The sequence below is a fragment of the Strongylocentrotus purpuratus genome, unplaced genomic scaffold, assembly GCF_000002235.5.
Source record: "Strongylocentrotus purpuratus isolate Spur 01 unplaced genomic scaffold, Spur_5.0 spur5_scaffold_16, whole genome shotgun sequence".
NCBI classification, from domain to species: Eukaryota; Metazoa; Echinodermata; class Echinoidea; order Camarodonta; family Strongylocentrotidae; genus Strongylocentrotus; species Strongylocentrotus purpuratus.
Window position 1 is genome coordinate 32331236 of NW_022145601.1, and position 123008 is coordinate 32454243.

The window sequence follows — 123008 nt, forward strand, 5'->3', positions numbered from 1 at the left end:
AGTTCTAATTGAGGTTCAGTGAGAGTATTTGTAAGAATCTGCTTTTGATTTGTGTCTGCATCATATCAATTTATAGAAACGGTGGATGACACTTTAAATTCATCTTGAAATCGAGAGCAAGAGAGACCTCAAATACAATATGAAGTTTTACATCCATCTTATTAGTATTTAGTAGACAACCCAACATGTTTGAGTTAATTTATGTAGGTTGATGTCATATTGGACAATATGAGGCAATTTCAAGATGAGTGACTGTACAGAAAATGTATGAAGGAAGTGGCAATGTGGTCTTATCATCTTGAAATCAGAAAAAAAAATTATTCAATGGTCGCAAAACTGCATAACTGAATATCTTGATTGTATGAAATAAACGATGACATTTGTTGTACATGACATTTTTATACAGAGTAGCCCTTTTGGATCTTCAGAGATGAAGTTCACCTGTTGATAATATTCAGAGCCAACCAGAGAAATCAAAGTTCACTAGAAATTAGAATCTGGGGCTTTAAAGGGTCATAAATATATATAGTATGTTCTTCTCATTTTGTTTTGTGTTTTATGATGCTCTGCATGCATGGGCAAGTGGTTTATTGAGGGAGTGATACTTCTATATAGATAGCAAGTATAAACCTCTCATCATTTATTCCTCTGAGGACGATCATCTCAGTTTAAAGGCTAATAGAACAAGAGAGGAGTAGTCTGCTTCTTCAGATCATTTCTTTTTTCGAAGACGCTGTCTTGGGATGGCTAAATGGTCTTCATCTTTGGCACTTGTCCTTTATTTTATTTTGTAATCTGCTTTCATATTTTTAACAGGTTATTTGTAGATATTCTTTCTTCGTTTTGTCCTTCTTGAACTTTCCCCTCTTTTCACCTTTTACATTTTGCCTGAAAAGGCGCTTTATAAATTTTTATACATTATTATCTACCACATATAAATTTCTAAAATTTCTAGTTTTATCCCATTCAACTTTCACATGGGTCATTCCATTTAGTTGGGGGCCAGCTGTGTCGTGGGTGGTTTTTGTTTTGAGTTCATCCGTGTGGTTATTTAGAGTGGTGTGGACATTTTTCTTAATCATAATATTTTTAAGTAAGGATCAAAGTATATCACCGGAAGAAAAAACAAAGAAAAAAGATGGATAAATAAAGAAAAAATAATGAAAACATGTGACGTGTCTCCAACTTTTTTGTGGTATTTTTGGTACATGAAAAGTATTGTTACTATAAAATCCTACAAAGATCTTGGAAAACAGTTGAGAGCAATAACTTAGTGATTAAATGTATCTTCGATATTGAAGTAAAACATCGTGCGGTTCCCGTTTTTCGATCGTAATGACAACTTGTTTTTTTTGTGCAAGCAAAATTTTGTTCACAACGTAAATGTTCGTGTCGCTAGTTTTACGTATGAAACGGACCTTTTCAAGCTTAAATATTTTCGAATAAAATGTCAACAAACCAGAAGAAATAATACCTATAATATCAGGCCAAATAAGGTCTTAGAATTAAATATGAATCACATGGGTATCGCAATAAAATGAGTCAAAATATTACTGCTACTCTCTTAGTTCACAAATTGGTGTCTCGCCAAAATTTTACGATGTGAATTTTGAGATCGTTCTCCCGACACGATCTGCGCCTTGATGAACAAGCAAATCAGTTGATAAAGAGCCCTGATGAAGCTATCGCATGAAACTACCATGCGGTTCTTGCCGCGATGATACTCCGATTATTTTTTAGACCAAAATTGTTTCGTGTCGCCCATGTTTACGTTGTGAACATTGCGGACGAATGTTACGTTGTGAGAGGCTTTCTAATCAGAATTCAAAGGTAAGCAACATCATTTTTCTGTTTTAACAAGAAAATGACTAGTTTAGACGTTTTTACAAATAATAATCATCTTCATTTATTGTTTTACTCGTAAATATTGTTAATACCGTAACCGTTGTGAAGGACACCAATTCATCACTACGTAAACAAATCGACACGACGCACATCTTTTTCGTGTCTATTTTACGATGTTACTCTGATCTGATCGCTTTGCGGTAGTTTGAAACATATTCCTTTTACATTTTAGAAATATTTCCGTTAAATTATACGTATAATTCGTTCTTAATCTAAAAGATGATAATTTTGGATTGCCTAATGCTCGTTAAATGTGAATTTTAAAGCGATCAAAGTCTCATCGTAAAATGCGTCACGATCGTGCACCCAGTCCCATATATGATATTTTGTGTTGGCGTTTTCAAGTTTAAACAAATAAACAAATCGCACGGGGAAAAGGGCTTTATTTCATCAGTTGATGATTTTAACATGAGACTGCACCGATTCAATGTTGAGTTCTGTATATTTATTAACAGAATATTCAGGGCATTTTTTTTTTTACTCAACGGGGGGGGGGGGGGGGGGGGGGGGGGGGGGGGGGGGGGGGGGTAGTGGGCACTTCAATTTTTTTTAATTTTTTAATTTTATTTATTTTTATTTTTTACTGAACAACCCCGCCCCGTTGAGCCCAACAAAAAGAATTGCATACGATCTCCCTCGAAGCAGTTCCCCAAAGTTGACAGCCCTGAATATTTATAAGGATGGTGATTTTAATTATAAAATCAATGGTTCACCATTTCTTTATGTTTTTAAAAATTACTCAAGTTATTGTATTCTTTACTTTTTACAGTGTCATCATCTTCCCATTCAAGTTCGATTCATGCAACAAAGACAGAGGGACCTGTACGACTTTTCATCTGAGTCAGAAGCAACCCATCCTATGTCTGATATTTTTACAGTTATGATCGACCCCTTCCCAGTATTTGATGGCAGAGCTAGCTGTTACTTACAAGTTCACCAATATGATGAACTTGATTGAATTCATTTACAAACTTTATCCTGAAATAAAAAAGCAATAATTTCAGTCTAAACAGGAACAAGAAATATGATCAATTGAAAAGGTTGTTAGTATGAACGTTATATTCTCAATATAAAACTTTTTTGTAATGATTGTTGTTGCAAAGTTGGCTCACTTGGCTGATGGCGTCCCTCCAATCAATGATGACGTCAATAAACACCATAATGTAATAATTAAACAGGAAGAATTGAAGATGGAAAATTAAAGTCAACAATAAACAAATGCTTTTATCAGCTGCGAGATACAAATTTCTGTCTGAACAGGAACAAGAATTATGATCAACTGAAAAGGTTAATGTTAGTATGAACGTTATATTCTCAATATAAAACTTTTTTGTAATGATTGTTGTTGCTATAATGTTAGTTGATGGCGCCCCTCCAATGAATGATGAGGTCTCTAAACATTTAACATAATGTTAATTAAAACATGAAGATGGAGAACTGAAGTCAACATTGAAATAAATCAACACTAAATAAAACTGCGTTTTGTGAGTCTTTATTGCGAATGTCAAAGTATAACTTGACTCATTTAACACTCCGTGGCACTTGAGGTTGAGAGATGACATCAGCATAATAACCTGTGTAAATAATCCAAAACAATATGGTCTCTTAACTTTGGGTGACACAATACAAAGGCTGACATTGTTATTATTAAATGTTGCATGGAACTTCATGAAAAGAAAAACAAAATGCATAACGATTATTTGGAAATGACCACATGGTTGCTGAAATTTGGTGTCCCTTTTACACGTGAAACATGTCAACAATTATGATAATTTGGAAATGTACAATTAATCTGATGATTGTGGAATGATAAAGGGTATTAACACAGATGATGTGATTTGAATAGAAGCAGCAAAATTTGTGTCTGTATGATTATGGAGTTACTGGAGTCGGCCAACTCTTCAATTATGCTTTTATACACTTTTGTATAGTTTTTCGTGGACTGTCACATGACCGAAAAAAAACTAGCTTCAAGTACTATGAAGCTATTTATACAACTAAATGTTAATTTGATTGGAATTTGGAAGTTAAATTCAATCCAAATTCAAAGTTTTCTTTCACAGAAATACATGCATTGATTACAAAATCGCTCCACAAAGACTTTGTTTCGTGTGTAAAGGGGACACCAACATTTTTGGTGTCCCATTTACACGTGAAACATGATATTTGAAATTAATGTGTGGGAATTTGCATGTGAACTTGAAAATGAAACTTAATAAGGTGTTATAACATTTCCCAAACTGCAATTTAAAGAGCTTTTTCCAATGAATGATGGATCTCTATGCTTTTCTATCATATATTTGTTCAACATAGCCGAAAATACCCCAAATTTGCATTTTTTGTTTAAAATGCCCAAAATGTGTATTGGTGCCATTTATTTGCATCAAATGAATAGACATTGGCATTTGTTTCATGAATAAAGTGCTTACAACAAAGTATTAACCTGGCAAAAAGACTCCATGATACTAATAACAAGTCACTGATAGAGCACCAAGACACTTTTACTTTGGTGTCCCTTTTTCCCACTTTACACGTGAAACATGCCTTGTGAAGTTCTGTTTCGGTTGATATTAACATCAAGTCACGGGACAAAGGGATTAAATGACCACTTTTTTCTGAAAGTGTGGATGTTTTGACAATTGAATATGACATTTTTCATAAGATTTAAACATTTTGAAAATTTAGGTCCCATGTCACAGTTTGGTACCCTACTAAATGGAAATACCCACATCAGCATGCTTTTTTTTAATTTTGTGCAAAGTTTGATTTTATCACTGATACAAAACAAACACCAATGCTGACAGTACACTAGTTTTAACTCTTATCGTGCCACAGGGCTAATCCCCACTGTGCCAATTGTTTTGGAGATAATCTGATTAACGCGATGGTTCTATGAATGGCGAGTGCGAAACACACAGCATAGCCCAATGAGCATGAACAATAACTGCTACTATGAATGCGCCCTTGCACGCACATGGCACTCAATAGGTAGCGTGCATGCAGCCTCATGGCAGGCTATGAGTTAATAAAACATGCACAGTGATTAGTATTCCTCATATCGTGAATGGCAGAACTTGCATTGCATGTATTTCAAAGTGTCCATTTTGGCATGTCTGAATTCTTAGACTATCTCGGATACAGACTGGTATCATTTTGTGAAACTCTACACTGATTGGTCTGGGTGGACAAGCTCTCATGACCCCTTAGTCTAGTTTTCAGAGTACCCCTCATATTGTATGAGGGTGAAATACTTGAAGTGTGTTTTGGGGCAAAAAAGCAGTTTTCTGTAATTTCAACCTATCTGAGATGACCTTGTTATCTTTTTACCATCGTTCTTCATTTCTCCATCTCCTTCGTTTCCTTCATTTCGTAGTCAGTGGTTTAAGAAATTGACTTGAAATTCAAAGGTCGTGGTTTGATCCCTTTGGCAAGGCATTAATCTTCATTTGCCACACTTGACCCAGGTGAGGTAAATGGGTACCTGGCAGGAAATGATTCCTTGAAATGCTAGAGCCCTGTAATGGCAGCTAGACTATAAAAGCCGGGGTAATAATAAGTGCGCCTCGGAATAGAATTTCTAGATAGACGGCGCTATAGAAATGCCTTTTATAATTATTATCTCCTTCACCTCCTTATAAATTCTGACATAAGTAAGAAGAAATGAAGAGAGAGAGAGAATGGTAGACTAGTAAGACAGAGGCTATAGAGAGAGGGAGAGAAGGAAAAAATAAGTGAGGTTACTTTTAAAGTGAAAAGAGGAAAGTAGAATATCTTTATTACTCTATAATTACGCAAAGACATATTGAGCATGATTGATACTTTATCTAACCAATTGTTTTACCTTTCTTTTTTTCTTTCCATGAACATCTTATTGTCCATCTCTACTTCATCAACTGAACAGGTAAGTGAATATTTACTTTATTTTATCTTATTGAGAATGAGAAAGAATTACCCAAATGTCGAATGGTAAAGTTCAGTGTTAACTTGTGTTGTGATCAAAAGCTTTCATTAGAAATATTCAAAGGTAAACAGACGTATGAAAGTTACAAAACATGATCAATGTATAACATGAGAGTAACATAGGTGGAGAGGACAAAAAGAACAAGGGAAAAACAATTATAAACATTGACAAATCCAAAACATGTGCATTTAACTTTGTAAAATACAAATAAATTTCCTCATGAAAGCAAGAAGGGCAGTAACTCTGTAATGAAGTATACAAGTTACTGCACCCTTCTGACCCTCAACAGATGGAATGATGGTGGTATATAAAACCAGTTTAGGAGAAAATATCCCTAAAATATATTTTGTGAATTGGATGACTGGTTTCAGTGATGATAGTATGAAAGAGGGGGTGCAGCAAAGGAAGATGAGAACAGCGGTAAGACCTGGGGGTGTTTCACAAAGATCTTAAGTTGAACTTATCTCTAAGTTGGACTTAACAATTATGGAAAGCTGTTATCATTTTTGAAAATATTTTGTAAAAGTTATTTTAAAAGGCACAAAATGTTGATTCAAATCATCCGTATTTTCTATTAATCATGGGAGATTTCATGTTCTTGATGGGGAATTTATAAAAAGTCTAAAATACTTGAATTTTCACTTTCCAATATATTTTATTTTAAGGCTCTTATGGCTCTCCATAATTTTTAAGTCCAACTTAGAGATAAATCCAACTTAGGATCTTTGTGAAACACCCCCCCCCCCCCTGTAAGGATAGACTTCACACTTTGTCCTAAATGAACTGTCAAGATGTTGTTTTTACATCAATATAGGAAGCTGTTTTGTGAACTGTTGTTGATATTTTCCGCAAGTTGTCGTGGTGTAGGATCCTTGGAAATAGAATACGACCATCTCCTTGTAATGGTATATCCTGAAGAGGGCCTGTTTGTATCTTGTATCATGTCAAGTTGTTTTGATGGGTCTTCCGACATTAGCTCCGGTAACGAATGCACTGGTAAGAGGTTCAGGATTAGGGTTAGGGTTGCGGTTTGTTTTAGGTAAGGTTCAGGGTGAGGCATGTAGTGTTTGGTCAAGGGTTGAAATTCAGAATTTGTACAGAATATTGGCTGTGGAGCAATTGTTGCAGGAGAATGTGTCGTACAAATGTTTTATGAGTGCTCCAACATTTGCTCTAGTAGTTGTTCGTTCTCCAGGTCTTATTTCATCAAAGATATAAGGTTAGGTTTAGGGTTGCAGTTTTGTTTTAAGTAAGGTTTAGGGTCAGGGTTAGGCATGTAGTGTTTGGTTTAGGGTTGAAATTGAGAATTTGTTTAATGTAGGACAGAGTGTATTGAGAGAGATAGTTGTGACACGCACACGCATACGGAGTGCTGTGCTTATCCCAACTATCTCTCTCAGTATGCTATGGTGTATAGACCCAGGAGCAGTAAGAGTCGTAGCATCGTTGTATGACTTGTTTTATTCAGGATATGGGAAGTGAAGTGTTAATATGTTATCATTGTAGGAGGATGTCCCTGGTAGCAATACCAGTAGAAAACATTGAGGGTTGAGTGACACATAAGACGCAACTCCATATTTTGCAAAAATGAGTATTTGATATCAAAATGTTCAGAAAAATGTGGGCTTTCCAGGAAACACAAAAACCTAACTCCACCCAACACCCCATTGAAGTCAATGGCTAGTGAAACAAAGACTCAACTCCTTAAGGCCCAAGTGCTCAGTGACATGTATAAACCATTTTTTCTCAAAATGGCCAAAATGGAGTTACGTCTTTGTGTCACTGACCCCTTGACGTGGTTAGCTGGGGAATCGTTGGTAGGAAGGACCATGTGATATTGTTATTGATAGCAACATAAGGAGGATGTTTGAGTGAAAGTGGTTTGAAAGGGAACACCAAAAAAAAAATACTTGAATCCTGAACAGCAATATATATATATATAATTTAACATACCATGTGTTAATGATAGGTAAAAACTGTAAGGTTTATGTGCGATACATTACAAATTTCAATCTTAAAGTTTACCAGAAAGCCCTGTTTAAATTGGATTTTCTAGCATTGGTGACATATTTATTTATCAGTCTGGCTATTACAGCCTAACAAACAATATGCGAAAGCCCTTTTTCTTCTACTATATTCTCTTTAAGCGTGTTGGTGCATTTTTGCTTTGTCACTCTGGTTTTGTATTTTCCACTTTTCCATTAAACTGACATGCCATCGGGATTGGCAATTTGCGGTCAGTATAAATAAATATATTTTTAGCCAAGGGAAAATGTGTAAAAATACCACCATTATAATTATGTAAAACATGGCCTATCAAAGCACTCAGCCATGAAGCCAGAAATGTCAAGGTGTGTTGACTAAAAGAAACCCACAATTTAAAATAAATTCTCCCCTTTCTGTATTTACTCAATTAGTATTTTCCAGGTATTTAGGGTGTAGTCCATTGATATAAACTTGTGGTAATTTGGCCTCGAGTTCTTGTTTGCCTTAATAAGGAAGCAGTAGTCATTGTTACATCTCTAATGGCATACCTCCGTATAGTATTTATAACTATGTGTGTAATGAGTGTACTTGTTTATTAATTTGGAGGTTATATAAAGACGATGTCATTAACTTTCCAAAAGAAAAGTGAATATATTTTTCAATGGTACGATGATCTCTCATTGCAAATAGAGGAGTAATTTCAATTGAGTTCATGACATCAGCTGTTAATCATCACAAATAAAATGTTGCTTCCCATAATTTAAAAAAAAATTATATTTACAGATAGATATTAATTGACTAAGTCCTTTATAATCAAATTCATTTACATCGTAACATATAGTTTTAAAATGAAAAAAGTATACACCCAACTGTGTTTATGTTGCCTTAAAAAGACAGGAAAAGGGGAAACTAGGCTCTATATGTGAATTATAAATGTAAACAATCTTTATTTAGCTATATTACCATGCCAATATCATTTAATCCTCCCATCATGATCCTCTTTAATCTTTTCTCCTGGATAACGGATTAACTTAACTACCTGAAATAGCCAACAGTCCATTCTCTCTCTCTCTCTCTCTCTCTCTCTCTCTCTCTCTCTCTCTCTTTCTATCTCCCTCCCTCCCTCCCTCCCTCCCCCTCTCTCTCTCTCTCCGTCTCTCTCCTTCCCTCTCTCTCTATCCCTCCCTCCCTCCCACCCTCTCTCTCTTTCATTCATTCACTGATGATAGTAAAATTGTAAAAGGCTAAAACATATCCTTTGAATAATTATTTTATTTTTGTAATTATGAATCTTTTAAAATTGATTCATATAGATACACAATATACTATCATTAATTTGAAGAAGAACAAAATATTTTATATTTAAAATAGTGAAGTGGTATTGCACTGCACAGATAGTGATTGGAAATGCTAAAACAATAGAAATTACCCCAAAACTTTGAATGAAAATTGTTGCTTTTACACATTTTGTAAGGCTTATCAAACATCTCCTACATTACGCGAATGTGAGCGTCCTTTTGAAGAAAAACAATTTTCTGAACGTCTGTCCATGCGTGTCGATACCTCCAAGCTTTTCATGCATGGCAGCGTGTCTAAGCTGTCTTAATCTGGTAATAGGCTTGTATTTAGTACAGCTCTAACTATTTTGGGGTCTCCTCGTTGAGGCCAATCAGATTATCATGTTGTGTGCGATATAGTGTGTTAGACTTACACATTGTGATTCTGTATATACATTGGTTTATAATATATGAAGGATATTTTTGGCTGTTATTCATTTCATTGATATATCTGTGATCAGTTCTTGAAACTCTAGATTTAGATGTGAGTAGGATTCCAAGGTTCTTCTTGTATATTTACTGAGTCGACTACCATGTGTTCTATAATTCTGTACAAATATCATTGCCAAGATAAAAGTTGGCCATATTTTGTATCCATTTTCCTGTTCTATTACAAATATTTTCTGTTCATTCTCTCGTCCATTCACTCCATCTACCCCTCCTTCCTCTTCCCGTCTCCACACTCATTGCCCCTCCTCCTCCTCCATCTCTCTCTCTCTCTCTCTCTCTCTCTCTATTTCTCCTTCATTTTGTTTTCCATCTCTTTCCATCTCTATCCCTCTGTCCTCCCCCCCTCTCTCTCTCTCTCTCTCTTTCCCCTTGCCTCCCTTTATCTCCATCCTTCGCTCCTCCTCTCCCTCTCTCACACCCTCTCTCCCTCTCTGTCTTTCATTTTGTTTTCCATCTCTTTCCATCTCTATCCCTCTGTCCTCCCCCCCTCTCTCTCTCTCTCTCTCTCTCCCCCTTGCCTCCCTTTATCTCCATCCTTCGCTCCTCCTCTCCCTCTCTCACACCCTCTCTCTCTCTCTCTCTGTCTTTCACTTTGTTTTCCACCTCTTCCTCTCTTGATCCTCGCTATCCTTTCTTCTTCTCTCTCATCCATCTCTCACTCTTGGCCCTCATATCCCTCCCATCATTATCTATGCATTCCCTCCCCACTGAATTACAGACAGACCCCATTAGACCTAATACAATTTTCACCAAGGTTTATTACACTGTGATTGCCAGGAGGGAGAACGAATAAGGGAAGAGAAGAGGAATAGGGCTAGACTAGTGGAAAGAGTATCACTAACTAGTTTATGAATAAAAAGACCCAAACTTAGGAAACTAGCATATATTTCTCTGTTTGCCTTTTGTGATGAGTTTATAAATTATTTGTTAGATTGATCTTCCCATATTTATTCTTGAATTTTATTTGTTTTCTCTCTCTTTTTATTCAATAGTCATATTAAGCAATGATTAACTCTTTATATTCCACACAAATAATCTTCATGAGCCACATCGTATATGGGATAAACCCACCAAGTGCTTCAAGATTATTCAACTGTTTCCAGTACCAGATTCCTCTATTCAAGTGTTAAACAGGTTGTAGTAGTGCTAATCAAGACCCAAAATAGGTAATCGTGCCAAATTGCATATGTGGCATATGAGCAACCAAAGATAGGAGAGTTGTGAAAAGGGGACCAATACAGTTCTGCCGTCTGAAAAATCCTACAATTGCAGAATAGCATAGCATAGCATAAGGACTTGTAATACATAACCAGGGGGGGGGGGGAGGGGGGTTCACAAAGATGCTAAGTTGAACTTATCTCTAAGGTGGACTTTACAATTATGGAAAGCCATTAGCATCTATGAAAATATTTTGTAAAAGTTATATAAAATGTTGATTCAAATCTTTCATATTTTCTATTATCAAGGAGATTTCATGTTCTTGATGTAAACTTGCATTTTTAGTCTTCGGACTTGTTGACAAGTAATGAATAAAACCTTATTTGAACTTGAACTTGAACTTGAACTTGAACTTGATGTGGAATTTAAAAAAAGTCTAAAATACTTGACTTTTCGCCTTTAAATAAATTTCATTTTAAGGCTACAAATGGCACTCCATAATTTGTAAGTTCAACTTAGAGTTTGACTTTGTGAAACACCCCCCAGGAAGGGCTTTTTAAAAGCAAGTGTGAATACCTCTTTGACACTTGCATATTTTCTATGCCACGCAGGCTGAATAGCAGGTTGCATCAGGTGGTAAGCTTGTTAGATGCATAATGAAATTGAGAAATTAGGGGGACTGTTCCCTCCGACCGGCTGGGATGATTAGTTGCATCAAAATGCAAATGTCGTCTGTTGGAGCCAGAAGGGTGTTTAAAGGTACTATGTCCCTTTTGCAGCCAACCTCAAATTCTGTTGAACTTTGCAGGAATTATAAATATGTCACGTGTGTCCTATCTTTGAAATTTAAATGTTGGCAGTGTCGTAGTATTCACATTATGCAAGGAAACCTGTTTACTTTCTAGACTTCACTGTCAGACACTATTGAGTGACTCGACTGGTGGAGATGTAAAAGAATATAAAGGTAGAGTTTTGATTATAAAGAATGTGTTTCAAGACTTGTGTCTCATGATAATATTGATTGGTGATCAATAGATATATGATACAGCCATGTTTTGTATATTAGCACGACTTAATAATGGGCATGAATGCTATTAAATGAATCAAAATATTCTGAAAAAGGTGAAGGTAATGCTTTAAAATTTTTTTTTATATCAGCCTAAGAAAAATTGACAAAAGGTGCATTGACAACTCGGATAATGTTTTCAGAAGACATGTGAGACCAATTAACGCTGTGGGTATTTTCGGCCTGAGGTGGTGGTTTATTTTGACAATATTTGAAAATAATGGTTCATCATCTACTCCTGATTGTATGTAGAATGATAAGGCCTACTGAGTGTTGATCAATGCGTTTCAGTTATGTAGATGTTAGTGCGTGAAAGCGAAGAATGTAATGGATTCCTCCTGAAACACAAAACCTCTCACATGCACACCCACACAAACACTTCAGAGATATCATATTGAAGTTCATTTATGCAGGCTGTATATAAGTATTTCAAGCGACGCCCTGCTAAAAGGTAGCTTTCTCCCTCTCTCTCTCTCTCTCTCTCTCTCTCTCTCTTTCTCTCTTTCTCTTTCTCTCTCTCTCTCTCTCTCCCCTCTCTCTCACCCCTCTTTTTTTATATCCTTCAGGCTATCAATTAGTAACTAATTCAGGTTACATTTAGGGACTTCCGATGGTCTCTCTCATTAGCTTGTCTTTCCCTTCATTCCCCCTGTCACTTCTCCTATTCCCCTCTCTCCCCTCCTCTCCCTCTCCTCCTCTCCTTCCCTCTCCCCTCTCACCTCTCCTCCTCCCCCTCTCCTCTCTCTCTCCTCTCTCCTCCTCTCCTCCTCTCCTCTATCTCCTTTCCTTCGTCTCTCTCCCCCTCTTCTCCCCTCTCCCCCTCTTCTCCCCCTCTCTCTCCCTCTCCTCTCCCCTCCCCCTCTTACCTCCCTCTCCTCTCCCCTCCCCTCTTCTCTCCCTCTCCTCTCCCCCTCTTCTCTCCCTCTCCTCTCCCCTCCCCCTCCTCTCCCCTCCCCCTCCTCTCCCCTCCCCCTCTTACTCCCTCTCTCCCTCCTCTCTCCCTCTCCTCCTCTTCTTTCCCTCTCCTCCTCTTCTTTCCCTCTCCTCCTCTTCTCTCCCTCTCCTCCTCTTCTTTCCCTCTTCCCCTCTTCTCTCCCTCTCCTCCTCTTCTTTCCCTCTTCCCCTCTTTTCTCCCTCTCCTCCTCTTCTTTCCCTCTTCCCTCTTTTCTCCCTCTCCTCCTCTTCTTTCCCTCTCCTCCTCTTCTCTCCCTCTCCTCCTCTTCTTTCCCTCTCCTCCTCTTCTTTCCCTCTCCCCTCTTCTCTCCCTCTCCTCCTCTTCTTTCCCTCTTCCCCTCTTCTCTCCTCTCTTCTCTCCCTCTCCTCTTCTCTCCCTCTCCTCCTCTTCTTTCCCTCTTCCCCTCTTCTCTCCCTCTCCTCCTCTTCTTTCCCTCTTCCCCTCTTCTCTCCTCCTCCTCTTCTCTCCCTCTCCTCCTCTTCTTTCCCTCTTCCCCTCTTCTCTCCCTCTTCTCCTCTTCTTTCCCTCTTCCCCTCTTTTCTCCCTCTCCCCTATCTCTCTCCCCCTCTCCTCTATCTCCTCTCATCTGTCTCCTCTCACTCTCCCTCTCCTCTCCTCTCTCCCTCTTCTCCCCCTCTCCATCCTGCGTCCATATCTCCCCTCGCTCCCGAAGGGTTTTGTTTTTGCCAGGCTAACTGTTTGTGTAGATGTGTTATTGATTGCTATATGAAGAGGTGCGGCGTTTGGTAAAAGAGTCGGGTTGAAAGTATTTAGTTTGTCAGGGAGTGGTGTGTTTGGAGGCTGTTATACGACGTTGTCGTGTATCCCTAATGATGTAGGATCTAATCTCTCGTTGCTTCTTCCTCCATTAGAGTCGGTCTCCTGCATTATGCAGCAGAGATGTGTTTTACGTTTCTCCTGAACCAAGATAATCTTGAGTCTTGAATTTAGTAGGTTTAAAGACATGGCTAACTCTTATACTCGATGAATAACAGTTTTTAGTTGAGTTTTTTTGGAATAATTAATATAGGAATGGGAAATGTGAATTTCACATAGTCATTTGTTAAGGATTAAAACATATAAAGTGTGAGATCTTTGAACAGGTTTAAACTACAGAAATATTTTTTCACTATTTTATTAGTTTTCAATAAAAAATAAAAAATAAAAGGGGTTTCCAAAATCAAATTATTTACTGGTAATCACAGAATAGCAAAGTCTCCTTAAGATCATACATGTAATTTCCAAAATGTTCAGATCTTGCCAGATTAAACTATATTATAAAAAATCAAAACAAAGCTCAAAGTAACCTCCATATTGGTTGGTTTCTTTTATAATGATGTAATATCTTATAAAGTTATAGCACGGAGCTCAATGAATATGTGTAGGATTTTCGTTGCGGGGAGTTGCCCTTCATTTGCCCATTATCCAACAAAAACCCACCACTGTTTACCTCTTCACTGGTTTAGTATTCAACAGGTTAAGAAAGTAAAGCCATGCAGTGTCCCATCCTCCTGCCTTTGACCCAAATCAAGAGCTAGGCTTGCCACCTGCCATTGTACCCCTCTCTCTAGGCCTGTCCTCATCAGCTCGAGATTGCCAAATATCCCGCTATTTGAACTATCCTGATCTCAAATTATCCAGTTAATTTGCGTCTTCATCAGCTCGAAGTGGTCGAGATAATCATCCCAAGATATCTTGGGCTAGTCAAATATCCCGCTATTTGTCTGATGCGTCTTCACCAGCCTGAAGATTCGCACTATGCGCGAAGGCTGAGCAGAAGACTGAGCAAAATATCTCGAGCTTGAGTTTCAAGTTTCGAGGTCAATCTCGAGCTGATGAAGACGTTGTAACTTCAGGATTACTACCCAAATCATAAATAGTGGGCTATTTGGCAATCTCGAGCTGATGATCCCAAATCATAAATAGTGGACTATTTGGCAATCTCGAGCTGATGAAGACAGGTCTTCTTGTGCTAATGAGATCAACTGTGTCTTTAGCAGCTCATCGGCCGGCGCTCATCCAAGCAAGCATTGCCGCGCGGCAGGAAAGAGGGCCAGGCAAAGAAATTAACCTGATACCAAATACCCCGAAAGGAGGATCTATTCTTATTGGTAATCTTAGAAAAAGTCAATGTTGTTTGTTAAATGGTGATGTGTTCCTTAGCCCAGGGGATGTCGCACAAGGAAAGCCGTGCAGCACCAGGCGGACACCGGACCGGCTGCTGACGCGTGTTTATGGTTGAACCAAAGCAGCATTTCATCCATAGCTGTTTGAGTACATCCAAAATTTTCTTTCAACCAAAAGATGGTTAACGTACAACTCACCTCAACATTGAAGTTATTAAGTTGTGTTTGATTTGAATTTGAAAATGTCTGGCCATGTCTTGTGTTTATTTTCTCTTCATGATGAAAGTATAACAGCATTTCATCCACTGTTGTTTGAGTACATCCCCAAATTTCTCTTATCCGAAAGGTGTTGAATAATGCACCTCAAAAAATAAAGCTAGAAGCTAGTTAGTCGCATTTGATTTGAACTAGAAAATGTTTTGCTGTTACTTGCGTGTTTCATTTTTGTATTCATGTTCAAGCTAAGCAGCATTATTGCCACCGTTGTTTGAGTACATCCCCAATTTTCTCTTCTGTCAAAGGTGTCAAACAATTCACTGCAGCATGAAGGCTAGCCAGATGCATTTGATTTGAGCATTTCATTAGAATAAGAAAGCGTTGCTTCCTTCAGTCACCGACCATTTTATTCCACTCGTGAAGCTAATATATCATGCTTGTTATGAGAGAGAGATCGAGAGACAGAAGTAGAGAAAGGGAGAATCGATTATTGTGCATGCATTGTGGAGAGTCAAAACGTGTCGGTCTTAATGTATATCAACTCACTGTGACATTTCAAGTAGTGCTGTCAAAATGAAATTCTACAGCCAAGCCTCGGAGAGAGAAAGAGAGAGAAAACATTACTTCAAGTCAATTTATAGTGTATTTTGATTGCTTTAAGAATGACACGTGGGTGTTTAAGACCATTAGTGTGAATTAATTCAATACATAATGGATCAAATCACCAACAGTGTTGGCATTTAACTTGTAATTATCTTTTTACTGTCTTGCAAATTCTTGATTTGGTGGTATTTCCTGATGATGAAGTATAGAAATGTTAGAATGGTAACCTTTCCATGGAAGTCAAGATGATCGACTTCCAATTTTTCAATATTAAAAATGAAAAGATTTATTTTGTGGAATCAACAAGTGGTTATAAATTGTTTTGCACTCTTCTTCCTTTCACTCCTTCATATCCTGTTTATTAACTGTATTTTAAGGGTTTCATTTTCACTTGGTCATTATCGGGGCATAAAACACCTGTGTGCTGTACGTAGTAATTAACAATGTTGATGATTGTTTTCTGCCAGATAATTACAACTACATGTACATGTGAAGATTTGTTTATTTTTATAAAATATGCATCATACTTTACAGATAAGTGGGGATTTACACAATATGATTTTTTAAAAGTATGTTGTACTTGTTTGAACTTGCATGGAGAACTGTGGGATGTGAGGTATTGAAGTTTGGGAGCTTTGGGATGTGAGGTATTGAAATGTGTATTCAGTATGCTAAAAGTACAGGGTGACATGCACGGATTGTATGGATTTCTCATTTCATATTACCGACTGCTTAGTGCAAACCTCGCTCCGTAGAGCTTACAGATGTTATCCCCTTACAAGAAACTAGATTGTGCGCATGCTATACTTGCAAGAGAAAGAGAGAGGGGATGGGGAGAGGTACGGAAAGAAAGAGAGAGAGAGAGAGGGAGGGAAAGGAAGAGAGGGAAAGAGAGTGAGAGGAGAAGAGAAGGAAAGAGAGAGAGAGAGAGAGAGAGAGGGAGGGAAAGGAAGAGAGAGAAAGAGAGTGAGAGGAGAAGAGAAGGAAAGAGAGAGAAAGAGAGAGGGGGTGGGGAGAGGTACGGAAAGAAAGAGAGAGGGGGAGGGAAAGGAAGAGAGAGAAAGAGAGTGAGAGGAGAAGAGAAGGAAAGAGAGAGAGAGAGAGAAGGAGAATATAAGTGGGGATAATAGGTTAGTGAAAAACAGGAGAGAAGGAGAGAGAGAGAGAGAGATGAAGGGGGGAGAAAGAGTTAAAGAAAAAATAGTAAGAGAGAAAGAATTGGAAAAATTTGATACAGTGTAAATGGAGAAAAATACTGAGAATGTTTTAAAGAAGAGAAAGAGGCAAGGATAAAAAGAGAGACACATAGGCTGTCATAGACATGTAGATATAGAAATGAAAGATAATATAGCAGACAAAATATGGAGAAATGAGGCCGACAGGGGAGCAAAATAAATGAGAAAAGAAAAGGATTAAGGAGAGAGAGAGGTACGAGATAAGAGAGAAATGTGAGACGTCCAGCAAAAGGGCCGATTTTGTGAAATGTATATCATAGAAAAGATCATAGAAAAAGAGAGCCATAGATAGAAACAAGAGAGAGCAGATTGGGAAGGGAGAGTCGATCTTCTGAACCTTTCTTACCTCATGGAGATACGTATCCATGGCAACTGATGAGAAAGCTTTCTGGACCACCCTCATCATCTTCTAATGCCATCTTGATACCCATCTTCTCTCTCGTAGACTCTAACCTTAAATGCTGTCATATTTCAGACAGGAGTAGCTACTTGAAGGTTCCCATTGTTACGAGTAGGTTGCTTGAAGATGGTAGTCTCATGGGGGGGGGGGGGGGAAGCAATGGCACATGTATCCTTCACATCGCCCATCATGACTTAAAGCCAGTCTTGTTTCTTGTGGTTGATATTCAGACATCTCATCCTGTTATTTAAAAAGAATATAACATTTCAAGAAGTGTGAAATGGTATAAATGTAGGGAAAAGAATCTCTATTTGAGAGATAAGAATGTATGCTCATCATACTATTTGGTTTGTATTTAAATGAAAGCGCATAGAGAAACTTCGGTTTATTATGCTCTCAATAAATCTATCTTTATTATTATTATAATATTGGTGATAGGGCCTGCAGGCTTTAGACTAGCCCTGCCCTGCTTTTGAAGATCGTGTAACGAACAGATTTTCATCATGTCTTCGTGCTGTTCAAATATCGCCACGAAGGACAGACACGATTGCTGCGTTATTGGGGGAAACGAGAACATGATTTTGTTACCCAGGAATGCAACCAACCTAGTGGGCATCAAATCACATTTCCTGCTTAATATCAGCTTTCAACACCCCGAGTTTGTTTTAGATATTTGCCGAAGAATTGAATTTTTCTAGCGGCGGAATTTCGGGGTATCAGTATGCGAGCATTATGAAATGAAGCTAGCTAATATGAGTTTGTGCTGTCAGGCGTGCTATTAATATTATATTATGTTTTAGAAGGATGAAGAGAAGGATGAAGTCTTTTGAAAATGATTGAATTTAGGCAATGTAGTGAAGGATTAAGAGAAAGAGAGTCTATTTTTTGCATTAGAGAGGGGAAGAAGGTGAACAGAGAGAGAGAGATGAGGGGGGGGGGGGGACGAAAGAAAAACAGTGATAGATAAATCTAGAAAGAAAGACCAAAAACCAAAATCATCGAGATAGAGAGGCTGACAGACAGAGAAAAACAGAAAAAAAGCAAAATCAGAAAGACAGAGTGAGAGAGATAGGACAAAGAGAGAAACAATGAGGTTTTATTACTATTATATATGAAATGAATATATTTAATGCTGTAAAAGTAAAAGTCTCCAGGTCCCACCCCATGAAGATTTAATGCACAAGCTAGTACTCTGAATGATTGTATTTCATATTTCAACATGATACCATAGCCTATATAGGCTAAGAGAGTGCATCTACTAGTATTAACTCACCACCATCTCATTCTGTATATCCATGATGGATTAAGCAATGGAGTTGAAAGACAATGAAATATCTTTAAAAGGAACACGCTTCCTGGAAATGTGATTTATATACTCCTCTCAATGGTCATGATAAGTAATGGATACTATGCTGATTGCTCACGTCAGTCAGTAGACCGGAAGAGAGGACCAGCGGGCTGAGAATATTGATTCCTGTCCTTTTTATTTCCTTACCAACCATCCTTACTCTTTCGTTATCAGGTAGGATGTAAAATTATACCGTTGAGCGAAATGTTTTGGTATTCTAGATATGGGCAATGTACTATTGCGCTGTGCATGGTGGTAATTAATGATGGTGATGATAATGATTATGGTAGTGATGATGGTGATTGTGGTGATGGTTTTCATGATGATGACAACGATGATGTTGATGGTGGTTGTGGTGGTGGTGGTGATGATGATAGTGGTGGTGTCGTGGTGGTGGTGATGATGATGTTGATGATGATGATGCTGATGCTTTCTGTGGTGGTGATGATGTTCATGATGGTGGTGGTTATGTTGAAGATGAAGATGATGATGATGATGATGATGGTGATGATGAAATTGAAATTGATGAAAATGATGGTGATAAGGATGGTGATGATGATGATGATGATGATGATGATGAAAATGATGATGGTGATGATGATGATGGTGTTGATGATGACGATGGTGAAGATGATGTTCATGATGGTGGTGGTTATGATGATGATGAAGATGATGATGATGGCGATGAAGATGATGATGATGGCGATGATGATGAAAAAAGTAATGACAGTGGATGAAATTGCCGCATCAAGTTGAATATATATTCCATGCCTAGACACCTAGTAACCAAGAATCCCATCTAAAACTTGTCCCGTAAATCCCAACTCTTCTTGGGTGCCTCTTTGAATCCGTGGCATGTAGCTTTCAGAATTCCAAGTGTGCTCCCAAAATGCCTTAAAGAACACCAAATAGTACATGCTCCTGTGCTTAGGGATTGAGTAAATTGTCAACGAACTTACTAATGGATGGGACTACATCACTACAGACGTGAAAGAGGCCCATGTCTGTGTCATAAACTGTTTACTTCTGCAGGAGGGGCAGAAATCTATGGTTGTTTAAGAGCAAATACGTGTATAGAAGTAGAAAGCGGGTACATAAAGGAGTGGAGAGAGATTGTCTTTATGAGAGTATCTATCGGAGTAATAACACTCCTCATTCTTACCCGTTGTTCAATCACTGATCACTCTAACTTCCAAAACAAATTTGTCTGGAAGAAGCATTGGCGGAATTTACAAGGCAGCGCCATGTACTTTCTCCTTCCCTCTCTCTCTCTCTCTCTCTCTCTCTCTCTCTCTTTCTCTCTCTCTCAGAGAGAATAATCTAGCCCTTTGCATTTGAAGTCTCCTCTGCCACTAATGTCTACCATGGAGATTTTTATTGTGAGGTGTAATTGCATTTACGGGGCCGGTTTGATGAGCGAGACTCGGCCGCGTCCGAGACGTTTAGAGAGGAAAGACTTCCATTAGAGAAATGAAGTCTGCTCGTGAAGAGAGCCTTAAACAAGCTGAACCTGTTTAAATGTTCCCATTTGCCAGAGATGTAGAGTATGTCTAATGAGTGTGTACTTCTTAAAGGTTAGAAGGTGTCTTGTAGGAGTACTTATCAAATTTAAAAAGGAAAGATTATCCAGTTTCGGCTTTCTGTTCATTCTTGCGATTTACTGAGCGCAAGACGCAAAACTTTAGCAAGTCTGTATTCGTTGCTATGCTTTGAAAAAGGAAAGAGTTGAACATCCCTTGATGAGAATGAGAAAGTATTTTGAAGGTCTGTTATATTGGGGTATTGATAAATTGTCAGTATCACTATTAAAGTGATCAAGGCTCTGATGCTACTAGAAGTTGTATTGTGTTTCTTGAGGCATTAAATAACTTAAATAAGAAATGTCGTTAAAAGTAAAGCTCTTAAGTACTAAGTTTTATCACTATGCTTCCAGTGATTCCGTTTCCCCTTTTTACTAACTATACATAGTCGGGTAGCTCATTAATATTTCCAAAAATACAGACATACTAAAACTTTTCATTAGAATTATTAACAAGAATGGAGAACTTATTGTTAATTTATGTATTATAGGAAAGTAGGAACGATATCTGTATTGGATTTTATTATGGGAATGGTATTGTTAACTACTTAAAGGGATCGTTTAACAATGTTAAATCTGAGATACACGGCCCTACGTGTTATCAGTGTCTGTGATATGATGTAATATTGAAGCCCTAAAAAAATCGCGCTTCAAAATAGTCAAGAAGTGCCTCAAAAAAGTAAAAATCTTTGAGTGACCGGTTTTACCATACTCGTTTTCCCCAATAGACTGTAGTGTTTTGAAAACCGTCAGGCGAACGGTTTTCAAAATGTGTAATTCCAATCATAAATATCTTGATAATCAGACAGGCGATCGGCTTGTAAAATTCACGGGGTTCCTGACTGACCTAAAGGTTTATAATTATCATTGCATCATGAGCTAAATCCAGAATATGTTTTCAGAATCTGAGACAAAGTTACCGGATCCCTTTAAAACACACTTCATGCTTTGTTGATATAGGGACTGCTCATTTTAAGACTCAAAACCAGAACTAACCTCATAATGTTAAGTTTGGTTTGTTGATACCTGACTGCTAAGGAAGCATGTGCATGGTTGTCAGTAAAGCAACCAGGGGACCTACTGCTGTAAATCCTCTCCAAGGGACAAATGAAGCTATTGCACAGACAAGAATATGCCCTAGTTCCACATCTAAGTTAGATTTCAAGAAAGTAAAAACAATTTCCCCCACAGTGTATAAGGAGAAAGTTTGTCTGATGCATCACACCTTGTTAATTTTTTTCCATAATAAATAGTCATGCTGATATTTGTGGAACAGTTCCAGAGCTACCCGTGAAACCACTCTACTTCATTTGCACTGTTCCCTACTGAGACAAACACATTGAAAACAAATAGGAGACAGTGTATCCGTTGCAACAAATCTTGATATTTATTTGCCATACTAGTAAGTCATTATGCTGATATTTGTGGAACGGTTCCAGAGCTACCCGTGAAAACCACTCTACTTCATTTGCACTGTACCCACCTCCTGAGACAAACACATTGAAAACAAATAGATATAATTTGTCTTCAGTCTCTCCTTACATTAAGGATCCCCTAGAAAGTACAACTCCCTCGTTGGTAATCTGGTGAGAGGCAGAAAGACGTTAGAGGGATGTGAGTTAGTGCCGTTCTACTTTTTTTTATTAGCAGATGTTTATTTGTGTTGTAGGCTGAACACAGAGGTGTGTTGTGCGTGTGAAGCTTGAATAAATATACTGACAGAACATATACCCCCAAAACAATCAGAATCTATCCTTCATGATATCCAAATTTGATTTCTCCCCTACCCATGATAAGAGGAGGGGGGGGGGGGGAGATGGTTGTTTTTTAGTTTTAGGAAGTAACTTTTGTGATTTTCTATAATGTAAAATGTAATTCATTTGTTGTCTGGTTTGAGAAAAATGTACTTTTACTATTCTGCAAAAGTGTTAACCCTTGTCATTGAGTCTGAGATAAATACTACCTATTCTTATGTTTGACAAATATTCACCCATCGAAGACAATTTCATTTTGAGGACATGCATCTCCAAGTTAACTAAACATTCTTTATGATAGCGAAGGCATGGACAGTTTTTAGTAGTTAGGTCTCTCTCTCTCTCTCTCTCTCTCTCTCTCTCTCTCTCTCTCTCTCTCTCTCTCTCTTTGGTCTCTCACTGTTCCTACATTTCAATCACGGTCATCAATTTTTGGAGGACTTCACTAGGGTGATCTTCCAAACAAGTAAAAGTAATGAGGATGGAAATCCTTTTCGTGATTGCAATATGGAAGGAGGAAAACTACTCTAGTGATTTGAGTTGAATTCATTTTGTGTTTCTATGTTACACCTCAAGTGTTTTAGGGGATGGCTTCTCTTTCTCTTTCCCTCTCTTCCCTACCTCCTCTTGTTCTCTCTCTCTCTCACACTCTCTTTATCTTCTCTTCTCTTTTCTTTTCTCTCTTTTCTTTTCTCTCCTCTCCTCTCTTCTCTTCCCTCCTCTCCTCTCCTCTCTTCCCTCTCCCCTCTTCCCTACCTCCTCTATTCCCTCTCTTCCCTCTCTCTCTCTCTCTCTCTCTCTCTCTTCTCTTCTCTTCTCTTCTCTCCTCTCCTCCCTTCTATCCTCTCCTCTCCCCTCTCTTTCTGTTCTCCCCTTTCTCTCTCTCTCTCTCTCTCTCTCTCTCTCTTCTTTACTTTCTCCTACCCCTCCCTCTCCCTTCCTTTTCTCCATCACCACCTCTCTCTCTCTCAACATCTGTACTATCATCTCACTTAATATCATACTCTCACCATCCTGCCTAATCTTCCAATCAAACCATCATGAGAAGCAACTCTTCAAAGAAGATATCCGTTACTCTTAAATTCTTTCATTGTGAATTCATGATAACCGAACCAAGCAGAAAGCAAGAAATGGCTCTTGAGAATACCAGCTCATAAGTAGATTTAGCTTGATCAGAGTCAGCAGTATTGATATGATTTTGTGCGAGGTGTTAGTGATGAAGGATACTCCACTTACTCTAATGAAGTGAGGGCGACAGACGCTTAGTGGACGGATCTACGACAATGAATCTGGATCAGGTGACCTTTAAGGATATCTCCATGTGATATTTGATGAAAAGTGAGATATGACACATGAAGTTTATCAGAAGGAATGAACATGTATTGCCTCTAGATGTTTTTTTAATATTTGTTTTTGTATTGATTTATTTTGCAGTAAGTTAACAAACAATTATCTAAATGAAGTTTTATTCCTGGTAGAGTACAATTCTTGTCTGGCACGAAAGATCCTCTATGAAAATAACATTTACAATATATATACCGGTAGGCATTTTTCCAAGGAATTATCGCCAGGTGGCTCCTTGTATGTAAGCAATTCATTTTTAGAAAGAAAGAGCTATAGTCGTCTTAGCCATCAACACTTTGTACAGCATTCAAATTCTCAGATCCTTCATCCTTTCCCCTGAAAATGAAGGGGCTAATACTTATTGATGGTAATAAATCTGAATGCTCAACAGCAAGGACTGGACCTACTTATTGATCCTATGCTAAGAGATCATCTGCTGAAAGCTAGATAGGTCTTAACGTGTACCAATCACCTTAGACACATGTTTTGCTCTTGATTTAATAAATTGGTCCCATGTGGCTATACTGTCTTCAAAATATGAACTTTAAATATTGCTTCTACAAAGAGATATTGCTATTTAAATACATTCTCAGTGAGCAGTAAAACATCTTGTTGAGTAAACTAGTAAAGACATGAGTACGCTCTTGCATAGAAAATGGCGCACTGCACAGAGCCCAAATCCGACATTGGTTTCATGTGAGCCCTTTACACAGGGTTTTGTGTTATCCTTTATTTTCTTCATACTCTTTTATACCGTTTACCGATAGAATGCTAGGTAAAGTTGTTGAGGTTGATTTGTATGCATTGTAGCTGTACAGAATTATATATTTCAGGTGATTTGGTATACTTTAACTCTCATATTTCAGCACAGAACTAATGTCCTTTCGTCCCTCATCAGATGAGATGAGCTGAACAACCTTGAGATTCCGTCTCAGGAATGATAGATGATGAGTACTTGAACCATGTCGTGTAATTCCCCATTATCTCCAATCTGTAAGATGAAGACGGCCATCACTCATATCCCAGTCACATTGTCAAACCAACTCCAAAGAGACTAAAACTGTTTAACCAGGAAAAAGTAGAATGTTCACCAATTTTATTTGTGACTCAGATTTGCCAAAGTTAAATGCTTCCAAGTATTTATCACACCTGACTTAACACTGTATCTTTGCAATTCCTGAAGTCTATCACGTTGAAGATCTCTCTCTTGTACAAGTCATGAAAGTTTTGGGTTTGACAGTTGTAAACAAGCTCATCCATTTAGAGTAATGTAATTTCATGTTCAGTTTTGTATCGCTTTGGTGTCAGTTTCATCGATTATGATTAAAATTCTAAAGATGAATTATACCATGGTCGCACCATGACCTACTTCGTAGTAGGTCCGTATTTGTTGTTCAGCATATGCTCGAGCAGCAATTGCTCTTGGCTTTATCTTGCTAAAGATTTAGGGTCGGTCTTTCAGTAGCGATTGGGTTTTAGGTTCGGTTTAGGTCTAGGGTATAGTTATAGGGATGACCGTTGGAATTCAGTTAGTGCTCAAAAGTGATGCCAAGCAATTGTGACTGGAGCATATGTTTTCCAATTTGCAGGCACACCAGCTTACTGAATAATTATTATCGTCAAACTCTTGGCCATCATTGTTCAGTCTGGTTTGGATCCTACTGGTGTGACCGGGGGGGTATCACTGTCACCATTGAGAATGGATCGTCATCGTCATGCCAATCCGCTTTTATCATAGTCGCTTAAGAGCAGGAATATGTTCAGCGTGCCGTGTCACGTAATGGTCTCCATATTTCATATCGTATTTATCTGGGATAATGGACGAGGCCCTAGAAAATTGGGGAGATATGAATTTTGTTGTTTTGAGTATTAAGGAACAGACAGCTAGGAGAGACAGATTTGGCAGAAAGTGGCGTATACTCCTCATGTCAGACTCATCGTTATGGTCTAGACTTTTCTGTAGCCTTTACTCTAGCATAAGTATCTTCACTAAATAGTTCCTCCCCTCTTCCCCCTCCCCTCTTCCCCCTCCCCTCTCCCCCCTACCTTCTCCCCTCTCCCTTCTCCCCTCTCCCCCCTCCCCTCTCCCCCCTCCCCTCTTCCCCCTCCCCTCTCCATTCTCCCCTCTCCCCCTCCCTTCTATCCTATCCTCTCCTCTCTCCCCTCTCCCCCGTCCCTTTTCCCTCTCCTCTCTCCCCTCTCCTCCTCCCCTTTCCCCTCTTCCCCCTCCCCTCCCCCCAAAAAAGTCCTTCAAAGTAAGTTGAATAAGTAAACTAGATTGATCAAAGAAGATTTATTTCCAAAAATTTATTTGACTGCGTCATACTCCTTTGCCTTGTTGGCATCTTATACGTGAGGTTATCAATCACCTCCATCTTTCAATTGATTTCAAAATTGTCTGTTATGTTATGAAAGAGTCGCTTTTGAGGACATCTGCAGGGAAGTGAATTGAAAACAGAAATTAAACCAGTTTTGTACTGAGTATTGATAATGATCAGAGGACAAAATGTATTGTATGTTCAGAGCTAGAAGGGTGTTAACTCTGTGTTAAAGGTAAAGACCAGTATTGGAAACGCCCCAATTTCGAAAAATGAAATGGAAGCTCTTATTACCAATCATGTGAAAGAATATGTTTTGACTAATACATGATGATAAAAAAAATTGCCGGGAAACCGCCTACTAATAGATATATTTGATAAATTAGTTTATCTACATGGTCTGTGAGAGATAAACGCATGTGTCGCGCACGTGTGCATATAGTCCCATATACATCTTTCTGCATGTGTACAGTGCTTGTAACTTTACAAAGACTGGGCCAAATTTCTTATCATTTTGATGATTCCAGAACCTTGCAGTACACACCAATACTTATAAACTAGATGATCAACCTTTACTGATCGATTCCACACCGTTTCTTTCACAATGCAATCACATGACCAGAACTCAACTTCATCTTTAAGTAATGCCCTTCTGGCTCCAAACAGACAATATATTTGTTTAATGTTCATAAAGGTGTAGTGTGCAAATATTTTGAATTATTAGTATATCTCAAGCAACCATAATGCTTTGTCTGAGAAAAGGAGGAAATAATGATTATATGAGAAAGAAAGGAATAAAGCTCTAATGAAATATGAGGATATTTATTGATCTATTTCATATCTCCAGGGAACATCTGGCCAATGTATGTATGGGGGGGGGGGGGGCGAGATGGGGAATAGGGGCCTACTTTTAGTCTATATTCTCAGAGATGGCGGAAGTGTGAGTGAAAAGGGGTAGCTGTGAGATTATTTGTATTTCCTATACCATATTGAGATTGTGCTTTTAGGTTGGGTGTGGGGAAGGAGTCGTGTGAGGATAGCGGTAGGTAGGAGTCTTTTCTCCCATACTCTATATTGTGATTGAACTTCTGTGATTTTAGAGAGGGGGGGGGGGTAGAGTTAGGGTCATATAAACTTTAAGGCAGTGCTTGTGTGAGTTGAAGGTGGGGTAGGGGAGCTTTCTCTTATAATATAAGGGTGGCTTCAGGAGTTTTTTCTTGTAGAGACGTGAAGATTGTGCTTGTACGAGTGGATCGAGACAGAAGAATATGGGGGGGGGGGGATGGGAATGAGGGTAGATGTTAGAGTCTTTGTCTCGTAGACTATATGATTGCAGGTTTGGGGGGGGGGGGGGTAGGGTAGCTGTTCGAGTCTTTTTCTCCCAGACTACCAGTATAAGATTGCGGTTGTGTGAGTGGAGTGAGAATGAGGTTAAGGCGTATGTTTCTGTGATCGAGCACCGAGGTTTTGAATTTCAGAAAGCGATCTTCAGAGAAGGATTGAAAATTGTTGGCAAATAGCCAGATAAACTCGGCGCTGTTTCCTGTTTCATCATAGGGAGTAAAGTTCGAATACCAGAAGCCGGGCGGAAAAAGAGAGCATTTTAGCAATGCTCCTGTGATTTACATGTATATTTTTTTGCTTACAAATGTAGAGGAATTCTTTGAATCTTGTAGCTTAATAATAATTTTTGTGTGTGTATTCCAGAATTCCTTATTTATTCATCCTTGGGTCACCTAAATTTGTCTTCAAATAACTAAGTTATATCCTGACTAGTACTAAATGAAATATATCCCCTTTTTCCATGTTGTTAAAAACAATTAAGATTTAAAAAAAAACTGTATTATTACATACTGTATATGCATCACTGATGCCAGGATAAATTTCAGCAGTTGAAAAAAGGCACAGGCTAATATTCATAATTCACATAATCCTTATGCCACCTTGACTGAGCTATTCCTATAGTCCAAATCCTCGCTGCTCTCGATCAGCTCCAGACAAACTTTGGTATTAACTTTAATCCCTGCATCCCTGGCCGCCAAGCCTGAATAACGAGAATCTTCATGCCCCTGCAATCCTTCATGCACGCTAAATATTTGTCGACGTCGGAGTCCCAGGCGATTTTGAATTTGCGTTCATTGGTATACAGCGAGCCACCCTCTTATACTAGAGCCTGGTAGCCATGGGCATCGTGATTTGATGTGAGATTTGTTCAGTTGTATTGCCCTCCCTCGCTCACTCGCTAGATGAGCTGAGGGGTGCGCCCTGGTGATCGTAAAAACAAAAGATGGGCAGCATGAAGTGATTCAGATCTAGAAACCTGCCTTTAGAGAGCACTGTTGGTAAATTGAAAAAAAATTAAGTCCTTTGATAAAAGAAAACAAAGATATACATTGAGATTGTGACAAGAAAACTTTCTTTTACTATGCAAAATTAAAAAAGGAGCTCATTTCTTCTTTTGTTTGCACTGGACTGATTTGTGTGTTTATAAATTATTTTAGTTGTGATTTATATAAAAATGTACCTGTTCGTAAATAAAGAATGAGCATTTATGTGAAAATGAAGATATATAGATGATATCTCATGCTTGATGTGCGAATAATCCCCCTTCATCACCCATCTCCATCACCCCCTTCCCCTGACCCTATACTCCACTCCCCCAACTTGACCCTTAGAATGATCGAACCGCATCCCATCTATTATCTAGTGGTCAGCTCTTGACCAGGTAATGGATGAATTGCAAATGTCTGTTTGGAGGTGTAGATAAATTCAATGACCGATGCTCTAGTGCTTGCCCTGCATCTCTTCTTCTTCATTCTCTCTCCCTCTCCATCTCTCCTCTCTCTCTCTCTCTCTCTCTCTCTCTCTCTCTCTCTCTCTCTCTCTCTCTCTCTCTCTCTCTCTCTCTCTTTTCCCCCACATTGTTTTCTACTCTCTATGTCCTTTCTAGAAGGTACACCTTGTGTCTTCTGGATATACATAAAGGGGAAGATATATAATGGTGATGTGGTATTATTATAATTTTTAGTATGTTTCATCTTACATACAAAGCAACTACAAATTGATTTTGGAGGGGCATGTATTGTTATATGCACTAATTGCTCTTACAGATTCTGATCTTTTCTCATGTAAACTCGGCCCTTTTTATTTCCCCCATATTCAGATGACTTCTGTCCACCTTCTCGCCTTGTGTAAATCAAAAGAAAATGGCAAGCAGTAATTTGTAAAGGACAAGATGTTGACAAAATTTAAATTAAATGAAAAGTTGACCTACCTGTAGTTTTCACTCAAAGGAGTAAATTCCACTCAAGGGAATTTCATAACTTGTGAAAGGCTGGTCATTCCACTCAAGTAAATTCCACTCAAGGGAATTTCATAACTTGTGAAAGGCTGGTCATTTTGATTATATTTTGTTAGCATATCTGACTAGAATGAATAATTTTCATTTTCTTCTTGAGGTGTAGATAGCTGCCCTCATTGATTTGAAGAAAAAAAAATTGTGTTACTGCATCTCCATGGTAACACCAGATATTGTCAGTTTGTATATATTCATTTATTTATTTGTAGCAACCAAAGGGTTCAATTTTTTATGCCTCCGCCACCGAAGGTCGTGCCGGAGGCATCATGTTTTCGGGTTGTCCGTCCGTACGTCCGTCCCGTTTGACCGTTATCACAATATCTCAAGAACCATTTAAGATTTAAACTTAAGACTCGGGAATAGTATTTATCACCATAGGAAGACGATCTGAGTAGATTTTGGAGTACGTAGGTCAAAGGTCACAGGTCACAGAGGTCAACTTATGAAATTCCTTGTATTGAGTTTGTTAGCGCGATATCTCAAGAACCATTTGAGATTTAAACTTCAAACTTAAAGATAGTATGTATCACCATAGGAAGACGCTCTGATTAGATTTTGGAGCACGTAGGTCAAAGGTCAAGGGTCACAGAGGTCAACTTATGAAATTCCATACATTGAAATTGTTATCATAATATCTCAAGAACCACTGGAGATTTAAACTTCAAACTTAATGATAGTGTGTATCACCATAGGAAGACAATCTGATTAGATTTTGGAGCACGTAGGTCAAAGGTCAAGGGTCACAGAGGTCAAAATTCCATCTAGTAAATCATTGAGAAGAAGGGCCACTTTACTTGAGTTTGGGGCAAGGTGGGCATTGTATCATTTCATACAGAGTTAATACCCTTCTGGTTTTCAAACTGAAAGCATGTCTTCATATGCATTTGATGCTATATCAGTGATGACACATTTGAAAGTCATTTTCTTCTCAATGATTTATTACAAGTCTCTTTTTTGTGAAAGATATACTGGTACAGGGATTTGTCTGAAAATGTCTTCTTTTTTTTGTTAATAGTGAGTTATGATTGATGATGCCATTTGGGTTCCTTAGTTGCCATGGTAACATCGGTGAAGAGTGGGAGTGGGCGTGAGAAACATTCAGTCTGCATCTCATTAATGTTTGAAGGATGTGTTCATTATATAGATTGTACAACATAGTTTTTCATACCTCTTGTAAATTTGAAAGTTTGACATGTTTTTGATATATACTTTAAGATGCAAGCTTTAATGCCCCATTGTCCTACTTTTAGCTACTTGCTCCCTCTATATAGAAAACTTCCCCAATCGGTGCCTGTTGGTCACCAATGATCCTCTTTTTCTTATGTTAGTTGAGAGCTGAGTTAATCCGATAGCCACCTGTCAGTGACCTGGCTGGGTGGTCTAATCCCTTCTGGCCCAGTAGTATTGACGGTCTTTAATATGCCACATTCTCAAGGAACATAAAATCGAAGAAGAAGAAGAAAAAAAATCAAGAAAAAAAAAATCACAAACTTGATAAGGGTATGGATAATGTAGTTGTTAACTGTTTGACTTTTTCAACCAAATTATGAATATGAATTTGACCGACCAGATGAAAGAACATGAACATATCTCCTCACTTAACGTTAAAAAAAAGAATCATTAATGGTTGATTGTATGGATAACAATTATAGAATGAAGGCGAAACTTGTCATGAACATATTATGTTGATGAAGAAGAAGGGGAGGGAGGGAAGGAGGGAGGGAAAGAAAGAGAGAAAGAAAGAAAGACAAAGAGAGACAGACAGAAATAGAGAGAAAGACAGAAATAGAGAGACAGATTAGAGAGAAAGAAAGAAAAAAAGAAAGACTGAGAGAAAGAGAGAGAGAGAGAGAGAGAAGGAAAAAAGGAAAGAAGGAAAGAAGGAAGGAAGGAAGGAAGGAAGGAAAGAAAGAGAGAAAAGAAAGAAATAGATAAATAGAAAGAGAGAGACAGGTTAGAGAGAAATAGAGAAGTAGAGAAAATAGATAAAGAGATGAAGAAAGACAGACGGACAGAAAAAAAAGAGAAGGGAACTTCATAGCAAGTGAAGTTCATTGCCTTCATGTATAGAGAACCCGTGTGTGTATGGTGTCTACATGACGTCCCAGCTGAATTCCCTAGGGCCGGCATAGAGGGCTCCCTTGCCTTTGCAGACATGTATATGTTAGCATACCATGAATATTGATTTGGCTTGGGGAATGAAATCTTTTTCTTTTTCTCTTTGTCTCGTTGTTTGACTGCTGCGATTTATCGCATCTTTCCTCCTTAAAGGCGTTGAGTGTATTGTTGAGATTGAAGTTGAACACAAGGGATTGCAAAGGAGGCATTCATACATACACTGTGATTGATCACATGATTATTATTTTTTCATGTGGTCAAAAAACCGCTTGTTTTCTGTCCTCATGTTGATTCAAATGTCATGCTATTGACACGCTACTTGAATTGATCAGCCAATCAAAAGGATATTTAGCTTTGATACTTCGATATGTTTGCAAGAAATGTTCAGGTTTTTATGAATGCATTAAAATGCTTGCTTTCTTGATATTTTCTCTAACTTGCCTTCTCAGTGTGTGCCCAACTCTCTCTCCCCTCTCTCTCTCTCTCTCTCTCTCTCTCTCTCTCTCTCTCTCTCTCTCTCTGTCTCTGTCTGTTTGTCTGTTTCTCTCTATCTGCCCCTCTCTCTCTTTCTTTCTATTCACCCCTGCTTATTTTATCTCTATTTCTCTGTCCCCGCCCCCCCCCCCCCCCCCCCCTCTCTCTTGTGTGTTTTTTGTCTTCTCTTTGTCTTTTTCTATTTCTAGATGACGATGTAGAATTATCTCTTCATATTTCACTTTCTGTGTGCATCCCTTCCCATTGCAATCCATTCCCTTTATCTTCCTCCCTCAATCTTTGCTGCAGTACTTCACTGCATACTTCATATTCCTCTCACATAAACACTTGTTGGTCAGGATGGGGTATCTCTCTAAAGAATATACTAGTTAAAGCACAAGAGGGCAGCATTTATGTTGTCCACTTAGTGGCTGTAGCACAGTTGTGAGGTTGAACCGATCAGAAACAGAGTCATATCCTGAATTGCATGATATTCTTCAAGGTTCATTTTATAAATATCCTGTAGAAAATCCTCATTTTGTTTCTTTTACAGAATTAACTCAAACATCATGTAAAAATGTGGTGTTACTCAGTCTTTCAGTGTTGCAGGATTCCTGGAAATCAACTTTACATGAATTATAATTACAGTTTACTATATTTAGAACATATTTATGGAAGAAGGGAAAAGATAACACACATCCATACATCCGGTAAACAAAATTCCAGAAACTACCATGTATTTCACTTTCATTATTACCTACTCCAAACTATTGAATTTCATATATCCTCTGTTTGGAGCCAGAAGGGTGTTAACTTGGTGTAAAATAGTATGCATCAATGCACTTCTGGCTTCAAACCGATGATAGAATAGATTGGTATTGTTTACAGTGATTTAAAAAAATCAGTCAATATAAAGTTTGGAATTCCTCTTATTTTTTCTTCAGTCATAATTGAATATTAATGCCAGTGTATAAATGCAATAATATATTCATACTTGCTTTAAAACAAAGACATTTCTTCCTCGCATTAATCACATTGTTTTATTTCCTCTTTCTTATCTTTTCATGCATCTTTCTGCTGATCCAAATAGGTAAGTTTGAAATACTCTTTTATTTTGTGTTGATGTTTGTGAATGATGACAACGTTCAGTTGTATTTGTATGATGCTGATTGTGTAGAAGTGATTGAGGGAATTTTAGTAAGGAGAGATTATTGCCTGTAAAACAAAAAACAAACAGAAGTTGATGTTGGATGTAAATCTCCAAATACAAATATATGGATCGGTCAATTTAAATCTGAGTTATGTGTAGATATGGGTCTGAGACTTCGTGTACCTAAGATTTGGTCAAATTAATACACTATTTGTTAATTTCAACCAGGAATTTGGGCAGACAAATATCATAGTTAGAATAGAAATGATCCAATAAAAGTCTGTTCCATAGGAATAGTTATCCTTACCAAGTTGGAAAGTTGTGCTGGTCCCTCATACTAAGTCGATGCTTGGCTTGTATTCTGAATTGAATTGGTGCTGATGAATTTGTGCTGTGATATATAGTTGTGGTCACACATAGGAGCGTCACTATCCTGGCTGTGTAGTAAAAGCTGTGCTTTTGATTCTCAACATTTCAAACACCACTGTACAAAACTCAACTGATTTCACTCAAAATCGGTACTTTAGTAACAATTGATGACACCTAAATAGCAGTAAAATACATTTTTTTCAACTTACTGATGTTAAAAAGAATAATTTTAAAATTCAAATTGTAATTCTACTGTCAAACTTTGCTTACAGCCGCATCGGCATGATTGTGTGTAGTCTATGCAATATTGTGTGGTGTGTGTATTTGTGTATAGGTCTAATAATACCTGCCTCACAGCAAGCATGCAGTGCTAGAGGTCAATACGCATTAGCATTGAACTCTCTATGCTTTGCTGGAGTGGTTGTGTGAACTGTGCAGTGTTTGATTTCTAAATGTAGGGGAGGTAGTGTAGGGTAATAGTGCCCTCTCTTGTTGAATTCTTTATAATGTAAGATTTGTTCAATCTGTTTCACTGTTTGTATTGGGTTTCTACATGAAGTGAGAGGAAACTATTAGTTGAAGTAGATTAAAAATAAAATGTGTCAATATTTTGCTATGAAAAAGCTGGATAAAGCAATGGCCTCTTCCCCAAGCCCTCTCCCGGTCTTTTTTCTCTCTCTCTCTATTGTTCTACTAATGTTTAATTTCTTGATTTGTTTATGTTTGTCAAATGAAGACTGAAAGCTCATATGGTGTATTTTTCTTTTTTTTCCTGGGTATATGTGAATACCATTTTTGTAATGAGTATATACTTATACTAATGATGCTTTGAACATTAATATGTCACCATGTGAGTCAGAAACAACTCTTTTTTCTTGTTTTTAATTAGAATACATCAATTCTGATCATTGGAAAGAGAGAAAGAAGAAAAAGATACAATTGATGAAGAGAGCGAGACAGAGATGAAAGACAATATTTACTGCATGGTAGAGATTGTGGAAAAAGGGAGAGAAAAAGTGAAAAGTAGAGCAAGAAAGAGTTGTGGAAAAGAAATACGATATGGTATTGAAGATTAAGAAAAAAGGAGTCGGACTGACCAAGATATGAAAATGAATAAGAATAGCTAAATAGAGAAAATAAGAAAGTAATTTGTATTCATATGATACTGGACTCCTGCTTCCAAATAGGATCTGATTTTAAGAAATCCTACTAAATTCTGGACTTAAGAGATAGCGGGTCAAAATTTTGCAGGTCATTGCTTCAGTTAACCTCTTATATGAAAGAAATGAAATAGGATTTGTCTTTCTACCCACCACAGTGGGCGGAAATAAGCCATAAATCTTACAGGAAGTCCTTCATCAAAGTAACATGGGGAATTTGATATTGGAAGGAAGTATCAGAAATGATTGAGGTTTTGTTTTTATATTGAGTATGATATAATAGAAAAACAACAGCGGTTACTACTTGTTTTGGTATTGGGTACTCAAATTCTTATTTACGATGGTTATTGATATGCAAAGTAGGGTTTATGAATTAAATAGAAAGTAATTGCTTTCTCTCTCTCTCTCTCTTTCTCTCTAAACCACCAAGTTAGAAATAAGATGCTCATTTTTCAATCAAAATGGTGTCACCCATCCGGGTGTACGACTTCAAATATGATTTTTCCATGAAAAGGAAAGGAAGATAACAAAATGTTACTGGTACATGTATATATTGACCTAGATACATTTTGTGTGGAACCATAAAGGCGTTAATAATAATAACATTTATAGGGCGCTTTATACAGATGTTTCTAAGCGCACAGGTGGTACTGTCGACTTTTAATTATTCAACATGTTTAATACCTTAAAAGCAACAAAGTAAAATGAAATATTACTAATACAATGCAATACAATACAATTGAGTTGATGGAATTAACTACTTATGTGCGTCTCCAGTAAACTATAACTGATTAAAAAGGTGGGTTTTGAGAAGGGTTTTGAATGATTCATATATTAACTCATATATTTTCACACAGAGTTAACACCCTTCTGGCTCTATATCTTTTTTGAAATATATGGCCTTTAGATCACCCCCCCCCCCCCAAGCTCTCTCTCTCTCTCTACTCTCTCTCTTTCTCTCTACTCTCTCTCTCGTTGTGAATTAATGCTTTCACTTTTGTCTGTTAAATGATGTTTCAATAACATTTTTCCACGTAAGAAGAAAGAAGGAAACATTTGTTTTCTTGTACAAGTGTCAATTTCAGACCATATTTTGGTGAAATTAGAGTGATTTAGAATGGATCTATAAGCTTCCCTTTCTGAGGAAGTAACTCCCTTCTGTTTGTGCAGTGTTTATAGTAGGACATTCACCTAGTCAGTGTCCTCAAGGTCAGCTCCAAAGATTGCTGTATTACGCAGACTTGTAAATACACCCATCGCATACAGGAACATGGTGTTTCCTGTGTTAAGCTCATGAGAAGGAGAGTAGTCAGTTGTCAGGGGGTTAAACATATCATTTAACTTTTGAAATCCATGATGAAAAAGTATTGCATATGATGATAATGGAAGCAGTATTACGTCTTTTATATTCCTTTGAAATCTGCAGCATAGTTTTGTAGTCATGATATCTATCATTTTAGGGCTACATTTACTGCAATAAGTATATTGAAATTTCTTTGTTAAACATGATTGATATTTTTAAGTCTAGATTTGGACTATATTGATAATGGGGTTGTAATTCGTATTTATTAGGTATTTGGTTATGAAGTTTATAGAGGGTCTTCCAAAATGACGTTAATTTCTATAAACCTTTTTTTTTCCTTCTTCCATTTTGGTCTATATCTCAAACATACATTTTTCAGTCCACATATAAAACATAAGATATCTCATATATTTCTCTACATTTTCTCCACAAAAGACTATATTCCATTCCGTTATTACGATCCTGTCTTCGTGTCAGCTGCACATGTTTGTATTTCATTTTCTACAATCAATGCGCCCCAAACTATGAGAAAAAAAGATGAAATTATAAAGGCCTGGTGGATTTGAAGGCTACGTGACTGTAGCAATGGGGAGTAGCCAGCTGTAACTAACAGAAATATGCCGATATTGATTCTAATATACACAGAAACCCCCTTTTGCATGACTCACTCATGTCTTTTCAATATTTTTCTTTGTGGGTTTGTTTGAATTTAGGTTTTGATTATATTAGAATGAGCTGCTAGTTAGGAATGGAGATAATTTTTATTGCAAAACTATATTCTGGTAAATTTTGTAAGATACGCAATACAATTGTAACAGAAACGGTCTCTCTGTTTATCATATGAGCCACAAATTATGTACACTTAGTGCAAACGTAAAAGAGATGTGCATGATACAGTGAATTGCTAGGTTATTGTCAGGTACTGGACTTTTCAAAATTTACTACAGGTTATTCATGTGAAATAACTGATTATGTCACTTTGGGGGAGAGGGTCATATTTGGTTGTCAAAAAATGTTTCATTTTTTTTCTTCCTACTGACACACGTCATAATTGAGAAAGCTGGTATTTGAACGTATTGATTGAGTGTATAATACAGTAATATATGTTGATTGAGTTGTTATTACAGTATCTCCAATCAATTAAAAGGCCTCTTTCTACTCGAGAATGAAACGGTCAGGCATACCCACACCATCTGCTCTGGGGCTATTGTATTCATTACAATAGTTTGTCGTTTAGGCAGGATTGGTTGAGGACCATTCACATATGAACGAATTAGGAGTCTCGCTGTGTTTTACTTTTGATGTTATGATACCTATAGCATTACTTCATATTGTGATGTATAGATATGTATGGTTTTCTTCTCAAGACGCTATAAGTGAAGGCATGCGAATGAGCTATACCAAATACTAAACTCATCTGGTCTTTAATCCTGCGTTGTAGGTTGCTACGTCGTGTATGCCTCATACAATCTTTTTCGGTTTGGTTAATCTTCTTGGAAGTGTGCACGAGATTCATAGTGAGGGCAGTATAATGTGTTGTTCAGAGCAAAAAGGATGTTAACTCTATAGTCTAAATAAGATGATATAACACCATTTTGGCTCTGAACAGATGATTTCTTTACCCGTTTGCCTGATGTGGGTATTCAACTACATCTCTAAGTTATGTTGTCTTTTTACAGCAGCAACTTTAATATTGAAAGAATAGGCCTGGATAAATGAATGAAAAATGATGAGTAGATGAGGAAATTCACTGTTCACATCTAGATACCGGTGTTCATTCTGCAATTGTTATTTCGTCCCTATTTTCACGAAGTGACGATAGTGAATGGAAATCACATACAATTTGTGTGCGGATTTTCCTCACTACCCTCACTTCGTGGAAATAGGAACGATTTGTTTAGTGATATGCATGTATATATGTGAACAGCTCTGTAGTCTGTCTGTACATTGGACTGGGAGGAGGGAGACAAAAATGTGGCAAAGACCTTGGAACAGGTGAGAGTGAGCAGATGATTGTATTGTTCTTGAATACATAAAGCTTGCAATGAAATTATCTGCTGGGTGGTAGAAGGATGTTAGCTCACATTGATTGGCATATATATCGTCAGTATCCTTCTGGCTCTCAGCTGACTAAATATTCAATCATACCGGAGAAATCAAGATTCAGTTATGCTTGCATGCCAGATGCTGTCCATATAGAGTACAGGTATGCGTTGGCTCTGTACTTTGGTATTGTTATGCTTGTGACATATCTGATTGGTTTTTTTAATGGTCCAGCTCATGGAATTCTTGATTTTGGCTTATTTATATGATAATTTTTTTATGAAGAGTCTGCTCCTCCCAGTTATGGAAGTGTCTTTCTGACCATTGTCGTCACCGTAACAGTCATCGTTGTTGTCATCGTAATCATTATTTGTTTAAATAAGCAACAGGTTAGAGAAAAACTTGCAGGAACAATCATTGAGAATTAATATCGTCATCATCATCATCATCGTCATCATCTACAACAACATAATTGTTGATGTATTGGAGCAAGGAAGTTTGTCTCATTTAATTGGATGGGGCTTTTGTTTTGCAGATAGTCCGACTATCATTTGATGAATTCATTAAAATTCAATGTCATGACGTCTGTTTGTTAAGAGTGCTGTGCTGGTAAATATTGATTGATGTGGAACCCAGCGATGAAAATTGATCGAACATTCTTGCGTCGTTAGCGCAAAATATCGCTTTCATTGTATCCCTTCGCTGTTCATGGTTTTGTAGGTAGTCCAGCAAATCTTCTTCAAAGACCTATGTGGTAATGGAGATTAATTTCCGCCTTTTCTGGATATATACATTTATGTGAAAGAATTTCTTTTAAGTGGCTATTCTAAAATTCACAAAGGAAGTAATTAATATCTGGAGTAGCGAAATTCCATAATGCAGAACAATTTTGTGACAGTTTCTGAGCAAGCACAAGGTCGGGATCAGGCGAGATTAAATTCACGATAATTGCCATCGCGGATATATTGTTAAAAGTCGCCTTTCGCCCGGACTTTGCGCTTCACTGCCCCCTGTTGAGTGGTGTGGAATGGTGGACCAACACCGGTAATGAGCCTGTTATAAGCACAATAAGGGTTAAGCTAACAAGAGTATAGACAGGCGATTGAGGATGGATTGTGTACTGTTTGATTACTGAACGTTTAATATCTCAACAATTTACTTGACCTGGAAACTCTGCGCTAGTAAAACTGTACGCTAGTAAACTACCGTTTCCGTGGGAAAGTGGATGAAGTTTGGAATCGGTTTGAAGGAGAGATCGGATGAGGATGAGGATTATAAGCCTGCTTAAGAAACTACCATGCCTGGGGTAAGCACCAATAAACCTTTCCTCATTTTGTTTAAAAGCATGTTTTATTCATGTTTAATTACTCTGAAGTGTGCCTTAACTTGTATTTATGATTGATACCTTGTCAGAGCTGTGCCAGTTTTTATCTCAGTATGTGTTAACCTAGAAGTTTGACTGTTGAAGAAGTTTCTAGGTTACTTGTGATGGTGTTATTTGTCATTTCATATTCCTGTCTTGAAACTGGAATTATTTGTTTCAGAAAGCGAGAGATGAAAGAGAAAAGCAAAGGAGGAAGCATGGTTTGAGAGATAGTAGAGAGAGAAGGAAAGGGAGACAGAGAGAGGGAAAGGGAGATGGAGAGAATGAGAAAGAGATAAAGAGAGAGGGGGTGGAGAGAAGGAGAAAATATCTTGAAAGTTGGTTTAGGTATCAACTGGGATGTAGAGAAGAAATAGAAATGTTCAACATTGCTTGATATCTTATGAAAACAAACATTGTCATCTTTGTAGCAAACATACTGCTGCCTCACAGTACCAATCTTTATACAACAACAAAAAAACAATTTTGTATTTTCCACATACCGTTATATATATATCTTAAAAGCTCAGTTATTGAGCTTTTTCATTGCACTGCCGTATCATTCCAATCTCTCATAGTTACATTCACATTCAGTGCATGGTTCATGTAGAGCTGACAGCTTTCGGTCGTCGAATCGAAGCAACGTTTGTTGAGAGCCATAGGGACATTACCTGTGTGTTACAGTGACTGGGTTAATGCCCTTCTGGCTCCTAACTGAAGATATACATGTAATGAGAGAGCATTATAAAGCCACCATTGTTTTATGTTCACCCAAGAGATTTGATCTTTGTTGTAATGATGCTCTTCCCTAATATCTCAGGCAGTTCAAAAGCTGCTCTGAATGTTCCCAAGTGGTGCTTTTAGATGGAGTGAATCGTTCTTCATTTAAATCATTCTTACTGCTTAGAGCCAGAAGGGCATTCTCTCATGTCCTTTAACACAGAGTTAACGTCCTTATGTCTCTGAGCAGGTGATTTGTAGAATTGTAGTATATGGAGCCTGTTACATGTATGTACATGTATGGTTTCATATCTAGTACCCCAGAAATGACGTCAGCTTAAATGCTAAAGCTCCAACTGTCTACTTTAGATGTGAAGTTAACATTTAAAGAGAAGGTTGAGTTCTGGGGAGAGGTGAAAAATAATTTGTGAGCTTCCATTATTATTATGCAAGTGTGGAAGAGCATCAGAGATAAATGTTACTTTTACCAAGACTATCTACTTTAGATGTGAAGTTTATATCAGATTTAAGCCAAGATCATCCTGGTCAGATAGAAATCACTTTTAAACTCACTCCATCATCTTCTATTTATTCTCCACTCATCTATCTGACCCTGTCTCAACCTATCCCATCTCCGTCTCTCGATCCTCCGTCTCTCGATCCTCCGGCTCTCCTTCGTCTGTCCTTCGTCTCTCCCCCGTCTCTCCTTCTCTCCTCCGTCTCTCCTTCGTCTCTCCTCCCAACAAAAGAACATGGAGTTCCTTATCTGCCACCGGCCCACCTGGGGCTTCCATAGTTAAACATTGTCTGTCTGTGAATTATATAAGGCCTGTTTCCATTAGCCCCAGTTTCCACATCAGCCCGCTGATTCCGATCCAGACAACTGAAATTCACCACACAGCTATATGAACAATGTATCTAAATGTAATTGAATCATCCTAATCTGAATATGTGTAAAGAAATTTTGCATTACGAAATGCATGTTTGAAAATCAGGGTCCAAACATATTCTGCACGTTGTGTCGCATAAATGGGAGGGGTTTATCATTAATGCACTAATTATTAGCCAACTGTCAAATCAACTGGCCTCTTTCAAACTAGTTTCTTTATACAACGTTGTTATTCAGTCTGTATGCCCCTTTTGCTTTGCACAGATTCTTTAAAAGACATTTCTTCAATTGAGGTTCGTATACCTTTTGTATAGTCTGAACAGGCGATGAAAGAATCCTGAGATGAAGAATAGTTGCAAAGGGTAGATCTAAAGAAATGCCTGGTTGAGTTTATTACCGACTAATATGGCGTCTTGAATTTCACACCATCAATGTGCTATGTTCGTCCCCCATGGGTTCCCCTCTCTCTATTCATTTTACTCATGAGGGCCCTGGATGTAATGCAGAGTCAAGGGAACCAATTAGAATCAATGAGGATGCTGGATGAAGGCATCTTTTATTTCTCAAGGAGTGGTGGGGTTCCTGTAAAGGAAAATCCATGTGAGGTTTTCCAGTTAATAGGAATACTTGGAAGCATGCAGTGAGCAATGTAGTTCTTGAAAACTATTTAAAAAATAAAAGAATATAAGAAAGAAATCACCCAAGGAAGCACAAAGTTTCAAACGGCAAATAAAAAAAGAACGGTCATGAACCGAAAATTCTTGTTTACACTGTAGGATTTGGTAAAATGATGTGGTATACTAAATATTTTCATCTTGTATTTGTAAAAGATAAAATATAAGTTATTGAGAATTTGCAACATTTTTCCATGGTCTGTATATATATATATCAAACAGTAGGTCATGGACTCTCACCTCATATTTATGGGTGTGGCATTGCCTTATTGTGTGAATGTATAGCAAAGAGAATTATAAAATTGAATTGGGAAAAATAAAGAAGACCTTTCTCTGTCTCTTTCTCTCTTTCTCTCTCTTTCTATCCCTCTCTCTTTCCCTCTCTTTCTATCTCTCTGTCTCTTCATGTCTCTCTATTTTTCTCTCTCCCCCTCTCTCTCTCTCTCTCTCTCTCTCTCTCTCTCTCATTCTCTCACACTCTCCTTATGGTACCCCTTTCTCTCAATACATCACCACCCCCTTATATCTTTTCTCCTTCATATTCTGATGCTTTTCATTCTATAATTTGATCTTGAAATAGTATCAAAATACTGTATCAGAGAGGAGAGTACCGCTATGTTTCTCTCCCTGTTGTCTGATGTCTATTGAGCGATTGGTTTGATGTTTCATGAGCAGGTTTCATGAGCTGACATTTGTCACTTGTCACCTTCGTCTCTCCTCACCTGCCTGGCGTGTCATAGATCCAATTGCATCCAGCCCATCTAATTTGCACCGTGGCGGTATCGCATCAAATCTTCCAGATAACCCCTCCGAATTATCCCCCGACTGCGCAATCTCCCCCTCTTCCAAACACCCCGCGTGCGTGGGACGTGTTATTAAGGCAGGGTGTGAAAGGAAAACCCGGCTCCCCTGGATCCTAAACCTCATATTGTACCCGAACTTATCCATGTTGTAAATTAGAGCAGCCTTCTCAAATTGGAGGACTGGGGGCCTGTAAACATACAATAAACTTTGAAACTAATATCACATCACAAACTCGAGGGCAGAGAGTACATGGATAATAACATGGGAGCATCCAATATTTTATGATTGGAGGCCTTCCTTCGCAGACGTGACTGCTATGACTAGCATCTTCATTATGATGAGAGGCTACTTGGTGGAACGAGCTAGTCTCATCAGTCAAGACCCTAAACAAACCTTATTTAAATTTGAATACATCATTATTGAGGATTGAGGGTAATATAATGTTGCCAAGACATGGAATAATTTTGCCATTTTCACATTCATTTTTAGTAAACATTTCTTTAAGAATAAGTGTGATCTCATGCTTCTCAAATTATTAGAGTATACAGCTTGAAGTTCAAGGATATTTCATAAGGTGGCTAATTAGAATGATATCAGTATGTGCCAGGATGTGGACCTCTCCTATCAAAAATGTGGCTCTGCATACATGTGCCACTGGTTAACCAAGTCTCCTGACTAGTAGCTGGATAACTAAGTTTGTATGCCTTTCATTTGAATTTAACAGGTTTAAAATGCTACTAATTGCATACAAGTTTATGTTTTGTTTCAGCTAAATTTGAATTTTTGAAAACAGTGAATAAATAAATATATTTTGTATCCTACTCATCTTCATACCTTCTTCACGGTGTATGCTGTACAAGTTGAATACTGTGCTTTTTTTTACTGGAAGTAACAAAATGTATTTCTCATTTTTAACTAGCCTTCTTCACAACGATTTTGAATCCATAATGACGAAAAGTCATCAATTGATTCCAGTTAATTCCCTAGACATCATTTAAGAAGTAAGAGCAAGAAAATGGAATAGTGCCTGATCTATTAGACTACTGTCTAGCTCTGACAAGCCAGCACTGCCATTGTTCATGTGTATGATACAAGACAAGAAAAAGCAAGAGACTGGAACGTTTTAGGGGTATAATTTGGAAGGCAATCTCCGCTTGCCGATCGAAGCTCTGACATTTCTCCTGCAATTTATACCACGAATGTTCATGTCGTCATTTGAACATTGCCTTTCTTTTCTCCTCCCTCCTTCCCTCCCTCCTCCCTTCCCCCGCCTGCCCGCCAATCTCAAGGAGGTAAGGGCTAGATTTCTCCGGAGGCAAAGCTGCCGTTTTGCCGAGGAGCTCATAACACGTCGCTGTTTGCGTTTCAGCAGCTCTGACGCAGGCAGGGCAACCAATCTCGGCAGTGTCATTTTCATAGCTTCCAGCCACTCTGGAAATTTTCAAGTGTTTAAATTCAACTGGATGTGAATCATGTGTTTGTTCTCCTCGATTCCGTTCCTAACGTGTACGTGAAGGCGCAGGGCGGTTCTGAATGTCGTCACTTTCCATAAAGCGCCTGTGGATTTTGTAAATATCAAGTGATTTAGCCGGTGAAATTAATGGTCCTGTCTTGTTATTCTTGAGCCTTGCTGCGTATCTGGGTGAATTAAACCCGTCTAACATCCAGGGAATAGTACGTCAGACAAGCAATTGGATAGGATGTCAGAGGCGTTGAAAATATGTAACTCAAAGATTTGCGCGATTAATTGAGAGGGAGCTAATTTTCAAGGATTAGATTCGTTGCAGGAGCTTAACACGCATCTCCATATCCACATGGTTTTTGATCTGGTTATTCTTGTACTAGCTATAGCTCTAACCTGCTTTATCGCTGAGAGATCATGAACGGGACTCCTTTCTACCTTAGAAAGGAACAAAATTCCCAACAAAATGCTCGTTGGATGTTTTTCTTGATGATAAAAGGGAAGAAGACGAAGAGCTGCATTCAAGATTTGTGTTGGTGTGTCTGTAACAATCCGGTGTGAATATCGGCAGTATAACATTGGACAATTGACCTTTCGTCAGCGACCAAGATGATGCTGTGTTTCATTAAATGATGTATGCTTCCAATTGAACCGATTCATATTAATCAACAAGGTGACAATTCTCCGGAGACGCAGACAACACCCTGATTAAGAGATAACAAAAGACCATTGTTAATGACTCGCTGCCTATTGCTTGTGTGGGAGGACTTCATTCGAACGTTGCCTTGCTAAAAACCTTTTGATTGGACGTTGCTCCGCTTACCTGCAACCTTTTTAGTGACCTACACTGGGCTTAGTTTATGGTGAACACAATTTATATAAAGACAGTGTCTTTCGTGAAGAAACAACTGAAAGTTAAGACACCCACTCCCGACTTAAACCATCTTCTTGTGAGCGGGCCGTAGTAACGTGAAGACCATGATCGCTCAGAGCATAGCACGTAGCGTGGCGTACACCACTATGGACACCTGTAGGTGGGCATCCATTATGGGTACGCCTACTAAAGGATCAAGGTAAGAAGCAGGATTTATCCTCCTACATTTCCCATATTTCTTCTTGTTTCTGACACACTGGTGTATTCCCCCGCCAACGCTATTGGTTTTTGACGTCAGTTGATGAGGGCATTGACAGCTAACTGGGTCAGAACGCTAGCTATTCAAATTTATGTGGGATTCAGCTCCCTTTGCAGTTTATATTTAGGTATGGTGACCTCCTAGTCTCACATTTACATCTCTTTGTTTTTTGTTTCCACGTTCAGTTTTCTTGCTCAGAATTTGCTCAAACAGTGCTCTTTTAATGTTAGATGAATACAGTGCATTTGTAATAGGCCTAATTTGTAATGTTAACTAACCATTTTGTTGATGAGATTTCTTATTCCATTGAAAATACATTTTTGTTGTTAAAAAAAATTGTTCTAAGTGCAAATCCTTTGACACAAATGTTCATGCAGTCCTCTGCAATATTAAATGTTTGGAGCCAGAAGGGTGTTAACTCATATACTGTAATTTAAACACAGAGTTGATACCCTTCTGGCTCTGATCAGATATGTTTTATAATGACGCAATGAACTGTCATTTCATATTTCATCGGTAATCTTGGATTAGGATGTGCTTGTCTTCATATTACTAACACCCCTCCCCCCCCCACACACACACACACACACAGACACAGACACATTTCCATTATAATACCCTTTGAACAGACAGTCTTTCTGAGATAGGTTCATGGTACAAGAAATCTGCAGTTATTCAACCATTGGAAAGTGATTTAAAAAACAATGAAGAAATCAACAATGCCATCAGTGCTTTGCACAATGGTGTGAAATATCTAGTTTATGATTGATAGTAATTCATAATTGATTTATTCTTGTCCACAAAACAAGTGGGAATATGTTTTCCACTAGCGATAACAGGTAATACAATACGATTCAATAGTAATATTCATTGTATTCATATATAGAGCATTTTGCATATACATTTTCACGTTAAATGCCTTCTACAATTGGTATTAACAGAAAAGGTGAGTTTTTAGATATATATTGAGAGATTGCTTCGAGACAGAAAAATGCAATAGAAACATTTCTACTTACAAAAAAACTGTAACAAAAATTATATGTAATACTTTGTATATATTTGAAATAGCTTCAAATACAGTTCATGCAAATAATTGCATCAAATAACACACTTGAAATATTATTTGAGAAGATGGTGCAAAGTATTCTTCTTCTCTGAAAAACGGTTTCTTTTCCAAGAAGCTGTATGTCTTTTTAAGGTTGTTTTAATTTTCTCTTTATGGTGAGAGGAATATCGTGATAATGAAAGAACTTGTGTGTTCCATTTAAAAATGATTGCAAATATTTGTCATTCTAAATCATTTCCATTATTCTGAATATTGAGGGAGGGATTTCCTCTATAGCTTAGGGATTGTTGATATGAACTCCATTACTCATGCATAATTTACCCTTTCATAATTCTTTGATATCACTTTGAGGATGTGTAAATCACATATCAAGATTGCTCATTTGCAATTTAATTGCTGTTCAATCTTATCTGTCCATATTTCTCTTGGCTTCATTTCAATAATTCTGTCGTTGTTGTTTTGATACAAAATTTGATATTCTGGTAGACAGAAAGATATCCACTAGCTCTAAGCTGTTACATTATGTATCTTGTATTCAATGGAATGGGGTATATGTGAGGCTTGAATTCCATTTGCAATTTAATTGATGCAGTTTCCTTCTAACTTTGAAGAAAAACCTTTAAAACACTCAATTTTATTGCCTTTTGCTCTCTCTCTCTCTCTCTCTCTCTCTCTCTCTCTCTCTCTCTCTAACACACACACACACACACTTTCTCTATCTCCCTCTCTCTTTTTCTCTCTCTTTTTCTCTCTCTCTCTATCTCTCTCTCTCTCTTTCTCTCTCTCTCTCTCTCTCTCTCTCTCTCTCTCTCTTTCTCTCTTTCCAGTTCATTTAAATGTTTTTTGTTGTGTTCATTTTTCATAAAAACCCTTGCCATTAATTCAATCTAAAATCCTACTTTTGAAAGTAATTCCTCTTTTCCATTTTGATTTTTTTTCCCTCCATATTTTAAAGAAATCTGCATCACCTTCAGAGATCTGTGTCGACATAGTGAATGCTGATCTCATTCTGTATGGGATCTGGGCGATTCCTGTATTAAGTATATGGGAATAAGATTATACAGTAGTCAATGGGCTATTGTTGATGACTTTAATGCTGTGTTGAGGGTCCTTGAAGGATGGTTTTTCATTCTTTCTTCTCTATATGCTCTTCACGCTGGAAGCATAGCATCATGAATTGTGCTGAGATGTGCATCTGAATTTGATCTTGATAATATTGTATTATCTAGCTTTATCTGTTGCCTCAATTCCTGTCCGAATTTTCACTCCATCTCTTCCTCCTCCTCCTCCTCCTCCTCCTCCTCCTCCCCCTTCCCCCCATCTCTCTCTTTCTCTCTCTCTCTCTCTCTCTCTTTTCTCTGTCTCTGTCTCTCTCTTTCCCTCGCTCACTCTCTCTCTCTATGTCTCTCTCTCTCTCTCTCTCTCTCTCTCTCACACACACACACACTCACTTTCTCTCTCTCACACACACACAGTCTCTCTCTCTCCCTCTCTCTTTTTCACTCTCTCTCTCTCTCTCTCTCTCTTTCTCTGTCTTTCTTTCTCTCTGTCTCCCCTTTTCTGTCTCTAATCTTCTTTCTCTCTCTTTCTCTCTCTCTCTCCTTCATTCTGTGTCTTTTCTTTCTCTTTGTTTTACTTTCTCACTTTGTGTATCTGCCTTTATAATTATTACTGATTGATAAAATCTCTAAAAATTTGCATTTCAGAAATGTAGAGAAGTGCAAGGATTGCTGTCTATTTGTGTAACCTCATTATTTCATAGTTCAAATTTCAGAGTTATGTGGTTGATGAAATTGAGGTCCTTATTTCCTTTCTCTACCTGCTGGAGTTTCACAATTGATCATCTATTGAGAGATAGACGAGCGTTGACTCTAGAAAAGGGAAAACATTGTGTTGCAGCTTTGAATTTGTTCATGTTCATTGAAGAAGGGCATGAAGAAAAAAAAAATTCTGTTTTTTAATTTTTTGTTAATCATGTATTAAATGAACGATTTAAAAAAAATGAAGAGACTGACTGTTGTCATTTATTAATATTATTCAGATGATGAGTTGACTGAAAGATACATGTGTTGTGCAGATGCAATCTAAGAAAGGTCATAACTCCAAAATAGGTTTGTTCCAGAAATTTACCAGTGCTGGCCATGCATCTACTGACGACCTTCTAGATGAGACATGGCACAATATATTAAAATGGATGGCATTTCACATCATACTATGGTTACACTCGTTGCTCTAATGAAGCTGTCAGAGAGATGTCATTCACAAGTCATCTCCAACTAATGACTCCATGTTTAACATCCGATTCCCTGTTCGCTCCTCTGCACATATACTCATACATGATGTTCTCTAGCTTGAGTGAGGCATTTGTGTTAATTAATGTGCTGTTTTGTGTTGTGTTGTCCTGTGTAGTACCATGTTCTGTATACATCCATTAACTTTATTGATATGTTATTATTGTAAATATGCAATGTCGTTCAGGGAAAAATTAATATTTATTTTTCGGGGGCTACTTTTCAAGCTTGCATGCCTGCATAAAAACAACACTCTAAAGTTTGTTTTGCATTGAACTCTATGCAAATTTACAGGGGCTCTTTTCTGATTTTCAGGGGCAAATTAGCCCCGAGCCCCGTGTATTTTTTTCACTGATGTCGTTGAGTTTTATTTTCAATTAAAAAAAGATGTTCTCTAGCTGTAAGAATAGGAATATTCATTAAACAATGACCCCCCCCCCCCCCATCACCTCTTGCAGTTGCACTCCTGTTTCTTACCCTCAAAAATCGACTTGTTTCTGATGTTTTTCTATTTTTGAATTCCCTGCATGCAATCTCCTGCTTGCATATATCTTGGTCATGTTTCTAAGCAGCACTGTATCGCAGAATAATTTGATCTCGGTGGATGATATTTGCGAACGACACAACGACGTGTGCCAAGTGGGCGGGAGAAGAAGATGCTATTACTTGATCGACTTCCTCTCTCTCTCTCTCTCTTCCTCTTTCTCTCTTTTTCTCTCTTTCTGAGCTGAAAAGCACAAACAAAAAAAGTGAAGAAATGCGTGGGAGGAATGGATAATGGATAAAGCCGGAGAAGTTTTGGCAGTTTTTGTCAAAAACAGGGGATTCTGTCCACATGGTATTTATTTGATGTCTGTTAGGGTGTTTGATCAGTTTAGAGAGAGAGAATGCTAGGTAGCATACATGTTAGCACTTGAATTTGAGCAGTGTGAAAATAGGGCACCGCTAGTAGCGGTTGGATTGAAGCTGAAAAAGAACCCAGAGAATGTCTTGTAAATGCCACAGTTAAATTGCTCCCTTTTGTTATTTATGAGCAAGATTTTGGATACTTAATTCACCTCATATTTCATGTTTGCTTTGCGTGATCCTGGAGCCGGCAATTTGATTAAGTGGTTGTGCATCTTGAAAACATGAATTCAATTTGCATTCAGCCCCAAGAAGTTGCTTCGCAACGAGTGATGACTATTGGTCCATGTTTTTAACCCTTTGGATATCAAGGATGTGTCTTTCACAGTCACCATAGAATGGATGGGTTTAAGCAGGGACAAATCTTTGATTTACATGCAGTGCCTCTGGCCAAGAGGAAGAAGAAGAGAAAAATTGATCTTTTTGCCAGATGAGCGAAAAGAGCACAATTAGTCTCCTAGAACTTTGTACGGCTGGTTGGACAGTGAGTGGAAAGCGTTTTAACGGGCAATGATTTTTTTCTTCACCCTCCGGTCTCTGCGTCTCTGCCCATCTATTTTGATTCATAAACCTTTGGGCAATCCATTTAGAGATGTTTGACCCCAAAATAGTCTGTTTTTACCATTGGGTGATTTCTTTTTAAATGGTCTCCATTAGACACGTGACACGTCTCTGTTTTACATCTTGACTCTCATTTTCATTTCTTCTTCACCCACCATCTACCATACTGAGCAGTCTCGTCTGTCATCTGTAGGACGCCTGGCTCGTCTTAAGATGCCAATTTGATTTCTCCATTCTGATTTCCAAGGTTCTTAATAGTTCTACAGAGGATGGAGACTGTCATTTTGATATTTTGTGATACTCGTCAAACCCGTTGGCGTGTGTCCACAGAGGATCGTATGTGGGAGTGAGCTGTAACGTTGCAGTGCTTTGTGGGATTTAGGAGCATAGAGGAGTAGGATATATCAATACTAGTGTTCAAAGATGGAAGTTGATACTTGTGATTTAATGCATGCTCCAACATCAGATGAGTTACTTGACAACATCATGGATTGGGAATCATGCATGTGACCTGCAGCTTTACATCCTAACAGAGAGGATTATACAACTATTGGATTATACACTAGCATTTGGGAACCTTGCTTTCAAGTTTCAGATTCCCTTATCTGCTTCTGAGGACATCATTACGGAATCATTTCTGCTCCAAACTATCATGGAATTACATCTTTCTAATGAAGATATTATCCATGCCCTCTGAGGTAATACCGTTGCTATGGTAACAATCTTCCAGCCGTCTTCTTGTTGTTGTTTTAATTACTATACTGTCAGTGGTCGGGAGTTTCAAGTGCCTCGAGCAGGTTTGATCAAAGCATCTTATCATCGGTATTTGGTTGCGATAGACTCTCGTCATTTCTCTTTTGTCTCTATAGATCGCTCTACAATTGTCTGCATATGCTTGCTACCTGTTTCCTCATCGGTAGGTGCTTACGTCAGTCGTCAATTAAAACCTGTTTAGTTTTCCCATTCTCATTTGGTTCTTAATAGACGGTGGCTATGCCTGTTAGGCAGCATCGGAAAGTTAGATATTAGAATTCAAGGACTTTCTATGATGGAAATAGCTGTGGTGTTATGGAGAGAGATTGGAAACCAGTAGACCCATACAAACGATTGAAATCATGCTCAAACTGGCATAAAAGCTACATGTGGGGAAGATTGTGTTTACACTGGACGTGTCTGTAAACGACACTGGATGTATATATCTGTGCTCTTCTTCACTAGATAGTTGAAATGTGGATGCTACTTGATAAATTTATTTATTGATGAATGTTTTGTGACGTTAATCAGATGACGCCTCGCTGTGAAGCATTTGATTGTATGCTAGTGGGTGAATTGGTGACTTAGGTTTTTAGAGAATATTGTCTTCCTATTTCCTGATTAAAATTCGCCTTTTCTCTTCATTTGTGGAGTTATCTTGACATTCTTGTTGGACTTGTTCCATGTGAATTGGATCTATTGGTGAGTCACATGCAAGAATGCGTGATGTACATGTGGACACTGCCCTATTCACATTATAAATTTAATTCCAAGCGATATCACTGCGTTGGTCCGTGATGTATTCTGGAATAGAGCCTACTGATGTGGTAACTTGTTAATTACTAGCTAGCTATACCGTGTGAGTCAAACAAAAAATTTTACACCTAGAAAATTGCTAATTGTTTTAAGAATCATCTATGTTCAGTAAATTATTATACGTCTTATGAAAGAGTGTTTTATCCCAAAGGCATTGTTTGCGAGAGTGCAAAAATCGACTTGCTCCAAAGTGGTGCTTATTTGATATGTGTGGCATGATTAAGTTTGTTCGGGATGTTATTTGGATCTACAAAAAACGATTTAATACCCAAATCCCAATTGTTTTATTTAAACATCACATAACAAACTTTGGCGCAAGTCAGATTTTGCATACTCGCAAACAATACCTCCTGTTCATCCAAGCGTGAACACATACCACACCAAAATGATACCAAATGATTTGGGATAAAACACTCTTTCATAAGATGTATAATAATTTACTGAACATAAATGATTCTTAAAATAATTAGCAATTTTCTAGGTGTAAACTTTTTTTTGAGTCGCACTGTAGTGGGTGGTTGAAGACTGGCCAGTATGCATTAACTGAGTGGGTGGACATCATGTATGCATGATAGTATCATTTGCTTAGAGCCAGAGGGATGTTAACTAATAGAGACTTTATGCCCTTCTGGCTCTCAGCGGATGATAGATGTTCATGTCTGTTACAGGAAACATGACTGTGAGGAGAGTTATGTGAATAATGCCATGATGGAAACACCAGATTTGAAAGCATCGATCAGCATCGTTCTGAATTTGGAAGCATTTACAGAGAAAGACAAACTATCATTAGCCCAGATTCGGCCAAGCTTCTGACAGTTTTGTGATAATAAGGTTTCTGAGCATTCAAGGAATAACGTCCTATTTGGATAGTACCCTATAAATGCCTTCACCTGGATGGAGAGTGGCAAATGCAGATTAAGACCTTGCCAGAGGATGTACGACGGCTTGGATTCATGCATCCTCGGTACTCCTTCGTTTTAAAGTCTGCAGATGTTGGAATTGATCATCTATTCTATGGAAAGCGGCTCGTAGCAAAAGGGTTAATGTTTTATAAAGAGGAATATCCTACTTCTGTTTGTCCTAGTCAGCTTATGAGTAGTATTGAGATATGAGTGTAAGGTTTTAATTTCACTGATCAAAGTGGTTACTTGTTTATTTCACACTGTACATTTAGTTTTCCACTCCGATATGCTTTAGCGCACTCCTGACCTACATTCATTCTCTCATGTCTGCTAGCTCTTGGCTTCTATTGTTCTGTCCCTATTCATTCATCCTCATGCACATTACCTGCTATAGCACCACACACACACACACTCTTCCTTATCTCTTAGCTATATTAACCCAGCACACATGGCACATGGCACTCTATCTTTTACAAGCTTTTCTATTGGTTACTTACTTATTGTCCAATCTTGTGATTGGTTATTATTGTTTGATGGACTGGATGTCAGCCATCTTGGCAGCCATTTTGTGGTTGGAATAAAATCTAATAGTGCAGCTCAAGTCCTCAACCATGTGAGACCACTTTTGTTTTGTGTGGGACTTTACAACTGGTGCCAGCAGTGGTTTTTCTGCACTAAACTGTAATTGCAGCCTTCCTTCATATGTAGAAATTCCTGCAGTGTTTTTAGTGGTGAGTTGCAAAGTGAAATTCTCCCTCCATCTGTATATGAATGTGAATGTTTGAGAGCATGATATCACCCTTCTTCTGCACTGATTGACCTCCCTTCATTTTAAGCTGAGGCAGTTAGTGTTTGTGTGTATTCAACCTCCTTCATTAATTACTGAAGTTTCATCTTGACTTTTTGAGCCTTGATTTCTTCCTACATCAGTAGTTTTGTGAATTCCTACATTCATCCTGCATCAGTAAGTGAGATTTCCTTTACCCTTCTTCGTACTGGAGCTGTATTTTGGTGAATATTCCTGCATTCATCCTTCATCGGTGACTGAGGGTTTTTTTTCTTCACCCTTCATACAGTTCTGTATTTTTCCAGCAACTTATCACATCCAGTTTGCATGTATAGTCTGCCTTTGGCTGCCGTACATTACAGCATTCTGCCATATCAACCTGCATATTCTACATAGTGTTGGCGTAGCAACGTAACCTGTTGCAGAATACACCCTCCTTCCATCATAGCCGCTCGCCACAGATATTTCAACTGTTGAGTTTGCATTTTCTTCATCTGCACTCAGAGTGACCCCCCCATCCCCACCCCCCCCCCCCCTCCTTCACATTGACTCATTCAGTAAGTTTTACTGGGTTGATATCTTGTTGATGATCATATCTGTTGAGTCGATTACTTATAACTCCTACAGTATGGCATCTTATCGCATGGAATTGCCAGAAGTGTTTACGGGAGAGAACGGCAAAGACTTCCGTCAATGGATACGTCGATTTGAAGTTGCTGCACAGGCGTTTTCGGACACTTCTATCAACTTAACCACCCTCCTTCCGGCAAGACTAGCAGGATCAGCCTTCATCGTGTGGGAGAGCTTGTCTGCTTCGGACAAGAAGGATTTCAGGAGGATGAAAGAGAAACTCTCTCAGGTTTTCGGCCGGACACAGTTTATTGACACATTCAAGTCTTGTATTACTGCCCGAACTCGCCAACCAGGTGAGCCGTTAGAGGTGTTTGCATCAGCCATTGCTTCCTTAGTAGAAGAGGCTTTCCCGTCCTATGATGACAATGCAAAAGGTGGTGAGAGATTTCGCCGATTTGTTGCCGGGGTAGACAAACCGCTTCAAGTGAAGATTCACGAGCTCGGAGGCTTTGATTTTGACGAGGCCTTGAAGATCGCACTTCGTGTAGAAAGAGCACACCAAGCACACGATTTTGGTATAGTAGCAGCTGTAGATGATCGGGTCCAGGACAAGACGCCTGCAGAATCATCAGTCTTACGACTACTACTGCCAAGACTCAACGAGTTAGAAAAGAAGCTGGATAGGATGTCTTTAAAGTTAGAGACAGTTGAAAGGCCTAGCAGATCTCAGCAACGTGGTGGCAGCCCATCAGGACGCTCCCATGAGGGAAGACACATGGAACGTCGTGGGTCTCCGTCACCAAGCCGTGACTACCGAAGACACAGGTCGCCAGAATATGCAAGACAGAGATCTCCAGAATATGCAAGACACCGATCTCCAGGATATTCAAGACACAGATCTCCGGAATATGCAGGACGCAGATCTCCTGAATATGCAAGACGCATATCTCCAAGCCCTAATCGGAGCTACGCATATCAATCTAGGACTTCACCCTCTAGACGGCCCTATGAATCGTCTAGCAGCCGAAATCAGCAGCATCCTTCCACTGCAGGTTATCAAGTTGACTCCCATGGACAGGCTCCCTATCGTCAAGTTCGTTTTGAAGACCAGCAGCAGGGAAACTTCTGGTAGTTGAGGAAGAGGGCCATTCATCAACTACACAAACCAAGGTCCCAATACGAATAGCACCTATTTCGCCAAAGAAATCGCCCTACATCCCGATCGTTATCGACAATGTCTATGTATTGGCACTTGTAGATAGTGGATCATTCATCTCTCTGTTGAGTGCCAAGTTTTTGTCATCCATTCCAGCATCGCAAAGGAGCCCGTTGGAAAAGTTGACATCCATGGCATCTACTATCACAGGTGGGCTGGTAGACAACATTGGAACAATTGTACCATCTCTGCACTTAGGGAACAAGGCTACACAACACAAGTTCGTTGTTGCACGCAACATCACTCATTCAGTTGTCCTTGGATGGGACTTTATTGACAGCCAGAATGCCTGCATATCGCCAACATCGTTCAACATGCCTGGAAATGTTATTCCCTTCATCGATCGTCAGCAATACCAAGCCCCGCTGAAATGTAAAGTTTCTCTTGTTGGACAAGCTCGGATTCCTCCAAGCTGCGAAACTCACGTCCAGGGAAGATTGTCGTCGCCACAGTTCGACATCATACCAAGAGACTATGATGGCTACTTTGAACCAACATTGCAGGATCACATTCCTGTTATCGGTGCCAGATCTCTGTTCAAGCCTCAAGATGGTCTTATTCTAGTACGCCTCATTAATCCCTCTGACGAAGCAGTTGATTTACCTGCAGACACCTGCCTTGGTCAATTCTTCTCCATTACTGGGGATACTGAAGAGGAATACAAGATCATGAGCGTAACTACTGACGCTGATCCACAAGTGACGGACAAGTCACCAGTTGCTGGCGTTTCCCCTTCTTCAGAACTCATGAGGACAGAGTACGAGAAAGCTGAACATCTTCTTCAGACATACAGTGATATTTTCAGCACGACGTCTCAGGATATTGGTCAGACTGACATTATTCATCACCACATTGACACCACCACAGCTACTCCAATACGACAGAGGGCGTATCGAACTTCACCAGCAATGAGAGTGGAAATTCAGGAGCAAGTGGACGAACTTCTGCAAAGAGGCATCATTGAAGAGAGCTTCAGCCCATGGGCGAGCCCAATCGTCATGGTGAAGAAGAAGGACAACACATACAGATTTTGCGTGGATTACAGGAAACTCAATGCAGTAACTGTTCGAGATTCTCACCCTATTCCACGTCAAGATGATTCAATTGACTCCCTTTCTTCATCAGCATATTTTAGCGTCATGGACTTATCAAGTGGATATTGGCAGGTCAAGCTCGATCCCCAAGATACAGAGAAGACTGCTTTTACCACAGGCACAGGGCTTTACCAGTTCACTGTCATGCCATTCGGACTGGTCAACGCTCCCATGACATTTCAGCGTCTCATGGAAGCCGTTCTACATGGCCTCCACTGGTCTACATGCCTGGTATACCTTGATGACTGCATAGTCATGGGCAAGGACTTCGATGATCATTGCAAGAACCTCCAAGAAGTATTGCAACGATTCAGAGACGCTGGACTCAAACTCAAACCCTCAAAGTGTGGCTTTTTCAAGAAAGAAGTTACGTATCTTGGCCACATAATCAACACCGAAGGAGTGAAACCTGACCCAAACAACGTTGAGAAAGTCAAGTCCTGGCCTCAGCCGAGGACACCGACTGATGTCCGATCCTTCCTTGGCCTGGCATCTTTCTACCGACGTTTTGTGCCAAGTTTCTCTAAGATTGCAACTCCCTTGTCGACCCTTACACAAAAAGGTCAACAGTTTGTATGGACAGCAGAGTGTGAAAATGCTTTTCAACATCTGAAAGAAGCTCTAACCAATCCACCTCTCCTCGCCTATCCAGACTTTGAAAAGGAGTTCATCCTATCTTCGGATGCATCCCTTCATGCAGTTGGTGCTGTCCTCTCACAGACTCAAGATGGTAAAGAACGTGTAATCTCCTACTTCAGCCAAACTCTCAGCGCTACGCAGAAGAAATGGTCTACCTATGATCGAGAGCTCTGGGCAATTGTTACAGCTGTTCGCCATTTTCGTCATTATCTGAGACACCAACACTTCACTATCCTGACAGACCACAAACCTCTTTTGGCTCTCAGGAAGTTCCCAATTCAAGATGATGCAACTGGGAAGAGAACACGATGGATATTGGAACTCAATTCCTACACGTTCAGCCTTATTCACAAGAAAGGACAATCACACAGAAATGCAGATGCATTATCTAGACGCCCGAGTCAAGAGAGCCAAGTCACTCCAAGATTGACGGATCAGCTACTCAAGCACATGGTGACCAATCCACTGTGTAATGCAGTCGAGACTCGTTCATCAAGATCACGACTGTCAACAGACACATCTACTCCCAATGATTCAACGAGGCAGTCTGCACCAAACGTCCTTCATCCTTATCGTGGTGTAATCCTTGACAGTGATGTAGATGTTCAACATGAACAGCAACTAGATCAAGACATCAGTACAGTCATCGAATGCGTCAACAATGGTGAGCGGCCAACCATTCGACAGATCCGTAGACACAACCCCCGGGTTAGACGTCTCTTGTGGCAGTATCCCAAATTCATCCTCCAAGACGGTATACTCTACAGGAAGAAGAAAGACAAGCTTGGTAATCTCTCATTCCAACTTGTCGTACCAAACTCCCTCATTCCAAGGGTACTTCAAGAGTTACACGGTGACCCATCATCCGGACATTTCGGCGCTCATCGCACAATACAGAGAGCAGAGTCAATGTGCTATTGGCCCTTCATGAACAAGGAAATCACTGATTTCTGCAACACATGTACAGCTTGTGAGTCTTTCCGGTTACCAACCCCTAAGCATCAAGCACCCTTACGTCCCATTACCACTACTCGTCCTTTGGAGATGGTCTTTGCCGACATCGCTGAGCTTCCAATTACAAGACGAGGATTTCGCTACATACTCGTTGTGACTGATCATTTCAGCAAATATGTCAATATCTTCCCTATGAAAGATCAGACTGCTCCAACCATCGCCAAACATCTGTTTGAAGAATATGTGAAAGAACATGGTATTCCAGAGACTTTGCACACCGACCAAGGTCGACAGTTCGAATCAAGATTAGTGCAAGAACTATGCAGCAAATTGGGCATCAAAAAGTCTAGATCGACACCCTATCATCCCCAAGGAGCTGGCATAGTCGAACGTTGTAATCGCACCATCAAAGATCAACTTGCGAAGTACATTTCCCATCAAGGAGGAGAATGGGACACTCACATCAATCAAGTCCAGTTAGCGTACAACACAAGTACTCATGCCTCAACAGGGTTGACGCCATACTACATCATGCATGGCAGGGAAGCCCGTACACCTGCGAACATCACCTGTTCAACCCCCCCTCCATCGTCATCTGGCAAGACACTCCTCGAATACACAACCAACCTGTCTGAGCGATTGAGAAAAGCATGGGAGTACACCATACAGAATACACGACAGCAACAGCAACAACAGAAACAACAGTACGATGTGAAAAAACGCATTTCCAAGTACGACACAGGTGACTTTGTTTGGTTACATGACCCTACCAACATCAGGAACAAACTCGAACCAAACTGGAAAGGTCCTTTCAGAGTATCTTCCTCATCAGATGATGGACTAAATTATGACATAGTTCATGTCCATGATGAAAAGTTCAAGCGACGGGTCCATCATAATCGTTTGAAACCGCATCGAGCTAGAGCCCCACAAGTGATGTCAACTCCACCATCCCCACCAACCCCACAGCCTACGTCAATACATGGGACTGAGAGGACAACGACACAGTACCCACCAGGTCCCCCAGCAGAAGACGAGACTGGGAGAAAGGTGCAGTCAAATCAACCTACTAGCCATGGACCAGCCTACATCACGTGGTCATCTCGACCACCAGATCGCATCCTCCATCACGAGCAGTCGAACCATGACCGACCATCACGGTCAAGTTTGTCTGTTCGGCAACAAGCCTCAAACCAGCCAACCAGTTCAACAGAACGCATCCTCCATCACCGACAGTCAGACCATGACCAACCATCACGGTCAAGTTTGTCTGTTCGGCAACAAGCATCAAACCAGCCAACCAATTCTAGCCACCAATCCAGGCTAATTGACTCAGCCCCACTTCAGCAACAACCTAGGCCATCCCTGCCGACTACCCAAACCCAACATCAGCTGTCCTCGCCGGTTGGCCAACTTCAACTCAGACCCCAATATCAACTGAGGTCGACGACTCACCAATCCCAACTTTGGCCATCCTCATCAGCTGAGCAACCTAAGCCGACCTCATCCGCTGACCAACCTCAACCTCAGCCATCCTCATCAGCTGACCAACCCCAACATCAGCCGACCTCATCCGCTGACCAACCCCAACATCAGCCGTCCTCATCCGCTGACCAACCCCAACATCAGCCGTCCTCATCTGCTGACCAACCCCAACCTCAGCCGTCCTCTTCCGCACGTTCGAGATCTGGTCGACAGGTTAAAGTACCCGCCAAGTTTCGAGATTACGAACTGTAAAGACTTTTGAGAAATAATGTTTGCAATAGTGATAGATAATTGGAAGACATGCTGATTTTCACTTTTCGCTGTCATACCTTGCATTCGCCATGGCCCCATTATTTGTGACAATATGTAATTGATAGAATTCTTGATTTTTTGAACGTTTTGGAAGATTTATGTAGGACTTGTCAGTAAAGATAGGATTAAATTGTCAGTTTTTAATGTTTAGACGGGAAAAAGAAGAAGACAAACTTTCAAACATTTTGTTATGTGTTTTTCCATCAAATTTGTTAGCTACACATCAATTGGGTGAACTCCTCAATGCGCCCATCTTTTATTTTAAAAAAAAAAAGAAGAAAAAAAAGACTTAACATATCAATTTTGATTGCAATTTTGCAATTTTGCAATTGTGCTGAATTTTAAGATACAAAAAAAAAAAATTAAACATGTGAGATTCAGATTGTATTGGTCACAGGGTTGACCTGCATTATTTTACAAAAAGGACTATATAAATGTGTCAACAACAAAAATTGATGGGATTATTTGATTTTAAGTACATGTTTACATTGTTTTCTGAACATCATTTTTAGTCATTTGACTTATATTGATGTTTTTAGATATTTGGATTTAAAACAGATTCTTGATACATGAATTCATAAGATGTGTTTTTTTCTCATTACATAAATCATGTGTAGTCGAGATTATATCGACCATAGACACGGTATTTGTATAATGTCTCCTTAAATCTGAGACAGTTTTGAAAGAGTTATGTCAGAATGCATGCATATTGTCTGTGTACATTGTATTTCATTATTCAATTGGCTAACTTATTCCAAAGATAATTTTAACAGTAACTCACGAAACAGTGATATATATTTTTTTTTTTAGGTGAAGACATTGCCTGTTCATGTATTTTTTTTATTTTTTTGAAAATTGCCAAATTGGATATGAAAGATGGGATATTTTGTCATCGACAGAAACAGGAAAAAAAGGAAATTATTTAATGTTTATGTCTACAAATCATCAGACTGGAATTTTCAGGGTGAAAAAGGATAGAACCCATTGAAGTTAGGACGTTGCTTGAAAGATGTTCATTGATGAAAGCATACCATTTTTTTGTATTCGCTATATGTGTGACCTTTCAAGTTAAACAGTTTAATTTTCCCTAATATGAATAGATGCTGTTCCTTAAAAAAAAAAAAAAAGGGAAAAAAAGAGAGAATTGTACAGAAGGAAAACTTCATGATTTGATGTGTTCAGGTATTTCAAGCAAATTTTATGTGACTCATTTTCTTCGGAAACAAATGCATGTTAATACGATGTATCTTTTAAAATGAGGACATTTTTCTGTGAAGATGGTATATTATGTAAGGTTTTAATTTCACTGATCAAAGTGGTTACTTGTTTATTTCACACTGTACATTTAGTTTTCCACTCCGATATGCTTTAGCGCACTCCTGACCTACATTCATTCTCTCATGTCTGCTAGCTCTTGGCTTCTATTGTTCTGTCCCTATTCATTCATCCTCATGCACATTACCTGCTATAGCACCACACACACACACACTCTTCCTTATCTCTTAGCTATATTAACCCAGCACACATGGCACATGGCACTCTATCTTTTACAAGCTTTTCTATTGGTTACTTACTTATTGTCCAATCTTGTGATTGGTTATTATTGTTTGATGGACTGGATGTCAGCCATCTTGGCAGCCATTTTGTGGTTGGAATAAAATCTAATAGTGCAGCTCAAGTCCTCAACCATGTGAGACCACTTTTGTTTTGTGTGGGACTTTACATGAGCTTGGTAATGATGTCTATTTGATTGAGATATGTCTCTGCTCTTTGAAGAAATATAATACAAATGACGTATGATCTCCAGGAATAGTTTTGTCCCGTCTTGGTCTTTCTGCAAAGCTCAAAGTCATGCTATAGTTCTGGCATTCAAAATCCCCATATATCGCCGATAGAGTATAGTGGTATTTATACATATTATATTACATCCAAGTCCCTTGAGGAATTTCTGTCGAGAGAAAAACAAGATTTTTGCATTTCAGTCCAGAGGCGAGAGAAGACATTTTCAAACTTGTTTGTCTCTTTGTTATCATTTTTTTGGAGACAAAAGCCTTCTTGTCTTTCGGCAAAGGATCATGATTTTCCATTTTGCAAAATCATCTGAGTTTTTCTAATCCGTCGTCGTTCGAAAAACAACCAGGACTGATATCGGATGTACAGACCATGGCTTAAGTATGATCTAAGTGTTCTACGCTGATGTTTCTATTATCTGTCAGTGAAAGTAAGCCATTCATTTGCATATTAAGCTAGCGATGACATTGGGTGACTGTCCTAGCTGTCTGGTTGTTTTGAGAAAAGGAAAAGAGTTGTCTTTCATATCTCACAGATAACCCCCAAAGAGTATTCCGGCTTACAAGGCTGATGATCTTTCTCTACGAACAAGTTAAATCTGATCGACCATAGGAAAAGAACTGGATTACAGCTGGTTTAGACTTTGGTAATAATAATTATGTATGGAGGATGCAAAGTGCTCTCTTTCATGTTTTTTGTATGCAGTGCATGACCATGCGAAGGGAAATGAAATCACTGCTCTATAAAATGTTTATTAATTCTCTGCTTTCTTGGAAGAGGAATGAGACGGGCATGCAATCACCTTGGCAACGGGTCGTTTGTAGATGCATATTGTGACGAGTTTCTCGAATTGGACGAGTGTTGGATGGAAAAACCTTGTGGATATAGACAACATTAATGCCGCTGTGGTATGAATACACAAATATGATGTCTCTCTTTTAATGAGCATTGGACTTATGGTCGAGATGAAACTGAAAGACGATTTGGATCACTCTCATGTATTTCCTGGAACCTTGAAGAGAAAATGTCTACAAGTTTTCAACTCCTGTTGGAATTATTCTGTTTGCATCGTTCAAAAATTCTCATTGGTAATTCTGCTTACTTTCTGGATAGTACTTTTTAACATTCATGAGCATCTTTGAACAAAAGAGGTGTTATTTTGAGTAGTTTCTCTGTAAAAACAAAAGGTAGCGGAAGAAAATGTTGTTTTGGGCGTTGAAATGTCCACAAAGATACTTAATGATGACTACTGCAGGCTTTGATCAAATATCTGTACAATTTAAAACTTTTCCCAACCCTGCATCACCAGCTTTTCAAAAATTTTATTGAGTCATACTTCTTTTTCTTGCCATTTTAGGTTGTAGGGGTGTCAAGACTTTGTGACATTAAAGTGAGAAATTAATGTTTGAATAATACAAATTACCAAGAGAAATGGCTTTCTTGGGCTTTGGAATATAACAATTAAGGTTTATATTACATTTATGTATTCACAGTCTGTACCTCGTTAATTAGTGGAAGCTAGGAACTAACGGAAACAGTAGAGGTGCCAAATTCACCCAGAGAACTGAAATAAACATCCAGTTCATTAAAAACATAGTGACTGGAATACAGATCAGAATTAGATCGTGATTGATTTGAGTCACCTCCAATCATTAGATTGATGCCTCACTAAGAAGTGAAACCAAAAGAAATTGCATAATTGACAGAGTTTCACTCTTAATCGTTTGATGTGGCTACCTGTACTTAATTAATGAAGCTGCGTTCTCACAATAGGGTACAGACCCCAGTGCAAATTAAGTTATTCATCCAACAATTAATTACCAGGCTCTCAATTATTTCCTGGAGGCTAATATATTCTAGATAAGTAGACAATCATGTTTTTAACTATTTTGTTGACTGTCACTTTTAATAAGCAGAAAAATCACTGAGGTAACAAATACTTTTATAAATGGAATCGGATCAGTATAATGCATTCTGATTTCTGAAGAACTATTTTTGAGAGGTAAGTTAATTTAAGGGCATTATAGTATTAGATAATGTAATGGTGATCGGGGTGGAACAAATTAGCTATCAAGTCTTTTCAAAACTTTCCAAGAAGCTAAGAATGAATAGTTCTCAGATTTAAAAGTTTTCTGACAGAGGTTTCTTAAAATCAGTAATGACCAATAATTAGAATTCACCCCCACCCCATCATCGGGAGATCGATGCCCCTACATATTTAACTCTCTTTGTGTGATCTCAAGCGAAAACAATTGTGAAACCGAATAAGTATGTGTTGCATTTATAGTAGAATGCAAACACTTGTTGAGTCCATCACACCTTCAGAATCGATCCTTTTCCAGGTCCGTCTAATTAATCAATTATCTGAGCATCATTAAGTTTGTCGATGTCTGATGAATGCAAGTAAAGGTTTCTCTATATAGCGCTCAGGGATGTATCGACTTTACTATGTGTATTGTCATTCTCTCTGGCATCGCAGGCAAATCTGAGAATGTCCTTGCATACATTTTAGTACCGGTATAGGTCCATGCATACATCATCTTCATCATCTTACTGATGTTGTCTTCGCTGACTCCTCATTAGCATAGATCTGTTCCAACATTGTCATCTGAGCTTTCATGCACTGATGATCATGATACTGTGATGTGATTGCTTGCTTGCTGGAATTAGCATTTATATAGGATCATTTCTGGAGATATCTGCTGTGATACAAGACCGTGCTTGCTCTTGGAGTCTACTTGTTGGATCTTCTTTTATAGTTGTATCATTCTCACATATTTTCTTTGTGTTTTTCTGATTCAACTTGAGGATATATCCTTTGAATTTTGGTCAAATTCTCCTTTTCTTCTGGACGGATGGCATGTAAGGCTGACATAACCATTGTTATTTTTCTGTAAGAATATAATTCCTGTGTTAAGGCAATGTGATTTCTCTTATGAGAAATACCTTCACATTGTATGATCCCGTTCTTTAGCTTGTTTTTGTGATGAGCGGAATAAAAATGAAGTGTTTGTGCTTTCTTTAGTTTGTTGTCCTCTATGATGTCAGCAAAATGCTTTTTTAATTGCTTCAATGGAACTCACATGAGCTGTGGAAATGTCAAAAGACTTTAAAGTGCACTTATCTTAACTAGGTGGGCGACCGTCAATTGTGTGACCATCATTTGTGTTACCAGTATAACGAACACAATGTTAAACTCCACCTGCCTAAAACTCTGCGATGGAAAAATGATGTTTATCGAACAACATTTCTGCGAGGCATTGCATTCTATACTTTTATCAATTCCAGATGCGAGGGTGTCATGTTTGTCCGCCTTTACTTGATGAAGCCCAAGGCTATACGTCTTGCATTGTAAGATGCTCATCCAAACTCACTTTGCAATAGGGATCAAGTTATGTCATACAATGTGAAGGTTTTTTGTGTTTGAGAATGACGGATGATCAAGGATGCCCCAAGGTCTCCCAGGTGCCTTCGTAATGTAATGACAAAAATATTCTTTTGTCAGGTTTTGTTGATCTCTCTTGCTCTTCTGGCAATTTTCTCTGTAAACCATTGGTTTAGGAGTGGTGGATGACGAGAAGTCTTCTTCCAATACATTTACTCCTCCTACTCATGGCATATTAAACATCTTCATCTTCTCTCAGTAGTAAACTGCAATTGTTGGTTCTAGGTGGTACGTCTTCTCACTAACCAAAGATGTACGTCACTCATTATTCATCGGGGGACAAGATGCTCGTTATACCAGAAGAGGATTTATTATCGTGATGCCCAATGTCTGCCTTCTCAATGTACTGTGTGATTACAATTTACCAAAGACATAATGATAAACTCAATGTACGTACGTACATGATGTATTAGAAATACAAAACGCTGCCTCTGTTACATAAGTTTTCTTTGGTTGCATCAAAGACTTCAGAACCAAAGGAATATACAGTGATATAAGAATCAAACTTTGATGATTGTGTAACGTACTACATTGCCAGAGATTGTTTCTCAAAACTTTACGACTCACTTCTTAGTGTGAACCTTAAGTGTGATTGATAATGCTTAGGAGATTAAGCGTATCTATACGGAGAGACCGGTGTAGGAGCGGCTATGGGGGCGACAATCTTACTCCGGTGCGGAGGAAAAGGACGCATAGCCTCCCGGAGAGTAGTCTGCGGTTCAGGTAATGTTGTCTTTTTTCTTCTTTAAATCACAAGGCCTTTGTATATCCATTAAAATAAAGCCTCTTCTGTATCTCAACAAGAGATGTTTAAGAACTTTTTGTTTTGAGTGTATGTCAGTTGATTCCTAAGTCAGCACTTATTATTTTGTTCTTGTATCATTTGCTTAGAGTTAAAATTAAGGGCCTTCATAAAACATATAGTGAGCACCCTTCTAGCTTTCAGTATACATTGTCTTCTGTATGCAAACATGTACAGATAGTGGGAATACACATACCAGGGGGGGGGGGGGGTAATTTGCATTGAGACATTTTGAGATTTTATAGGGTTATCGATCCAACCCTCAAATACCATTTGTTTAAAAGCTGAAAAGTAAGAAAAACAGAATGGTGAAAGTCTAAGACCAATACTAAGAAAGTTATAAGTGTTTGAAATATGAGATCACTAAATCTTGTGAATCTCAAATTGGCAATTTATCTCTCTCTCACTCATAAATCTCTTCCTTTTTCTCTTTCTCTCTCTTTCTCTGTTGCACCTTCTCACAAGCTGCCTCTTATTATATTCCCCTCCATCTTTTTTCTCTTAAAGATGAAGTTGAGTTCTGGTCATGCGATTGCATTGTGAAAGAAACGGTGTGGACCGACCAGAAAAGGTTGATCATTTAGCACATAAGAATTTGTGTGTATTGCAAGGTTCTGGAATCATCAAAATGATAAGAAATTTGGCCAAGTCTTGGTAAAGTTACAAACACTTGCACAGAAAGATGTATATGGGACTACACGAACACGTGGCATAAAAAGCCAGCCCCCCCCCCCCCCGATTTTTACGATGTTACATGCATATTTAGAATATGAAGGCCTTTGAAGAGCCATGCTTTTCAGGGAACATGTCTTAACTGATGTTCTTCCACACTTGCATAATAAGAATGAGTAATGCTCACAAATTATTTTTCACCTCTTCCCAGAACTCAACCTTCTCTTTAAGTGCAGCCCTGTCTGCAAGATGGCGGTTTGTTAGAGGAAGCAATTCCAATTTGTGGGTTAAACACGATTTCCCTCTCCTATTACCTGTTGGTCTCGTGCAGGAGTGTAGAGGGCGGTATACAGTTACACCCTCGTACTTAGCATAACAAATGCTATTGATTCCCTTCGATCAAATTTACGACACTGTCTCTGAGGGTTCCTCGGAGGTAGAGGCATGGATCTTTTTATAGATCCACCTCTGCATGATAAGTTGTTTATCTAGTCATCTTGGCCCTATTTACAGCTAGCTTTCTTCTCTCATTTTCCTTTCATTGCTCATTTTCTTTTCATCATATAGATTTCTAAATGTCAGTGCTACCTTTGAAAGTGAAATATGCAGCAGTAATTAAGTCACTGTAATGAGTAACTTTGCGGAAAAATACCGAGGAGCAAAAAGCGAATTACTTCTAGAGAGCTGAAAAGTGGTCATGAAGAAATGAGGGGGAAATAGCTGCCTTCAAGTAGCTGTTTATCTGAAATCAAGATATTTTTGAATATCAACCTTTTCCTGGCTTTGGTCGACTAGACATAAGGCTATGGAACAAATGCATCTTGCCATCATCTTTCAAAAAATAGATTATTATTGATGATTTGGCGTTTAGGTTTGATTATTGTATCCTTTCATACCTTGGGCATGATATCATCCTTATGAAACTTGATAAAAAGTGACTTCGGCATGAGAATCAAACATGTCCTTGTCCGTTCGTTAGTCAAATCCTGGAGGCTGTTCACACCGGCAGAGATAGCGCGCGCTAGACCGCGCTATCTCCGCGGTTTGGAAGGTACAACGTCGTTTCGGTCCGCCCAATAACAGCGAGTCACGGCGAGCCAACACTGGAGCACCTCTTGGGGGTGGTCCACGAGAGATAGCGCGGGCTAGCGCGCGCTAGAAAAAAGGGGGTGCTACGATAGACCGCGCTATCTCATTGCGGTGTGAACAGCCTCCTGGATGCCTTCTAGGATTTTTCTTCCTTTTTTCACATTTTATTTACCGCAGAGAGATATTTTTGGGGACCTGGTATTTGCCCTCTGCTTCCCAATCTTTTTGCAGTTCGGTCAAGGCTTGTGAATAAATTGATAGATTAGATGTGTGTGGATCAGCTCATCATCTAAAAAATTCTTATTTTGTTCTACTTTATTAAAGAAAAATTGAAATGTTATACTCCATGTGCCTAGAACAAATTTGTACGGTCATTTAGGCTGGTGATTACCAGTATGGATAATGCTTTGCAGGCCTCTCTGCACCAGGGCTGGAATAACCTGTCATGATATGCCCAACTCCTTCATTAGATGTTTTTAAGAAGGATCTCAAAACGCTCTTATTTAATGAATATCATTAACTTTTCCTACTTGTATATTAATTTGTTTGAACTTTGTGAACCAAAGTAAAACTATTTATTTAATATGTGTAAGAGCTCTATATAAATGACTTTGTTGTTTTTATCATCATTATTATTATTATTATAAGACCAATTTGTTTCTAGACTTTCTACCCTCAATCTACCACGCTTATGGTGCTAATAATGATTCATTTTATTTGGTCTTATGGATAAGATACCTGATCAGGAAAAAAGTAATCCGGCTTAAAAATAAAATAAAAATCGTTCTATCCCAACCCCAAGAATGTCCCTGCCTGTCCATAAGCCTGACCGCCTGCACGATGACCGATCATTTTGAGTAAACCGACTCATGGATGATGAGTTACTCATCGCTGCTCGTCAATTTGAACTTATCAGGTCGAGATCCTGTTACTCACTCACTGCCCATGCAATCAACGACACTGACCCTTCAAACATGAACCTTGAAACACTGTAAGTCAGCAGTTCAGAAGACAAGAGAGGAGAATGGCCTCATCGCTCTTCTTAAACCTTTATGATGAAGATCACTTCTAGAAGACAGATCTAATAATGGAAACACCCACTCACCATGTTCACAATGCTTTAGTAAGACATAGCTCAACAAACCCCATTGAGAAGGGGAATATTTGTGGGGTTGTATCACACATTTTAGTTTAATACAGATAAAAAAAAGAAAATACTTCGTCATCATTTTTTTTAAATGATTCATTACATAATTTGAATAATTTAAAGTGATTTTTATTAAGAAGTATACTCTGGTTTATTAAGCATGATTATAAGAGCCCAACATGATATCAGGTATAATTTGATCTTTGCCTTTTCCTTAGCAATAGCCAATTCCTCTTCAGTTTCAACCAACTATGTTATGTTTTCCTGTTATTTTGTTTCACTGGTATTTTAAAAAAAGAAATAAAACTATTTTTGTTCCTGACAAAACAGATGAGATAATCTTGTCTATATTCTTAGATACTAGATAACGAACCAGGAAGGAAGAAATATATTTAGCTAAAATGATTTGACAGAAACTCATGGCTTGCCTTGGTATTTATTTTGTTTGAAATATGACAGCATTTTCCTGTTTCTTCCAAAGTTTGTGACAACTCAAAGTACAAATACAATGTCAACCCATGCCTGTCTTAGATGAAGTCTAGATAGAGAAAAAGCCTTTTAGCTTCCTTGTTTGTTGAGGAAATGGGCTTTCATTAAGAGCTTATCACTAATCCCTTTATCTCGACCAGATTAAGATAGATAATCTCATGTTAAATCCATTTGAACAATGTCTGATTGCATATAACTGTTTGGTAGTTAAATATTTTACAATTGTTGTGCTCTGCTTTAATTCTGCAGATGTTTGGGTGAGTCATTAAAAGACAGTTTTGTGATTTTTGTGTTCCTTCAGGTGACCAATGAACAATGCCATTGTCTATTTTAACTTCCTTGCCAAAAAGTTGCCTTCAGATTCAATAGGAATTAGGAGTTTGAGACATGTCGGAGTAATACAGGGCAGTGTCTTATGAAGAGTTGCAAGTGATCAGAACTGGGCTTCATCTTATAAAGTGTTGCAATTAACTTAAATCTATTGCAACTCATATGTCTTAAGTGCACAGTTACAATTGATCTTTATGTTGCGAGTAATTTGAATCGATCAATCGCAAACTTACAAACTCCCATCTCTCCAGTGCAGAGTTGCGATTGATTTCAAGTTGGGCTTGAGTTGGATCAATTGCAACTTCTCTTTCTAAAATAGGGCCTCTATTATATTATATGAAATTGTTTTCATTAATCCATATTTTTGATAAAAAGACAGTCCATTAACAAATCCATGAAGAAAAGTAAATTCTGCTGGTACTCATTTACATCAACTCGAGCATAAATACTTCCTCCTCCTTTCTCTCTCTCTTTCTCTCTTTCTCTCTCTCTCTCTCTCTCTCCATCTATCCTTTCCTCCCTGAGTATCTCTCTCATCCTCCATCACCGCACCTGTCCATATCAATTTTCCTCTTTGACTTGTGATATATTTTGAGGACATCAATGGTAAATACGCTAGAAGCTGAGTGGCAAGCTGTGCACTTTTAATGGGGTTTTAATATCACTTTCGTTTCCTATATCAAGTTCAGTGATGCATACCGGTATGCGATCAATATGCAATATGCAAAATGCAGAAGAAGATTTTTTGTTTTTCGTTTTTTCAATACAGATCGATCAATCAATCTTATTTACTGGGTGTAAGCCACAAATATGTTTAAATAAAAGATTTTTTTTGTTTTCTTCTTCAATGGCAATGTAGAGGTGTTGTGGTCTAGTGGATAAGTCTCCAGACTATGAACCACAAGGTACTGGGTTTGAGTCCCGGCCACAACACTAACATATGGTAACTAGGCAAGGCATTAATCTGTATTTGCCTCTGAATAGAATTATCTAGATAGACGGCGGTATAGAAATGCCTATTATTATTATTATTTATTACCTGGCAGGAATTAATTCCTTGAAATGCTAGAGCGTTGTAATGGCTGCTATGCTAAAACCGGTGTAATAAGTGTGGCACGAGTCTTAAGTTTTACAGACAGGAGCACTATACGAGAGCTCACTATATTATTGTTAATTTTTAAAGCCTTCATTAATTTGCTGGGTATGAATTAATTTTATGGTATTAACAAGTTTTTGAAGTGTGCATTTCTTTTGTTCTTTTGTGCTCAATTACCCAGTATTCATTAACCTATTAAAATGCCATAGAGATTAGAAAGACAAAATGAGTGGCTCATTACTGTGAAATACTACATAAAACTGTTAGCATGTCTGTCTTTGAGCTTTGTGGAGTGTGCCATCTCTCTATGGATCCAATGTCTACTCAGATCAGCAGGCATAATTGGAAAGTGCTTTCATTGCATACAAATTTGATTTAATCTGAAGTTAATGGACTTGATAAAGAGGATCGTTTCCATGGATTATCATTGCTTTTTAGTGTACTATTGCCCTACTCCGGTTCTTACATGTTGTATAATGGTGTGGTGATGAAATGATGCATTTTTATTTCATATAAGGTCAGTGGGCACACGCTCATTGTATTAAAGAGTACATTGTTTGAACTGAGGGAATGAAACGCTCAAAATAGCTTTGCAAAAAGGCATGGCATTTACTGACTGTCAAGAATCCTTTTCATCAAGCGTACAACATCGTGGTGGACAAATCGGTAATCCCATTACCAAGGCGGAGTACTGCATAAATACTAATGGGTTTTCACTCAATTTCAGTCGTTATGGAAGGATATATCGCCATGGGAATGATATATAATCACATTTTTTTTTACTTTGATGTCTCAATTAACTTGACCTGTGATTCACTCTTCTTTTTGTCCTTCCCACCCCATTTATTTCTCTATTCAAATTAAAAGTCACTTACATTTCTTCAACATGGAGACACTTCTCCTCCACCCTCCCCCCCCCCCCCCTCTCTCTCTCTCTCTCTCTCTCTCTCTCTCCCTCTCGCTCTGTCTATCTCTCTCTTTCCCTCTCTCTCCATCAGTCTGTTGTCTGCCTCACTCAAGCAACCCCCAAAACTCAATCTCATTTCCTTATAACTGTTGAAGGAAATTCCAACACCCACAGAACGAGACAATTGGGATTTGTTACAGACAAAGCTAGGATTACTCTGCAATTCCCTCATGAGATAACCCACTAATCACTCCTACATCGTTGTAAATTTCCTGGTATTTGGCAAAGTACAGACACCCTGCCTGCCCTGTCGACGGAGCAGACCAACTCTAATTATGTAATGACTTTGATCCTCGTCAGCTACATGAATAACTCCCACACTTTTTTTAATTAATTTTTATTTGGATACTTCTCTTAATATCATAATGCGCCTGGGAGCAGTTTGATATATAGATGGCGCAATATGTGAGTGCATTATATTATTATTATTATTATTACCTACGTGCCATGTGTGGAGAAAACCAATGGCTAGATAATGGAAAAAATTCATTTTTGTAGAACAATGTTAGGATGTACAATCAGTGACTACCTGCAAACTATAAAACCAGAAACTTTTGCAACATGAAACTTGTTTATTTTCCTGGCAAGAAGTTTTGTGAATTGCTTATTGTGATTCAATATGATTTTTCTATTTAGCAGCAGAATACTCTCGTGAATTTTGACCACTCAAAGTTCATACATGAAAGTCTTTGGTTCTATAAAAACTATCTTGCAGACTCTTTTCCACCTTTCTTCCCAAAGTTGCTACAGGTCAAAGGGTATTTGAATGATGTTATTGCTTACAGATACCTCCCGTTAGTACATCATTTCCTCTTTCGAGAACTAGAAGAGCGTTAAATCTGTGCAAAATGGTATGACTAAACATCATTATAGCTGTTACTGGGTAGCTTGTTCTTGATATGTTTCCTTGTAACATGGATATAGTTTTGTGGCCAATTATGTGCTCTAATTACAACACTCATCCATATTACAGGGCTTTGCATTTTTTGAAATATGATCTGGTTTGCTTCGAAAAAACTCGGTGGAGCTGCACAGACTAAGGTAATATACAAGAAGCTTCAAAATTAAATCAAGTAAAGTCTAGGCTTGAAACTAAAGCCTCCTCCTGGCCAATTAAAGGCGGCTTGACCAATTGCTTTTGTTTCTTGGACTCTACGGAGTTATCTTTCAACGAAACCTGGAGATGTCCTGCTAGAGATAATGAGCTAATTATAGGACGGTAGAGCTTGGCGCAACGCAATTCATTAAAAACCAGTGTATCTATCCTTTCCACCTCACAGGCAAGTATTGTCCTCTGGGACTACTGGGGAGGGAGAGAGAGAGAGAGAGGGAGAGAGGGAGAGAGGAGTGGACAGAGAGAGAGAGAGAGAGTGAGAGAGGATTGGACAGGGAGAGGAGGGGGCAGACAGATACAGAGTGAAGAAGAGAAAGAGAGAGAGAGAGAGAAAAAAAAATATATTATTTACGAGGAAGGTAATAGATTGATGGTATTAGATATGAGATAAGAGTGAAGATGAATTAGAGATGTCATCGTAACTTTCATAATACAAAATGGATGATGAATGGATGTTATCTGATAGTACATACAGATGATTAAAGCAGGAACAAGGTTATCATTAATTAAACAATCCACCCTCCATAATTCTTCTAGCTGTGGAATATATTTTCTCCGTTTTCTATTCCTGTTAAAGGTAAAGACCAGTTTTGGAAACGCCCCCCTCTCAAAAAATGAAATGGAAGCTTTTATTACCAATCATGTGAAAGAATATGTTTTGACTAATACGTAATGATACAAATTTTGCTGAGAAACCGCCTACTAATTGATACATTTGGTAAAATATTATATGTATTTGGACCTGATAGATATAACGCATGTGTCGCGCACGTATCGCATAGTCCCATATACATCTTTCTGTGTACAACTTTACCAAGACTGGGCCAAATTTCTTATCATTTTGATGATTCCAGAACCTTGCAGTATATGCTAGATGATCAACAATTTCTGATCGATTCCACAACGTTTCTTTCACAATGCAATTGCATGACCTTAACTGGTCTTTATCTTTAAAGCTTTTCCATTTTTTTTTTTTTTTTGGGGGGGGGGGGGGGGCTGGATCCCCTTCCTTTCCAGTCTCTATGTTATATTCTTAATTTCTTATATTCATTTATGCCCTGTTTTATCTATCCCAAATGCCTTTCGTAAGTAGAAAATTATAATTCATGCCTCCAACAATTCACACATCTAATAACGGTTATTTTAGAGGATGTAATTTAGGGATTTAAACTGAACTAGGAGGGGTAACAAACCACCACCACTGGGCAATTAGCAAGGGGGCAGGAAGAGGGTCATTGTATAAGGAGGGGGGACTCATTGTGAAAGGGAAGTCCCCACCCTGTTCGTTTGAATGAATGGGAGTCCAGGCGTACCCCTCTAAATGGGCGTAGGAAAGTTGTTTGTCCTCTCGTCATTGTATTGTGCTGGGCTTGTGAAGACAGATCTAATGATGAAGTCATTTATTCAATGGGTGTTATTATTATGAAGCAATTAGTGGTTGAAATGCATCCTGGTCTTTATCAAGTTACAGTTAACTCTCCTCTTTCAATCCTTAATTTTGGTATAATTTTTGTAACTACTCAAAGGTTACTTGCAATATAATACCATTATCATGCATGCATGTTTCTGTGAAAGTTTTGGATTCTGTAAATGATCTTTGTTAAATACAAAGATAATTCATCACAATCGAATATTATATCTTGTTTGCATTGCTTGACTAGCACCTTTAAGTTCCCATTTTGATTCCCATATCGAGTTCACTTAATTTTGACAGAGCAACAATCACATTATTTTCACATATAACCAGTGCGATGGAAAAAGGGGTAGGCTTATTAATCAATCAATTTGGCTTTCTTTGAGAGAAATGATGCCTAAAGGGGGTAAACATTCCATGATAACAAATTTATCAGAAATAGAATATCTTAGTTGATGACTAATGAGGCACACAATGGAGATTTAATGTAGCATAAGTAGAAAGTGTCTGAGCTTTATTGCGAGGGTTCCGAACTCTGAAATGATGAAAAGTGTGAAATTTGATTAATATGCAGTCGCGTGGTTTGATTGTACTTCTTCAAAAGGAGAATTTTCCTGTCTAGCGGTCAAATTCAGTTGAAATTAGGTGAGGTGTGTGTAAATATTTGCATGAATTAAAAGGGTTTAATGTGTCTAGCCATCTAATCATTGGGTAACAATGGAGCGGTGATTTAAATAGGGAAGCTATGACTAATGTGAAATACCCCCTCGATCATCAGTCTACAGCTACAGACTCTATTATTCCTTTTTTTGACCTATTGTGAGCTGCTTCCTGTTTTATCTCATTCTTGTGATAGAAGTGGCATCTTCAGAAATAAATGCCAAAAGCTGCCGTTGGATTTGTTCAATTGGTCATGAAACCGTTTCAGATTTCTTTTATTACTTTCTTCATTTGACACATAAGAATGAGAGATGCAGAGAGAGAGAGAGAGAAAAAAGAAGGAAAGTGATATTAGAATCAGAAATAGATTTATTTAAATTTTCTATCAGTCTTTATCAGTTCCTTCCAGTTTTCTTGAAATTACTTTGTTATCATACCTTTTCTCTGTCCAGTTTCTCTATATTTTCTTGCTTATTGACTTGATATCTATGTCTTGTTTTAGTTTCATTCAGTTGGGGTTGGTTGAACTACTGCAGTAATTTCATGAACAGACTGGGTCTGAAATCAAGACTATGTTCATGAAGTTACTTACCAGAGTTTATGACTGTTGTATTTGGAATGTTGGGAGAAAGTACAAACTATCTAATGAAATTACTTGAATAATAAATGGATTCTGGCACCACTTTGAGAAAATGTCATAAAATTGGATTCAAGTATAACATTGGGCACCCTCGTCTATAATAGGTCTTTGTGGGGGTGATTGGATGAAGGCGGAACACTGAAACTTTGCTTTACAAAAGCTAATCCTTTGGCAAGAACTTTATCTTCAGATGGGTCCATTTATCTTCATCAGGTCCTATTATTAGATTGTGACCATGCAAGTGAGAAATAACATTTTTACAGAGAGGAATTGACTCTGGGAAGGATATGTGTGAGGGTCATGATTTTGGAGGCACCCTTTATGTCTCAATTAGAGTTGATCCTAGTAGATTGTGATAAATGGTGCAAGTGTAAAGGCCTCCCATACCAGTGTAATGCTGTAGCACACTCACCCTCTAATCTTGAAATTCCTAGATAAGAAATACCCCTTTCTTGCTTTCCTCTCTACTGTACTTCCTCTTTATAGAATTTAATAATTCAAGTATGGCTTGACTTTAAATTATGTTGGTCTATGGCGTATAGGAAGGAGACAAGACTAGGCTTTGGGGAAGAATTAATCTTAGTAGATTGTGATGAATGGGTGGAGTGTGAAAGCTCTCTCAGTCCTGTGGCAGTGTCAGGTTTAGGGGAATGCTGTGAGGAGGAAGTAACTCCCAGATCCCTGTGATTGGTGGTAATAACACAGTCCTTCCTGTTAGCTGATTTACACCACGCCGTCCCTGCTCTGCTACTCCCCCCTCTCAGCTCAGTCGTTCTCAAGCTCTCAGGCTGGCTAGACTAAACTTGGCTAGACCTGCAAGCCAGTAAGAAAGTATCACTGGAGCTCTCTCTCTCTGAGCTCTGCCAGATAAGTTGCTGTAGTCACTATTTGGCATCTTTGAGGAGGAACATTTGCTCTCATTTCATCGCCTACACCAGCAAGAGCCAACATTGTGATTGATCAATGTTTTGTTATTGACTTCATTAGAGTTTGATGTCACTAGGCCCCATTGACTGATCGTGGATGTCATCCAAATTATTGTGATCGATTCAACGTGTCCGGGTACTATATCATTCCCACTCCCTGTCTCATATCAGTTAATTATTCAGAGGAAGTTTGTTCGAGTTCTTTCCTCAAAAGTCAAAGTATCTTTTCATCAGAACTCTTGCTTATTATGATGTCACTTTGTGAACGGATCTAGCCCTTTCTATCGGATCATATATACAGCGTGGTTGGTTTTTCCTTCCTGACTGGTAGATTTCCTGGAACGCTGGGACTCATACCACCACCTCCACTACATCGAGAACTAGTACCGGTATAACTTTCCCTTCTTGGACGATACACTTCCAGTTTGGAGTTCAAGAGCGTTTAGATCGCCCAGCTTTGCAAAGAGTGGAAATAAACAATCAGCGAACTGACAACTTCATTCTTGGTATTGCGATCATTCAGTTTAAGTTGGGTTTATTTTTTTGGACACTGGCTTTGATTGTCTGACCGTTTGATGCTAATGGTCAATCAGAGTTTGGATTCCTGCTGTCTTGGTGCTTCTAGCCCAGTTGAATAGAACAGCTTGGGGTGTTGGTCCTGCTGCGCTAGTTGATGGATGGAAAGTGGTGGACTAGCTCTCAAGCCATTTGGAGAAGCAATTACAACTTCTTGGTCAATTTTGGAATACAATTTGACCTTCTGTGGACTTTACTCAGCGAGACAGCGGGGCGAAGTGAAGGAATTTGTTTACTCCTAGGGTGATAGTTTTGATGAATATCATTCCTGGACGAAAATTTGGTGTTGAGTTGGAGAATAACGAATGCTTTGTTTCCTAATCTCATCTGGATTGTGCATTGCATTGTGCAATTGATGAAGGCAATCATCGCTTGGTAATTGTTTTGAAAACTTGTGCTCATAATTTATTGATGATTGTCACTGGGGTCGTGAGTAAGCGTGTATTGATCTATTCAGCAGTCAGTTTTCCGCTCTGCAGTTATCATCACCTTATTGTTTAAACGGATGCAGAGATTCATCGGTATGACTATCAGGTCCCCAAAGCTAACCTCGTCATTCATCTCTGCATAACTTCAATGCATCTTGGTATGACAGCTTGTCCCGTCATCTTTTCCTAAGCTTGACCCCACTTTCTCTTTGATGTCCAGCAAAGCATCTTAATCACTGTCTGCGATCATTCCGAACGATAAACTAAGACTCATTGTCAGCAAACCCCAGTGGCTTAATCCATGCACCAACACAAGTCTCGGCTCCATAATATCCATAAATATTTGATCTGAAGATCATCCCGGGAAGGTTCCGGGGGCCTCCGGTGAGGAATAAGGAAAACATTTTCCCAACACATCTGTGTTTGCCATCCAATCTTGACTGACTCAGTCCCATTACCGAACCTCATTTACTTGCCGTGATTGCGACGTCCCAACCCTCCTGAGCGATCCTTTTACCAGATACGTCCTAGTGGAGGGACTACTTCAATAAAGTAGCAAAACACTCTCTCTCTATCTCTTTTCCTCATTCCCTTATTTGGCTTGATGATCTAGCCCCCTCCCTTCGCTCCACCAATTTTGATATTATACCTCTACGCCTGCTGATCTTGACATGGATTATCGTAACGCTCTCTGATTTGGGGAGGAGGCTGTTGAGATTCAAACAAGACGCAAAGCAGGAGAAATTTTGTCTGGAGGAACTAAGCCGAGGATATTTTTAGCATTGGTCCTTGCCTTCTCGTGTCGAGAAACACATGCACCCATTTGGATTATTTCTGATCGGTTTGTGAGAATTATCTTGTCAAAATGCCGCCTGTAATCGCTGCTATTCCTGGACGTAGATTCTCCTTGCGTAGAAGGTAATATTGATATGGAGGAACAGCTGTTTACATTATTCCTCATGCAGACTTTATGTGTTATGAAATATTGAAATATATCTCAAGATTCAACAAACAAATATTTTAATACAGCTTCCTCTTTGTACAAGTTTGTTTTTAAAAATGCTGGTAGGCCTAATCCATTTGACCACTTCCCATGCAGACTTCATGTGTTTTGAAATATTGAAATTAGACTCAACCAACAAAGGTTTTAATAAATAAGCTTCCTGTTTGTACAAGTTTGTTTTTAAAAATGCTGGTAGGCTTAAACCATCTGATCACTTCTCATGTAGACTTCATGTGTTATGAAATATTGAAATTAGACTCAACCAACAAATGTTTTAATAAAAAAGCTTCCTGTTTGTACAGGTTTGTTTTTAAAAATGCTGGTAAACAATTTAACCATTGTATTTACTTGGTATATTTATATTATGATCGTATCAGTTCTGAATATATACTGTAAAGTGGTAAAAGAGTTCATTTCAATCAGAAAATTTGAAGTGTTTCAAATTTTCAATATCCATAATGATTCTGTTTTGAGAATGGTGTGATACAGGCTATGTGTGATGAATGATGTTTATGTTGTATGTATGTATGCTCCCCCTCCCCCTTCCAATGATACCAAGTTTAACCCATTATATATTAATTTCACAAAGATAACAAGATACAGGGAATACCTGAGTTTGCCTTATCCAGACTTGCCATTCGTAAAGTCACAAAAACTTTTTCAATTTTGTACTTTTTGGAGGAAATCAAATTTCATAAACTCAAAATGAAAATGAAATTTAATTATATGTATATATTTTTCTTTACAGGAGGAGAGAGATGGAGGGGCAGTTATACTGCGAGGAACACACACCAAAGGAAAAGCCTCCGGTGAATGGAGGCGTCGCTGTCAAGGTAAGAAATACAACTTTTTATTTGATATTTAAATGTAATAATGTTATGACATCAGAGATTATGGGTCATTTCAAAGTTAACCTCAGTTTACTTAAGTGATATTATGCGTAAAAAAAGTAGAAGTAACATATTTTTCCTTTGTAAATCAATTAAAACAATAGAAGTATAGACTTGGCCTCCTAAACTTGGCGTGGATACATTAAAACATCATGACGATATAGGCCTAGAAATAAACAAGAATGTATGCAAAGATATACAGTGTAAAGCACATCAAGTTTTGGCGCTCGTGTGTATTGTGTATGTTCTAATGATATGGAAGGAACAATTTTACTTATTTGGGGTTCTTGACTTGATTATCAGTCACCCAGTCTGTACTTTGGTGAAGCTTTCAGCACAGAAACGGTATTAGTGTGTCTCCTCCCCCTCCCCAGTCAGACCCAGCCCCAACTTCAGATACAGCTAGCCTTGAGTAGGGATACTTCAATCTGTGCATTGTCAGTATTTTATCGTTTCTCCAGCTTTCCAATCTGCCAAGCCATCATTTATGGAGTAATAAAGTAGCCATGAGAACAACAATGTTAGTGTTTCAGACTTGGCATGTTCAAAGACTTCCGCAATGACTCCTCAGGATTGCTATGACTTCTCAAGATCGGGAAGGGTTGTTCAATTCAGGAGGGAATGTTTTTAAGCCTGAGGGTTTGAAGCATCTGTTCCATCTTCATTTGTTTAAGGAGTTTGTTATTTTGTTGAGAGCCTGACTTCCTCTTACCAAGGTTTCCCACACCTGCCCACTTAAGTAGCCAGCAACTTACTGCAACTAGCCTTTTAATTATTTGGGGGAGGGGGCTTGGGGATTCCTAGGTATCCCCTGTTTTCATATTTTTAAAACTTTATTTCTGAGGCAATTTTACAATATGTGCGGCATATGTTTCACGGACACAACAAAAATGTAGAACAAGTTCCCATTCTCTTATATCCCTTATTTCTATTTCTTTATTTATATTTTTAAGGGAAAATTACATGTATATGTGGCTTGTTTCGCTGTTCTGTGTACAGACTACAGAGCAATTTGAACTGAAGATGCGTTGCATCTCTAACAGCCTTTTCACACACAGCTAAAATTCATCGTATCTAGAGATGATTAGAATCACTCAACAGTTTTAAACATGTTTATAGACAAAATTTCCCAGTGTGAACATCGTTTATACGATGTTGGGATAGATACGAAGTCGCGATCCATACGCCCCTAAAAGCAGGCTGCAGATACGAAGTTCGTATCTAGAGAGCTTGACATTTTGTGTGTGAAAGGAAATTCGTGTTTAATCGTGTTTAAACTGGATGGAGCGTGCGCTTTGATTGACATGACATGACCTTCAATGCGCAATGGCACTACTGCGCATTTTACGAGCAGTAGTTAATCACGAAACGATTAACGATCGCACCGAAATTTCTGTGTGTGTAAGGCTCGTGATTAGTTTAAACACGTTCGAAACACGTTTATACTAGTCATGTTTATAGAATTTTAGCTGTGTGTGAAAAGGCTGTATAATGTATCTTACTGACTGATAATGGTGAAAATGGGGGAATGAAAATGTAGTTTCTAAATTCTACCGTGTTCTTATTTCCTTCGATCAAAATTATGTTTTGCTGAACTCAGTGTGCTAGACTTGGTAGAAAAGTAAGAGCCCAAAGTAAGCTAGACCAGGCAGGGAGGTGGGAGGGAGGACACCTCCCTGGCTAGACTAACATGATACATCTGTGTGGGAACAGGTGAGGAAATTCAACATTTATATTGCCTGCGAGAGGAAGTAATAAAACATACATGGATTAGGATATGTCCTGTTGCTTTGGAAGGTCATTTGTTCAGGAGGGATTTAGGAATATCTTTGGATTATGTTTTGTGAGTGATTATGATTTGATTGGTTTGCAAAGGCAAACAGACGCAGCAAAAGAAATAAATCATCTACTGAGATCCACATGGATTTGAATGATTGGAAGATACTGCCCTTCTGAAGCTCAATAGACAAGCAGACTAAAATATAGTACAAAGTGTTGAAAAGAAAATGGGAGTTTTGTCACTGTTTGTAGGTTTGGAGAAGGCCGTGCATTCAAATTATGATAACTGCTATCCCCTAGATATTTTATTTTTTATTTTTATGAAACCAAAATTTACTAAATTCAAAAGTCATATCAAGTTAACTTATTTCTTCAAAGAATATTTTGTGGAACACAGTTGCCGTTACCAGTAGATATTTGCCAGCTTGATGGATTCATTGTTGTATTCTTCTGACAGTTGAAATTTGAATCAAATTGAGACAAGTTCATGGCATCTACCCGGGCAAGAAATTACAGTGAACTGAACTAGGGGCATTCACACTGCAGGCAAAAACCCTGTGTTTTTCTAACATTCCGGAGTTATGTCACAAGTTGCTAGACACTTCCCGTAAACATGATTAAATGAGTTTAAAAACCCCAAATAAAAAAAAAATCCTCTGGAGTATTCTTTTTTTCCAAACTCTGCTGTTTTCTTTTTTTGATCAATTTAAAAACCCTAACTGAAAACAACAGTGATTTCTTTTTTTTTTTGTGGGGGGGGGGGGGGGGGGAGGGGGGTCATTTTGTGATGTGATTCTTCACTTCTGCGCCATTGCATGCAGATCAGCAACAAGGTACTGAAGCCGCAACTCACAACATAATTTTGATTGTTTCAATGGCAAGCAAACACTGACAACTTAAAGGTAATACAAAGTTTTCGGAAAATTTGAAAATTGGGTGGATAGTGAATCTTTACAATTTTGATATATTTGGATGCCCCTGTGGATGTATTATAAGCACTAACAAAATTAACCCCTAAAACACTTCTGTTTTCGAGAAAAATTGAATATAAAAATTTACCGGTGCTCCCGGTAAATTTTGGTAAATTTCAAATAGCGCCTACGGCCGTACAATTGTAGCTGCGACCATGAAAATCTCAGAATATGTAGTTGTGATATATAATTTCCAAACGGGAATAGCTAATCGGTCGATTTTTGTCAAGAAACATTGTTTCATAGCTAAATTAATATATTGACCTTGAGAGGGAGCTATACAACATGAAGAGTTAATTATTTATAATTTCATACTTTAGACTCGATTTCAACCGGGACAACGATCAATGTATATTGTAGGAACGCATATGCTTCCAATATGTTAATTTGAATCAAATTCATGACCCCATACCAAAACTTTGTAATACCTTTAACACTAATTACAGGGTTTCTCGCAGTGTAATGGTAGTTTTTCCAACACAAAATTGTATGGTTTTTGACAGTGTAAATGCGCCTGTGTTATGACTTGAGGAATCAGGACTGATTTAAAGCAGGATGTGAAGAATTTACCAGACTCATCTATTCTGTTCAAACTGTTTGGATGAGATTCATTCTTGATCAGACTCCCATTATCTCCATTCCAAAAACCCAGACAAAATCAACTATTAAATCATGACTTAGTCACTTTATCACAGACAATCATATCATTGAGGCTTGGTTGGTGAGAAGCCTTGCGAGGGTTTAAAACTAAGCATGGTCTATTTAAAGTAAGAATGTCGTTATGGTTTCCTCAAAAGTCCCTCTCAAAGAAAAGGGGGAAATCTCCCCCGTCTTGACGCAGCAGTGATTGATGAGACCAAATGTGAACTTCCTGAAGTCCAACAAAGAAACTAATTAGCAAGAAACTGAGAATCTTTAAAATAAAGGCCTTCATTCTGAGTTCAATTCCAAAGGACCTCCCTTACGCTGTGGTGCATTTAGAATGTTTGTAGTGAATGGAAACTGGATGGAAAGTAAGAAAACATTGATCATAATTGTATTGTAAAGTCAGTGTTATTGATTCATCCAAGAATCTTTGATCCAAGATTTCTAATTTCTTCAAAGCTTGGAGACTTAATTCAATTTAAGAAATTGTAGATTGTAAATTTAAATTTGCATTCCATAATGTCATCAATATTATTACAAGTATTTACGTCATAGAGGTTCAGGCAAGAGAGGAAATGTTGAGGATATTTATTACTCTGGCCTTGCTTTTTCGACATTTTAGGAAAATTTTCAATTCCGGTCAAGGAAACTTGTGATTACAAGCTATGGTACAGATCTTGAAATGTCCAGATGTGTTTGGCATCGGAATATCTGGAGAAATAATCAGGATGTTTATAACTTTTAACTACGGGTCACTAGGCTGTCATGATTGACTTTTCCAAAATCATAAACAAATAATTTCTGTTATTTTAATTAATATTGATGTATAGTGATGTCAATCAAATAAGTATTGTACTTCAATCATTTTAGATATTTCACTTCTCTTTGGTGCTGTGCATTCATTATTCACAGTTTAATCTAGCAATATCACAATCGCATAGACAGAGCTGCCAACTAGTACGGATTTCCCGTAATTGGTACGGAAATTAACGACCATTACGGAATGTTGTCTCAAATTACGGATTTAAAAAAAAAAAAAAAAAAAAAGTTTTTTTTTTTTTTTTTTTTTTTTTTTTTTTTTTTTTTTTTAATGAATTAAATATGATTTATCGTAGCGAGTGCTGTGAATAGGAGCCATTTTTCATGATAAACTGTGTTGTGATGACCTGAAATTCAATACTTAACATCTTTGTGTGAGTAAAATCACCAAAAATTTCAGATAATCATGCGTCCGCGCAGTGTTGGCGTGCCGTTTTTTTAGATTCATAGCGCCGCATAAGAAATTACTGATTTATACCCCAAATTACTGATTTTGAGCCTTGTGATTACTGATTTTCTGTTCTGGAGGTTGGCAGCTCTGCATAGACTTTCAAGAATCAACTCGTGGACATTTTCAATATCCTATTGTATTGCCTAGTAGCCTAAGATAGAAATCTTGTTCAGATCACGTAACACATCATGGTAATGTTATGCATTTCAAAAGTTGGTAGACAAGGCCACCCAAATTGCCCTAAGTTAATATTTCAAAAGATTTTACAATCATGTTGGACTGTAATACTTGACACATTTTTGTAGATAACGCCTTTGGGGACCTGGCATTGGGGAATCCTAAAGCGAAAGAAACCAGACTCTTCTATTTTAGACCCAAACACTCACAGACCCTAACCAAATTTCATTGTGGTCGACATTTATTGGCATTCATTGGTTGAAACCATAAGTTATGGATATGTAAGTGTCGTGTCATAATGTCAGATATTATGCATTGGAACAACATGAGAATTTCTTTGGCTCGTTACATTATGAATAGTCTCTGTAATTCTACAAAGTGTTTGTTGTATGATGGGGAAACTATAGGATCTCCTCTTTGCATAAAAAGATAATTATTTTGGCAGGTAGATGTAAAAAAGTCTTTTCCTTTTTTACATCTCATTAGTGATACTGATTAGGGTTGTTTCATGTACAGCCAGGCAGAAGTGATCAAGTTGGGCAATTCCAAAGTATTTGGTCATTTGATGCCCAAAACATGTACTCTATCTTTTTGTTTATACTGTCTTTGTTTATATCAGTATCAGGGCCTTTAATTTAATGCAATAATCCTTGTGATCAGATACATGCTAAAGACTTGGACATGGTCGGTAACAAATTGGGCCAAATAACTTGGTAGTTGCATGCATGCCCTCAAATTTAGTCTGCACTCTTAGAAATATATGTGGTCAAAAAATGACCACATCATGGTCGTTTTTAACCACGTTTTGGTAGTCAACCATGCACCTTTAAATACGACCACAACGGGGTCTTTTTTTTAGACTAGAGCTAAGTTATCTTCATCAGATAGCAGTTGCTCTTCAGTATGGCGTCTGGATGGTGTGTGTTTAGTGTTCTTGGATTATGTAATGTCGTCACAGATGATGGAATGACTTATTTTATTTGGACATCTTCCATGCATATGTCTGGAGGCCCTCTACCTTCCCTCTGGAATCTGGCATCCCTTTCAAAAAGGCCTGTCTTCATCAGCTCGAGATTGCCAATTATCCTGTTATTTGAATTATCTTGATCGCAAATTATCCAGCTAATTTGCGTCTTCATCAGCCAAAAGTTGCAATTAGCGGGATATTTGGTTGGGATTGTCATCCAAAGATATCTTGGAATAGTTGAGTCTTGAGTTTGCAAGTTTGCATTTCCCAAATCAGAAATAGCGGGCTATTTGGCAATCTTGAGATGATGAAGACGCGCCTAAAGAACTTGAGCCATTTCCTATTAGACAACAGGTTCATTGATTAGTTACGTAACTTTCCAGTGGGGAGCATTTTCTGTCACCTCATAAGGCGCATTTATACTGTCAAATACCTCATTTTTAAGGTAATTTCCTTGGTAACATCACTGAAACATCGCGGTCTGGAGGCCCTCTACCTTCCCTCGGGCCTCTGGCATCCCATTCAAAGAACTTGAGCCATTTCCTATAAGACAGCAGGTTCATTGATTAATTATGTAACTTTCAAGTGAAGAGCATTTTCTGTTTCTTCAAATACAAGATTTTCTGTTCAACAGAGAATTTATGATAAAGCATTGAAATAAGAGTTAGCGAGGGATAATTTGTCTTTGATTTCATGAACTGACAAACATAGGCTTATATGAACTTAAGCATATGAGATAACTTGGTTTGTGAAATTATTAACGAATAATGATATGTTACATGTAATATGTATATCATGTTCAGATCTCAGAATTCTTTTAAAACAGTTTTCCTCTCTTTTTGTTTTGTTTTGAGAGAGAGAGAGAGAGAGAGAGGGGGAGAGGGGGGGGGGGGAGAGAAAAGGGTGTGGGGGGGGGGGGTGAGGGTCAATAGATGATGATGCAAAATATACTGGTTCTAATACCCAATCTGCATTTATAAATTGCAGTTATAATCATCAGCTATGCTACTCACTTTGCCAATAGTCCAAAATATTTGTTTTGAGTTTCATAACAAGACAACTGTCTGTTGAAAATTAGCATATTAAGTACCCCAGACCACAGAAGTACTTCCAGGGAGATACCATCCATACCAGCAGACTTTTTGGCTTTGAGAAGAGCCAAGACCAGACTCCAGCCAACATTCCTTTCTGATAACAGGAGGGCTGCTTGACCAGTGTCTCTGGCTTGACCACTCATTTGGCATGCCATGCTGTTCCATTCATACCTTTGTACATGTAAGCGTGACCTGTTTACACTACAGAAAATTAACACAAAATTTGTTTTTAAATTGTCATTTAGAGAATTGTATAGAAGAAAAAAATGAGTTGTACACATGTGAAAAAGTATCATCTAAAAATATGGTTTTAAAGAGGTCAGTATACATGGGTTGAGTGTCATATTAGATGAAAGCTTTCCCATTATCAGTGCATACAAATATTAAGCCAAATCAGTACAAAAACAGTTTTCATGCAGTATGGCATTCACACTAGAAGTGGACCACATTTATATCGCTGACTTTTAATTTGAAAAGATGCTCAAACCCTGGTACAATGTTTCATGATGTGTTTCATAAAATTGACGATCAGGTTAGATAAAAAAGTAATTATTCACTGTATATAGCATTACTGTTTCGGTATAAAGCTGTACAATATATTTTGTTAATTTGAATGAGGGTTATTCACTGCGTATAGCAGTATTGTTTTGGTAAACCTGTACAATGTATTTTGTTAGTCTAAATGGGGCTAGCAAGGGAGAGATTGACTACTCATTAAAAATGCATATTGTTTCATTCACTGGATGTTTGAGATTTCTGAGTTTTGCTCATGTGCAAGTAATCGCTCTGCCAAAATAAAGCAAGTAGAAGGTTTCTTTGTTTATACGTTGACTCTTGTTAGTCTAGACATGTAATTGTATACATGTTGTGTTTGTCAAGATTCATTAACATTGTAAACTTTGTAATTTAATTTAACTGCCCCCCCCCCCCTCTTCCACCAAAAAATAAATTGATGATGAAGCAGAAGAAGAAGCATACATGTACATTAATTTGCATTTTATTTGTCCCGATCAACCAAAGAAATGTTGATGCATTTGCTCTGTTGGCTCAAATGTAATATGTAGACTTTAAATGACTTATGACTTTCACAAATGTAGTACCGGTAATTATTTTCATTGAAATATAAACACTTTCTACAAATAATCAAGTTCTATTTTAATTTTTGATGCACTACAACTTTATTTATATTGACAATGAATCTTTTTGAATTATATCCTTATTGTAATTTTATCGATGATGATGAAATATATATTTCATCGATGATAATGAAATATATATTTCATAATGGGTGCATGTACATTTATGTATGAAATTGGGAGCAGTCTAATTGTGCATTTCTGGGATCTGACCAATTTGTAGGAAGAGAAATTGAGTCAAGGTTATCCCAGATATTTTTGGCCAGATATGTTTTTTATCTGCTACGAATGGGTTTAGCAAATCGGAAGTTATGTACATCCAGAGGTCTGTCTGGAGCTAAAAGGGCTTAACTTTGTATAAATGATATGAGTTAACGCCCCTCTGGCTCCAAGCGGACATATTATGCTGAAAGACTCTTTCATAATTACTTGATGCTGAGCCAGGTAAAGGAAACTGGGTCTGGACTCGGTTGGATTTGTGGTTATATTATCTTTTTTGTAGTGAAGTAGATCATGGACGGTTTGAGATTTAGAGTCAGATTATGATCAACTTTATTGCCTTGTTGAAAACATATTAATTGGCACCAATTGGCATGAAGATGATAAAATATGAATGTGATATAAATAGTGAAGTGTTGCAATCAAGATGGATAGCAAACATCCGTCAATATACAAAATGACAAAATTTGATTAAAAAGTAAAGACCATGAATCTTTATTTTACTTGTTCAAGAAATGAAATGCAAAGAGAAATATGTATCATCATACGCTACTGTAGTTCTAAATATTTATAGCTGATATTCATAGAATGGGTAATATATGATATATTGATGCATTTAGTCGATTGGTACAGGGAATAATTTTCCTGGTATCGCATCGCAATTTGCTATGCATTTTTGCATGACTGCTATACAAAATATCTTTTGTGTAGCAGTTTTCTTCCATAGAAATGTACAGAATTTCATTTGAAATATTTATCCATCGGCTGAAATTGCTAATCAAAAAATTTGAGGAAAATTATTCCTGTGGTATAAAATGCTAATAATGATTACCTACTTTTTTTTCCTTATTCTTTCTTTTCAGAAAAATGACGATGAATTAGACTTCTTTGCGTTCCTAGAAAAGATACAGGTAAGCATTGTTTGTTTGTTTGTTTGTTTATTTATTTTTTATTTACTGGTTTCTTTCTTGATGATCAAATATGAGCATTTGTATACAGGAGAAGCATATTTGTTCTGAAACCACAGAGTTGGCATAAGAAGAAAAAAATTAACAAAATATTGTGAGCATCATGATGTGCATTGAAACATGGCTCATCAATACCTTTTTTTCTTCAAATTTGTTTGTTATTTGAGGGGATCCAATGTAAATGAGGTACCGTAATGGTGTTTTATTATTTCAGTCAATTCTGATTATGACAAAATGACTCAAGAATTGTCAAATTGATCAGGCAAAACAAAGTGACAGAAAACGCTTGTTAGATTGGAGACTTGTTGTACATACACTACTTCTCAAAGATTTTTTTTATTAATGAATCCATCAGTGATCAAGGGGGATATTGCACACCAAGTTTCTCTGACCAAAATGATATAAGGATGAAAATGTCTCTGTCTTGAAAACTTGCACCCTATCCTAACTATCTCTCAAGACTTAACAATTAGCCTTCATGAATTCATCCCAGATAATTAGAAGATGACAAGATTACTGGGGGAAGCTGTTGAATCCTAGTACTCTCCTCTCTCTCTCTCTCTCTCTCTCTCTCTCTCTCCCATCTTCCTCGCTCAGAAACCCCCACTCTCTCTCAACAGTTGCGCTTCATAAATCCACCCATGTACAACATTGTTTCAATGCCTTAGCAGGTGCCATGCTGCTAACTTGTCAAAATAGCCTAAAAAAAGAAAATCATCGATGGGTTTTAGGGACAGACAAGCAAGCTGTCATCTTCCAGCTTCTATTTCACAGGATTAACATGTTTACAAATGCTTTCTTCTCCAGAAAAACAATCAGACAAAATATTGAAAAAACTTGAGCTGCAAGAAAACTGATGAGATAGCAAAAAAACGAAATTTCATATTGGTAAAAAAAAATGTCACATTTGTTAAAATGATAATCAAGAAGAAGGAAGGTAACATTTCACTTTTACGTTTACTGTGAGTGGTTTTTTTTTTCACCAGTAAATTAAAAGCGTTGGGATTTCGTTCCCCAAGTAGGATGCTAATGTAGTTTGATCTTGACAGGAAGAAAATGAATGTTTTCCAGATCATCTCTGCATATTTGTCACTAAGTGGTCATTTCTTGAGTAACTTGTTGATGAGCAGATTCAAAAATATTGATTAAAATTTGTTCATGCACCACAACACCTGATATCATTAAAGATGAAGTTGAGTTCTCGTCATCCGATTGCATTGTGAAATAAAAGGTGTGGAATCGCTCAGAAAAGGTTGATCATCGATCTAGCATATGTGTACTGCAAGGTTCTGGAATCATCAAAATGATAAGAAATTTGGCCCAGTCTTGGTAAAGTAACAAGCACTGTACACAGAAAGATGTATATGGGACTACACAAATGGTGTCAGGGCTACTAACCTTGATTTCCTAATCTTGCTATGCTCATTACTCAGCCAGTATACATTTTCTACCAAAATTGTTTGGCAAATGACATTTTTTTGTAATCTTGAACATTCAGTGTAAGTTTCACTTGATTCTGTGAGAATTCAACTCACCTTTATCATTAAGTTCTTAGTTAGATATTCCCACTTCTTAACATAACATCACCTCAAGAAATGAGAGACAATGATTGCAGGATGTAAAAGGCTTTTGTGATGTTCACAAATGAAATATGAGCGAGCAGGTTTAATTACTGTTACTATCACCGCTGGCAATTTTCAGGAAATGTTTTGATCGTATTTGCCATATAGATATTATTGATTCCTTGTATGCTCGCTTCCTTTGTGCCTAATTATGAGTCAATTTAATCATTCAAGTTCTCGAGCCAATTTATCAAATGGAGACCCAAGCATTCAACAGCTGACCATTACTCTGTAAAACCCTTTATCCTCTCTGTTACTCAACTCCCAACGAAAGATGGAATTATTTGAGCCTCGAGGAGATCGCAGCAAATTACACGGTAATGAATCTCAGCAGACCAGAACTAATTAATTAATTTGCCAAGTTGTCTTTCAGCGGAGGCGAAACAAATTTTCGCTGTGAATCACGCGGGACCCAACCCTTCAGGGGAACCAAAATCAAATTAAATCATCTAAATCAATTTTTGAGAAACTTAAGGATGTTTTGATCACCCTGGGCGTATTTGTCCGCTAGTTAGGTCAGTCTCGTAGTCAGCCCTTTGTCATTTCTCTTTTACTCCCTCGCTTTCTTCCTTTCTTTTGATTCAATTTGGTCTCTTATTGTCTCTCTCCTCTCTTTCTCCCACTCTTCCTTGTTCTCTCTATCTCTCTCTCCCTTTCTCTCCCTCTCTCTTTCTCTCTATCTCTGTCTTTCTCTCTCCTGCTTCATTTTTCTCTCTCCTGTTTCATCTTTCTCTCTCTTGCTTCATCTTTCCTTTGTCTTGTTTTGTATCTTTCTAGAAAAATAATCTTTTTTCATTTTCTTATCATTTTCCATATTCTAGTTTAAGTTTCATTTTCTTATTTTTGCATTTGTTCTTCTACCTCTCTTTCAATCTAATTATTTTCCTACTTTTCTCATTTAGTATCAAGTTTGCCTCACTTTCTGTACATCTTCTTGTCGCCATATTTATGCCTTCCTTTCTTTCTTTCTCCCTCCACCATGGAAGATCACCTTCTAGAAAGTAGGACCATGATTCCGGAATCTATTCCTGTCTTTCTCTTTTTCTCTATTATTTGTAGTCATTTTTGTCCCCGACATGTGTGCGTAGTCTATATGAATTCTCAGCTATTTTTAGAGAGTTCTTGTTCCCCCACACTTCTACTGATTGCATTTGAACTACAAATTTTCACAAAGTGAATTATTATGGAATGACCAACAAAAGAAAACTGATTTTTCTTGTTTGTTGCAAGGGTGCACTCGATGAACCGTTGCTATTAGCAACAGTTGTGCATTGCGCTTATTTTAGGTTGTGTTTATCGACCAAATTTTTGGCTAGAATCAGGTTTCTCAAACGTCTTTCAGGCAAATTTAGAAGGTGATAAACGCAAAGCCTTTTTTAAAGGGCTTTAGATATGGGCATATCTAAAGACGCAAAAAGGTGTGTTTTGAATGTGACATACAGCCAGAATCATGTTTCTGAGAGATGGATAAACGCAAAGCTGTTTTGAACCTCACATACAAATAGGAATTCCCAGGCTAGTTTCCGGTTCGGAGAAATAGCGCGCTGAGCAGCTGCGAAGAGACGAGGCCTTTATTTTTAATTGTGAAGAGACGATAAACGCGACATCCAGCAAATCACGATCGTATAGTGGGGTATGATAGTGGGGTACGATACGTACATATCTAGTGGCAAGCCCCGATAAACGCGCCCTTAGACCCATCATTAATTCGGAAGTGTTGATACTCTCTCTCACTCTTTCTCTCTCTCTCTCTCTCTCTCTCTCTCTCTCTCTCTCTTTCTCTCTCTTTCTCTCTCTTTCTCTCTCTTTCTCTCTCTCTCTCTCTCTCTCTCTCTCTCTCTTTCTCTTTCTCTCTCTCTCTCTCTCTCTCTCTCTTTCTCTCTATATGTTTATGCCCTCTATATAAAACCCTACATATAGGCCTTTCTCTTCTATACTCCTTCAAAAGATTATGCTGTAGCCCGTAGGTCCTACAGTATCTTACTTGGTCCATCCATCCATCCCTTTCATACTAGTACCATGACTATACTAGTACCATGACTATACTAGTACCATGACTATACTACTCATCATCACTTGACTCTCCTGCACTGCTGACACTTGACATCTTGCGTGTCTTTTATTGATGAGTAAATAATCCAAGATAGCATTCTAAACATGCCATCATACCGTACCGACTCTTACTCATCTACGCCGTGATAAGATAAGATGTGGTAGCCTTGTCATCATCTCCATTAAGATTCCGCTGTCCTCTGTATCAGCAGCTTTCTGCTCCCAGTCCTTCTAAACAAAGATAAAGGAAGAAATACAAGGAGATAAATCTAGTAACCAACTCTCCTTGAGTTTTCAGTTTCACCATAGCGTATCCTAAATATAGGATGTGTTTTGACACGATACACCTTGCTTTGTGATAAATGAAAAGGTGAAAAACTAGTAAACAAACCATAGTTCTGTGTTGCGACTCCAGAACAAGAGTTTGAAAAGTGATAATGGAGGGATTTAATCACACCCACCCGATGCAACAAGATTCTGATTTTAAGAAATTGAAATTTCTTGATCAAGAGGATGGGGGAAAGTAGTGCTGCACTGTTGACCTTTCATGGGCTACGCATTCACAATGTAACCTGAGCCTCAAAACATGAATGTTGCAGGAGAATATTTATGAGCTTTTAAAATATCAAAGGGAAAGAGTTTTAGATTACACGTGACATTCAAGTGCTTTGACATTAAACATGGTCTCTAGCTCTGAAGGCTAGAAGAAATGGTACACCTTTACACAAGGCTGGAAGAAGTTTTACACTTTAAGAGTATTTCTGTTTGGTTCATTATATATGTCAAGTTGTCACCATTTGATTGATATTTGAAATGCGTGATAATGATATGTGGGTAGTTTTAGAGATGAAGATTTTTTAAATAGAAAATTCCCTCCCTAATTCATGAATTAAATGAAGTCAATAAAATAAAAGGAGAAATTACGGAGTCCTTGTCACCTGAGACTAAGAGAGTGGAAGTACCGAAGTAATATAATATGATATAGCTTGCATATATACATCGTCCCTATTTCCACAAAGTGACGGTAGTGAGGACAATCGTCACGCAAATTGTATGCAATTTTCCTCACTACCGTCACTTCGTGAAAATAGGGACGATATATACATCAGTTTTTTTTTCTTTCTGCCATGTGTTTCTATGTTGTTCTTTCCTCCATTTTTACAAAGCAATCTAGGTTTAATGATCAGATATGTTCCCTGACTAAATTATGAATAGTACTCCTTTAGTGTTCTTGCTTAATATTTTGTTATCCATTCATTTTTGTGAAGGGATATATTAGACGAACATAGATGTTCTCTGATAAAAGGGAGAAGAATATTAATGTCCTTATATATTCCATGTGTAGATATTCATGTGTTTATGATTGATGTTTAATTTTTTTTTTTTTTTTTTTTTTTTTTTTTTTTTTTTTTTTTTTTTTACTGAGTGATAAAGTAGATGAACAGAGAAGTTCTCTTGTCAAAAGGTAGAATATTAATGTCCTTATCTATTCCATGTTAAAATATTCATATGTTTTATGTTTATTTTTCTTTACAGAGTGATAGAGACAGACAGCTGTTCTCTTATTAAACAGAGAAGAATATTGATGTCCTTATCTATTCCATGTGTAAATATTCATATGTTTTATGTTTCTTTTTCTTTGCAGAGTGATAGATTAGACGAACAGAGATGTTCACTACCCGTGGTTCTCCAACCATCTTTCAGCTCACCCTCACCAAAGCCAAAGGTCAAAGCAAAAAAGTCCAATACAGACAAAATCAAAGAGGTAAATATATAATAATAATAATAATATAGAATATTTAGGAGCGCTAAAAACAATAAGTACCATAGCGCTTACAAATACAAATATATGAAAAGAGGACAAAAAAGTAGAACTAGAAGTAAATCATATAGATCACTGTGGAAAACGGTGAGTTTAGAGGGATCGTTTGAAGGTGGCAAGACAGGTAATTTCCCTTATGGAAAGAGGGATGCTGTTCCAAGTCTTTGATGCAGCTACTGTTAAACCTTTTTCAGCTGTTGAGAGTCTCGATTTGGGAATGATATTAGTTTACATGTGTCGGTTGCTGAGCGAAGATTACGAGTTGGTGTATATATTTGGAAGGTGTCATTAAGATATTCATGTGCCAAATGATTGAGTATTTTGAAAGCATACAAACAGAATATAGCTTTACAGAGAATTGTTATTCCGGTTCTATCTATCTGTTATTACTACGTTGACTTGGAAATAGGTGCAAACAGGACGGGGTGAAGAACGGTAATGAGGAGACCTGACCTCCCATTAGAGGGAACTCACAGAATAATGAGGATGATTACTTCTGTGTATTTGTCTCACTCGCCTTTTTTAAACCTTTGTTTGCCTTTTCCGCTGTCTTTATTTATTTGTCATCGTAATCATCATCATCATCGTCATCATCATCGTCATCTTCATCGTCATCATCATCATTATCATCGTCGTCATCATCATCTTCATCATCATCATCAACATCATCATCATCATCATCATCATCATCATCACCATCATCATCCCTGTCATCGTCATCATTATCATCATCATCATCACCACCACATTATTCACCTTTTTCATATTGTTATCTTTTGTCATTATTTCTTCCTCTTTGTCTTATCTTCTCACTAAACATTCCCATCTTCTTTTTATTGTTTAATTTGTTTTGTGTTATTTTTGTTAATCATTTCAAAAAAAAATTCAGCTTCTCTCGTTTCCACCTGTTACATTCATTAACAAATTCTGTAAAACAATTTTTCATCACAAATGATACCAAGTAGAGAATAGATGTGAAGGGGTCTGACAGCTTTAAGTCCTCTCTGAGGTACTTAGTAATGAGGAATTTTGCCTTACCAAAGGGCGAATCCTCTTCCCTATTACTTGACCACTGCTCTTACCACTGAGCCATCTTCCCTCCTATGTCTAACGCTACCATGTTTATTCATCTTCACTCTTCCTCCCTGTCCATCCCACAGTTACTCAAGAGAGAGGGCCCCTACCCGTCCATCGTCCAGCCCATCGACCGGGGATACTGGCTCGATGGAACGATCACCCTCAACGCAGAGGACACGAGATCGGAGAAGGATGTCGACACCAGTCTCGACGAGGAAGCCTGCAGTATGGTCACGTCATCGTCGCTCAACGGAAGTTTGTCGGCAGCCGGGGATATCTCGCCTTCACCGTCGTGTTCGTCCATTCCGTTCCCGCTGCAACTGGAGTTTGACGACAGCAATCAGATGTACAGGAGATATTTCCTTGGAAAGGTAAAATAAACGAAGCATAATATTTATTATCCTGCATCTGTTGCATTAAGACAAATTTACCTTGTCTGTTGAGAGCCAGAAGGGTGTTAACTTGTATACTTTAATACAGAGTTAACGGCCTTTTGCCTGTCAACAGTTGAACAAATGGTGATGGTGTACAGAGGTTTTATAATAACGACAATACCTACTGACTTATTGTTTTGGGTATATTTCACTAACCAGCATGTTGCCCTCTTCTATTGGTCGGGTTGCATTATTTATACTTGGGCAACATATTCTATATCCACGTCAAAGCCAGTCAATATTATGTAAAGATTTCATAGTTTTTTGCAGTTATTAGATTTCTTCTGTAATCAACTGATTTCAGCTGTCTTAAAACTCATTCATGATTTTTCCAGACAAAGCATGAAGGATAAATACTAGGATGTGCGTGTATTTTCATCGAGTCAGATTATCTTAAAAGAGCAGTGTGCCCCTTTGCAAATCTACAGAAGTCACTGGCCCCCTTGGACCTCTCTGCTTGATCTGTTCTATCATATTTCTGTAAAAACATTGTTAAAGATAGATCGAGAGGCTGTGTAATTAAAAGGAATGTGTTTCTTGGCACACGCTCACTGTCATTGAGAAGGGCAAAGCTTATTCTGATTCTCAGCCAGGTGATTCATATTCAGGCATTGCAGTGTGATTCTTTTCTGGATGATTATGGGGCTAATTCCTGGGTTTATGGTTTTCCAATTATGATGATAACATGCTTTGGCTGTTGATCTGTAAACTCATTCATTCCTGATTATAGTCTGTACTTTAAGAATTTAGCATTCATCAAAAATAAGGGAATGTGTCCCATAATATTGAACCCCCCCCCCCCCCCTTCAAATTCATTTCAAACTGTTTGGGATATATTCCTTACCTGATACAGCATGTATCAGAAATACTGTTGTTGTTGTTGTTGTTGTTTGGGGGTTCTAGAGTGAAACAAGTTAGTGTGTCATTCTGTCTAAAGTTTAACTGTGCTGTTTCTTCCTTGTCCATGGTTGCATGACTGATAGCTTATTATGAAGAAATGTTGCGGAAATCACAGTAAATCAAATTTCATGATTTATAGCTTACTATCAGGAAATGTTGTGGAAATGACAAGAAATCAAATTTCTTTAAAGACTTTAGCATAATTTCCTTCTGCTCCACTTCTTGTTGCAAACAGAGTACTTCCTTCAAAATATTATATTTCAGGGTGTATGGACTGATGATTGTATTACAGTGGTATCACTTCCGGTAATGACTACTCCACACCTGTTTGTTCTAGATATTGTTTGGTAAGAGACGGAAGGACATTAACTGATGATGTTTAACATATTGCAGATTTTAACGTCTTTTAGCTCCCAGCAGACAATATTGTCCTTTTCAGTGAAAAAAATTCATGGGGCTCAGGGCGAATTTGCCCCGAAATGCCCAAAAGAGCCCCCGAAAATCAGAAAAGAGCCCCCGTAAATTTGCATAGAGTTCAATGCAAAAAATTTTTTTAGAGTGCTTTTTATGCAGGCAAGCTTGAAAAGTAGCCCCCAAAAAATAAATATTAATTTTTTCCCTGGTCCTTTTGAGCTGTTTGCACAAAAATATTGTCTGTTCAGAACCAGAAAGGTGCGTTGATTCTGCGTTTTGGGGTATATAAGTTAATGCCCTTCTGGCTTTAAACAAACTGAAATTACAGGGATTTGATAGCATTTTTTTTTTTTTTTTTTTTTTTTTGGGGGGGGGGGGGGCGATGTCATTTTATATCATGATAAGTAAATGATGGGCTTTGGTTTACATGAAAAGCAGGTGGCATGAAACCATTTGTTATCTTGATTGAAAACGTGAAAGTTCACAGTTCAGTCTATCAGGAACTTTAAACGGTTCCTACAAAATACCATGCATGGGGGGATACTAGCTGGTAGGAAACGGGTAATAACTGACCCTCCGTGAATCAGAAGGGGGCACTATCTGTCCTAAGGTCATGAACTAAGGGGCGTTTCAGCGACCCTGTTAGTAATAATGACCTTAAAAGTACCTTACCTCTCAAAAGAGGGACAGATTCAACCACAGTAGGCATATATTAAATTCAATATCTTTAACCCAGCCAAGTTTTAGAATTGCTTTTGAATTTAAGTCTGATATGTTTGTATCTATTGAGATCAGGGGGGTGTTTCACAAAGATCCTAAGTAGAACTTAACACTAAGTTGGACTTAAAAATTATGGAAAGCCATTAGCATCTTTGAAAATATTTTGTAAAAGTTATTTTGAAAGGCATTAATTGTTTATTCAAATCATTCATATTTTCTATCATCAAGGAGATTTCATGTTCTGGATGTGGAATTTATAAAAAGTCTAAAATACTTGAATTTCTGCTTTTGAATATATTTCATTTTAAGACTCCAATGGCTGTCCATAACTTTTAAGTCCAACTTAGAGTTAAGTTCTACTTAGGATCTTTGTGAAACACCCCCCAGAAGGGTGCTAATTCTTATCTGTTTATGTAGAGTTAATACCTTTCTTGCTTTTAACTTACCAGCATTATGTTAAGGAATTCTATTTTTGTATTTTTACATGGAGCTAAACAATGATAGCATAGACTTAACCCTTCTACTACTTTATACAGGAAACCACTTGTGTCTCGGTAAGCAATGGGTTATAAAGTTATGAAGTGCTGACTTTAGAATCATTCCGTACATAGACCGGCCATACCTCTATTACGCTTTCCAAAGCCTCTTGATAAATGATAATATTTAATGGTGATCTTCCTAAAACCTTCGACATCAACCAACCTTTTAATGAATTCCTAAACTCCTTCAGGTTCCATCATCAAAGAATGTGTCATGGTCGCTTAAAATAAGACAATGGATCCTGAGTCATAAAGATTATATTTTGATCTCCTTGGAGATGGATTTCAAAGTGACCTCGTTGGAGGTCGTTTTATTGTTTAATTATTAAAGGCGTTCCCCTTCCTTTGTCTTTTATTGCATTGCTAATTAATTTTTATTCAGCATATTTAGACAATGGCGATGTATGTCACTCTCATTTCCAAATTGTAAACAAGACACGTCCCCAAGGAAACATAATCTAGGCACATAGTGTGACATTTTGTTGTTGTTGAGTAGTCATCATACTTTGGCACTAACTAGTTAATTGGATAGAAGTGAAAATATCTTGCTTTTAATTGAAACAAGTCACAAATTTGTGTGTATATAGAAATTATAGATTTCTTTAAATCTACGATCACTATTATTCAAATGCCTTTATATTTGTCAAGATGAAAGCTTATCTTGTTTTGTTGTCTATCAATTAATAATCGTTCTTCCTCTTGTAAATGAAATCCTTCATTCTAAACCCAGACTAAGGTATCACGTGCATACCATTTCTGCATCTGCAAAACACGAGACCACTGTCTAGTCGCAACTAAACGGTCCATTACAACACTGGCTTCTCTCCATCCTTTATATCTCTTGTCCTCAAATTAGACAATAGTCTGTACAGGTAGAAGAAAATAGGACCATAAATCACAAGTGTCTCTGAGACTAATTTAATATAGGTTGAGATACTGCAGACATTTTGGAATTGAGACTTTGTTATTAGATGATTGATTATGTTAGTGTCAATTGGTTTTATTACCGGTACCGGTATTTGTACTTTCTTTTATCTCCTTTCCTTTTCTTTTTTCTCGGTCTAGTACATTGAAATCTTTCCTTATTTGAGTTTTCTTTGAAGTTTTCATTTCCTCTTTGTCTGTGCACTTTTAAGGATTGAAATCCGTTATATTCACTCTTCTCTTTTTTTCAATTCCCCTTTTTTTGTTTTGCTAGGACCTTCAATACCCTTCTTTTTCTTTCTCTCTGTGTAGGTAGATTCTAGCTTGTTCTTAGTCTTGAAGCACATTTTAAATGACCTCCTAACTTATCCCCTCAAGTGCAAAGTTTAGTCATCATGCTCCGTAAAGCCAAGTATATGCCACATTCAACTCTCATCCTTGAAATAAACTGAATTTTCCCTCTTATTAACCTGGTTCAGTAGAACCAATCAGTGCAGTTTAGAACCCAGTTATATATCAGCAAGACCCGTCGGTGACTGTCTATACTTGCATCGTGCTCCAAATGAAAATTGAACCTCTTTTTCTACAAATTTCCTCAATTCTCAGTCTGGCCAATCTTTATTACTGGCAAAATGGTCCTTTCTAGAAAACATAGCATAGAGTTTTCATGAGTCCAAGCATTTCATAACAGCCCCATGAGGTCATATGTAATGAGTTTGCACCCCACCTGCTCCATATGTGCAGAATATAGTTGTATATTTTGAATAAAACTCTGCACTTTTTTGTGTGTGCAGTGTACATTATAATGAGCATGTTTACTTGCATTCACAGAAAAGGTACCATTTAAAGAGAGAGAGGGCCGCAAGAGTTTAAACATACATGTATGTATGAAAGACAAATGTTCACTTGATAAGACACCCGAAGAGAGATGGAAATGATTTTAACCCGATGATCGATGAACAGGCATTGCCCTACAAGCATGGATGGATTAAAGTAAAGTAAAGTAAAGTAAGAGGCAGTTCAGTGCCCTAATGCAGTCATAGTATTATACTGTGCTTTGTATTTTCTTTGAGTATAATCAGGAAATGTTCTAAATTGGTTCTTCATTAGTCCCGCTATCCTCCACGTTGGGGCATTATTAGTGCTTTAAGAACCTGCAGTGTCTTGTGACTCACATTGCATTGTTTCTTTAATCGAATAAGGAGGGGAAGAATATAGAGGAAAGGGGGTTAGTTAGGAGAGAGCTATATGGGGAGGGGTGTCCCCATTGGCAGGGTTTTTAATCTTTGGGCTGTTAACTTGATCGGCAAAATTGATATAATTGTTTCTGGAGCCTATGTGAGTGAGGTTGATGAGTTGAGCACAACTATTTCACTTCTAACCCTTAGTTGTTAGGAACCGTATTGGACTGCTAAAGTGTTGTTCTACAGACTCTGTTTGTGTGACAAAAGTCAACTAGAGCAATCCGTTGCAGTTCCAAAACTCAACCGAAGCAGAAAAAGAGTTACAGTGTACATACAAGGGGCTAAGCACCACAAAGCAGGCAATACCTGACAAGAAGTTCATGGCAGTGTGGAAGGGATGCAAGTTAAGGCTCTAATGAGAAGGGGGAAGTTCTTGATCAAGGGAAGCACCGTAGCAGGGTGTTTTTTCTTGCTCTGGATGTTTAGTGGGGGGTAATTGAGTTTCACACCTTGATAGACGGGGCGAGTCTCCCTCTCTCAGATTTCTGAGGTAAACATCTCCTCGCTGCAAGGATAGGATTCGAAGAAAGATGTACCTTTGTAACCTTGCCTTGGGAGGGGATAGTTCTCTGTAGGGCACCAATGCTCTATTTCCAGTTTGAATAAACAACTCTAGCTTGTTATTACGCTGTATCCACCAAGTGAATTGGTCCACGACACGTTGCCTATCGTTCCTTGAAATGATATTAAACAATGGGTTTTATCTGTTAAAAGATGACAAATATGCATAACACAGTCCCTACAGGCCTAGAGGCAATCCATAATATCGCATAGAATAGAGTCAAAGACAGCAAGGAGATATATAGTTTTGATATCGCCCAGCCATTGCTAATTATAATCAGTTGTACTATACAGTACAATAAAACTATATATTGAATATTATAATGAATAAAATGAAAGTCACTGACCTCATGAGAACTAAATACATGCCTTGGCGGGCCAGATTTCATTCTCTCAAGTGGGTCATTACAATTGATACAATGACTTGAAGAAAGAAAGGAAATGTTGTGGCATGGATGGGCAAAAGAAACTTTGTCTAAAAGGAGTCTTAAAAACATTGATATTTAAAAGGTACTGTGTTTAAAACTACATGTCATCTTTCTACAGTATCGAGCAATCATTTTCCAATACCAATAGTTACTTTGAGTTTCATAATTGCTTTTCTCTTTCTGACATTATTTTAAAACCTGCAGTGAAGAGCCACTTTATAAAAGAAATGCAACTTGCTGATTGAAAGATAAGAATAAACTAAAGATGGAGGGACAAAGATTTGGAACATCCAGAAGGTTAAAGCCACACTGTCCTACTTGTAGCTACAAGTAGTTTGCTCCCTCTATTTAGAAAACAATGCCTAATCGGTGACCATTGGTCCCCCATGATCCTCTTTTTCTTATGTTGATTGAGAGCTAAGTTGATGAGATAACCACCTGTCCAGTGACCTCTCCTAAAAACTAGTACAGATAAGCTTTAAAACTATTGACAAGATGCGCCCTATTCATCAATGGATGATCATGAAACTCACTCAGGTTTCTTGCCAGTTCCCTGCTAGAAGCAGAGTTAAATTAGAATTAATTCACAGGAAATCCTAGGGATTTAACCAGTTGAGTTTCCCCGACTCCCCAATGAAACTTTCCCCACTTCTTTTTCAAACGGAGATATTGACTTCCATGTTTGTGACATCCCTTGAGGTAGGAATGACCAGACAGTCTGAATGGAAAGTTAGAGGTATTTGACCCCCACATTCAGACAACCAAAATTCATGGTATAGCTATACAATAAAATACAGAAAATATTCTAGTGTGAAAGTCCTATATAGTAAATCATAGAACCATAACAAATGTTTAAGCATCATTTGAATAACTTGATAAAGTATCTGGGTCCTGTTCTAATCTGAAAGTTGTATCTTAGAACATCGTATAACTGGGCGGGGTTTAATATCGTGAGTGCTCATGAATGATTGGCCAGCTCTCCTGTCAACTGACCTGAGCAAAACTAGTTTCTCTATACAACGTTTCTTTGTACGATGTTGTTGTCCAGTCTGGACTTTCCTTTCGGTATGTGATAATTCTTGTATACAAGTTTCTTATAAACTACCCATAGTGTGAACAGTCTTTGTGAATCTGGCCGATACACCTGGAGTCACTATTCCGTTTTGTGGCTAGCGCTGTTTCTAATGGCTAGAAGCTTGTCCACTTGATCTAATAGAGAATCTGCTTATCAAATCGCTGGTGACATATGTCAGCATTTAGCAGTAAATTAGAAGATGGCTCCAAATTTCTTCCATTTTCTGTACTTTTTTTTAATCTGTCAAGTTTTCCCTTGGCATTCTTGCATCTTCTGTGATCACTCCTTCTCCCCATCTTCTTTCTCTGTTTTCTTCTTCTTGGTTTTCGATCTTCTTCTTATCTTCCTCTTTTCCTTTGTATTCTCCTCTTTCTTTCTCCTTTTGCTCCTTCATTTTGTTGCTCTTCTTATCCTCCTCCTCTCCATGTATTTTGATTATTGTCACTCTTCTGTTGTTTTCACAACTATTTATGTTCATTGTATTTTCTTCTCTTCTCCCCTTCTGTACTTTTATGGAATTCCTTTTCCCATCCACTTGTTTCTTGAATAACTATTTTGGTTTATATTTTTACATTTTTCATAACATCTTTTTTAGTGCTTCCTGCATCATGAGAATATTACATGTACATGTAGGAGACACATCCTTCAAAGCACTATTAGCTATGTCAATATCCTATAAAGCAGAGCAACACTTTTGTAATTCAAAACCTCAATTGGCTACAATAAAACTAAACTTCACCTGTTCAAGTTTATATCCGAAACCCAATTTAACTCCGCTTCTGTCTAAGTAAACCTTGTATCCCTTCCCAGATTAGGTCCTGTATAATATTCCCCTGTTAATCTGAAAACTTTCTTCTTGCCAAGTTTCGAAAGCCAAGAGAAAAGGAGCTTAGGAAATTGAGAAGGAACTAGAATTCAGGGCACTGGTCAAGTTTGGCATAGTTAAATGTTTAATAACCCGGGATTAAAGTGAAAGTTTGCTACTAATCCAATCACTGACTTTGAGGGACATCTACATGTACAGATGCTGATGAAGCACATTTTATGTAACTTTTCAAATTCTGAGCAGTTATTTTGCCCTGAGTTTCTAGACTTATTTAATCTAGTAGGCCGAACCTATATCCACAGTAATCACTTTCCCGTTCTTGTATTTCATCAAATCAAGGGTCTCATCTGAAAATAGATGATATCTTTATGAAGTTTAGATTGTGCCTGAGTGTCCCTAATTTGGTTGTGATTGTATTCAAGTTTATCAGATCAGGAAAGCTGTAAGAAATCAGAACAAACGCTTTCACAATAATTTGATCCAAAGTATATTTCCAATTTCCTCTCTGACTTGAATTGGTACAAAGCTGTGGGTAAATTCAATAATTTTGTTTTGATATAAGATATATTTCCAATTTCCACCCTGAAATCAGATTTGGATTTTATTGTCTGCCTCTAGTTTAGGGCTGAATAGACAACGGAAGAAGAAGCTACAGAGAGAACTAGTTAGAATGAAGTAATTTTTGGAATTGCCAAGTGTTACAACTGACAAGAGATACTGCACATTACTTTTAAAGAGGATAATGATTAATGATTACCATTGAAAACAAATAATGGGTTAAAAAAAAGAGAATGTTAGATGGTACTATCATTTTCCCAGAAGTGTATTTGTAAAACGCCTTGAAAACAAAGAATTCATAAGATTATTTCCAGCTTTTCGTAGTTTTTATTCCTTTTTTTCTCTCCTCCTTAATGATACTCTTCAGCTCCGTTTTGATGCTGCTTCACATTCAATCATTTCTGAGAAATGCCGCTGCAATTCTTGTCTCCTGTACATACCGGCATCATCATCGATCTTCTCTGCACTTTCCTAAAGTTTTCAGGGCCATCTCACAAATTGGCAACGTCTCTATTGATTTGCCAACAGCAGTAGGGTTAACCGGCTGGTATTCCGCAAGGGAGCCATTATCTAATTTTCTAATAACCTGTAATAAACAGCCCTAGCTCCAGGTCATGGGCCTGGGATAGTACGTTGGAACATCATCAACTTCATCGCAGTGTTTGCGTGATGGAATCCTCATCAGTATTATTTTCCTATCTATGTTGTGTTGCCTAATATACACTTTGGAAAGATGAGTGTGTCAATTATTTTCCATAATGTTTAGCTTCAAAAAAATTCTGCCCTTTTTTTGGTGGTGGTTTTCTTTGCTTATGCCGTTGTGGTAAAGATATATGGTTGGTTTATGATGGGAAGCTAGCTGAAGAAGTATCCTTGACCATCTTACCCTGATAATCTAAAACAAAATCAGACGCATCTATAAATCGTCTTTCCCCCTCTCCAATTAAATCTTTGTGCTCTCGCTGCCGACCAGTAGGTTGTTTATAGAACTCGCTGACCGAAGAGGGGTAAAAGAGGGGAAAAACAGACTTTAGAGAGCGGAAGAAATATAGGTCAATCGTATCTATTTCCTTGAGTTCTCTTGGGAATTCTGACAAAACTAACTTTGCAAGTTTAGGGAGGTTGTCGAGGCTTCCGTAAGAAGCAGAGTTTGGCTTTCAACGTGATGTAAGATTTGTCGGAGTGCTCACGCAAGCCAGTAATTGGCTAGGTCTGATTCACAAGGCATAAAGGAAACTAAGGCTTAGGACCTGATGACATCTCCGAAGGGGACGCTACATGCTGAAGGGAAATATTTTGGACAAGAATCTGGGATAAAGATTCTAGTAGATGATTTGGGATTAGATCCTCGCCTCCTCGGAGCTTGGACTTCAAATGTTAGACTTGCGAATGAAAGTCCACTCCTTTACTTAAATCTTATAAAGTTTTCCCCATGTAATCCCAATGCACTACTGGCTCTTAACAAGATAAGGACTTTGCAGCCAGTAGAAGTAGTATGAATTAAACTCTGTATCCAGGACTTAACCTGAGGTAGTGGATCATAAAGACCAACCCAGGTTGTTGGAAGCCTTTGAGAGTCTGGTGATAGAAACCTGATCAGCATATTAGACGTGTCTTTACAAGGTTTTAGTGCCTCCATGATGCTCGTACTTTGGTTGCTGATTTGTGAGTTCTTACGAGATGGAATGGAAGATTTCCTTTTTGAAAAGATCCCAAATGAATGCAGTTTGACTGTATGTACTTCATCTTTCTCAGTCCTAGATGTTTAAAAATAGCAATGAAAGTTTTGGTGCTACCACATGTGAAGTCATAGTCCTATTTTCTTCACTAATTGCTTTTTTCCTCATTTGAGGGGTTCTTCCCTCAGCCCCACCATGTTACCCCTTTAGCTCCGGTATACCTGGTGATTTGGACCAGGCAGGCAGGCAGGAATTATTAATTAACACCTGTAAAGAAAACACCTGGGATCATGAAGGATTCCTCTGAGGGATGGCAGCAAGAAAAATAGTACTCACCTGTGACCCAGTTGTTCTGCCTTGCTTTTCATTTTACCTTTGAAAAGTAGTCTACATGTACATGTATAGTGAGTTACATTTTGAAAAAAAATATTAAGAATTGGGGATTTGACCTTACGGTTCAGCTTGACTAATGGCTTGACTTTACATTGATGTTTTGTCATCTACATGTAAGTCTTGGCATCTAACAGGTTCAACAGATTTACTTTCAAAATAATGCTTCATTCTTAATGGTGGTATAACCGCCCAGATGACATGTATTAGACAATCTTGTATATCAATTTTACGATTTAATCAACGTTTCATTTTTATCACTAAACAGGAGCACTTCAACTACTTTGCCCAAGATGAAAACCTTGGTCCGTTGATTCTGTCAGTGAAGCATGAGACGATAGGAGGGGAAGATGCTTTAAGAGTGGTGCTCAGATCTAAAGCCGGTACTATCCACGATGTCCTAGCCGTCTCAACGCTTGGAGACTCACCCATTCCGGCCAGAATCGCAAAGGTGTGTGACACAACTCTATAAATGTTATGTTAAGGGACCTAACATCATACCTAACATTATACCTAACACTATCTGGAAGCCTAACATGAAACTCAAACCCTAACACTTAATCTTCATAAAAAGTACATCACCTGGTAAAAAAATGTTTCAAAAGGCATAGGGTGTAGGCCTTCTATGTCCTTCTCATATGTATAGGTTTACCGTGTATAGTAAAGATTTAGAAGTTTTAAGCAAAATTTGATGTACCATTCTATGAAGTTGAAAGTGATCATCATTGCTGGAAATAAAATGGATAAGGGGATGGAATGAGATGATGTGAATAAAGACTGAAGTACAGGATTATTTTCTTGGTACTTTTATCTTTGATGAAGGCATACTCATGTATCTCTTTTCTTTCTTTGTTCGACAGACACTGTGTGACCGTATTACTACAGAAAGATATCAACCAGTACTTTTTCCAAAGGTAAGTGTCTTTACACATCTTTATACTTCTTTCATTTGATCTGTTGCTATGTGGAGCAAATCTTAGGCAAACCACTGATGATCTTTTAGATGACAATGGCTATGGTTTATTCTCCTAATAATAGTTTTACAACTGTAATTCCTTTTGAGTGTAAAATTCAATAAAATAGGGGGGAGAGTATAGCGCAAGATGATATGTTTAATGAATAAATGTCTTTAATGGCAGCCTCGGTTTGAATGTGATCTGTTATAAGGCCCTGCAGTCACTGTGACTTTTAAGACTTGCATGATTCTCAGTGAATCAGAACAGGAGGTAAGGATAGCAGTTTATAATGATCATTTCACACATACAGTAGCCTTTTAATACAGATGTGATGGTAGACTCGGGGGGGGGGGGGGGGGGGGTGTCTACTCTACTGTTAAAAACCTTAGTACCTTAGGGTCTACGAAACCTTGATCAAATCTCAGTTTCAATGAGTGCTTCTCTCATTGTAGAGGTGTCGTGGTCGAGTGGATATGTCACCGGACTTTCCATCACAAGGTCTGCGGTTCGAGTCCCGCCACGGCACTAATGTCCTTTGGCAAGACATTGATCTACACATGCCACACTCAACCCAGGTGATGTAAATGGGTACCTGGCAGGAATTAATTCCTTGAAATACTAGAGCGCCGTAATGGCCGCCTTGCTAAGCCAGGGTAATATTCATGGCAGCGCCAGGAGCGTCACAACGTGACGAACATGTGCGCTATCTAAAGAAGCCGCCATTATTATCATTATTGTACATTTCAGGGTTCAGAGCTGATTGTGAGCTACGATGAACACTCCTTCGTCAATAAGTTCAAGTTTGGGGTCGTCTACCAGTGCGTCAGCCAATCAACAGAAGAGGAGATGTTTGGTAACAGGAACTCAAGCCCCGCCCTTGATGAATTCCTAGAGATGCTAGGAGAGAAGGTGGAGCTCAAAAATTTCTCAGGGTGAGATATTTTTTAAAGTCCTCCTTAATTTTCTTTTGGTTCTTGTTTGTTTAATTTGTTTTGGTTCTTGTTTGATTGGTTTGTTTGGTTTGTTTGTTTTTTGTTTTTAATCCTTTTTGTGGTGGATGGAAGAAGGAAATGATTGTGTGCATAAATAGATTAAATAACTACTTTATTTTGCTGTATGTACATTTTAAGCACAGTTCTGTACTTGGGATGAGGATGATGTTTTGGGCAAAGTGGAGACATCTCATCCTACCTTTTTATGTTTATACTACCCATGAACAAACATAGAGATGAAATGCATTTTGTAGTAAAGTTACCCAATTTTGATCCAAAGTTCTGTGCTCTCTTTGTTTTGTTGCAGTTTTCGAGGAGGTCTAGATGTAAATCATGGCCAAACCGGCACGCATTCCATTTATTGCAAGTACCACAATAATGAAATCATGTTCCATGTCTCCACCATGCTTCCGTACACAGAAGGAGACGCACAACAGGTAAGGAATCATAATTATCTTCATAGTTAGATCATCAAGCCCAGTCACTATTCAAACTCTTACTATCTCTGTATTCCTCTCCGGACACCTGCCCTCTAGACAACCCCCCCCCCCCCCAGATAACCACCCTCTAGGACGACTACCTGGTTAATCCGGAGGGTGGTTGTCCAGGGGGTAGGTGTCCTGTAACCCTCTGTATCAGTTGCTAGCATCAATGGGAAGAGTGTTGACTGGTTGAGCTAGGAATGCTAAAGAAGGAAGTTGATAGAGAGCACGAACCGAGCCAGCCATTTCTATTTTAAATGATGGAAATAACAGATGAAATATTATGGAATGTTAGTAGCCAAAGTTAACTCTTTGACTACTGAATTCTGAAGTTCCCATAGGCTTAATACAGGGGCCGCCCAGTTCCAGTAGGCATGGGTTAACAGTGACATTAAACCCCATCTGCACTAGTTTGACCAGGAGGGATTAGACCTCCCTGCATGGTCACTGCCGGGCCGTTATCTCATCAAATCAGCTCTAAATTAGGCATTGTTGGCTATGTATAGAGGGCGCAAGTAGCTACAAGTAGTGTAGTCCCGCTTTAAAAGCTACGCAGTAACTACAACCTACATCCAGTTACGAGTATTTTGGGAAACATCTGTATAAAGTTTCTTGAAACCCCTCTTTGCTTGTTGACAGCTTGACTAGAGGCATCGTTTAACAATGTTAAATCTGAGATGCACGGCCCTACATGTTATCACTGTCTGTGATATGGTGTAATATTGAAGCCCTAAAAAAAGTGCGCTTCAAAATGATCATGATGTGCCTCAAACAAGTGAAAAATCGGTTTTACCACACTCATTTTCCCCAATAGACTGTAGTGTTATAAACACTCTTAGGAAAACGTAACGTTTGATTTCGATTTCCAATCATAAATATCTTGATAATGAGAAGGTCGATCGGCTTGTAAAAGTCATGGGATTCCCGAATGACCTAAAAGTTCATAATTATGGTTGCAGCATGAGCTAAATCCAGGATTCTGTTTTAGAATCTGAGGCAATGTTACCGAGTCACTTTAAGCTAAAATCCTCCATGTACATGTTCTTGGCCTTGCAGCTTCAGAGGAAGAGACACATCGGAAACGACATCGTAGCTATCATCTTCCAGGAAGAGAACACACCGTTCATACCTGATACGATCGCATCCAACTTCCTACATGCATACATCGTGGTACAAGCCATCCAGGCCAACTCGGTGGAGACAAAGTATAAGGTACGAAGCATTTCCATTTCCTTTGGGTCGTAGATTGATGCCTAGTCCTTTGGGTGCCTTTCATTGATGGTTCTTCATTTCCACAAAGATACAATGTTACAGTCAAACCTGCTTTAGGACCACCTGTCTACAAAAGCCACATTTTTTGTTTCCCTTGAAAATGGTTTCTTATTGAAACATATACTAAAGGAAGCTGTGGAAACTGTTTGTGTTTCCCTTGGGTGGTCACTACAGACAGGTTTGACTGCATTTTCAATATGACTTCTGGTTTGTGCCATCATGATTAATATTTGGCCGTTGAAGTTGTGATTCATTGAGCTCCCGGTATGTTAGGTATATATCCTTCAATTCTTTGAGGCTTTCTTTCAGATGATTGAAAAACAATTTGTATGTGTAAATTCTTATCCAGAAATAAATGTGTTTTATGAGACTCCCAGGGTCAGAGAAGAAAAAAAAGGCAACTATCAGTATCCCCAAAATTAAATTCAACATACCAGTAAGAACATGCACACCAAAATACATGTACCGGTACATGTGTAATAATTTTTTTTTTAAAGAATGTAGTTATTATTTAGGGGCCTGTCACAGATTGCTTATCAAACTTAAAGGTAAAGACCAGTTATGGTCATGCGATTGCATTGTGAAAGAAACGTTGTGGAATCGATCAGAAAAGGTTGATCATCTAGCATCTAGCATCTGCAAGGTTCTGGAATCATCAAAATGATAAGAAATTTGGCCCATTCTTTGTAAAGTTACAAGCACTATACACAAAAAGATGTATATGGGACTACCCTATATCTCTCACAGACCATGAGAGAAACAAATTTACCAAATATATGAATTAGTAGGCGGTTTCCCGGCAAATTTTTTATCATCATGTATTAGTCAAACATATTCTTTCACACGATTGATAATGAGAGCTTCCATTTCATTTTTTGAAATTGGGGCGTTTCCAATACTGGTCTTAACCTTTAATAGGTTTTTTGAGGATTGTAATATGTATAGCCCTATGAGCGTCAGAGCCTTGCAGATACCAGCGCTATATAACTATCCATATTATTATTATTATTAGTTATGCCTTATTACAAAGGCACTGAAGTAGTTTCAAAATTAAAAAGCCTTCAAAGGTTTTGTCTTCAAAGTGCAAATTTGAAAAACTAAATGTTGTCTTTGCTGTACCACCAGGTGACGATAACAGCAAGGAACAACGTTCCACCGTTTGGGCCCAGCTTGCCAGCCCCTTCGATCTACAAGAAAGGCTCTGAATTGAAAGAGTTCCTGCTGTGCAAGCTACTCAATGCTGAACACGCGTGCTACAAGGCTCAGAAGTTTGCCAGTATCCAGGTAAGATGAAGTCCTCTAGAATGTGTCTATTCTTCATGTGGCCTGTACAGAGCTGCCAACCAGTATGATTTAATTGTATTTCGTACAATTTGTAGAAGTAAATACGATGGTACAATTTTCCAATGGCAATGGCAATTTCAATGGCAAAATGCCCATTCTGTCCTGTAAAGTATCCTACAAGCATCTCACATCAGCAATTTGTGGATGTTCATTGGTTCATCGAACACACCAGTCATGACGAAATCATGCATATTCAACCAATGATCCATACAAAAATTTCTTCCTGTACTGATGTAGGAGCTGTAAGAGGCATTGATCCATGTTGGTTTTTTTAATACAATTTTTTAAAGTAAAATGCAAATTTTGCGATCAAAGAATACAGTTTTTTGGGGGGGGCAGATCTGCCTTTATTGACCTGAGGCATGTTTTCATATTCGTTGTTTTGTGGTTTGCTCAATAACTTCTGATTCAGAGCCCTAAATAATATGCCAGATGCAAGAGAGGAAAATGACAAACATTTCTGCACATACACTGCATTCATTTTTGTTTCAAGGAAAATAAGCTTAAACTCCTTATATTGGCAAGACAATGAGAAAATCAAAATCATTGTTTTGTTATCAAAATTGGCAATTTTTCAACTCTTTGACATCATTCCTGCCCATGTATATTGCGTTTAGAGATATTACATTTTATTAGAACAATATTGCAATAAAAGAAAAATGTTATTGTTGCCAATTTGAAAGACAATATGTGATCAATTTAGCCTTCAAAATGATTCCTGTCCTGAAAGGGTTTAAATGGTTTTTGGATTGGAGCAACAGAACAAAAGCAAAGCTAATACTACCTGGAGATTGATGGCTTGGCATTGTCTAAGAATTGATTTATGGAAAGGAAAGATAAGTATACAACCTAGGTTGTTTTGAGGGGGAAGAACTGTGAAACGGTAGATGAGTTCAATTTCCTTGTATATATGTCATGTTGAATACCTACATTGTTTGATAAGATTCAATGTGATTTGATTGCTTGGTGTTATTATTATGATGAATGTTTGTAGACTTCACATCTCATTTGTGTTTGGAATGTATGTATAATATATATTTCTTTCTCTCTTTGCTCTCTCTCTCTCTCTCTCATACAGGCAAGAACAAGAAGTGCTTTACTAGATCATCTCTACCATGATCTCATGTCAAAGAATGAAGACATCTTCTGTGCTGTGGCAGGTATGTCATCTTTCAAAATTCCTCTGTGAATGTTCTAATACCCTAGTCCCACAACCGACACGTGACAAACAGGTTACCAGAAAAATAACATTACAGAACCTCCAAATGGCCTAGAACTGGTTGGTTTCATGGTTTGACTGACGTTAATAGTCTTTCATTAAATGTTGTGGGGGAAAGAATAGATATGGAGGGGAAATTGCTAAAAGACCCTGGTAAGTCTAAGCTCTAGTCACCTATATTCAAGAACTATTTGATGATGATACTTGAAAACAAACTTGGTTCATCTTCTGAAAGCAAAGGAGGATGATGACTCCCATACATAGAGTTAAAGCCCGTCTGTACTAGTTTGGCCAGGGGGGATTAGACCTCCCTGCAAGATCACTGACAGGTGTTTATCTCATCAAATCAATTCTCAATTAACAAAAGAAAAAGGACATCATGGGGGATCAATGGGTAACGCTTAGGTAGTGTTTGCTATATAGAGGGCGCAAGTAGCTATAAGTAGTGCAGTGTGGCTTTAATGCCCTTCTTGCTCTCAACAGACGTAATCATGTTATCAAAATAGATTAATCATATATTGATTATTCATCATTCTATTTATAGGAGATGACATCATCTCACCTCTGCAATCCAGTCAGGGTAAGGGTGACTACTCACCGGGCGGGAACCGAACGCTTCTCAAGAGCTTCAAGAACGCCTTCAGAGGGCGCACAACATCGCTAGAGAGCACGGGCTCGGGCTCGTCGGGCACGCTACCCAAGAACGTCAACGGCAACACGCTGTTTGTAGGCACGGAGGGGTTGCCAAGGGCGAGTACGGACCAGGTGGATAGCACGAGCCCAGCTGTGAGTAGCTCTGAATCTTGCTGTTGTGATGATGATGGTGGTGATGATGATGATGATTAGGAGGAGGAGGATGAGGATGAGGGTGGCGATGATGTTGATGATGATGGTGGTGATGTTGATGATGATGATGATTATAATGCTTGTAAGCTCCTCAAAGACTGTTATAAAGCATTTTCCTATAATTATGTTGAAGCAATAATATCAATAATAATGATGAAGTAAAGATGATTACCAATTAAATGAAGTGGCTTTTAGTAGGATAATGATAATGAGAATTTGTCCACTTTTTTCTTGGCTTAAATGCTTTATTGGAACTAAAATTGGGATGAATATGGCATTTGTAATTTATTTCAATCTTGTCTTTCCTCGTGCCAATGTCTTGCCTTGATTAACCTTGTCAGGTGAATGGATATGATGAACATTTTGAGTCATTTCAAACAAATCAACAACTCTTCTTTCTTTTGTATGTTTAGACGAAGCAGAGGTCGAACAGCAGGTCATCCCAAAGATCGGTCTCGAGCTTTGGAAGTGCAGACAAGAAAGAACCAAAGAAGAAGAGGTAACTTGACCCCGAAATCCTTGTGTAATACATCCCTAACCCATGAGCCTGTGAACCAAGCTGCTTTTAGAATAAATTGTTATTATATGACAAATTGTGAAGTTGTTTGTGTAATGAGATGATGGAATATCTTTTGATGAAATGATAGTTACTGATCATTTTGTAAACTGAGATTGGAATTATGCTCCCATTTTTCAATCTCATCCACTTTTTCACTTCTTAAAATTTATTCTACTTCGCTGCCCCTCTGTGCTAATGTTTATATATTCTATTCCTCTTGTTTTCCCATATTCTCTTGATATGTCAATCTGTATTTCTCTACCCTATTTATTCCTATCTCTCTCTGTTTCCTCTGTCTGACAATAATGCATTCCTGTTTGTATTACCATAGGGACAGCGTCCTGAGTCGATCATCACACTCATCAGAGAGTATCAACGGCAGCCAAGAGTCCCACAAGTCTTCCTCAAACTCCCTCAACAGTTCACCTGATATCAACGCATCCTCACAACAACAAAGGTGAGATAGAGAGAGAGAGAGAGAGGGCGGGGGAGGGAAGGAGAGAGGGAGAGATAGAAAATAAAAGGAGGAAAGAATTAAGGAAGGAGACATATAAATACAGACAGTCTTAGAGAGAGAGAGAGGGGGGGGGGGGGAGGGAGAGAGAGAAAGAGAGAGGGAAAAGAAAGGGAGGAAAGAAGGAAGTTAGGGAGAAGACATATAAATACAGACAGTCTTAGAGAAAGAGAGGGAGGGAGAGAAAGAGAGAGAGTGGGGGGGTGAGGGGCAAGAAAGAGCTGCATTATACAGAGGATTGCTGTAGATTATTGCTAAAATGTGGCAATTTATAAAGTCAAGTAAGAATATGTTATCTCATGGTCATGTGTAGATACATTTACATTTTTTGATGCTAGTTTTGTTTTATTGTGACCATTTCTGTTGAAACCGACGTGATCCCTTCCATGGAGCACCATACATTCACTTTGGTGTCGTGTTGTTTTGCTCCCTTGTGTAGGATATACACCAGAGTATCACCAAGTAACTCTTTGGATAGCTTCAACAGTGATGAAGATGCCCAGCTCCACCATCATGACCCACATGATCACCAGGATGATTCAGATACAGGAACGGTAAGATTCAATTCAATCTGCTCATCATTACCTTAATATTTTACTTATTTCTCTTAGTGGTATGATCAAGATGTTAATATCTAAATGTTTGCAAAGGTTAAGAAGTGATGTAACAAAGGCAATTTTCTAAGTTTATACCCACATTCTACATGAAAATTGTTGGTCCTGTTATCAACCTTAGGGGAATAGAGGAATGTACAAGCAGTTCCTAATAAATGTGTGTATTCATATATCTATATTTATATTTAATATTCTGAAGTTTCTGAATATGTTTATAGGATGTAGACAGGAAATTGTGATTATTGTGTAATTTGTGGTCAATAATGATGACTTTTTAACCAAATAAGAGTTTGTAGAGCTACACACTGTTAGTTCTTAACACATGAGTGCTACGCTTGTATTTTATATGCATTGCATAATGGTCATATAAACCTGTTTTTTTTTTCTTCTTAATCTGTTACATTTCTCCAGGGGAGTATGTCATCTAGTAACAAGCCCAGCCCTATGAATCCCTGTATTTGCCCTGAAGGGAAATGCTCAGCTGCAGCCGAGATTGAAGGTATGCCGTCAACTGAATTCCCTCCCTCTGTAACTTGTATTCCAGTATATTGATCACCTGAGAGTACTTCTGTTTATTTTGTTTAATGTGTTTCAAGTCAGCAAAGCTAGATTATGTTGATTCTCCCAATATGATGATTTCAATCATGATAATGGTAATAATGATGGAGGTGCAATGGCTCAGTGGTAGAGCAGTGGCCTCGTGACTGGGAAGTCCCGGGTTTGAAACCAAGACGATGTGCTCGTGCCCTTTGGTGAAAAATTAATCCTCATTACCAAGTCCCTCGGAGAGGACTTAAAGCACACACATGCTTTCTTAGCAGCCGGGTAATGTGTTCCAAATTTCAAGGAATTTCCTACCACCAGTTATTCAATCTGTCACTCATTAGCCTTTCAAGATCTTTGGTGGATTTTCATTTTATAATTTTGTATCGAAATAGTTTTTTAGGTTCAGGAGTCATTACCAATGTCAGCAGTGGATGTAGCATTGAGCAACTTGCTAAGGAATCATTTTTATTGTTAATTGTTAACATTTTCTTGTAATGTTGAGAGAGTTATAGAGGTATGTTAGGATATCGTAGAAGACTTTAACTTGAATCTTCATTTTGTTTGTATTTTAGCGAACCTCGGTCAGCAGCTAGAAGCCATGAGAGAAGAGATTATGAGATTGTCAATGGAGAAGAAAGAACTTTTACAACAAAATGTGGTAAGTGAACTGAGTTGGAGATCCTATCAGGGTGGTGTTTCACAACGATCCTAAGTCGAACTTCACTCTAAGTGTGACTTAAAAACTATGGAGAGCCATGTGTAGCCTTAAAATAAAATATATTAAAAAGCGAAAATTTCAGTATTTTAGACTTTTTATAAATTCCACATCAAGAACATGACACCTCCTTGATAATGGAAAATATGAATAAATTGAATTCAAAAGAACTTTTACAAAATATTTTCATAGATGCTAACAGCTTTCCATAATTGTTAAGTCAAACTTAGAGATAAGTTCAACTTAAGATGTTTGTGAAACACCCCCCTGGTTGCATATTGTCTGCTGAGAGCTAGAAGGGCCTGAACTCTATGATATAAAGTAAATGAGTTAATGCCCTTCTGGCTCCAAACAGAACGTTTCTTTAGAGCCAGAAAAGCATTAGCACTGTTTGAATGTTAAGGGTTTAAGCCCTTCTGCCTCTGAACAGACAAGGATATTTCTTCTGTTCTACCTCTTCCTTTGAAGTGTAGTGCACGTTGATGATGAGTATCAATTTATTTATTGCTGAGCACTAGAAGGGCATTATTAACTCACTACTAAAGGATAGGAATTAACGCTCTTCTGGTACTCAGCAAGTGATGTATTTCTTGTGAACAGACCGAAAAATATATGTAGATGTGCATCTCTCTTTTCTATTGAGAGTGCTGAAAGGAGTTGGATCCAGAATACTATTATTGGGCTATTAGGGTATATTGTTCAGTGTTATGCATTCATTAGGTTATGTTAGATTTCAATGTCATTTTATGTCCCCTCTTTCATTTCTTTGATTTATTTCATAAAGCCATTTCACTTTATGCCCAGTGTGGTTGGTAGTAATTTAAAAGCTTGTAAGTGGCCACTGTATAAACTAATTGGCTCGAGTTCACAAAGAAGGTTTCTCAACAAACCTAGGTTTATGTGCTTCATATGATGCGTTTCGACGTGTTTTTACAAACCAAGGTTTGTCAAAACGCGTCCAAACGGTTGACAAACCTCCTTTGTGAATTTGGGCCAATATGTTTGAAAGTGCAGTGTAGCGGAAGAGTTGTTGCTTCCCTGTAATTGATCCCTTCTCTCTTGTCCTTTTATCAGGGTTGGCAACAGGACTTGAAGAAGCTGAAGGAGCGAGAGCTGAAGCATATGGCCGACCTGACGGTGGCAAACAAAGAGCTTCACAGAATGAAAGATCACCATCGCAAGGTAGAGGACAGACTCCAGAAGTCCCTTTCAACGGACGCATCCAATTGCTGAGGAACAGGTTCTTCAGCTTAACCCTTTGCTTACAGAAACCTGGTGGTCCCTGTGTTAAGCCTATGGGACTTATACGATTCAGTAGTCAACAGGTTAAGGACCATTGCAGAAGAGCAGTATCCTCAAAGCTCAAAGACATATTTCTTGATCCTGATGCGTCTCTGAAGATGTGACATCGGCAGCATTGGGCAGTGGAAAATCTTGAAGATTTGAACATTTGCAATTGGAAATGCATCACAGACAAGAGTCCATTGGGGATCGATGTGCAAGAAAATCATGCTGTCATCCAAAAAGATCACAGTTGGTGAGAGACAAGAAAGCGATGACAGTTTGAAAGGTTTTTCAACGGTTATGGAACCACTTCCGATGCGTAGATAACAGTTTTACAGCAGATACCTTGTTTCTACAAATATCAAAGTTTGTTGGTGTGTAATTGGCCACCCGTCGGGATGCACTGACCTGACGTAGAGAGGGTGCATATTGAACAAATAAGTGGCCAAAGTTGATAAAATTGATTACCATGAAGCCGGCTGGAAGCTTGGATTGGAGTCTGCCTTGAATGAGCATGCCTTGAGGAACACGACTGAGAAGATGATGAAAAAGAACAATTGACCTTTCGACTTGGTCTGTGTTATTGAAGAATTGTAATATGTTGTGGAATCCAGAAGAGTGAATTGATGTTTTGCTGTGTGATTTCAATACAAGTGAAGGATACATTAATGATTTTTAGTCCTTGAAGATAATTTATTGAAATAATGATGATTTGGGTGATTGTATGAAATTTGTTACTTTTATGGGTAAGCAAATTACCTTGCTTGTTGAAGAACAGATATTCTCTTGCCATATTAAGTAAGTAGTTATTGTATGCCATATCGATGGTAGCCATCAAAACATCACAAGGAATCTAAATTATTGTGATACAAAGTGCTACGGAGCGTGCGTCTGAATAATGGATGGCTTCGTGGGTTTATTTGTGATATGATGTTGTACCAAAGAATCTGACCACCTACCTGAGCTCATCAAGTTTCTTTTCTTAGCTTCCTTTAGACAAGATACAGCCCCGAGCTGCCCCGAAGAGGAAAAGGTGCGGCAGACTCCAATTGGATAATTGTGGTGCGCATCAGAGATCGGTATAGCACAGATTTCAGCGTACCGGTATGCATAGGAGCTTAAGTTGTGCGCAGCTCTGTTCCTCCCACCATTCGGCCATTTATTACTGGTACATGTCAAATGATTTCAGATTGCTGCAGCAGTTCTAGGGAAGGTGCTTTACTGCGTTACGTTTGAACGATGCTTCACTGTTTATTAGATTAGGTATTCTAAATCTTCAAAACAAGCCAAGTCTGGTCATGAATGCTATTCAGATCTAGGAGCTGGACCAAGTACCAAAAAGTGGCACAGACGGTGCTATTTTTGTCTTGTAACATCATAGTAGACGACTCCTTTGTGTGTCTAATCAGTGTTCAGTTGGCCATATGACAGCAAAATATTCTAAACGTCAGAATGATTTTGTTTTGGTATCAATTCGGATGCATTCCTGTGCATATAACTTGCTGTGGGTTTCCAAACCCATATCTTTGTCTTATCATTTTTCATCTTATCTGTGGATTGATTTCAAATTTCAAGCTATCCAAGGTATTTGGAATACCATCCAAAGTCCCGCTATGATCAAGTGTGTGAATAAACTTTGATATCAAGATAATGGGTCTCTCTTTACACCAAGGTATCTAGGGCTTAATGATTAAGGAAACAATTGTGCTTGAGGTACTCTCATGTACAGTCGAACCTGCTTTAGTGACCACCTGTCTACAAAGACCACATTTTTTGTTTCCCTTGAAAATGGTTTCTCATTGAAACATGTAAAAGGAACATGTCTACAAAGGCCATACATTCTGTTACAAACATAATCCCTTGTATAACGGTTTATGATATGATTGCATCTTTATATAAACTATACATGTATATCTAAGTAATCTGATTTAGAAAAAAAAGTAAGTCTTATTCCTAATTCCTTCATTACATTGTAAAGCACTTAGAAATGCTATTAAACACTATACAAATTCTTTTGAGACTTTCCTATTCATATTAAACTATACATGAATGGATTTAGGAGAATGATGATCTTTCATCTTATCATTAAAAAAAAACTTTCAATTTTCAATGCTTTCTCGAAATTGCAGGGAAGATTTTTTAACTTGGCGGGAAAAGTGAGAAACAATCAAGAAATGTTGAATGTATGACCAGTACATACCTTGTGTGAATTATTTTTATAGAAAGATGAGAAGAAAATTGAAACAAGCATTGATTGATCGGAGAAATTTCAGCCTTGGTCTCTAACTCCTTCTGCTTGTACAATTTGAGATAATAAAGGTCTATGTACAGAATTGATTAGATTGTAAATACAATGAAAATATGTAAAGAATATTGTGATAACTAAATGCCATAGGGTTCTTATGTGGTATATGTACAATTTCCATGTTTTGTCTGGTTTTTGGTATCTTGTTGATTTGAGATACGTTTTAATACATCAAGAATGTTTAGTCATATTCTGTAAGATAAAAAAAAGTTTCAGTTGGTTGTAATATGCAATGTAATATAGGACATCTTCTGACGGTATATATATTTATCATTATCCTTGCCCTATATTATTTTGTTTCATTGTTTTTGTAAGTATCTTAACCTTATTTTGTTTTGTCATCGAGACAGTGACTAGAGTGAGAAGTTTCAATCAGGGATTTAAAATGGGATATTTTTCTCTCTCTCTCGCTTTCGATTTTTAATTGAATGCATGTGTAGATAACTATTTCTCCTAATATTCTCCACCAAGGCCATTATTTATTAGATGATATTTATTGGTGACATGTTTTTCATTCAGTTATATAAGGATGAGAATACTAGATGAGGAGATGAAAAACAGTGAGTGGGGGAAATCATTCTTTTTGTAATGTCGGGCAAGTCCCAGACATTTTTAATTATTTATTATTGAATGAGTGCAATTGTTTCTTTAAAGAATAGAGGGTTTTGAATGATTTTTGTTTTCCTTTGTACAGACAATTTGTTTGCAATAACTATTATTCAATCTTTATCAACCAAAATTGCCACCCTTTTTTATTTGCTAAAAAATAATGTTCAGATAAGAACGGCAGTGAAATGTTATTTATGTAATTTTTTCCCTCATATATATTAATTTGACCAATAACCCTTCTATTTCAACAATGATTAGACAAAGTTGGTCATCTTGAATGAGAAAAAAGATATCCATTCTGTATTAATAAAGTTCATTACAATTATCGTTGAACTTGCTTAACAGTTTCATCTGTGATACCTATTTATAGAAACAAATATCTGTTTACAAGAATCATTTGATCTAAATAATGATTTTCATGTTGTATGTCATGACTAAATATCAATACTTTAACACAATTTTGAAGTATTGTTGATCTCTCCCCCTTATGTTGTGTAAATGTCTACTCTCAAAAAGTTACAATCCATAACCTACCATCAACAAAAAAGCAAACAAATGTGGTCAATAACTAAACAATAATATTCCAAATCATAACTTTGTTATTTGTACAAGTATGTGAGGACTGATTATTTCGGCATCTTTTGATTTGTTGTGTAATTTTGTAATCTAAATAACTTACAATCAACAACAAAAAATGTAAAAGAAAGTGATAAGTAACCTTGTAATTCCAGAGACATTATTCTCTTTTTCTACCTTACCGGTGATTACCATTTAGAAGTAGATGACTACTTAACCATTCAAAATGGGTGAGTTTATTTTGTTTCAAAATACCTTTTCACCATTTTGACTTGTTTCATTTTTAAAGTAACTTTTAAGTTTCATAAACTTAATCTGCTTGAGGAAAATATAAATGTAGTTTTATAGAATCATTTCATATGTCGGTAGATACATCTTGCGTATCGATTGTGATGGTTGCTTACTTCCATCATAATTAGATGTAAGGGATGGTATTCAAAGCCCTCCTAGTACTGTGTTATCAGAAAGCTCTATCATTAGCCTACAAAAAGTACAAAAGCTTTGGGGATTTACGAAAGGAAGATTATATGACAAGTGATCCAAGTTTCCTGCAATTATGGGATTTGAATGGCTCAGCTCTTATTCTATGTAGGAAAACCATGGTTACACCTTCTAGAACCCAACACCAGACCAACAATAGACCATATAAAAAATTACATGTAATGAATAGCCAAGATGTTGTCGGCTTGGAGTCGGTTTAGGATCGGTTTGGTGTTGTTTTTTTTTGGTAAAGCTGTAAGAGAAACGTTAGTTCTCTTCTCACCCTCTAACAAACCATCAATCCCTCATTCTGGTGTAATAATGTTTTTCACAATCTTCCATTCCAGCAAACTGATTTGTCAACGCTAACTATTCTCAACAATTTTCAGTCTTTTTACTTTTTCATGACATTATTTAAATTTTCATAAACTGAAAAATGCTACACTCTTCTTATCCATCTTGATGCTTATGCTTTGAAACTCCGACTGTAATATTAACTTCTAGAACGTAGCTCAGATGAAGTCAGACTTGCAGTGTTTTTTAATATTTTAGTTTTGTTCACATAACGGTGCCTAGATGAAGGCTGAAATTAGTTTTTATTTCTAAAGCACCTTTTTTGTCCTAGAAATACAATGTCCATTTTGACTTTTTGAAAGTTCAAGATTTCATAGTTTTGTTATTATTTTCTCAAGTAAATTTGGAAATAAAATATATGTCATATGCGCAATACTTACTGACCACGTGTTTTGTTTTGTGTGTGTATGGTATGGTCAAGACTTGTTAAGTGAAACCTTGTCATAAAGTCCTTCAGACAAAGTTGATTTCTTTGGTACATGTATCATGACTAAAAACGATGAATACAGGGAAACTGAACCTGCAATATTATTGATTATAAGCGTAAAATCATGTTCTTACTAGTTAGGTACCACTGTATAGGTATTAGACCTAGGTTTAACAAGTGAAACAAATAATATATACATCTGTATTACTGTAGAACAGAGTGACAGGAGATAAAGATAGAGATAGAACAAGAGCTAGATTTAGAAAGAGAGAGGGGGAGAGAGAAGAGTGAGAGGGTGTGAGAGAGAGAGAGAGAGAGAGAGGGTGAGCGAGAGAGAGAGAGAGAGAGAGTGAATGAGAGAGAGAGAGAGAGAGAGAGAGAGAGAGAAGGGGAGGGGTAGAGAGAAGAAAGAAAGGGAGTATGAGAAACAGGAGATCAGGAAAGAGAAAGAAAAAGAGAAAAGGGCAGCCATCAACAAACATATCTATTATATCTGAATTTGGGCTATATGAAACTGTTAAGTAGTCTATTCACTGACAAAATAATTAGGCCATTACAAAATCTAATTATAAATTATAGATTTAGCTTTATTGAAGAAGCATAACTTAATTAAATACATAACTTTTATATAACAAGCATACATAATAGGAACAATTCCAGTACTTTGTCACTATGAAAGATGTCCTTGTGTAAGTTATTTTAGGTTTTTGAGGAACATAAAAAAGACTGAAACGAGGCAAAAGCCTAGAATACTGGAAAGATAGTAACTTGTAACATGCAAAACAGATACTTACATGCAATTACAGTAAATACACAATTTGTAAAAAAGTTCTTAAATATATTTAACAAAATGATATCAAAAACATGAAAATAGCTAAAAAAAATAATCCCTTCAATTGCAAAATAGCATGAAAAGGCTCTCAAGCACTCAAGGAATTACCTTTATACACGTTATACCCATGCTCAGTAGTCTTACTGATATATAATACATATATATATATTTCATTTCTTATTTATTTATTTATTTCATTTATACATGGAAAATGATATCTCAGCCTGTGTCTGTTCTTCAATATGTTTTCAAATGAGATAACACGTTTTTCATTAAAAAATGAATACATAAATCATTCTTGCATGCACTGAATAACTCCATTAAATAAAATGTCTATAAAATAACGAAGACAGAAGAGAAAACATCTATTAATTCAGAAATATATAATTGCAGGGACATAATAATAAACATGAACATGAAATTCATGTAATCAGCACAGGGTATAAAAATAAAACTATTTAAACAAAAATTGAGATAATGGTAAAATGAAACTTGCAGCATCCGATTATTGCATAATCTAAAAATAAAAAACAAAAATTATAGGTTCTCTACTATAGATGACGATAATTCACGGTTATATTTTGGAAGGGTTCAAGGTTCGCTTTATTTCTGCAGCTTAAAGGTAAAGACCAGTATTGGAAACGCCCTAATTTCAAAACATGAAATGGAAGCTCTTATTACCAATCATGTGAAAGAATATGTTTTGACTAATACATGATAACAATTTTGCAGGGGAACTGCCTACTAATTGATATATTTGGTAAATTAGTTTATCTACATGGTCTGTGAGAGATAAACGCACGTGTCGCGCATGTGTGCGTATAGTCCCATTACATCTTTCTGTGTACAGTGCTTGTAACTTTAAATAATAATTGTAGATTAATGCTTGTAAATAAACAACCATGGTGTCTTGTTGTTAGTCTTACTTGAGGGAAATGATAATCTTATCTGTATGCTTGCTTGTTTGTTTTACCTGACTGCTATAAAAAGCATATA

General features: G+C 37.8%; 1 protein-coding gene and 1 long non-coding RNA gene across 3 annotated transcripts; both read left to right on the plus strand.

Annotated features, from left to right (window-relative positions):
• The first annotated feature begins 973 nt into the window (after window positions 1-973).
• LOC115924641 lies at window positions 974-3380 on the plus strand. Its single transcript, XR_004064409.1, has 2 exons — window positions 974-1830; window positions 2675-3380. It is a non-coding gene; the product is annotated as an uncharacterized LOC115924641 (long non-coding RNA).
• Window positions 3381-64865: 61485 nt separating this feature from the next.
• On the plus strand, window positions 64866-121128 carry LOC100889245 (rap1 GTPase-activating protein 1). 2 transcript variants are annotated; one of them, XM_030987289.1, is made up of 19 exons: window positions 64866-65075; window positions 78454-78538; window positions 87717-87764; window positions 93141-93260; window positions 94478-94765; window positions 105355-105537; window positions 105947-106000; window positions 106790-106974; window positions 107342-107471; window positions 108573-108728; window positions 109914-110072; window positions 111211-111292; window positions 111896-112137; window positions 112611-112696; window positions 113088-113213; window positions 113710-113824; window positions 114296-114383; window positions 115003-115088; window positions 116220-121128. In XM_030987289.1, the coding sequence occupies exons 1-19, from the start codon at window positions 64951-64953 to the stop codon at window positions 116376-116378; spliced, it is 2517 nt and encodes an 838-aa protein (XP_030843149.1). In that variant the 5' UTR covers window positions 64866-64950; the 3' UTR covers window positions 116379-121128. The 2 variants fall into 2 exon arrangements, with proteins under 2 accessions (XP_030843149.1, XP_030843150.1); XM_030987290.1 differs by lacking the exon at window positions 64866-65075 and adding an exon at window positions 75317-77620.
• Window positions 121129-123008: the final 1880 nt, after the last annotated feature.

Coding starts and splice junctions, on each gene's coding strand:
- LOC100889245 (XM_030987289.1), top strand. CDS start 64,951: ATGCTTAGGAGATTAAGCGTATCTATACGGAGAGACCGGTGTAGGAGC. Junction 106,001..106,789: donor AACCAGTACTTTTTCCAAAG/GTAAGTGTCTTT, acceptor TGTACATTTCAG/GGTTCAGAGCTGATTGTGAG. Junction 110,073..111,210: donor AGAAGTTTGCCAGTATCCAG/GTAAGATGAAGT, acceptor TCTCTCATACAG/GCAAGAACAAGAAGTGCTTT.